The 140224-nt window shown below is 51.6% G+C and overlaps 5 protein-coding genes across 5 annotated transcripts; 2 read left to right on the forward strand and 3 right to left on the reverse strand.

Annotated features, from left to right (window-relative positions):
* The first annotated feature begins 27401 nt into the window (after nt 1-27401).
* LOC134055560 (serine/threonine-protein kinase pim-2-like) lies at nt 27402-42753 on the forward strand. The gene is made up of 17 exons (XM_062511963.1): nt 27402-27469; nt 29496-29726; nt 29871-30213; nt 30330-30380; nt 30554-30920; nt 31564-31743; nt 32004-32101; nt 33119-33252; nt 36589-36670; nt 36836-36916; nt 37649-37687; nt 39352-39357; nt 39860-39940; nt 40413-40523; nt 41707-41764; nt 41866-41983; nt 42735-42753. The coding sequence occupies exons 1-17, from the start codon at nt 27402-27404 to the stop codon at nt 42751-42753; spliced, it is 2067 nt and encodes a 688-aa protein (XP_062367947.1).
* Nucleotides 42754-43065: 312 nt separating this feature from the next.
* Nucleotides 43066-49251, reverse strand: LOC134055561 (serine/threonine-protein kinase pim-3-like). Its single transcript, XM_062511965.1, has 8 exons — nt 49184-49251; nt 46518-47184; nt 46328-46378; nt 45788-46154; nt 44965-45144; nt 44607-44704; nt 43456-43589; nt 43066-43120 (listed from the first exon to the last, which is right to left on the reverse strand). The coding sequence occupies exons 1-8, from the start codon at nt 49249-49251 to the stop codon at nt 43066-43068; spliced, it is 1620 nt and encodes a 539-aa protein (XP_062367949.1).
* A 14834-nt stretch (nt 49252-64085) lies between these two features.
* On the forward strand, nt 64086-83907 carry LOC134055562 (serine/threonine-protein kinase pim-3-like). The gene is made up of 10 exons (XM_062511966.1): nt 64086-64237; nt 77329-77533; nt 79737-79894; nt 80235-80481; nt 80598-80648; nt 80822-81188; nt 81832-82011; nt 82272-82369; nt 83384-83517; nt 83853-83907. Exons 1-10 carry the CDS (start codon nt 64086-64088, stop codon nt 83905-83907), a joined length of 1647 nt encoding a protein of 548 aa, XP_062367950.1.
* A 9510-nt stretch (nt 83908-93417) lies between these two features.
* LOC134055563 (serine/threonine-protein kinase pim-3-like) lies at nt 93418-105973 on the reverse strand. The gene is made up of 11 exons (XM_062511967.1): nt 105860-105973; nt 100411-100471; nt 99820-100019; nt 97428-97597; nt 96847-97093; nt 96680-96730; nt 96140-96506; nt 95317-95496; nt 94959-95056; nt 93808-93941; nt 93418-93472 (listed from the first exon to the last, which is right to left on the reverse strand). Exons 1-11 carry the CDS (start codon nt 105971-105973, stop codon nt 93418-93420), a joined length of 1677 nt encoding a protein of 558 aa, XP_062367951.1.
* Nucleotides 105974-134204: 28231 nt separating this feature from the next.
* Nucleotides 134205-138646, reverse strand: LOC134055564 (serine/threonine-protein kinase pim-3-like). The gene is made up of 8 exons (XM_062511968.1): nt 138117-138646; nt 137660-138002; nt 137467-137517; nt 136927-137293; nt 136104-136283; nt 135746-135843; nt 134595-134728; nt 134205-134259 (listed from the first exon to the last, which is right to left on the reverse strand). The coding sequence occupies exons 1-8, from the start codon at nt 138644-138646 to the stop codon at nt 134205-134207; spliced, it is 1758 nt and encodes a 585-aa protein (XP_062367952.1).
* Nucleotides 138647-140224: the final 1578 nt, after the last annotated feature.

A 140224-nucleotide genomic window follows, 5' to 3' on the forward strand; every position in this document is an offset into this window, starting at 1 on the left:
CCTACCCTGTGCCTCATGCCACTGCCCGCAACACCATCCTGGGCCTGGAAAAACAAGTCCTTTGGAGACATGGTACCCCTGAGAGAATTGAGTCAGACAATGGGACTCATTTCAAGAACAGCCTCATAAACACCTGGGCCAGAGAACACGGCATCGAGTGGGTGTACCACATTCCTTATCACGCACCAGTGGCTGGGAAAGTGGAATGGTGCAATGGGCTGCTTAAAACAACCTTGAAGGCACTGGGTGGGGGGACTTTCAAAAACTGGGAGATTAATCTACCAAAGGCCACATGGTTAGTGAACACCCGAGGTTCCACTAATCGAGCAGGCCCTGCCCAGTCTGAGCCCTTGAGAACACCAGATGAGGACAAGGTTCCAGTGGTGCATATGAGAGGTATGCTAGGAAAAACTGTTTGGGTGAACCCTGCCTCCAGCAAAGACAATCCAATTCGGGGGGTGGTTTTTGCTCAAGGGCCAGGGTGTACCTGGTGGATCATGCAAAGGGATGGAAAGACCAGATGCATACCCCAAGGAGACCTTGTTTTAGGGTGAACTACCTACAATACTGTGCCTGTATCTGTAACTGTATGGATGTCTATAATTTGAAGATTTTTAATTTGATTTGGCATGATGGTAGGGGAAAATTCGGGGTGGATAATGTTGAGGGTTAGTTCTTTCTTTTTTTTTTCCCTCTGTGGAATTTTCCCCATTGTCATGCTAAGATACCTGTTGACTGGGCCCTGGTGACAAGGGGAAGGGGACGGGAGGGAAGAAGCAAGCCCCGCGAGATTCAAACAGCCAGAAGAGGAAGCGGAAGGCTGGGTCTCGGTCCATTTCCCCCGGGGAGTTCAGACGAGAAGGACGATCGCTGCCTCTCCTCCATCTCCGCCATCCCAGCGTCGGGAAACCACCATCGGACCCTGCCCGGCTGTCTTCTCGCTGTGAACTACCACCATCCAGCACTCTGCTGATCACCGGGACCGACACCGTGAGCGGAGAGCTCTCTCTCCATCTCTCTCCCCCTGGGACAGCGCTGCCATCACCCCCAGCCCTCCTGCGGCTCTGCGGGAGCCGCCCGCCCCCAGCACCGGGAACTGCAGCTCAGGGAAAAGGTGCCTGCAGCCAAAAAACACTGGGACTCAGTCACTGTTCTGTTTGTGGGTAATTTCATAGCTGTTGTTGTTCTTGTTTGTCTTGTTAAATATACTAGTAAAGAACTGTTATTCCTACCCCCATATATTTGCCTGAGAGCTGTCTTAATTCCAAAATTATAATAATCGGAACAATCACATTTTCTTTCAGTCCAAGGGGAAGCTTCTCCTTTCCTTGGCAAACACCTGTCCTTCAAACCAGGACAAGGTCTGACCCAGTGTGGACAACTTTGGTCCACTTTGCCCAACCCCATCCCGTCTGTCCTCCCTCATCTGGAACCTGCTTTGCTTGGAGAACTGGCTGCGCTCAGGCAAAGAGATGTTTTCCCTTTTTAATTTTTTTAAACAATCTAAAACTCCTAATTTTCTCCACTGCAAACAGACATAGTCCTCAGGAGTGTGCCTGCCCAAGGTGCCACCAAAAGCACTGCAGAGCCTGCCCTGGGCCAGCTCTGCGGGTGGATCATCATCGCATCCTGCACTGGGCCACTGCCAGGGGCTGTACAGGGCCATGGACACTGCACTGATCCCACGGCTGGGTTTGTGTGCCACGGCAACCGTGAGAAGTTCAGGTTTCCTTGGAAACATTTGGGAGAACTGGGACATACTGGGGAACACTGGGAGCACTGTGGGAAACGCTGGGACATACTGGGAGTGATACTGGGGAGGAGTGGGTCAACGTGGGAACATGGGGAATGCTGAGGGGGAATCTGGGTGGACTGGGATGGACTGTGGGGTTGCACTGAAAACTACTGGGACATACTGGGATTGATACTTGGAAGTACTGGGACAAACTAGGGACACAGGGCGCACTGTGGGGATGGCTGGGCGACACTGACGCCTACTGTGGATAATACGGGGAGGAACTGGAATGGACTGGGAACTAAGCCAGGTGTATTGGGTGGGACTGGGGTGTACTGGGATGACCTGGAGGGGCACTGGGTTTGTACGGGGCTGTACTGGGGATGGAGTGGGCTCCTGCCTCTGGTGCCTCCCATTTGCCAAGACTCCCGCCCATCACTGCACACAACCAATCAGTGCTGGGTCTTGGCACTTTGGGGGCGGTGCCTGGTGTCGGCGCCATCTTTTCTGTTTTTGCCTGTGGCTCCCGTCATGCCCCACGGCCCAGTTGAGCCCCGTTGGAGCTGGGACAACAACGCCCGTCATGCCCTGGGCTTCACAGAACCCCAGTGTCCACCCACCACATGTCACGTATGTGTCCCCCAGACCTCCCAGGATCTCTAAGTGCCCCCACAGCACCCAATTGGCTCACCCCAAAGGCATCCCCAGACTCCAAAGTGCTCCCAACCCCATAGATGGCCGTTACAGCCACTTCTGGGAATTCATCTCCTGTCATCTGGAAGAGACGGTCCGAAGTTTCCCTCATTTGCCTCACGACCATCACAAGAAGACCCCGGTGAACCCCACTCGGTCCAGACAGGAGTTTTCTGGCCTGGTTGCCTTTGAACAGTTCTGGCCTGGCCGAGGTAGAGGTTTACCAAATAACTGTTTGCAGCTGTGCTGTGCTGTGCTGTCATGGTGCACTGCACTTTGAGGCCACACTAGCCCAGCCAGATTGGCACCTGCTTCTCTGAGCACACAACGGTCCATAAATCTCCCCACCTCTTGGCCAGACATCGCTCACTTTGAGAAAAGACTGTAAAACGGTGACTCTTTGGAGAAGCCTCTTGAGATCTCCCCACGTAAGGAAGACACGTCTATTGGCCAAAGACCACGAGGATTCCGTCCCATCCCTTGGTAGCTATTTCCCTTCCCCTCTTTTCCCTTTTTGCTTCCTTAATCTCTCCCCTCTGTCGCACAACTGAATTGTTAGCATCAAATAAAGTGCTATATTGAAGCATACTGCTGTCCCCCTGCTCTGTGTCTTGCACCTCAAGATCAAAACAAAGCATCACGATCCCCGCCTGGATTGGCGGATCGTGACATTAAATTGGCATCACGGACTGGATTATGACAGACAGAAGGGCTGCAAGGTTGTGTGTAGTCTGTAATAGGGGAAGGACATCTTGCTCCAGCCGCACCTAGCTGGTCACCTCAAAAGGAGTGAGCTTGTCTAGAAAGCAAGGGGGGCAAGTTCAGATTTCCTGCAAACTGCACAGGCCTAGGTGGAGAGCACCCCCACACTTGTTTGAGGGCTCTGTCTGTAGAATTTCACTCTAGGATCTCTTGGTGTGGAAGACAGGACTGTTTTGTTGGTTTTTATTGTGGTTTTTTTGACTGCTTGGTGTAGCAAAGAGACAACCAGAGATTTGTACTGAAGCTAGTGCCTCCCAAGCAGCTTCGGTCTCTTCACCCACACAGGGAAGTGAAAGGGAACACAGAGAAAAGTTGTGTGTGTGTGTGTGTGTGTGTGTGTGTGTGTGTGCGCGCGTGTGTGTAACTTAAGTGATATACCTCCCTGCAGTGGTTTTTACTTGCCCCTTCATAAAATGAGTGAAAATTGCAGTGCAACAAATAAAGCTGCATTTTTTGCTCTATTAGCTATATATAGTGCCAGACCCTCTCAGGGAGGAGAAGAGTGGGCACCAAATAATTGGTATAATTTAGAAAATGTGATTGATGGAATATGTTCTCTGCAAAGGGAGTCAAAATTCAAACTGTACAAAAATAAAACTGTACTCTGTTCTGTTTTGGGAGCCTGTCTTAGGGCAGCTCTAGAAAATCACTTCAAGCAAACAAATGAGGAGATTACAATTATAAATTCTCTACAAAAATGAGTTCAAATTTTGCCAGAACAACTAAATGAAGAAAGGAACAAGTATCTTTGTTGAAAAAACAAGTGCTCTTTGTTGCAAAATGAGAAACAGTTGTTAGAAAGTGCTCTAAGAGAGGAATACACTAAAACTTTAGAACTTCTGGACTCACTGAAAGAAGCAGAGCAATGTGCCAAAAATGGTTCCACCGACTCTGGGCCCCATTCCCTTTTCTCCCTATACAACCCCTTCTCAGCAGACACCAGGTTCACCTTCGCGTTGTCCTGCCAACAGCCATAAAATGTGGACATTATTAGTGTTCTGGAGAAAGCACATTCCAGACTTTTCAATAATTGCCAGGCCTCTTTATGACTTGCTGAGGGAAGGGGTGAAATGGGATTGGACTCTTTCTCAGGAGGAAGCACTGCAAGTGCTGATTTTTGAAGCAACAGCTCATCAAACCCTGGGCCCTGTTCACCACACAGACACTTTCCAGGCAGAGTGGGGATTCCCCATCTCGGGATTGTCAGTTCACATATGGCAACAAGGCCCTGATGGTCCTACAAGGCCTGTTATTTGTTTGTATTTCCGTGGCTTTCAAGATGCTGAATAAAGATACGCTATCTGGGTTAAATGACTGTTTGCGGTTAGCTTAGCTCTCATAGAAGTGGAGAAAATTGTAGGGCAACGACCAATTACATTAAGAGGTCCTTTCAAAGTGATCGTAGTGGTCACTACTGGGGCTCCCCTGCCTGACGCGGTGGCCCATAGATCCTCAGCTAGGAAGTGGTATGCCCAGATTGAACATTATTGTAACATCTTCTCAATAACAGAAGTTGCTATAAAACATTGGGCTATACAAGAAACTGAGAGCTTGGGGAGCAGCCAAGATAAAGCTGCCTCGGCAATTAAAGTAGCCCCTCCTTTCTCCTCTGAACAATCAGCAAATTCTTGGTTCACTGATGCTTCTGCCAAACCAGAGGGAAAGGTGTGGAAACACAGAGCAGTAGCCCTCCACACTTCTGATGAATGAATCATTACTGAGGGAGAAGGCAGTGCTCACGTTGGGGAACTGATGGCTGCCTGGAGTGTTTTCCAGTGTGAGGTACACAATACCTCTCTTGTTTGCATCTACACTGACTCTTATGCTGTGTTTCAGGGATGTACAGAGTGGCTTCCTTTTTGGCAGCAAAATGATTGGGAAGTTAACCGAATTCCAGTATGGCAAAAGAGAGAGGTGGCAAGAAATTTGAACTATCGCAAGGTAAGAGAATTTTGCCATGCGGTGGGTAGCTTCACACATGCTAGATAGTTTCATCATTTTAATTTCCTGCCTCTTCATGGCAGACTCTGTTGCGTTTACTTTTCACAGAAGAGCACCGAGGGACATGAAGAACCAGATAACCCATGATAACACTGCTGATACTTACTGACTGTTGGTATAATTTTACTTGAACTAAACCAACAAGATTGAAATGACAAAGCTTCATGGTTACAATAACACATAAATTCATTGCTGAATCCCTCATCAAACTTGTACACAGTTATGGCACAAGACCTCACGGCCGTGTTGTACTTTGTAAAATTTAAAATCAGAATTGTTGGCTCCATTTCATTGCTGTACAGTTTTCCCATAAAATCATGTGTGGTAAAAACAATACAAAATACTGGGGGGAATTTGATGTGACTATTGTGACACCTACTACTCCACCACCGCTTATCCTGAACCCTTTTAACAAATGAATGACAAGAGACATAATCGGCGTTGTGGGAGCAGGATTGGGAATTTTCAGTAGCATTGATTCAGAAGTACTGAGGAATAAATTGGCTACTACGTCTGGAGATGTCACCAAATTACAGCAACCACTGCAGTCATCTTTGACAGCTTTGGGAACCCAACAATGGTTCCTATCAAACATTTTGGCAAATTGGGAAAAGGTAAATGCAAATGACCGCAAACCGATAACTGATGAACTCGGTGCTGCACAAAATAACATCTCTTTAGGTCTCAGCTGTATCCAGGCACAGCTGTGGGTGCGGTTTGTTGCTGCCTCAATTATCAGAGAAGGCGAGGAAGGCACTTTTCCTACTGAAATTTGGCAAAGAATTTGGGATAGTGCCACTGACTTTGAAGGAGAATTCCAATCCTGGTGGAACTTGGTACATTTTAGCTATGACCCCAGCACAAACACAGCCAGAGCCTTTGTGCTGATGATACATAATGCTTCAGTGCATTCCATATTCGCCATCATTGCATTCGGGCTGAATCGTGATGGAGCTATTCTCTATCCTTTTAAGCATAGAGAATGGGCCCGTCAAACTGGTGAGAAGTGGGAAACTGTGACTTTGGAAACTTGTATTGTCCGGGAACAACAAGGGTTTATCTGTGAAAGTAACGCAATTAGAGCTCAAGATATTTGTTTGGACACAGAGCCAAATGTTTGTAACTTTGAAATACGTCCAAACGAGATTCCTGAAACGGTGCTGATTTATATAGGCAATGGTTGTGAATGCTTAAGAACTGCTGGCAACCTGTTATCATGGAAAATTTGGTAGTGCATACTAAAAATCATTCGAATGTTTGCATTTGTAACTTTACTAGAATTGTAGGATGTGATTTCCTTATGTAGTCCCAGTTATGTCTTGCCACCTTTTGCAGTCCAATTACACATGAATCCACCATTTATTGCCTACTCCCGTTGGAATGAACCTCGCTCTGGTAAAGCAATTGCTGCTTCCCCAGGATTTAATTGAAATTTTGGAAAGGATTAAGAAAAACAGACCAAAACTCTGATAACTCTTCATCACCATGTAAAGGAACTACATCATGTTTTGGAAAGAGTAAAGAAAGATGCTGAACTCACGTGGTGGGATACCCTCTTTGGGTGGTCACCTACTGCCACAGGTGTCCTGAACAAATTGTGTCATCCCATCACTGTCCTTTTGATTTTGGTTTTGATTGGTTTTGCTTATATCAGCAATCCTGTACAACATGAATTGGAGAATGATGAAGCAGTTAACACAGTTGACATCCATAATGAATACACACAAGTCAGTCACTGTTGATGCCCCTAAGGTTATTGATGCAAGATGAAAAACACATGAGTATTTAAAATGTTATATTGACGACTTGTGTTTTCAAACTCCAATTACCTAGAAATTATTTTATTTTATTAATTATCTACTTAAAATACTTCTTAATTATTTTAAATTGTGTCGAAATGATGTACTGGTATTGACTTGTTTTTTAATTATCTTACTTGTGTTTTGTACTGAAATTGCTTATTCATTATTTTAAATTGTGTTCAATTTACTTATTAATGATTTTACTTTTGTTTTAAATTGAAAATACTTACTTAAATTGAAATTACTTTGAAAGATTGAACTTGTTCTTTCCCTTTCCCTTTCCCTTTCCCTTTCCCTTTCCCTTTCCCTTTCCCTTTCCTACTTTTTTCTTTGGCTGACTTTCTGTCCCTGTTTTTCGGAATATGCTACCAACCTGGATGAGTCCTGAAGACTTCGCTGTTGGAGTTGGCGGGAGAAATGCAGCACTCAGTGTGAATGATCAGCAAGTCACAATTTATTGCATGCTCTTAGTTACATTTATATCATCAATAATTAAGCTCATACATAGTGCAAAAGCAAGCTCATCACTGGCTACCGCAGCAAAGGTCAGTCCCACCCAGTTCCTCATTCTTGTGATCCTTTAGCTGCGGAGGTTCTGCATACTATCTTAACGGAAGTATCCTGTTATTGCAAAAGTGGTTCCATATCTATTGCTCAAGGAAAAGCTGTCCTTCAAAATACCCACTGTGTCAGTATTTTCCCAAAGCCCTGTCAGCTAGTTCTCGCATGGGAATATGGCCTTTCTCTCTAAGCCATTCTTCTACACTTCGCAACTGAAGACACCGCAGCAACAACACTACAAAGGAGCTCTCTCGACAAAGATTGTGAGTCACGGGGTGGTGTAAGAGACGGTCCAAAGTTTCCCTCATTTTCCTCATGACCGTCGCAAGAAGATGCCCGTGTACCCCACGTGCTCCTGACCTGGTCGGCTTTGAGCAGGAGCTCTGACCCGGCCGAGGTAGACGCGTGGCAGGTGGCTGTCACAGGTGCACTGTGCCGTGCTGTGCTGTGCCGTCATAAGTGCCGGCCCAGACATGTGGGTGCCTGCTTCTCTGGACACACAGTGGTCCGTAAAAATCCCTACCTCATGGCCAGAAGCCATTCACTTTGAGGAAAGACTTTAAGAAGGTGACTCCTTGAAGAAGCCCCTTGAGATCTCCCCACAGAGGGAAGACCCGTCCATTGGCAGAAGGCCCCGAGCACACCCGTCTATGACCACAAGGATGGTGTCTCATCCCTTGGTAGCTATTTCCCTTCCCCTCTTTTCCCCTCTTTCTCTCTATCTCTTGACTTTGTTTCCTTAAAAACTCTGCCATCTATAGCACATAACTGTGTGCTTAGCACCAAATAAAAGTGCTCTGCTGTGAGTATTCTGAAGCATACTGTTGTCCCCTGCTGTGTCTTTTGTACCTCGAGATCAAAACGAACCATCATGATCCCCGCCTGTACTGGCAGATCGTGACAAGCTCCCAGCTTGTCATCCTCTGTACCAGAGATACTCTGAGTTGTACTTAGAGAATGCATCGTCCGTGAAATGTTCCAGCTTTAGGAGATCACTCCAGGAGCTGCAGCTGCATTGTCCTGCAGCCAGAGGCTTCCTGTGTCAAAGGCTGGGAGTGATTCCGCCCCAGTCACCTCTGAGCATCTTCCCAGCCCTGACAGATTGAAGCTCTCTGTGCCCCTGTGCTGTAGCCGGGGTGGCCGCAGGCAGTGCCCCAGCCCTGCTGGGCTGCACACAGGAGCTGCTCCTCAGTAGAAATGTCATTTTGTAGATCTTCTTGATTGGCAGGATCACCCTCTGAGCCAGGAGCCCAGCCCAGCCCAGCTCAGCAGCACAGACACAGCTGAATGACTTTAATGACCCTCTCAGGGCTTTGATGTTGTTTATATCAGACTCAGTCCCTGAGAGTGTGCTCAAAAATCTTGTCAAGAACTCAAAGTGATATTTAAAGTCCAAAGATTCTAGAAGCTGTAATGGGTGCCACTGAGGGACACATCGGAGAAAGTGTCCCCAGGTTCCAGTTAGAGCAGAACACTGGTGGAAGCGATGACAGGTGCAGACAAACAAGGGAAAGGTGTCTCTGATGCTGAGCAAACCTCAGCACAGCAAGGCTCACTTGTCCCCTGCTGGCCAAGGGCCCAGGGCCAGCAGCCGTGGCCAAAGTGCTTCAGGAGGTGGCTCTGGCAGGGCCTTTCAGCTGCTGCCCATCCCTGTGCCCTCTGCAGCCCAGGCTGTCCTACGGTGTCCATGCCCTGTGCCTCTGTCCCTGCAGGCTGTCGTCAACCCCCGGCTGCCCCACCTCGCTGGCCCCTTCCTTTGCTGCCAGCTTTGCGTCCTGCCTGCCTCTGCCTGGGCTCACAAAGCCTGGGGCTCGATACCTAGAAGGCCCTACTGGATTGCTCTGTAAGAATCCTAAGTGTCAAGTGCCCAGGGAGCAGGGTTTACATGCCATGGCGGGCACCACAGAGCCCTTTTCTCCCCCATGTGCTGAGGGTGTGGCACTTGCCATTTCCAAGATCCCTGCGGTTGCCAAAGGGGCCTTTTTGGCTCCGCTGAGAAGAGTCCTAACTGTGAGCCCGTCTTTCACCTGCTTTTCCTGCAAATGTACTCAAGGAATCCACTTTTTTTTGAACTCTCGGGTCCTGTGTGTGTGCAGGTGTACCAACTGAAGGATGGAACAGGTCAGTTGGGGAGGTGATCTCCTTCTCTAGTGGCTTTTGGTTTTGTTTTGGTTGTTGGATTTGTTTGTTTGTATGGATTGGTTTGGTTTTGGGGGATTCTTTTGTTGGACTTTTTTGTGTTCTTGTTTTAATCAACTCCTCCTGGCAGCTCTGGGCAGGGCTCTGGAACCGTGTCTGACACTTGTCTGTGGCACAGTGAAGGCGGCCAAGGGGACCTTTGCTGAGCTGCGTGCAGAGGAATCCACATCAGCCCAGGCTGGGGGTGCTCAGTGGCCAGTCGGTTCTGTTGACTGGAACCTTTCCATGGCCATGTCCAGGGATGGAATGTTGGGGCTGCCATGGCTGTGCTGTCACAGACAGGGGAACGCTGGGGCTGCCCCAGCTGCGATGTGCCAGAGAGGGGAACGCTGGGGCTGCCCTGCTCCTGGCCAGCAGGATCCAGCACGGTGATTCTTGCCCTGTACTCAGCACTGTTTGGGCAGCACCTCGAGTGCTGTCTCCAGTTCTGGGCGCCCCGATTTAGGAAGGACGAGGAGGAGCTGAAGTATTTCCCGAGAAGGGCAACAAGGCTGGTGAGGGGTCTGGAACACAAGTCCTGTGAGGAGCGGCTGAGGGATCAGGGGTTATTTATCCTGGAGAAGAGGAGGCTCAGGTGAGACAAGGTGGTGTCAGGGCACAGGTGGGATTTGAGGATCGCTTAGGTCTTTTCCATCCTTGCTGCTTTTGTGATTCTCTGAAACCAGCCCTGGAGCAGTTGCAGGATGAGCGCTGGGCCCCCTCTTCAGAAGCTCCAGCAGCCCAGGTCCCTCAGCTTCTCCACACAGTCCCCAGAGCCCATCCTGTCAGTCCTGCAGAGCCTCTCCAGCCCCTCCTCAGTGCCCAGAACAGGGAGCCCCACAGCCAGACACACCAGCCCAGATGTGCCCCCCTGGCCTGTGGTGCCCCTGGCAAGGGAGCAGCACGAGGCACTGCAGGACCCTGCAGACAATTCCTGTGGCACCACTGCAGTTTGGGCGTGGCTGCCAGGCAGCTCTCCCTGTGAGCAATGATGTCTGCAGTGGGACAGGAAACTCACAACTCCCGTGAACAAACTTTCAGAGGCCACGACAAACCTGAGTGGTTTCCCTCCCGTCCCCCAGACCTTGCTGGCCCCAGGGGCTGATGGCGTTTGTGCTCACTGAGGTCCATCTCCCCACACCAGCACCATGCTCTGCCAGCACTGATCTTCCCTCAGCTCTGCACACAGACATTGCTGCTGCAGCTCCAGAGAAGGGAACAAAAGGGGCATCTCTAGAGAAAACTTTCCGGGCAGATCCTGTTATAAATGAGAAAAAAAAAGTCTTGATATTTAGCAGAATTTAGGTTGCTTTATTTGATATAGACGGAGCAAGCAGCGCTGGGGAACGTGAGGGGTCAGCGCCCACCCCACACTCCGTTGAACCTTGGTTTGCAGCTCCTTTCTAGAGTATGGTTTTCCTTGTAGTAATCAATAATTCTTAATTTCTTTTGTTGTCATAATTCTGCCAGGTAAGCAGTGGTGGTTAAAAAAACATCCGTGGGACCGCTGTGTGAAATCTCCGGACAATTTGTCAAGTAACCACCTGGTTTTGGTAGATAAAGAACAGCAGAAGTGGGAAGTCTGGTCTTAGCAGATAGGTTGCAGTTGATTACGCAAAGGCAGGAGATCTGATTTTGCAAAATTTTTCAGGCTCTGGGAAAACCTCATTTTGCAAACTGGTATCAAATACAATTTACTTAGGAAGCAAAATATTCATAACAGGGGGATTTAAACAGAATGGTTTTAAAAATGTATTTCCCTTTATCGAGTTCCATGTCTTGTCTAAGTATTCTGGTTTATACAAACTCCAAAACTTTTATGATTAACACGAATCATTTATCAATTATCACAATTTCCCCACTTCTCTTTTTTTATCCCATTAATTCCTGTTTGGGCTTTAAATTTTGTCAGTACTTCTTGTACTAGATTTAATTCATTTACTGCCATTAATTTCGTTGCCATCTCAGGGTCTCTTGGTATTGTAGCAATTTGCATTCCTTGAACCACTGATTGGACGTGTCAAATGAAACATGGAACAAGACAAGGCATGAACAGTAGTTCTAATAATGCACATGTTAACATAAAACTTAATTTCTTCCACCAAGTTCCCCCAACAGGTTACTTCACCAATTATCATTAAGCATAGAGTTCCAGGTTTGTACAGGTACAGGGGCTATTTGTTTTAATTTTTTTTTCTGCAATTATAGTAATTATTTCACCGTTATAAATACCATTTTTAAGCAGCATTCATAATTATTAAACTTGCCACACACTCCTTCTTCAGCTAATAGATAGTGCAGGGCTAGTCGATTTTGATATACTGCTGCTCTAGTTTGAGTAAGTTGCTTAGCTATTCCTTTCGTTGCTTGGGCTTAATCCCTCCCCCCTCTGTGGCCATTGTTCAGTTTTTTGCATTTCTCCACAGATCCAGCAGGGGGGTTCAGTTCAGTTCAGTAGTAATTTCTTTCGTTAATTCTGCTAAGAAATTCTTTTCCGAGGTGGGTAAGTCCCGTTTGCTGCTTTGTTGTTTCAATTTCTCGTGCAAGTTAAAACTTTTCTTATGGTTTGTTCTTGTTTCCTTGAGCGTTTTAATTGTGTTCTTTATTCATTCCTCCTTGCAGTGATTTTGCACTCCTCCCTGATCTGAATATCCCCACAGACCTTCTTTTGTGAAGCAGGGGTACGCTTCTCCTACTGGGCAACTTTGGTATGCCAATAGAGCCCACCATTTTTTCCAAATTGGTGGCTACCCAGTAACTTTTTCCTATAACAGTGCACGTTTCTAAGTTGTGCTTATTATAGCAGGCTGAACTGATATGAGTGTGGAGGGCAAGGGTGGATTCTGTGCGTCCGCCGTACCCGATTGTCTGGTAACACTTGGAACAAGCATCAGCACTATTTCCTTTCATCATAAGGAGCAATAGGATGACTCCCAGGACTGTTCTCATCCCTCTGCCTCCCTCAAGGCCTACGGGGTTGCTGCCAGTAGCGGAGGTTTGTTTAATCTTCTTGGCAGCACGGACTATGTCCTGGGGTCTCGCCCTTTGTCTTTCTCTTTTGGTATAATTTCTTAATTTTGTCCCAGCTTTTGGTTTTAACATTCCGGTACGAGGTACAGCAGTAACAGCACGGTATACTCAACCCTTTCCAGCACTTTCTTGCCAGTACCTCCGCTTTGGCTTTCTTTTTTTTTTTCCTTTTCCCCTTGTTCTATTCTCAAATAACTCCCACCATTTATGATCATCAATTTTGATTTCTCCTCTTGCTGATAGAGTATTAAGTACCTTAACAGTTTCCTTATATTAATTTCTTCTACACTGGATACATAATGCGAGTGGGAGACACCCACCACAGGAATGACCCCGCCACAACTCAGTACAATATGGACACCGTTTTTTGATGAACGGGCTGCAGTCACACCCAGGTTTAGGACAGGTGACTTTCAGTCCTGACTGGGAGACCTTCGAGACGAGTTGATCCGGTATCAACATCCAGTCCTGTGAATTCGCACTTCGAGGTCTCTGAGCTCGGGTGTCGCTGTCCAGCCTACAGTAGGAGGGGTTATGGGACCTTTGACTCTACTCACATGTGTTCACTCCTTTTTGGCTGTCTGTACAGCTGTTTCAGTGGTTAACAGAACTAAATATGGTCCTTCCCATTTTGGATCCAGACTTTCTTCTTTCCACACTTTAATTAACACATGTTGTCCTGGCTTAATCTTACGTATGGCAAATCCTAGACGGATGGTTTGAGCTAAAATTTCCTTCCACTTAATTCTTGCAAGTTTTTGTTGATGGTTATTATGTAACTTTGAAGAGAAGTGTCCTGAACTAAGATCAGATCAAGGTGTACTCCTTTAGGGTAAGACATACCATACAGCATTTCCTGTGGTGAAATTGAAGTTGTTTTCCAAGTTGGCATTCTTTGTATATTAGACAGGGCTAGTGGGAGGCACTTTGTCCATGGCATTTCAGTCTTAATTCTTAATTTTAACAGCTGTTGTTGAAATGTTTGACTGATCCTTTCAACTGTCCCAGAACTCTGAGGGTGCCAGGGTGTATAGTACTCCCAGCTGATGCCTAGGGCCGAGGTCAGGAACTTAAGCACCTTTGATGTAAAGTGCATGCCTGGTCGGAGTCTATTGCTGGGACCAGGACATGCTTTGGTATTATGTGTTCTATGAATATTTTGGCTACCACTTGTAATGTGGCTCTAGCTGCAGGGTGTGCCTCTAGCCAGTGGGTTAATTGGTTTACTATTACTAGTAAATATTTCCACCTTCCTACCACCTTTCCTGTGTTCAAGGGAACATTAACAAATCCAATTAATTCAGTCTCTTGTCCTGCTAATGGCACTTGCCCCAGGGGGTAAAGGGGAGCCTTTGTGTCATTATCTCTGTCCTCTCTGCTGATACCATCTCTCCTGGTATTTCTTTGACTCCAGGGAGTCCTTTGAGCTATAGGAGGAGAGGGAGCAGAGACCCTGGTTGGAGAGGGGGGGGGGAGGTAAATGGGGGGGGGTCTCCTGTATTTTCTGTATTATACAGAGGTGGGAGATTATCAAGTGTTCCCAGGTAACTTTTTTTTATCCTCATCCCTTTTTTCCTTTAAAGTATATACCGAGAATGGTTTATGCTGTTCTGTCCACAGAGCAGCACAGTCACACTCCTCTCTGTAAAATGGTTCTTTACAAGCAACATATGTGTTTAATGCTCTACAAATCCAACCCTTAAACCATCCCAACATTGGCCAGTACAGATTATCTCTGCGGATCATTTCTTTGGTCCACTTTACCATACTATATTGAATCAATTTTTCTTTGCTTTTTACTTTGTATAATTCCCTTGTGTCTCAAGGTCTTACTATTACACCCAAAGGGCTGGCTGGTGGTATTTCTGGCAACCTGCTGGGCTTATTTTATTTCTTTGTTTTTCTTTTTACTTTTATGTTTGTGATTATAAGAACTTTGACCCCGTTTGTGGGTCGTCTGGACTTGAACCCTTACTCTTTCTGAGGCTGCCGCAGGGCAGGAGCACCTTTAGCCTGTCAGGACTCCTCCCTGCTCCTTCCCCAGCAGCTCCCAGGCCAAAGCCTGGCTTGGCCCAGCCCCTAGCCCTGGCCACAAGCCTAGCCCTGGACAGATTCCATCCAACCTGTGGCACACATCCAACCCCCTTGCCCATCATCTCTCCAGCTTCCTGCATGGGCCACCTGCCCCTGCAAGGGCCCAGGCACCTCTGGGGTCCAAGAGGGGTGGTCAGGGAGCCGAAGGAAGTTGGATCACCTGTGGAGAACACCCCCACTCCAACCCAATCCATCCTCCAACAGCCTCCAGAGTCACATTCCCCCATCTTTGGTTTCCCTTCTCTCCAAGGGCTTTTTCTTCAAGATATCCCAGAGCTGACCCCAGCTACTCACCCAGCCTGTCAGTGCAGAATCATCACTCTTCCCCCTCCTGTCCCATGGAGAAACAGGAGATGGACTGACCCCTCTTCTGGTGACAACAAGACTCCAGAATCTCAGAAAACTGGGGCATGCTAGGACAACGGTGTCATAAACCTAGGAAATAGCCAGGTGATTTGGGTCTCTAGGCACTAGAGACACTGGGCAGAACTGGGAAATGATGATCACCCACAGACAAGGCTGAAGGCTGGGGAATGGCTCAGGTGTGGCACTTCACACATCCACACCACCCCATTATTTCCCTTTCCCTACATGCCCCAAACTGGTCCCATCTTCAGCCCCAGGGTGGAGTCCAGGTGGAAATATCCCCTGCCCTGGGGCAGACCCTCATCCTGTCACACCTGCAGCCATTGTGCCCTCCCAGAGCACTGGGTCCTGCTATGCACAGGTGCCACACACAGGAGGTTCCAGGGACCCCATGTACAACCAGGCTCCCATTGCAGCACTGTCCCTCACTGGGACTTGCCCACAGCTCCCCAGTAATAGTAAACCAATTAACCCACTGGCTAGAGGCACACCCTGCAGCTAGAGCCACATTACAAGTGGTAGCCAAAATATTCATAGAACACATAATACCAAAGCATGTCCTGGTCCCAGCAATAGACTCCGACCAGGCATGCACTTTACATCAAAGGTGCTTAAGTTCCTGACCTCGGCCCTAGGCATCAGCTGGGAGTACTATACACCCTGGCACCCTCAGAGTTCTGGGACAGTTGAAAGGATCAGTCAAACATTTCAACAACAGCTGTTAAAATTAAGAATTAAGACTGAAATGCCATGGACAAAGTGCCTCCCACTAGCCCTGTCTAATATACAAAGAATGCCAACTTGGAAAACAACTTCAATTTCACCACAGGAAATGCTGTATGGTATGTCTTACCCTAAAGGAGTACACCTTGATCTGATCTTAGTTCAGGACACTTCTCTTCAAAGTTACATAATAACCATCAACAAAAACTTGCAAGAATTAAGTGGAAGGAAATTTTAGCTCAAACCATCCGTCTAGGATTTGCCATACGTAAGATTAAGCCAGGACAACATGTGTTAATTAAAGTGTGGAAAGAAGAAAGTCTGGATCCAAAATGGGAAGGACCATATTTAGTTCTGTTAACCACTGAAACAGCTGTACAGACAGCCAAAAAGGAGTGAACACATGTGAGTAGAGTCAAAGGTCCCATAACCCCTCCTACTGTAGGCTGGACAGCGACACCCGAGCTCAGAGACCTCGAAGTGCGAATTCACAGGACTGGATGTTGATACCGGATCAACTCGTCTCGAAGGTCTCCCAGTCAGGACTGAAAGTCACCTGTCCTAAACCTGGGTGTGACTGCAGCCCGTTCATCAAAAAACGGTGTCCATATTGTACTGAGTTGTGGCGGGGTCATTCCTGTGGTGGGTGTCTCCCACTCGCATTATGTATCCAGTGTAGAAGAAATTAATATAAGGAAACTGTTAAGGTACTTAATACTCTATCAGCAAGAGGAGAAATCAAAATTGATGATCATAAATGGTGGGAGTTATTTGAGAATAGAACAAGGGGAAAAGGAAAAAAAAAAAGAAATCCAAAGCGGAGGTACTGGCAAGAAAGTGCTGGAAAGGGTTGAGTATACCGTGCTGTTACTGCTGTACCTCGTACCGGAATGTTAAAACCAAAAGCTGGGACAAAATTAAGAAATTATACCAAAAGAGAAAGACAAAGGGCGAGACCCCAGGACATAGTCCGTGCTGCCAAGAAGATTAAACAAACCTCCGCTACTGGCAGCAACCCCGTAGGCCTTGAGGGAGGCAGAGGGATGAGAACAGTCCTGGGAGTCATCCTATTGCTCCTTATGATGAAAGGAAATAGTGCTGATGCTTGTTCCAAGTGTTACCAGACAATCGGGTACGGCGGACGCACAGAATCCACCCTTGCCCTCCACACTCATATCAGTTCAGCCTGCTATAATAAGCACAACTTAGAAACGTGCACTGTTATAGGAAAAAGTTACTGGGTAGCCACCAATTTGGAAAAAATGGTGGGCTCTATTGGCATACCAAAGTTGCCCAGTAGGAGAAGCGTACCCCTGCTTCACAAAAGAAGGTCTGTGGGGATATTCAGATCAGGGAGGAGTGCAAAATCACTGCAAGGAGGAATGAATAAAGAACACAATTAAAACGCTCAAGGAAACAAGAACAAACCATAAGAAAAGTTTTAACTTGCACGAGAAATTGAAACAACAAAGCAGCAAACGGGACTTACCCACCTCGGAAAAGAATTTCTTAGCAGAATTAACGAAAGAAATTACTACTGAACTGAACTGAACCCCCCTGCTGGATCTGTGGAGAAATGCAAAAAACTGAACAATGGCCACAGAGGGGGGAGGGATTAAGCCCAAGCAACGAAAGGAATAGCTAAGCAACTTACTCAAACTAGAGCAGCAGTATATCAAAATCGACTAGCCCTGCACTATCTATTAGCTGAAGAAGGAGTGTGTGGCAAGTTTAATAATTATGAATGCTGCTTAAAAATGGTATTTATAACGGTGAAATAATTACTATAATTGCAGAAAAAAAAATTAAAACAAATAGCCCCTGTACCTGTACAAACCTGGAACTCTATGCTTAATGATAATTGGTGAAGTAACCTGTTGGGGGAACTTGGTGGAAGAAATTAGGTTTTATGTTAACATGTGCATTATTAGAACTACTGTTCATGCCTTGTCTTGTTCCATGTTTCATTTGACACATGCAATCAGTGGTTCAAGGAATGCAAATTGCTACAATACCAAGAGACCCTGAGATGGCAACGAAATTAATGGCAGTAAATGAATTAAATCTAGTACAAGAAGTACTGACAAAATTTAAAGCCCAAACAGGAATTAATGGGATAAAAAAAGAGAAGTGGGGAAATTGTGATAATTGATAAATGATTCGTGTTAATCGCAAAAGTTTTGGAGTTTGTATAAACCAGAATACTTAGACAAGACATGGAACTCGATAAAGGGAAATACATTTTTAAAACCATTCTGTTTAAATCCCCCCGTTATGAATATTGTGCTTCCTAAGTAAATTGTATTTGATACCAGTTTGCAAAATGAGGTTTTCCCAGAGCCTGAAAAATTTTGCAAAATCAGATCTCCTGCCTTTGCGTAATCAACTGCAACCTATCTGCTAAGACCAGACTTCCCACTTCTGCTGTTCTTTATCTACCAAAACCAGGTGGTTACTTGACAAATTGTCCGGAGATTTCACACAGCGGTCCCACGGATGTTTTTTTAACCACCACTGCTTACCTGGCAGAATTATGACAACAAAAGAAATTAAGAATTATTGATTACTACAAGGAAAACCATACTCTAGAAAGGAGCTGCAAACCAAGGTTCAACGGAGTGTGGGGTGGGCGCTGACCCCTCACGTTCCCCAGCGCTGCTTGCTCCGTCTATATCAAATAAAGCAACCTAAATTCTGCTAAATATCAAGACTTTTTTTTTCTCATTTATAACAGGATCTGCCCGGAAAGTTTTCTCTAGAGATGCCCCTTTTGTTCCCTTCTCTGGAGCTGCAGCAGCAATGTCTGTGTGCAGAGCTGAGGGAAGATCAGTGCTGGCAGAGCATGGTGCTGGTGTGGGGAGATGGACCTCAGTGAGCACAAACGCCATCAGCCCCTGGGGCCAGCAAGGTCTGGGGGACGGGAGGGAAACCACTCAGGTTTGTCGTGGCCTCTGAAAGTTTGTTCACGGGAGTTGTGAGTTTCCTGTCCCACTGCAGACATCATTGCTCACAGGGAGAGCTGCCTGGCAGCCACGCCCAAACTGCAGTGGTGCCACAGGAATTGTCTGCAGGGTCCTGCAGTGCCTCGTGCTGCTCCCTTGCCAGGGGCACCACAGGCCAGGGGGGCACATCTGGGCTGGTGTGTCTGGCTGTGGGGCTCCCTGTTCTGGGCACTGAGGAGGGGCTGGAGAGGCTCTGCAGGACTGACAGGATGGGCTCTGGGGACTGTGTGGAGAAGCTGAGGGACCTGGGCTGCTGGAGCTTCTGAAGAGGGGGCCCAGCGCTCATCCTGCAACTGCTCCAGGGCTGGTTTCAGAGAATCACAAAAGCAGCAAGGATGGAAAAGACCTAAGCGATCCTCAAATCCCACCTGTGCCCTGACACCACCTTGTCTCACCTGAGCCTCCTCTTCTCCAGGATAAATAACCCCTGATCCCTCAGCCGCTCCTCACAGGACTTGTGTTCCAGACCCCTCACCAGCCTTGTTGCCCTTCTCGGGAAATACTTCAGCTCCTCCTCGTCCTTCCTAAATCGGGGCGCCCAGAACTGGAGACAGCACTCGAGGTGCTGCCCAAACAGTGCTGAGTACAGGGCAAGAATCACCGTGCTGGATCCTGCTGGCCAGGAGCAGGGCAGCCCCAGCGTTCCCCTCTCTGGCACATCGCAGCTGGGGCAGCCCCAGCGTTCCCCTGTCTGTGACAGCACAGCCATGGCAGCCCCAACATTCCATCCCTGGACATGCTCCATGGAAAGGTTCCAGTCAACAGAACCGACTGGCCACTGAGCACCCCCAGCCTGGGCTGATGTGGATTCCTCTGCACGCAGCTCAGCGAAGGTCCCCTTGGCCGCCTTCACTGTGCCACAGACAAGTGTCAGACACGGTTCCAGAGCCCTGCCCAGAGCCGCCAGGAGGAGCTGATTAAAACAAGAACACAAAAAAGTCCAACAAAAGAATCCCCCAAAACCAAACCAATCCATACAAACAAACAAATCCAACAACCAAAACAAAACCAAAAGCCACTGGAGAAGGAGATCACCTCCCCAACAGACCTGTTCCATCCTTCAGTTGGTACACCTGCACACACACAGGACCCGAGAGTTCAAAAAAAAGTGGATTCGTTGAGTACATTTGCAGGAAAAGCAGGTGAAAGACAGGCTCACAGTTAGGACTCTTCTCAGCGGAGCCAAAAAGGCCCCTTTGGCAACCGCAGGGATCTTGGAAATGGCAAGTGCCACACCCTCAGCACATGGGGGAGAAAAGGGCTCTGTGGTGCCCGCCATGGCATGTAAACCCTGCTCCCTGGGCACTTGACACTTAGGATTCTTACAGAGCAATCCAGTAGGGCCTTCTAGGTATCGAGCCCCAGGCTTTGTGAGCCCAGGCAGAGGCAGGCAGGACGCAAAGCTGGCAGCAAAGGAAGGGGCCAGCGAGGTGGGGCAGCCGGGGGTTGACGACAGCCTGCAGGGACAGAGGCACAGGGCATGGACACCGTAGGACAGCCTGGGCTGCAGAGGGCACAGGGATGGGCAGCAGCTGAAAGGCCCTGCCAGAGCCACCTCCTGAAGCACTTTGGCCATGGCTGCTGGGCCTGGGCCCTCGGCCAGCAGGGGACAAGTGAGCCTTGCTGTGCTGAGGTTTGCTCAGCATCAGAGACACCTTTCCCTTGTTTGTCTGCACCTGCCATCGCTTCCACCAGTGTTCTGCTCTAACTGGAACCTGGGGACACTTTCTCCGATGTGTCCCTCAGTGGCACCCATTACAGCTTCTAGAATCTTTGGACTTTAAATATCACTTTGAGTTCTTGACAAGATTTTTGAGCACGCTCTCAGGGACTGAGTCTGATATAAACAACATCAAAGCCCTGAGAGGGTCATTAAAGTCATTCAGCTGTGTCTGTGCTGCTGAGCTGGGCTGGGCTGGGCTCCTGGCTCAGAGGGTGATCCTGCCAATCAAGAAGATCTACAAAATGACATTTCTACTGAGGAGCAGCTCCTGTGTGCAGCCCAGCAGGGCTGGGGCACTGCCTGCGGCCACCCCGGCTACAGCACAGGGGCACAGAGAGCTTCAATCTGTCAGGGCTGGGAAGATGCTCAGAGGTGACTGGGGCGGAATCACTCCCAGCCTTTGACACAGGAAGCCTCTGGCTGCAGGACAATGCAGCTGCAGCTCCTGGAGTGATCTCCTAAAGCTGGAACATTTCACGGACGATGCATTCTCTAAGTACAACTCAGAGTATCTCTGGTACAGAGGATGACAAGCTGGGAGCTTGTCACGATCTGCCAGTACAGGCGGGGATCATGATGGTTCGTTTTGATCTCGAGGTACAAAAGACACAGCAGGGGACAACAGTATGCTTCAGAATACTCACAGCAGAGCACTTTTATTTGGTGCTAAGCACACAGTTATGTGCTATAGATGGCAGAGTTTTTAAGGAAACAAAGTCAAGAGATAGAGAGAAAGAGGGGAAAAGAGGGGAAGGGAAATAGCTACCAAGGGATGAGACACCATCCTTGTGGTCATAGACGGGTGTGCTCGGGGCCTTCTGCCAATGGACGGGTCTTCCCTCTGTGGGGAGATCTCAAGGGGCTTCTTCAAGGAGTCACCTTCTTAAAGTCTTTCCTCAAAGCGAATGGCTTCTGGCCATGAGGTAGGGATTTTTACGGACCACTGTGTGTCCAGAGAAGCAGGCACCCACATGTCTGGGCCGGCACTTATGACGGCACAGCACAGCACGGCACAGTGCACCTGTGACAGCCACCTGCCACGTGTCTACCTCGGCCGGGTCAGAGCTCCTGCTCAAAGCCGACCAGGTCAGGAGCACGTGGGGTACACGGGCATCTTCTTGCGACGGTCATGAGGAAAATGAGGGAAACTTTGGACCGTCTCTTACACCACCCCGTGACTCACAATCTTTGTCGAGAGAGCTCCTTTGTAGTGTTGTTGCTGCGGTGTCTTCAGTTGCGAAGTGTAGAAGAATGGCTTAGAGAGAAAGGCCATATTCCCATGCGAGAACTAGCTGACAGGGCTTTGGGAAAATACTGACACAGTGGGTATTTTGAAGGACAGCTTTTCCTTGAGCAATAGATATGGAACCACTTTTGCAATAACAGGATACTTCCGTTAAGATAGTATGCAGAACCTCCGCAGCTAAAGGATCACAAGAATGAGGAACTGGGTGGGACTGACCTTTGCTGCGGTAGCCAGTGATGAGCTTGCTTTTGCACTATGTATGAGCTTAATTATTGATGATATAAATGTAACTAAGAGCATGCAATAGATTGTGACTTGCTGATCATTCACACTGAGTGCTGCATTTCTCCCGCCAACTCCAACGGCGAAGTCTTCAGGACTCATCCAGGTTAGTAGCATATTCCGAAAAACAGGGACAGAAAGTCAGCCAAAGAAAAAAGTAGGAAAGGGAAAGGGAAAGGGAAAGGGAAAGGGAAAGGGAAAGGGAAAGGGAAAGAACAAGTTCAATCTTTCAAAGTAATTTCAATTTAAGTAAATATTTTCAATTTAAAACACAAGTAAAATCATTAATCAGTAATTTCAATTTGAAACACTAATTTAAGTAATTTCAATTGAAAACACAAGTAAAATAATTAATAAGTAAGTTGAACACAATTTAAAATAATGAATAAGCAATTTCAGTACAAAACACAAGTAAGATAATTAAAAAACAAGTCAATACCAGTACATCATTTCAACACAATTTCAAATAATTAAGAAGTATTTTAAGTAGATAATTAATAAAATATAATAATTTCTCAGTAATTGGAGTCTGAAAACACAAGTCGTCAATATAACATTTTAAATACTCATGTGTTTTTCATCTTGCATCAATAACCTTGGGGACGTCATCAGTGACTGACTTGTGTATATTCATTATGGATGTCAAGTGTGTTAACTGCTTCATCATTCTCCAATTCATGTACAGGATTGCTGATATAACCAAAACCAATCAAAACCAAAATCAAAAGGACAGTGATGGGATGACACAATTTGTTCAGGACACCTGTGGCAGTAGGTGACCACCCAAAGAGGGTATCCCACCACTTGAGTTCAGCATCTTTCTTTACTCTTTCCAAAACATGATGTAGTTCCTTTACATGGTGATGAAGAGTTATCAGAGTTTTGGTCTGTTTTTCTTAATCCTTTCCAAAATTTCAATTAAATCCTGGGGAAGCAGCAATTGCTTTACCAGAGCGAGGTTCATTCCAACGGGAGTAGGCAATAAATGGTGGATTCATGTGTAATTGGACTGCAAAAGGTGGCAAGACGTAACTGGGACTACATAAGGAAATCACATCCTACAATTCTAGTAAAGTTACAAATGCAAACATTCGAATGATTTTTAGTATGCACTACCAAATTTTCTATGATAACAGGTTGCCAGCAGTTCTTAAGCATTCACAACCATTGCCTATATAAATCAGCACCGTTTCAGGAATCTCGTTTGGACGTATTTCAAAGTTACAAACATTTGGCTCTGTGTCCAAACAAATATCTTGAGCTCTAATTGCGTTACTTTCACAGATAAACCCTTGTTGTTCCCGGACAGTACAAGTTTCCAAATTCACAGTTTCCCACTTCTCACCAATTTGACGGGCCCATTCTCTATGCTTAAAAGGATAGAGAATAGCTCCATCACGATTCAGCCCGAATGCAATGATGGCGAATATGGAATGCACTGAAGCATTATGTATCATCAGCACAAAGGCTCTGGCTGTGTTTGTGCTGGGGTCATAGCTAAAATGTACCAAGTTCCACCAGGATTGGAATTCTCCTTCAAAGTCAGTGGCACTATCCCAAATTCTTTGCCGAATTTCAGTAGGAAAAGTGCCTTCCTCGCCTTCTCTGATAATTGAGGCAGCAACAAACCGCACCCACAGCTGAGCCTGGATACAGCTGAGACCTAAAGAGATGTTATTTTGTGCAGCACCGAGTTCATCAGTTATCGGTTTGCGGTCATTTGCATTTACCTTTTCCCCATTTGCCAAAATGTTTGATAGGAACCATTGTTGGGTTCCCAAAGCTGTCAAAGATGACTGCAGTGGTTGCTGTAATTTGGTGACATCTCCAGACGTAGTAGCCAATTTATTCCTCAGTACTTCTGAATCAATGCTACTGAAAATTCCCAATCCTGCTCCCACAACGCCGATTATGTCTCTTGTCATTCGTTTGTTAAAAGGGTTCAGGATAAGCGGTGGTGGAGTAGCAGGTGTCACAATAGTCACATCAAATTCCCCCCAGTATTTTGTATTGTTTTTACCACACATGATTTTATGGGAAAACTGTACAGCAATGAAATGGAGCCAACAATTCTGATTTTAAATTTTACAAAGTACAACACGGCCGTGAGGTCTTGTGCCATAACTGTGTACAAGTTTGATGAGGGATTCAGCAATGAATTTATGTGTTATTGTAACCATGAAGCTTTGTCATTTCAATCTTGTTGGTTTAGTTCAAGTAAAATTATACCAACAGTCAGTAAGTATCAGCAGTGTTATCATGGGTTATCTGGTTCTTCATGTCCCTCGGTGCTCTTCTGTGAAAAGTAAACGCAACAGAGTCTGCCATGAAGAGGCAGGAAATTAAAATGATGAAACTATCTAGCATGTGTGAAGCTACCCACCGCATGGCAAAATTCTCTTACCTTGCGATAGTTCAAATTTCTTGCCACCTCTCTCTTTTGCCATACTGGAATTTGGTTAACTTCCCAATCATTTTGCTGCCAAAAAGGAAGCCACTCTGTACATCCCTGAAACACAGCATAAGAGTCAGTGTAGATGCAAACAAGAGAGGTATTGTGTACCTCACACTGGAAAACACTCCAGGCAGCCATCAGTTCCCCAACGTGAGCACTGCCTTCTCCCTCAGTAATGATTCATTCATCAGAAGTGTGGAGGGCTACTGCTCTGTGTTTCCACACCTTTCCCTCTGGTTTGGCAGAAGCATCAGTGAACCAAGAATTTGCTGATTGTTCAGAGGAGAAAGGAGGGGCTACTTTAATTGCCGAGGCAGCTTTATCTTGGCTGCTCCCCAAGCTCTCAGTTTCTTGTATAGCCCAATGTTTTATAGCAACTTCTGTTATTGAGAAGATGTTACAATAATGTTCAATCTGGGCATACCACTTCCTAGCTGAGGATCTATGGGCCACCGCGTCAGGCAGGGGAGCCCCAGTAGTGACCACTACGATCACTTTGAAAGGACCTCTTAATGTAATTGGTCGTTGCCCTACAATTTTCTCCACTTCTATGAGAGCTAAGCTAACCGCAAACAGTCATTTAACCCAGATAGCGTATCTTTATTCAGCATCTTGAAAGCCACGGAAATACAAACAAATAACAGGCCTTGTAGGACCATCAGGGCCTTGTTGCCATATGTGAACTGACAACCCCGAGATGGGGAATCCCCACTCTACCTGGAAAGGGTCTGTGGGGTGAACAGGGCCCAGGGCTTGATGAGCTGTTGCTTCAAAAATCAGCACTTGCAGTGCTTCCTCCTGAGAAAGAGTCCAATCCCATTTCACCCCTTCCCTCAGCAAGTCATAAAGAGGCCTGGCAATTATTGAAAAGTCTGGAATGTGCTTTCTCCAGAACACTAATAATGTCCACATTTTATGGCTCTTGGTAGGACAACGCGAAGGTGAACCTGGTGTCTGCTGAGAAGGGGTTGTATAGGGAGAAAAGGGAATGGGGCCCAGAGTGGGTGGAACCATTTTTGGCACATTGCTCTGCTTCTTTCAGTGGGTCCAGAAGTTCTAAAGTTTTAGTGTGTTCCTCTCTTAGAGCACTTTCTAACAACTGTTTCTCATTTTGCAACAAAGAGCACTCATGTTTTCAACAAAGATACTTGTTCCTTTCTTCATTTAGTTGTTCTGGCAAAATTTGAACTCATTTTTGTAGAGAATTTATAATTGTAGTCTCCTCATTTGTTTGCTTGAAGTGATTTTCTAGAGCTGCCCTAAGACAGGCTCCCAAAACAGAACAGAGTACAGTTTTATTTTTGTACAGTTTGAATTTTGACTCCCTTTGCAGAGAACATATTCCATCAATCACATTTTCTAAATTATACCAATTATTTGGTGCCCACTCTTCTCCTCCCTGAGAGGGTCTGGCACTATATATAGCTAATAGAGCAAACAATGCAGCTTTATTTGTTGCACTGCAATTTTCACTCATTTTATGAAGGGGCAAGTAAAAACCACGGCAGGGAGGTATATCACTTAAGTTACACACACACACACACACACACACACACACACACACAACTTTTCTCTGTGTTCCCTTTCACTTCCCTGTGTGGGTGAAGAGACCGAAGCTGCTTGGGAGGCACTAGCTTCAGTACAAATCTCTGGTTGTCTCTTTGCTACACCAAGCAGTCAAAAAAACCACAATAAAAACCAACAAAACAGTCCTGTCTTCCACACCAAGAGATCCTAGAGTGAAATTCTACAGACAGAGCCCTCAAACAAGTGTGGGGGTGCTCTCCACCTAGGCCTGTGCAGTTTGCAGGAAATCTGAACTTGCCCCCCTTGCTTTCTGGACAAGCTCACTCCTTTTGAGGTGACCAGCTAGGTGCGGCTGGAGCAAGATGTCCTTCCCCTATTACAGACTACACACAACCTTGCAGCCCTTCTGTCTGTCATAATCCAGTCCGTGATGCCAATTTAATGTCACGATCCGCCAATCCAGGCGGGGATCGTGATGCTTTGTTTTGATCTTGAGGTGCAAGACACAGAGCAGGGGGACAGCAGTATGCTTCAATATAGCACTTTATTTGATGCTAACAATTCAGTTGTGCGACAGAGGGGAGAGTTTAAGGAAACAAAAGGGGAAAAGAGGGGAAGGGAAATAGCTACCAAGGGATGGGACGGAGTCCTCGTGGTCTTCGGCCAATAGACGTGTCTTCCTTACGTGGGGAGATCTCAAGAGGCTTCTCCAAAGAGTCACCGTTTTACAGTCTTTTCTCAAAGTGAGCGATGTCTGGCCAAGAGGTGGGGAGATTTATGGACCGTTGTGTGCTCAGAGAAGCAGGTGCCAATCTGGCTGGGCTAGTGTGGCCTCGAAGAGCAGTGCACCATGACGGCACAGCACAGCACAGCTGCAAACAGTTATTTGGTAAACCTCTACCTCGGCCAGGCCAGAACTGTTCAAAGGCAACCAGGCCAGAAAACTCCTGTCTGGAGCGAGTGGGGTTCACCGGGGTCTTCTTGTGATGGTCGTGAGGCAAATGAGGGAAACTTCGGACCGTCTCTTCCAGATGACAGGAGATGAATTCCCAGAAGTGGCTGTAACGGCCATCTATGGGGTTGGGAGCACTTTGGAGTCTGGGGATGCTTTTGGGGTGTGCCAAATGGGTGCTGCGGGGGCACTTAGAGATCCTGGGAGGTCTGGGGGACACATACGTGACATGTGGTGGGTGGACACTGGGGTTCTGTGAAGCCCAGGGCATGACGGGCGTTGTTGTCCCAGCTCCAACGGGGCTCAACTGGGCCGTGGGGCATGACGGGAGCCACAGGCAAAAACAGAAAAGATGGCGCCGACACCAGGCACCGCCCCCAAAGTGCCAAGACCCAGCACTGATTGGTTGTGTGCAGTGATGGGCGGGAGTCTTGGCAAATGGGAGGCACCAGAGGCAGGAGCCCACTCCATCCCCAGTACAGCCCCGTACAAACCCAGTGCCCCTCCAGGTCATCCCAGTACACCCCAGTCCCACCCAATACACCTGGCTTAGTTCCCAGTCCATTCCAGTTCCTCCCCGTATTATCCACAGTAGGCGTCAGTGTCCCCCAGCCATCCCCACAGTGCGCCCTGTGTCCCTAGTTTGTCCCAGTACTTCCAAGTATCAATCCCAGTATGTCCCAGTAGTTTTCAGTGCAACCCCACAGTCCATCCCAGTCCACCCAGATTCCCCCTCAGCATTCCCCATGTTCCCACGTTGACCCACTCCTCCCCAGTATCACTCCCAGTATGTCCCAGCGTTTCCCACAGTGCTCCCAGTGTCCCCCAGTATGTCCCAGTTCTCCCAAATGTTTCCAAGGAAACCTGAACTTCTCACGGTTGCCGTGGCACACAAACGCAGCCGTGGGATCAGTGCAGTGTCCATGGCCCTGTACAGCCCCTGGCAGTGGCCCAGTGCAGGATGCGATGATGATCCACCCGCAGAGCTGGCCCAGGGCAGGCTCTGCAGTGCTTTTGGTGGCACCTTGGGCAGGCACACTCCTGAGGACTATGTCTGTTTGCAGTGGAGAAAATTAGGAGTTTTAGATTGTTTAAAAAAATTAAAAAGGGAAAACATTTCTTTCCTGAGCGCAGCCAGTTCTCCAAGCAAAGCAGGTTCCAGATGAGGGAGGACAGACGGGATGGGGCTGGGCAAAGTGGAGCAAGGTTGTCCACACTGGGTCAGACCTCAAGGCACAGCTTCTCTGAGCAGGCCAGACCTGCCGAGGAGAGACCCTGGATCAATATCAACCACATAATGCTCTAATCACCTCTGCTCTAAAATCAGCAGTAATAAAATACACCCTTTAAAACTCCAATGGATATTTCTCCATAACTGCAGCAGAAAACCTTCCTCATGGACTGCACCAGACCAGAGGGAAATCAAGGCAGAGCCGTGGTTTGTCAGGACTTGCTTGATCCCCGTGAGCCCCGTGGTGCATTTGGTGCTGAGTCCTTGAACCTCAGGGCCTAGGAGGAGATTGCACAAACCCTTCGAGGAGTCCAATTCAGAAGAACCTTTCAGCTGCTGCCCATGCCTGTGCCTTGGGCTGGCCCAGACTCCTTCTGGGGGATGTGTTGCATCTCAGCCCTGCTCTGGGAGAGAAATTCCTTCTCCTTGTTTCCAGTCTGGGCCTCCACAGCTGCCCTTGGTATTAATTGTTTCTTTCTCTGGATATTCTCTGTCAAAAGAGCCATCATCTCTGAAACTGCCCATCAATCCCTCCCAGGGCTCTCCTCTGCTGTCCTCAGTCTCCAGCCCACTGAGCACAGAACTCCTTTCTCCACTCCATTGACCACTATCAAATGGTCATGTGCTTGAGGCCATGGGCACCTGACAAAAAGGACAGTTCTTTTCCATAGAAAGGAACGTAGGGAGCCCCAGTGTTTCAAAGGCAGGGAAGAGTCGGCCCTCAGGAAGCCAAGGTAACCTACATAGTCCTGGCAGCTTTTGTCTGGGAGCTATCCTTGTATATATCCAGAATTTCAGAGGCAGTATCCCAATCTTGGCCGTCAAGGACTGTGCTTGAACGATGTTTTATTCTCCATGGAAAGAAAAGGCTCAGGGGCTGCCCCCGGGGTGCGCGGGGCTTGGCACAGGGCTGAGAAGGCAACGGAAAAACGGAAAAACGGATAAACGGCCATGGGGACAAACGGCCCCAGGGCTTCAGTTGCAGTTGCAGCAGCAGCAGCAGCGGCAGCAGCAGCAGCAGCAGCAGCAGCGAATCAAGCGATTTTGTCGACCCTCTGGATCTCCTCTCCCTCTCCCGCAGTCCCACAGCCTCTCTCAGTCTCCGTTTCCCGGTGTCTCCCTCCTCTCCCAGTCTCCCTCTCCCCGTTCCGAGCCGGCTCATGCCCCCAGCCCGCCCTCGGCCCCGGCCGTCCTGCCGCGGTCTCTCCTCCGCCCGGCTCTGGCTGTACTGGCAGTGGCGCTGCTGGGCGGGGATCAGTGCCTGGTGCGGCATCGCCTCCCTTTGGCTCCGCCTGTCCCGGCCCCGGCCCCGGCCCCGGCCCCGGCCCCGGCCCCGGCCCCGGCCCCGGCCCCGGCCCCGGCCCCGGCCCCGGCCGCAACGTGGGCTCCGACCTCGGCCTCAACGCGGGGTCCGGCCCCGACCCCGGGCCCGGCCGCAGCCCCAGCCCCAACGTGGATCCCAGTCCCGGTCCCGGTCCCGGTCCCGGTCCCGGTCCCGGTCCCGGCGCCGGCTGCTCCGGGAACCCGCAGAGCGCACACAGGGCGCGGCCGCTCCCGCCGCCTCCGTTGGGGCTTCCCCGGCCCGAGCTCCGCCGCTCGGCAGCGCGGCCGCTGGCCCCGAGCCGCCGCTGTCGCGTTCCAAAGAGCGAACGCCAGGGGCTGCCCGGCCCGGGACGGCTGAGGGGCGCTCGGGGCCCGTGTCTGGCCCCGGGCCGAGCGCTGACAGCCGCGTCTCGCCGGCAGGGAAGGTGGAGCACGGCATTAAGGAGCGCTACCAGCTCGGTTCGCTGCTGGGGCGCGGCGGCTTCGGCAGCGTCCGGGCGGCGACGCGGCTCTCGGACGGCGCCCCGGTGAGTGGAGGGGCCGGCGGCGGGCGGAGGAGGAGGAGGCTGAGGAGGGGTCGGGGAAGGATGGGGCTCGGCAGGGCGGGCGGAGAGCTAAGCCCTCTGCTCCCCTTGGCTTGCAGGTGGCCATCAAAAGGGTGCCACGGAACCGCGTCCGACACTGGGGTGAGCTGGTGAGTGAGCGGGGGTCAGCGGGAGAAGCCGGGGCGTGCGGGGTGGGCATGAGCCGAGGCCCAGCAGGGTGGACAGCGCGTGTGGGGCCAGCAGAGCATCCCGGGCTGGGTGAGGGCTTCCCGAGCCCTGCCACGGCATCAGCCCCGCTGACGGCATCGTGGTCCTCCTGCAGCCCGACGGCACCAGCGCACCAATGGAGATCGTGCTCCTGGACAAGGTGTCCACTGGCTTCCCTGGTGTTGTCCAGCTGCTGGAGTGGCTTGAGCTCCCCAGCGAGATCCTGATGGTGCTGGAGCGCCCGGAGCGGTGTCAGGACCTCCGTCATTTCATTCGGGCACGGGGGTTCCTGTCCGAGGAGGTGGCGCGGCAGCTGTTCGGCCAGGTGCTGGAGGCCGTGCAGCACTGCACCAGCTGCGGAGTCCTGCACAGGGATGTCAAACCGGAGAACATCCTCGTTGACCTGGCCAGCGGGCAGGCAAAACTGATTGATTTTGGCTGTGGCACCTACCTGCAGGACACAGCCTACACTCACTTTGCAGGTGAGCCCACACAGCGCCGTCTTCCCGCTCCCAGCATCTCCTGGCCCAACAGCTCAGGGCCCAGCCTGGCTGTGGGAGCGTGGACTCTCCTTTTTGCTGCCAGTCATGGCACTGAGTCTTCAGCTGAGTTGCTTTCCACTGGGGGCGGCTGGGGGGACAGCTTCCAGCCCTGCTGGCAGACTTTGCCAGCCGCTGTGCCCAGGACTGGGGCTGGGGCAGCCAGCCTGACAAAAACACCCATGGGTGGGTGTAGTAGGGGAGCAGGGGAGGGGCAGAACCTGCGCACCCGCTGTTTTGGTGTGCAGGTGAGAAAGGGCTTGCACTACTGTGCTCGCCTTGTTTGCCTTGGCCTCATAATTGTTTTTTGGGGCAATGCAGGCAGGGAGGATGGAGACATGGATTTCCCCACCACTGAGTGGGTTTTTCCTTGTCATGCTCAGGCCTTGCTAGGGCTTCTGCTGCCCTCTTGCAGCACCAGTGGCTTCTTTTCCAAGCCCAAGTTTGTACACAAGTCCCAGGTGCTGGCCAGAGGCAAGGGGTCACACCATGTGCCATTGGTGCAGCCCTAGCATGGCCAAGGATTCTGGGGCCAGGCTCTGGGAGCAGCAGCATTCCCCTGATGAACTCCATCTCTGTCCCATAGGAACACGGTCCTACAGCCCCCCGGAATGGACCCGCTTTGGCTGGTACTATGGCAAGCCAGCTACCATCTGGTCCCTGGGCATCCTGCTGCACCAGATGGTCTGTGGGAAGCACCCTTTCAGGAGGGGCCGGAACATCAGCTGGAACCATCAGCTCTCACTGCCACAACGGCTCTCTCAAGGTGAATCCTCATCTCTGGGCACGGGGGGAATGGGAGGCAGTGCTGGGAGACAGCAGTGGGCTCGTGAGCATCCCGCTCTGGCAGCTGCTGAGCACGTGGCACAGGTCCTGCTCTCCTGCTCTCCTCCAAAACAAAGAACTGATGGGAGGCTTTAGGCCCAGCTCTGAGCACACGCAGCCTGGCTTGGGCATGGGAATAATGGGGCAAAGCAGACTGCAGCCTCCTCCAAGTGACCGGTGGTTTCTGCTTTCTCTCTCCAGACTGCCAAGATCTGATCAAAAGGTGTTTATCCATGCTCGACATAGAAAGGCCCTCATTAGAAGACCTGCTTTGTGACCCTTGGATGCAGCAAATTCACCTGACGTAGAAGAAGGGAGAGAGCCACAGGCGCACTTTGATGCAGGGCTCTGGTAAGTTCCAGCTCCACACAGGCCTTGGCAATCAGAAGCAAAGAAGCCCAGACTGTTTTGTCCTGCCTGTGCCACTGCACCCAGGTCATCAGATGGGAACACCCAGCCCTTGGGCTGGAGCTGAGCTGCTCTCTGCCCAGCACTGGTGGCCACCATCTGAGCTGGTTTGGCTTGTCCTGGTTCACTGACAGCTGGGGCCCTGGGCAGAACACTGAGAGCCTGGTCTCCCCCCCAGGGAAGGAGAAGGAGCCCCTGGAGAAGCTGTAGCAGGTGGGGCTGCTGCTGCTGGGGACAGCGAGGATGACATCAAGGATGACAACCTCTTCCTCCACCTGGCCACTGGCAAGCTGAAGATGACAGACTTGGATTCTGGCACCTTCTTCAAAGCCAGGCTCCACACAGCAAATTTACAGATGAGTCCAGACCCAGGGGGATGCTCCCAGATTTGGGCATTGCACAGCCTGCCCCGGAAACAAAGGTTCCCCCTTTGCTGGGGAGGATAAAATTGATTCTTCTGTCGTCTGCCAAGCTGCCTTTTGGCAGGACTGGGGGATGGGCTGGGGTGGGTACGAAATGGGAGTTGGCTCCTGGCCCTGCCAACAGCCCCCAGCACCCACCGTGCCCCAGCTGGGGCTGGGGCAGCCAGCTTGACACAAACAAAGCCCCGTGGTGGGAGCAGAGGTGGGGCTCCAGAATTGTGCTTGGCTGCTTTGCTTTGCAGGCAAGGAAGGGCTTGGGCTGCTCCACTGCCCTTGCTTGCTTTGGGATCACCATAACTTTTGCGGCAGCGCAGGGGGAAAGGGAGAAAGCACGGGCTGCTCTCAGCCATGGGTGGCTTTTTCCCTGGCATGTAGGGTTGGGCCTTCCTCAAGCCCTTGATAGAGATAAGATTTTTTACCATTTCTCTTTTCCCCCCCTTTGCACTGTAACCTATTTTCATTATTTTGTTGTTTGTTTCTCTAAAGGAAGTGTTCCAGGTGGGGTCCAGTGTGGATCAGGAGGTGCTTGGGACCAGCTGCGGTGTGGACGGGCCGTGCGCTTGGAGAAGGCTGAGGACATCGTTTGGGACCAGCTTTTCTGCCAGCAGCGATGGCATGAGGTGAGTCCCCGTCTTCTTTGCATGGTGGGATAAGAGCTTTTGGGAAATGGCAGCAAACACCGGAGCATCCTGCTGTGGCAGCTGCTGAGGAGGAGGATGTGCCATGGCTGGCTGCAGGCTGGGCACATGTCCTGCCCTGCTGCTCTGCTGCCCAATGAGGGGCAGCAATGATGGGCAGCTTTGGGCACTGCTCTGGGCATGGCCAGCGTGGCCTGGGCACCGTGGGAGCTGGGACAAGGGTGAGCCTTCAGGAGCCTTCAGCTGACGGGCAATTTCTGGTTTCTCTCCTTGCAGCCGGGCCCTGTGGATGCTGAGGCTGCTCTGGGCTCTGCCAGGGCTCTGCTGCAGCTCAGCACCGGGCCCGAATCAGCCAAAGGAGAAATGGTGTGACCTGCAGCAGAGACTTGCTTGAGCATTTTGGCAACGCAGCTCAAGTTTGCAGAGTGTACACCTCCAAGGGAAAACAAAGTAAACCTGTTCAATACCTTCTGAAATGAAATCCATCTGGAACGACCCCAAATGACATTTTCAGCTTGCACAAGCTGTAGCTCAGCCCTCCTCTGAACAGTTCTCTCCCCCACCTGCCTTTTACTTCACAACTGCTCCCTCCTTTCCCCCACTGAGTTCCCAGCCCATCACAGTGTCCATCACGTTGTTGCCTTCCTTGATGCCCCTCACCACGAGGAACACTGATCCCCAGGCTTAGGATCTCATGCTGTCACTGGCTGAAGAGCAGCAATGTCTCAGAGGTCCAGTGAGATTTTAGTGTCATTCAGAGCTGCTCTCCAGCCCTCAGTTCTCCTCACTGCTGAGTTCCCACTCCCTTTTCCTCGTCCTTCCAGCAGGATGAACTCTGTGAATCCCCCTGAGCTTCCCCACTCTTCCCAGCCCACCCATCCACCTCAGTTAGGCTGAAGCTGAAGCTTCTTTGTCTCCTCTGGCACAGCAGTGCAGTCCCCTGTGCAGGGAGCCCCAGCCCCAGAGCACAGCACACAGCAGTGCTGGGCTGGACCAGCTCCCCTCCACCCCTGCCTTGGCTGTCTGTGGCAACTGAATGCTCCCTGTTTGGAGCTGTCATTGCAGGACGGCCCCAGGGCAGAGCCCAGCCGGGCTCCCACTGCATCCCCTGAAGCTTGGGGCAGACACTGGGCCCTGGGCTGAGGTTCGTGGGGAGCACCCAGAGCTGTGGCTTGCAGTCAGTGTTTGCAAGCCTTGTGTTCTCATCTCCTGCAGCCTGTGGGGAAAACAACCTGTGCTGCCAGGCCAGCACTGCCCCTCTGGGCAGGGACAAGGCTGAAGGGCTTTCCCATTTCAGAGCAGCCAGCATTGAGCCTTGGCAGGGCCTGGCAGGGCTGGAGCCAGGTTTGTCTCCCGTCCAGGACTCACTGCTCACCCACCCCCACTGTGCTCACTTACCCATGGACAGAAGGGTCTGTCTATGCCAGGGGCTCTGGGATGTCTCTGTACCCATGGACTGAAGGGTCTCTCTGTGCCAGGGTTTCCCTGATGTCTTTGTACCCATGGGTGTAGAATGAACACAGAGACTGAAAAGTGTCAGTCACGTTGCTTTCACACTCCTTCTTTTCTGTACAAGACACATCCATGTACTCCACCATGTATGGCTATATTAAAAGGGTTGGAAAGGATAGAGATTTCCCACCGAGCTCTAACTTTGGCATAACTCACCTTGGAAGCCAGTGGCCGGGGGATTTTTTTTCACAACTCTGTGAGTAGGTGTCCAGGAGCTGAAGGGAGCAGCATTTAGAAGCAATTTCATGCCGGATTTCTATGCAGGAAGTGGAGTTGACAACCATCTGCATCTCTGCAGCTGTGCTGGGACTCTCTTCCCTCCACCTCTGCTCACAGGCACTGCCCCTGCAGGGACAGAAAAGGGTGAGGAAGACCTGTCTTGGTCACACAGGGCAGAGCAGGACGCTTTATTGTACCTCAATGCACAGTGATCATGCCTCTTTACTGTCTGCTTAACACAAGCACAGTACCTGCTGATGTAGCAATACTGTGACTAAAGGCATCCCTCTATGGAAAATATTATCAAAAGTTAAGAAATGAATAGTAGAACACACCAAATAGAGTAAGAAAAAAGACACTTGGCACAAAGCAGTCTGGGCAGTCTGTAATGAGTTCCATTCTTAAGTTTATACAGACAACAAACAGGCACTTTATTAATAGTTTCTGGAAAGCACAGAGTTGTTATATTTCTCAGGGCATCCTCAAGCTCAGGCTGTAGAGAAGGGGGGTGCAGTTTTGGAGGCACCACCAAGTAGAGAACCGACAGTGCCAGACCCAGGGATGGGCACCAGGGTGGCACAGGTGACCTTTAGGTTTTGCAGGGCCCAGGCACAGGGGCTGTGCCAGAGCCAGGGCTGAGGTCACACTCTGTGGGCTGAGGCAGATCCCCAGCCAGAAATCCCCCCCTGACCCAGCAGCTCTGCAGTGGTGGCCACCAGGCCAGCTTGCCAAGGGAGGCTTGTGGCCATGCCCTGCAGGGAGCTGCTGCTGCCAAGGTGCCTTTGGTGTCTCGGGCTCTCCCTGGCACATGTCCCACCCCGGCACTCTGCTCTTGTGCCCGAGCCCTTTCCTGTGTTGGGGTTGGCTCGAGGCTTTTCCTGCAGCAGGATCTGCTCTGGCCATGGCACAGGAAACGCAGTTCCTCCTGGAGTAGGAGGCTCTGCCTGGAATGGGCTCAAACATCTCCTAGAAGCCTCTGTTAGCAAAGCTCCCAGTGGAAAATGAAGAGTGGGACCATGATGCTTTTGGTTTAAAAATGCTGAAACCTGCTTGCCCAGTTTGATCCCAGTGGCTGCCTGGGGACAAACACCCACTCCCCGATAACCCTCAGGATGGGCACATCCTGCTCGGGGTGAGCACTGAGCTGGGCCCAGGGCCAGGGCATTGCAGAGACACTGTGGGGGGACAAGGGCCTTGGGGACCTGTGGGCAAGTCCCAGACAGGGACAGTGCTGGAGTGAGAACCTTGTTGGGGATGGGGTTCCTGGCAAGCCCCATGTAGAGCAGCTGTGCAGAGTGGGAGCCAGGTACTCTGGGATGGCACAGTGGCCACAAGTGTGACAGGCTGAGGGTCAGGACAGGAGATATTCCCCTCTGGAATGTGCTCTGGGGCTGGAGACTGGACCAGCTGGGACCTGCAGTGCTGGAAAATGGGGTGGTACGGATGTGGGATGTGCCACACCTGTGTAATTCTCCAAGCCTCAGCCTCATCTTCAGGTGATCCCAATCCCCCAGCGCTCTGGGGGTCTGGTGGAAGATGGATTGTGTTGGAGTGGGGATTCACCTGTCTCCAGCTCCCTTCCCCCAGGTACCTGGGCCCTTCCAGGGGCGGCTGCCCCATACAGGAAGCTGGAGAGATGCTGGGAAAGGGGGCTGGATCCATATTGCAGGTGGGATGTACTCTGTGCCAGGGCTGGGCTTGTTGCCAGGACTGGGGGCTGTGCCAAGCCAGGCTTTGGCCTTGGGTCTTGTCAGGGAGGGCACAGGGAGGAGTCCTGTGAGGGATAAATGTGCTCCTCACTTGGTGCATCCTCCACCCGTGCTGCCAGTGCTAGAGGAAGATGAAGGTGGCTCAGTGTGTGCTCAGTGTGGCCCTGCTCTTCTCCATCCTGCTGTGCCCCCTGACACAGGCCAAGGTGAGGCCCCGATGTCATGGTGTCCCCACATGCTGTCCTTTGTAGCTTCCCATCTTTGGTTTCTTGCAAAATCGCCCTGGGATCTCCTCTTTATCCCACCCAGGGTCTATGAATGGCCTCGCACTGATCATTCCCAGTTCCTTTCCTTTTTTCACTTCAATCCTTTGCTTTTCTCTCTGGCCACTGCAGTGGTGTCTCCTGGCATCATTTGTGAATTCACCTGCCACTCACAAACCCTGTCCCAGTCTCGTCTTCTCCTCATCTGTCCTACTTCTTCTGCCCACTCCAATCCCCTCTGTTTCACTCCCATGTCCCTACACTGGAATTCCTTTCTTCTCCCCTGCATCCCAAACAGGGCCCCTTCCATATCCCCAGCCCAGTCCCTTGGCCTCCCCAGTTCACTCCAGCTCGGTGCCTTTGGGTCCCTGCTGCCTCACCACAACCTCCTTGGAGGCCCTGAATTCCAATCCCTTTGCCTGCCCCCCACGCAACCCCCCTTTGGTCCCTGCACCCTTGTTGTCCCACAGCCCCACATGTTCCAGTCCAGAACCATGGTTTCTCCTCCTTTCCCAGACACTCCTGCAAGGAACTGAAAATGATCTCCAGGAGGTGAGTGGGGGGTGGGATTGGAGGGCATCCCCTCAGGGAGCTGGGGGACAGTTTAGTCCCCCCATCTCTTGCTGGTACCGAGGGCATCCCAGTGACAAGTGAGGTCTCCTGATCTCTCTGCAGATGGATTTAGACAATGTTGTGATCCTGAAGACGCCGCTGGTGAGTACCACGAGTTCTGCCAGTGTCAGACCCTCCCCTTGCATGGCCACCGTACTCTAGGTCATCCCTGTGCTGGAAGCACAGCCCGGTGCACCCCTACTGACACCCCAGACAACACCCCTGCACCTTTTGAGTTTTGCTAGGAAACCCCCTTGACCAGGACTCCCCGTTGCCTTCCCATCCCTGTCACCCCAGCATCCCCTGGATGACCCAGCATGCAGCCCCTGCCCCAGCTGTGCCTCTTGGCCAGGACCCCACTGCTTCTGAGCAGGAGAGCAGCAGCTCCTGCACCCCATTGCTCCCACAGGCCCCTTCCCCCAGGATCCCCTCACTTTCCCCTTTTTTTCTCAGTTCAGCCCAGTGCCTCCAGTGTGTCTCTAATAAGTCGTTTCTGTCCCCAGCTCCCTGTGCTGAAAAGCTGGTGGGTCCCTTGAGGCAGAAGCGCCTGGCTCTTGCTTTCCATGGGTAGGTCAGCAGTGCTTCCAGGGAGAGGGGTGAGGACAGGGTCCATCTCTTGTCATGTTGTGTCACCCTCTGGTGTCCGTGCTTTAGGATTGCAAGAGTTGGTGACATCCATGTCCAGCCTGCTCCGGAGGCATCAGGAGATGATCATCCCTGAATGACTCCCCTGTTTTCTCTTGAGCCCAGCGACATTTCTCTTGAATAATCAACAAAACCCTTCAGACAAACCTATAGCCGTGTGTGCGCGTGTATGTGTGTGTCTGGATTTATACTGTCCTGGTGTTCCACTGGCCAGGGCATTGCAGAGACCCTCTGTGGGGACGGGGCCCTTGGGGAGTGGTGGTCAGCTCCCAGCCTGGGCCAGTGGTGGTGTTGGAGCCCTGTTGAGGATGGGGTCCCTGGGACTCGGTGTGTGGGGCAGCTGTGCAGAGAGGGACCAGGTGCTCTGAGAGGGCAAAGGGGCTGCAGGTGTGACAGAGTGAGGGGCAGGGTGGGAGATATTCCCCTCTGGACTCTGCTCTGGAGCTGGAGACTGCACCAGTTTGGAGCCTGCAGGGTTGGGAAATGGGATGCTGTGGACGTGGGAAGTGCTACAACTGAGCAATCCCTGAAGCCTCAGCCTTATCTGCAGGTGATCACCATTCCCCATTGCCTGAAGATCCCAGCTATGTGGCTGATCCTATTGCCCATGACCCCATGTTCTCCCCTCCCACATGCCATATTTGGGGCTGGGGTCAGCTCTAGAGTGTCCTGCAGGGAAATCTCCAGGAGGGGAGGAGCACTGGGAGATGCAGGGACCTGGCTCTGGGGCACTGTTGAAGGATGGATTGTGTTGGAGTAGGGATACGCTTGCCATTGGCTCCATTCCCAACCCTTTGGCCCCCAGAGGCACTCAGGCCCTTGCAGGGCCATTGCCCCATGCAGGAAGTTGGAGAGATGCCAGGGGAGGGGCTGGATCTGTGCAGCAGGTGGGATGGAGTCTGTGCCAGTGCTGGGCTCCCAGCCAGTGCTGGGGTCAGTACCAAGCTAGGCTTTAGCCTGGGGGCTGTTGGGGAGGGGGCAGGGAGGAGCCCCGGCAGGGATGAAGGTGCTCCTGCCCTGGTGCAGCCTCAGGGAGCGCTGCCAAGTGCAAGAGGAAGATGAAGGTGACGGTGCTCAGTGTGACCCTGCTCTTCTCTATCCTGTTGTGTCCCTCACTACAGGCCAAGGTGAGGCCTGATATCATGATCTTGCCCTGTAGCCTCCCATCCCATCCTTTTGGCCCTCTCAGACATCTCCTCACCACGTTTTCCTCTTTGTTGTATTGCTCTAATGCCCTCCCACTGATCATTCCCAATTCCATTTCCTCCCTTTTCCCCCTCACTGCTTTGCCTTTCTCCCTGGCCACGCAGGGCTCTCCTGATGCCATTCCTGGACTCCTTGCCTACTCCCAAACCATCTTCCAGTCCTGTTGGTTTTCCCCTCATCCATGCTGTTTTTTCTGTCTCCATCAAGCCACTTCCTTGCAATCCTGTGTCCCTACAGTGGAATTCCTTTGGAATTCCTTTCCTCTCCCCGGCATCCAACAGGGCCCCTTCCCTACCCTCAGCCCAGTCCTTTGGGCTCTTCAGGTCACCCCACTTCAGTGTCTTTGATCATCCTTGGAGGCCCTCAATTCCCATCCCATTGTCTCCCCCTCCACCCTGATCCCTGCACCTGTGTTCCCCACAGTCCCACAAGGCCCAGTCCACATCAAACCTTTGTTACCCTTTCCAGGCACTTCTGCAAGGGATGGAAAATGATCTCTGGGAGGTGAGTGGGGTGTGGGGATTGGAGGGCATCCTCTCTAGGAATTGCGGGGCAGTTTTGGTCCTCTCGTCCCTTGCTGGCACTAGGGACATCCCAGGGACCTGCAAGGTCTCCTGGTGCTTCTGGAGACAGATTAAGAGAATGCTGAGATCTTGAAAACCCTGCTTGTGGGCATCATGAATTCTGCCGGCTTCAGACCCTATCTGCACATGGTCACCATACTCCAGGCAATCCCAGTCTGTCCTAGCACAGCCCAGTGCACCCCTACTGATACCCTAGACAACACCCCTGCCCCATGGAATTTTCCCAGGGAACCCTTTTCTCCAGGGCCCCTGTTGCCTTCTGATCCCTGTCACCCCAGGACCACCCTGGATGACCTAGAATGCAGCCCCTGCCCCAGCTGTGCCTCTTGGCCAGGACCCCAGTGCTTCTGGGCAGGAGCACAGCAGCTCCTGCACCCCATTGCTCCCCGTAGGTCTTCTCACGGACCCTCTTCTTTTCTCCTGCCTCCCACTCCAGCCCAGCAGCCCTCAGTGCATCTCTAATAAGTCCTTTTAGTCCCCAGCCCTGTATGGCTGAAAAGCTGGTGGGTGTTGTGTGACAGAAATGCCTGACTGCCTCTGTGGATGACTAGGTCAGCAGTGCCTGCAGAGACAGGAGTGGGGATAAGGATTTTCACATGTCCAGTGGACAAGGAAGGGTCTGGCTGTCCTCTGCTGCCCCTGTGCGTTCCCTGCACCCAGTGACACAAAAAGACCAATCCTAAAGCCAAGCAAGTCAGGCTGGGGACTGGTAGCTCCACGATGAGGTCCCCCACATTTACATGATTCCTCTCAGCTCTCCCCCAAGATGTTTGGTGTTTTGGAAAGGGAGTGAAGCCCAGCTGTGGGCAATTTCAGTGGGTGAGTGTGCGGCCAGGCTGAGCAAAGGTTGGAGGCTCCTCAGGAGCGTGGTCTGGATGTGGAAGAATAATATTTTCTTAATCATATTTCTGTTTAAACAGAATTTTTTGTGCTTGGGCACGAGAGCAGAGTGCCGTGGTGGGACCTGTGCCAGGGAGAGCCCGAGACACCAAAGGCACATTGGCAGCAGCAGCTCCCTGCAGGGCATGGCCACAAGCCTCCCTTGGCAAGCTGGCCTGGTGGCCACCACTGCAGAGCTGCTGGGTCAGGGGGGGATTTCTGGCTGGGGATCTGCCTCAGCCCACAGAGTGTGACCTCAGCCCTGGTTCTGGCACAGCCCCTGTGCCTGGGCCCTGCAAAACCTAAAGGTCACCTGTGCCACCCTGGTGCCCATCCCTGGGTCTGGCACTGTCGGTCCTCTACTTGGTGGTGACTCCAAAATTGCAGCCCCCTTCTCTACAGCCAGAGCTTGAGGATGCCCTGAGAAATATAACAATATTACAATATTACAATATAACAATATACTCTATTTGGTGTGTTCTACTTTTCTTAACTTTTGATAATATTTTCCATAGAGGGATGCCTTTAGTCACAGTATTGCTACATCAGCAGGTACTGTGTTTGTGTTAAGCAGACAGTAAAGAGGCATGATCACTGTGCATTGAGGTACAATAAAGCGTCCTGCTCTGCCCTGTGTGACCAAGACAGGTCTTCCTCACCCTTTTCTGTCCCTGCAGGGGCAGTGCCTGTGAGCAGAGGTGGAGGGAAGAGAGTCCCAGCACAGCTGCAGAGATGCAGATGGTTGTCAACTCCACTTCCTGCATAGAAATCCGGCATGAAATTGCTTCTAAATGCTGCTCCCTTCAGCTCCTGGACACCTACTCACAGAGTTGTGAAAAAAATCCCCCGGCCACTGGCTTCCAAGGTGAGTTATGCCAAAGTTAGAGCTCGGTGGGAAATCTCTATCCTTTCCAACCCTTTTAATATAGCCATACATGGTGGAGTACATGGATGTGTCTTGTACAGAAAAGAAGGAGTGTGAAAGCAACGTGACTGACACTTTTCAGTCTCTGTGTTCATTCTACACCCGTGGGTACAAAGACATCATGGAAACCCTGGCACAGAGAGACCCTTCAGTCCATGGGTACAGAGACATCCCAGAGCCCCTGGCATAGACAGACCCTTCTGTCCATGGGTAAGTGAGCACAGTGGGGGTGGGTGAGCAGTGAGTCCTGGACGGGAGACAAACCTGGCTCCAGCCCTGCCAGGCCCTGCCAAGGCTCAATGCTGGCTGCTCTGAAATGGGAAAGCCCTTCAGCCTTGTCCCTGCCCAGAGGGGCAGTGCTGGCCTGGCAGCACAGGTTGTTTTCCCCACAGGCTGCAGGAGATGAGAACACAAGGCTTGCAAACACTGACTGCAAGCCACAGCTCTGGGTGCTCCCCACGAACCTCAGCCCAGGGCCCAGTGTCTGCCCCAAGCTTCAGGGGATGCAGTGGGAGCCCGGCTGGGCTCTGCCCTGGGGCCGTCCTGCAATGACAGCTCCAAACAGGGAGCATTCAGTTGCCACAGACAGCCAAGGCAGGGGTGGAGGGGAGCTGGTCCAGCCCAGCACTGCACTGCTGTGTGCTGTGCTCTGGGGCTGGGGCTCCCTGCACAGGGGACTGCACTGCTGTGCCAGAGGAGACAAAGAAGCTTCAGCTTCAGCCTAACTGAGGTGCATGGGTGGGCTGGGAAGAGTGGGGAAGCTCAGGGGGATTCACAGAGTTCATCCTGCTGGAAGGACGAGGAAAAGGGAGTGGGAACTCAGCAGTGAGGAGAACTGAGGGCTGGAGAGCAGCTCTGAATGACACTAAAATCTCACTGGACCTCTGAGACATTGCTGCTCTTCAGCCAGTGACAGCATGAGATCCTAAGCCTGGGGATCAGTGTTCCTCGTGGTGAGGGGCATCAAGGAAGGCAACAACGTGATGGACACTGTGATGGGCTGGGAACTCAGTGGGGGAAAGGAGGGAGCAGTTGTGAAGTAAAAGGCAGGTGGGGGAGAGAACTGTTCAGAGGAGGGCTGAGCTACAGCTTGTGCAAGATGAAAATGTCATTTGGGGTCGTTCCAGATGGATTTCATTTCAGAAGGTATTGAACAGGTTTACTTTGTTTTCCCTTGGAGGTGTACACTCTGCAAACTTGAGCTGCGTTGCCAAAATGCTCAAGCAAGTCTCTGCTGCAGGTCACACCATTTCTCCTTTGGCTGATTCGGGCCCGGTGCTGAGCTGCAGCAGAGCCCTGGCAGAGCCCAGAGCAGCCTCAGCATCCACAGGGCCCGGCTGCAAGGAGAGAAACCAGAAATTGCCCGTCAGCTGAAGGCTCCTGAAGGCTCACCCTTGTCCCAGCTCCCACGGTGCCCAGGCCACGCTGGCCATGCCCAGAGCAGTGCCCAAAGCTGCCCATCATTGCTGCCCCTCATTGGGCAGCAGAGCAGGAGGGCAGGACATGTGCCCAGCCTGCAGCCAGCCATGGCACATCCTCCTCCTCAGCAGCTGCCACAGCAGGATGCTCCGGTGTTTGCTGCCATTTCCCAAAAGCTCTTATCCCACCATGCAAAGAAGACGGGGACTCACCTCATGCCATCGCTGCTGGCAGAAAAGCTGGTCCCAAACGATGTCCTCAGCCTTCTCCAAGCGCACGGCCCGTCCACACCGCAGCTGGTCCCAAGCACCTCCTGATCCACACTGGACCCCACCTGGAACACTTCCTTTAGAGAAACAAACAACAAAATAATGAAAATAGGTTACAGTGCAAAGGGGGGGAAAAGAGAAATGGTAAAAAATCTTATCTCTATCAAGGGCTTGAGGAAGGCCCAACCCTACATGCCAGGGAAAAAGCCACCCATGGCTGAGAGCAGCCCGTGCTTTCTCCCTTTCCCCCTGCGCTGCCGCAAAAGTTATGGTGATCCCAAAGCAAGCAAGGGCAGTGGAGCAGCCCAAGCCCTTCCTTGCCTGCAAAGCAAAGCAGCCAAGCACAATTCTGGAGCCCCACCTCTGCTCCCACCACGGGGCTTTGTTTGTGTCAAGCTGGCTGCCCCAGCCCCAGCTGGGGCACGGTGGGTGCTGGGGGCTGTTGGCAGGGCCAGGAGCCAACTCCCATTTCGTACCCACCCCAGCCCATCCCCCAGTCCTGCCAAAAGGCAGCTTGGCAGACGACAGAAGAATCAATTTTATCCTCCCCAGCAAAGGGGGAACCTTTGTTTCCTGGGCAGGCTGTGCAATGCCCAAATCTGGGAGCATCCCCCTGGGTCTGGACTCATCTGTAAATTTGCTGTGTGGAGCCTGGCTTTGAAGAAGGTGCCAGAATCCAAGTCTGTCATCTTCAGCTTGCCAGTGGCCAGGTGGAGGAAGAGGTTGTCATCCTTGATGTCATCCTCGCTGTCCCCAGCAGCAGCAGCCCCACCTGCTACAGCTTCTCCAGGGGCTCCTTCTCCTTCCCTGGGGGGGAGACCAGGCTCTCAGTGTTCTGCCCAGGGCCCCAGCTGTCAGTGAACCAGGACAAGCCAAACCAGCTCAGATGGTGGCCACCAGTGCTGGGCAGAGAGCAGCTCAGCTCCAGCCCAAGGGCTGGGTGTTCCCATCTGATGACCTGGGTGCAGTGGCACAGGCAGGACAAAACAGTCTGGGCTTCTTTGCTTCTGATTGCCAAGGCCTGTGTGGAGCTGGAACTTACCAGAGCCCTGCATCAAAGTGCGCCTGTGGCTCTCTCCCTTCTTCTACGTCAGGTGAATTTGCTGCATCCAAGGGTCACAAAGCAGGTCTTCTAATGAGGGCCTTTCTATGTCGAGCATGGATAAACACCTTTTGATCAGATCTTGGCAGTCTGGAGAGAGAAAGCAGAAACCACCGGTCACTTGGAGGAGGCTGCAGTCTGCTTTGCCCCATTATTCCCATGCCCAAGCCATGCTGCGTGTGCTCAGAGCTGGGCCTAAAGCCTCCCATCAGTTCTTTGTTTTGGAGGAGAGCAGGAGAGCAGGACCTGTGCCACGTGCTCAGCAGCTGCCAGAGCGGGATGCTCACGAGCCCACTGCTGTCTCCCAGCACTGCCTCCCATTCCCCCCGTGCCCAGAGATGAGGATTCACCTTGAGAGAGCCGTTGTGGCAGTGAGAGCTGATGGTTCCAGCTGATGTTCCGGCCCCTCCTGAAAGGGTGCTTCCCACAGACCATCTGGTGCAGCAGGATGCCCAGGGACCAGATGGTAGCTGGCTTGCCATAGTACCAGCCAAAGCGGGTCCATTCCGGGGGGCTGTAGGACCGTGTTCCTATGGGACAGAGATGGAGTTCATCAGGGGAATGCTGCTGCTCCCAGAGCCTGGCCCCAGAATCCTTGGCCATGCTAGGGCTGCACCAATGGCACATGGTGTGACCCCTTGCCTCTGGCCAGCACCTGGGACTTGTGTACAAACTTGGGCTTGGAAAAGGAGCCACTGGTGCTGCAAGAGGGCAGCAGAAGCCCTAGCAAGGCCTGAGCATGACAAGGAAAAACCCACTCAGTGGTGGGGAAATCCATGTCTCCATCCTCCCTGCCTGCATTGCCCCAAAAAACAATTATGAGGCCAAGGCAAACAAGGCGAGCACAGTAGTGCAAGCCCTTTCTCACCTGCACACCAAAACAGCGGGTGCGCAGGTTCTGCCCCTCCCCTGCTCCCCTACTGCCCCCACCCATGGGTGTTTTTGTCAGGCTGGCTGCCCCAGCCCCAGTCCTGGGCACAGCGGCTGGCAAAGGCTGCCAGCAGGGCTGGAAGCTGTCCCCCCAGCCGCCCCCAGTGGAAAGCAACTCAGCTGAAGATTCAGTGCCATGACTGGCAGCAAAAAGGAGAGTCCACGCTCCCACAGCCAGGCTGGGCCCTGAGCTGTTGGGCCAGGAGATGCTGGGAGCGGGAAGACGGCGCTGTGTGGGCTCACCTGCAAAGTGAGTGTAGGCTGTGTCCTGCAGGTAGGTGCCACAGCCAAAATCAATCAGTTTTGCCTGCCCGCTGGCCAGGTCAACGAGGATGTTCTCCGGTTTGACGTCCCTGTGCAGGACTCCGCAGCTGGTGCAGTGCTGCACGGCCTCCAGCACCTGACGGAACAGCTGCCGCGCCACCTCTTCGGACAGGAACCCCCGTGCCCGAATGAAATGACGGAGGTCCTGACACCGCTCCGGGCGCTCCAGCACCATCAGGATCTCGCTGGGGAGCTCAAGCCACTCCAGCAGCTGGACAACACCAGGGAAGCCAGTGGACACCTTGTCCAGGAGCACGTTCTCCATTGGTGCGCTGGTGCCGTCGGGCTGCAGGAGGACCACGATGCCGTCAGCGGGGCTGATGCCGTGCCAGGGCTCGGGAAGCCCTCACCCAGCCCGGGATGCTCTGCTGGCCCCACACGCGCTGTCCACCCTGCTGGGCCTCGGCTCATGCCCACCCAGCACGCCCCGGCTTCTCCCGCTGACCCCCGCTCACTCACCAGCTCACCCCAGTGTCGGACGCGGTTCCGTGGCACCCTTTTGATGGCCACCTGCAAGCCAAGGGGAGCAGAGGGCTTAGCTCGCCGCCCGCCCTGCCGAGCCCCATCCCTCCCCGACCCCTCCTCCTCCTCCTCCTCCTCCTCCTGCTCTTCCCCTCCTCCTCCGCCCGCCGCCGGCCCCTCCACTCACCGGGGCGCCGTCCGAGAGCCGCGTCGCCGCCCAGACGCTGCCGAAGCCGCCGCGCCCCAGCAGCGAACCGAGCTGGTAGCGCTCCTTAATGCCGTGCTCCACCTTCCCTGCCGGCGAGACGCGGCTGTCAGCGCTCGGCCCGGGGCCAGACACGGGCCCCGAGCGCCCCTCAGCCGTCCCGGGCCGGGCTGCCCCTGGCGTTCGCTCTTTGGAACGCGACAGCGGCGGCTCGGGGCCAGCGGCCGCGCTGCCGAGCGGCGGAGCTCGGGCCGGGGAAGCCCCAACGGAGGCGGCGGGAGCGGCCGCGCCCTGTGTGCGCTCTGCGGGCTCCGGGAGCAGCCGGCGCCGGGACCGGGACCGGGACCGGGATCCACGTTGGGGCTGGGGCTGCGGCCGGGCCCGGGGTCGGGGCCGGGGCCGGGGCCGGGGCCGGGGCCGGGGCCGGGGCCGGGGCCGGGGCCGGGGCCGGGGCAGGCGGAGCCAAAGGGAGGCGATGCCGCACCAGGCACTGATCCCCGCCCAGCAGCGCCACTGCCAGTACAGCCAGAGCCGGGCGGAGGAGAGACCGCGGCAGGACGGCCGGGGACGGGGACGGGGACGGGGAAGCCCCGCCCGGGGCCGAGGGCGGGCTGGGGGCATGAGCCGGCTCGGAACGGGGAGAGGGAGACTGGGAGAGGAGGGAGACACCGGGAAACGGAGACTGAGAGAGGCTTTGGGACTCCGGGAGAGGGAGAGGAGATCCAGAGGGTCGACAAAGTCGCTTGATTCGCTGCTGCTGCTGCTGCAACTGCAACTGAAGCCCTGGGGCCGTTTGTCCCCATGGCCGTTTTTCCGTTTTTCCGTTTTTCCGTTGCCTTCTCAGCCCTGTGCCAAGCCCCGCGCACCCCGGGGGCAGACCCTGAGCTTTTTCTTTCCATGGAGAATAAAACATCTTTCAAGCACAGTCCTTGACGGCCAAGCTTGGGATACTGCCTCTGAAATTCTGGATATATACAAGGATAGCTCCCAGACAAAAGCTGCCAGGACTATGTAGGTTACCTTGGCTTCCTGAGGGCCGACTCTTCCCTGCCTTTGAAACACTGGGGCTCCCTACGTTCCTTTCTATGGAAAAGAACTGTCCTTCTTGTCCAGGTGCCCATGGCCTCAAGCACATGACCATTTGATAGTGGTCAAAGGAGTGGAGAAAGGAGTTCTGTGCTCAGTGGGCTGGAGACTGAGGACAGCAGAGGAGAGCCCTGGGAGGGATTGATGGGCAGTTTCAGAGATGATGGCTCTTTTGACAGAGAATATCCAGAGAAAGAAACAATTAATACCAAGGGCAGCTGTGGAGGCCCAGACTGGAAACAAGGAGAAGGAATTTCTCTCCCAGAGCAGGGCTGAGGTGCAACACATCCCCCAGAAGGAGTCTGGGCCAGCCCAAGGCACAGGCATGGGCAGCAGCTGAAAGGTTCTTCTGAATTGGACTCCTCGAAGGGTTTGTGCAATCTCCTCCTAGGCCCTGAGGTTCAAGGACTCAGCACCAAATGCACCACGGGGCTCACGGGGATCAAGCAAGTCCTGACAAACCACGGCTCTGCCTTGATTTCCCTCTGGTCTGGTGCAGTCCATGAGGAAGGTTTTCTGCTGCAGTTATGGAGAAATATCCATTGGAGTTTTAAAGGGTGGATTTTATTACTGCTGATTTTAGAGCAGAGGTGATTAGAGCATTGTGTGGTTGATATTGATCCAGGGTCTCTCCTCGGCAGGTCTGGCCTGCTCAGAGAAGCTGTTCCTTGAAGTCTGACCCAGTGTGGACAACCTTGCTCCACTTTGCCCAGCCCCATCCCGTCTGTCCTCCCTCATCTGGAACCTGCTTTGCTTGGAGAACTGGCTGCGCTCAGGAAAGAAATGTTTTCCCTTTTTAATTTTTTTAAACAATCTAAAACTCCTAATTTTCTCCACTGCAAACAGACATAGTCCTCAGGAGTGTGCCTGCCCAAGGTGCCACCAAAAGCACTGCAGAGCAGCCCTGGGCCAGCTCTGCGGGTGGATCATCATCGCATCCTGCACTGGGCCACTGCCAGGGGCTGTACAGGGCCATGGACACTGCACTGATCCCACGGCTGCGTTTGTGTGCCACGGCAACCGTGAGAAGTTCAGGTTTCCTTGGAAACATTTGGGAGAACTGGGACATACTGGGGAACACTGGGAGCACTGTGGGAAACGCTGGGACATACTGGGAGTGATACTGGGGAGGAGTGGGTCAACGTGGGAACATGGGGAATGCTGAGGGGGAATCTGGGTGGACTGGGATGGACTGTGGGGTTGCACTGAAAACTACTGGGACATACTGGGATTGATACTTGGAAGTACTGGGACAAACTAGGGACACAGGGCGCACTGTGGGGATGGCTGGGGGACACTGACGCCTACTGTGGATAATACGGGGAGGAACTGGAATGGACTGGGAACTAAGCCAGGTGTATTGGGTGGGACTGGGGTGTACTGGGATGACCTGGAGGGGCACTGGGTTTGTACGGGGCTGTACTGGGGATGGAGTGGGCTCCTGCCTCTGGTGCCTCCCATTTGCCAAGACTCCCGCCCATCACTGCACACAACCAATCAGTGCTGGGTCTTGGCACTTTGGGGGCGGTGCCTGGTGTCGGCGCCATCTTTTCTGTTTTTGCCTGTGGCTCCCGTCATGCCCCACGGCCCAGTTGAGCCCCGTTGGAGCTGGGACAACAACGCCCGTCATGCCCTGGGCTTCACAGAACCCCAGTGTCCACCCACCACATGTCACGTATGTGTCCCCCAGACCTCCCAGGATCTCTAAGTGCCCCCGCAGCACCCATTTGGCACACCCCAAAAGCATCCCCAGACTCCAAAGTGCTCCCAACCCCATAGATGGCCGTTACAGCCACTTCTGGGAATTCATCTCCTGTCATCTGGAAGAGACGGTCCGAAGTTTCCCTCATTTGCCTCACGACCATCACAAGAAGACCCCGGTGAACCCCACTCGCTCCAGACAGGAGTTTTCTGGCCTGGTTGCCTTTGAACAGTTCTGGCCTGGCCGAGGTAGAGGTTTACCAAATAACTGTTTGCAGCTGTGCTGTGCTGTGCCGTCATGGTGCACTGCTCTTCGAGGCCACACTAGCCCAGCCAGATTGGCACCTGCTTCTCTGAGCACACAACGGTCCATAAATCTCCCCACCTCTTGGCCAGACATCGCTCACTTTGAGAAAAGACTGTAAAACGGTGACTCTTTGGAGAAGCCTCTTGAGATCTCCCCACGTAAGGAAGACACGTCTATTGGCCGAAGACCACGAGGACTCCGTCCCATCCCTTGGTAGCTATTTCCCTTCCCCTCTTTTCCCCTTTTGTTTCCTTAAACTCTCCCCTCTGTCGCACAACTGAATTGTTAGCATCAAATAAAGTGCTATATTGAAGCATACTGCTGTCCCCCTGCTCTGTGTCTTGCACCTCAAGATCAAAACAAAGCATCACGATCCCCGCCTGGATTGGCGGATCGTGACATTAAATTGGCATCACGGACTGGATTATGACAGACAGAAGGGCTGCAAGGTTGTGTGTAGTCTGTAATAGGGGAAGGACATCTTGCTCCAGCCGCACCTAGCTGGTCACCTCAAAAGGAGTGAGCTTGTCCAGAAAGCAAGGGGGGCAAGTTCAGATTTCCTGCAAACTGCACAGGCCTAGGTGGAGAGCACCCCCACACTTGTTTGAGGGCTCTGTCTGTAGAATTTCACTCTAGGATCTCTTGGTGTGGAAGACAGGACTGTTTTGTTGGTTTTTATTGTGGTTTTTTTGACTGCTTGGTGTAGCAAAGAGACAACCAGAGATTTGTACTGAAGCTAGTGCCTCCCAAGCAGCTTCGGTCTCTTCACCCACACAGGGAAGTGAAAGGGAACACAGAGAAAAGTTGTGTGTGTGTGTGTGTGTGTGTGTGTGTGCGCGTGTGTGTAACTTAAGTGATATACCTCCCTGCAGTGGTTTTTACTTGCCCCTTCATAAAATGAGTGAAAATTGCAGTGCAACAAATAAAGCTGCATTTTTTGCTCTATTAGCTATATATAGTGCCAGACCCTCTCAGGGAGGAGAAGAGTGGGCACCAAATAATTGGTATAATTTAGAAAATGTGATTGATGGAATATGTTCTCTGCAAAGGGAGTCAAAATTCAAACTGTACAAAAATAAAACTGTACTCTGTTCTGTTTTGGGAGCCTGTCTTAGGGCAGCTCTAGAAAATCACTTCAAGCAAACAAATGAGGAGACTACAATTATAAATTCTCTACAAAAATGAGTTCAAATTTTGCCAGAACAACTAAATGAAGAAAGGAACAAGTATCTTTGTTGAAAAAATGAGTGCTCTTTGTTGCAAAATGAGAAACAGTTGTTAGAAAGTGCTCTAAGAGAGGAACACACTAAAACTTTAGAACTTCTGGACCCACTGAAAGAAGCAGAGCAATGTGCCAAAAATGGTTCCACCCACTCTGGGCCCCATTCCCTTTTCTCCCTATACAACCCCTTCTCAGCAGACACCAGGTTCACCTTCGCGTTGTCTTGCCAAGAGCCATAAAATGTGGACATTATTAGTGTTCTGGAGAAAGCACATTCCAGACTTTTCGTTAATTGCCAGGCCTCTTTATGACTTGCTGAGGGAAGGGGTGAAATGGGATTGGACTCTTTCTCAGGAGGAAGCACTGCAAGTGCTGATTTTTGAAGCAACAGCTCATCAAGCCCTGGGCCCTGTTCACCCCACAGACCCTTTCCAGGTAGAATGGGGATTCCCCATCTCGGGGTTGTCAGTTCACATATGGCAACAAGGCCCTGATGGTCCTACAAGGCCTGTTATTTGTTTGTATTTCCGTGGCTTTCAAGATGCTGAATAAAGATACGCTATCTGGGTTAAATGACTGTTTGCGGTTAGCTTAGCTCTCATAGAAGTGGAGAAAATTGTAAGGCAACGACCAATTACATTAAGAGGTCTTTTCAAAGTGATCGTAGTGGTCACTACTGGGGCTCCCCTGCCTGACGCGGTGGCCCATAGATCCTCAGCTAGGAAGTGGTATGCCCAGATTGAACATTATTGTAACATCTTCTCAATAACAGAAGTTGCTATAAAACATTGGGCTATACAAGAAACTGAGAGCTTGGGGAGCAGCCAAGACAAAGCTGCCTCGGCAATTAAAGTAGCCCCTCCTTTCTCCTCTGAACAATCAGCAAATTCTTGGTTCACTGATGCTTCTGCCAAACCAGAGGGAAAGGTGTGGAAACACAGAGCAGTAGCCCTCCACACTTCTGATGAATGAATCATTACTGAGGGAGAAGGCAGTGCTCACGTTGGGGAACTGATGGCTGCCTGGAGTGTTTTCCAGTGTGAGGTACACAATACCTCTCTTGTTTGCATCTACACTGACTCTTATGCTGTGTTTCAGGGATGTACAGAGTGGCTTCCTTTTTGGCAGCAAAATGATTGGGAAGTTAACCGAATTCCAGTATGGCAAAAGAGAGAGGTGGCAAGAAATTTGAACTATCGCAAGGTAAGAGAATTTTGCCATGCGGTGGGTAGCTTCACACATGCTAGATAGTTTCATCATTTTAATTTCCTGCCTCTTCATGGCAGACTCTGTTGCGTTTACTTTTCACAGAAGAGCACCGAGGGACATGAAGAACCAGATAACCCATGATAACACTGCTGATACTTACTGACTGTTGGTATAATTTTACTTGAACTAAACCAACAAGATTGAAATGACAAAGCTTCATGGTTACAATAACACATAAATTCATTGCTGAATCCCTCATCAAACTTGTACACAGTTATGGCACAAGACCTCACGGCCGTGTTGTACTTTGTAAAATTTAAAATCAGAATTGTTGGCTCCATTTCATTGCTGTACAGTTTTCCCATAAAATCATGTGTGGTAAAAACAATACAAAATACGGGGGGGAATTTGATGTGACTATTGTGACACCTGCTACTCCACCACCGCTTATCCTGAACCCTTTTAACAAACGAATGACAAGAGACATAATCGGCGTTGTGGGAGCAGGATTGGGAATTTTCAGTAGCATTGATTCAGAAGTACTGAGGAATAAATTGGCTACTACGTCTGGAGATGTCACCAAATTACAGCAACCACTGCAGTCATCTTTGACAGCTTTGGGAACCCAACAATGGTTCCTATCAAACATTTTGGCAAATTGGGAAAAGGTAAATGCAAATGACTGCAAAACGATAACTGATGAACTCGGTGCTGCACAAAATAACATCTCTTTAGGTCTCAGCTGTATCCAGGCTCAGCTGTGGGTGCGGTTTGTTGCTGCCTCAATTATCAGAGAAGGCGAGGAAGGCACTTTTCCTACTGAAATTCGGCAAAGAATTTGGGATAGTGCCACTGACTTTGAAGGAGAATTCCAATCCTGGTGGAACTTGGTACATTTTAGCTATGACCCCAGCACAAACACAGCCAGAGCCTTTGTGCTGATGATACATAATGCTTCAGTGCATTCCATATTCGCCATCATTGCATTCGGGCTGAATCGTGATGGAGCTATTCTCTATCCTTTTAAGCATAGAGAATGGGCCCGTCAAATTGGTGAGAAGTGGGAAACTGTGAATTTGGAAACTTGTACTGTCCGGGAACAACAAGGGTTTATCTGTGAAAGTAACGCAATTAGAGCTCAAGATATTTGTTTGGACACAGAGCCAAATGTTTGTAACTTTGAAATACGTCCAAACGAGATTCCTGAAACGGTGCTGATTTATATAGGCAATGGTTGTGTATGCTTAAGAACTGCTGGCAACCTGTTATCATAGAAAATTTGGTAGTGCATACTAAAAATCATTCGAATGTTTGCATTTGTAACTTTACTAGAATTGTAGGATGTGATTTCCTTATGTAGTCCCAGTTACGTCTTGCCACCTTTTGCAGTCCAATTACACATGAATCCACCATTTATTGCCTACTCCCGTTGGAATGAACCTCGCTCTGGTAAAGCAATTGCTGCTTCCCCAGGATTTAATTGAAATTTTGGAAAGGATTAAGAAAAACAGACCAAAACTCTGATAACTCTTCATCACCATGTAAAGGAACTACATCATGTTTTGGAAAGAGTAAAGAAAGATGCTGAACTCAAGTGGTGGGATACCCTCTTTGGGTGGTCACCTACTGCCACAGGTGTCCTGAACAAATTGTGTCATCCCATCACTGTCCTTTTGATTTTGGTTTTGATTGGTTTTGCTTATATCAGCAATCCTGTACAACATGAATTGGAGAATGATGAAGCAGTTAACACACTTGACATCCATAATGAATATACACAAGTCAGTCACTGATGACGTCCCCAAGGTTATTGATGCAAGATGAAAAACACATGAGTATTTAAAATGTTATATTGACGACTTGTGTTTTCAAAATCCAATTACCTAGAAATTATTTTATTTTATTAATTATCTACTTAAAATACTTCTTAATTATTTTAAATTGTGTTGAAATGATGTACTGGTATTGACTTGTTTTTTAATTATCTTACTTGTGTTTTGTACTGAAATTGCTTATTCATTATTTTAAATTGTGTTCAACTTACTTATTAATTATTTTACTTGTGTTTTCAATTGAAATTACTTAAATTAGTGTTTCAAATTGAAATTACTGATTAATAATTTTACTTGTGTTTTAAATTGAAAATACTTACTTAAATTGAAATTACTTTGAAAGATTGAACTTGTTCTTTCCCTTTCCCTTTCCCTTTCCCTTTCCCTTTCCCTTTCCCTTTCCCTTTCCTACTTTTTTCTTTGGCTGACTTTCTGTCCCCATTTTTCGGAATATGCTACCAACCTGGATGAGTCCTGAAGACTTCGCTGTTGGAGTTGGCGGGAGAAATGCAGCACTCAGTGTGAATGATCAGCAAGTCACAATTTATTGCATGCTCTTAGTTACATTTATATCATCAATAATTAAGCTCATACATAGTGCAAAAGCAAGCTCATCACTGGCTACCGCAGCAAAGGTCAGTCCCACCCAGTTCCTCATTCTTGTGATCCTTTAGCTGCGGAGGTTCTGCATACTATCTTAACTGCAGTATCCTGTTATTGCAAAAGTGGTTCCATATCTATTGCTCAAGGAAAAGCTGTCCTTCAAAATACCCACTGTGTCAGTATTTTCCCAAAGCCCTGTCAGCTAGTTCTCGCATGGGAATATGGCCTTTCTCTCTAAGCCATTCTTCTACACTTCGCAACTGAAGACACCGCAGCAACAACACTACAAAGGAGCTCTCTCGACAAAGATTGTGAGTCACGGGGTGGTGTAAGAGACGGTCCAAAGTTTCCCTCATTTTCCTCATGACCGTCGCAAGAAGATGCCCGTGTACCCCACGTGCTCCTGACCTGGTCGGCTTTGAGCAGGAGCTCTGACCCGGCCGAGGTAGACGCGTGGCAGGTGGCTGTCACAGGTGCACTGTGCCGTGCTGTGCTGTGCCGTCATAAGTGCCAACCCAGACATGTGGGCGCCTGCTTCTCTGGACACACAGTGGTCCGTAAAAATCCCTACCTCATGGCCAGAAGCCATTCACTTTGAGGAAAGACTTTAAGAAGGTGACTCCTTGAAGAAGCCCCTTGAGATCTCCCCACAGAGGGAAGACCCGTCCATTGGCAGAAGGCCCCGAGCACACCCGTCTATGACCACAAGGATGGTGTCTCATCCCTTGGTAGCTATTTCCCTTCCCCTCTTTTCCCCTCTTTCTCTCTATCTCTTGACTTTGTTTCCTTAAAAACTCTGCCATCTATAGCACATAACTGTGTGCTTAGCACCAAATAAAAGTGCTCTGCTGTGAGTATTCTGAAGCATACTGTTGTCCCCTGCTGTGTCTTTTGTACCTCGAGATCAAAACGAACCATCATGATCCCCGCCTGTACTGGCAGATCGTGACAAGCTCCCAGCTTGTCATCCTCTGTACCAGAGATACTCTGAGTTGTACTTAGAGAATGCATCGTCCGTGAAATGTTCCAGCTTTAGGAGATGACTCCAGGAGCTGCAGCTGCATTGTCCTGCAGCCAGAGGCTTCCTGTGTCAAAGGCTGGGAGTGATTCCGCCCCAGTCACCTCTGAGCATCTTCCCAGCCCTGACAGATTGAAGCTCTCTGTGCCCCTGTGCTGTAGCCGGGGTGGCCGCAGGCAGTGCCCCAGCCCTGCTGGGCTGCACACAGGAGCTGCTCCTCAGTAGAAATGTCATTTTGTAGATCTTCTTGATTGGCAGGATCACCCTCTGAGCCAGGAGCCCAGCCCAGCTCAGCAGCACAGACACAGCTGAATGACTTTAATGACCCTCTCAGGGCTTTGATGTTGTTTATATCAGACTCAGTCCCTGAGAGTGTGCTCAAAAATCTTGTCAAGAACTCAAAGTGATATTTAAAGTCCAAAGATTCTAGAAGCTGTAATGGGTGCCACTGAGGGACACATCGGAGAAAGTGTCCCCAGGTTCCAGTTAGAGCAGAACACTGGTGGAAGCGATGACAGGTGCAGACAAACAAGGGAAAGGTGTCTCTGATGCTGAGCAAACCTCAGCACAGCAAGGCTCACTTGTCCCCTGCTGGCCAAGGGCCCAGGGCCAGCAGCCATGGCCAAAGTGCTTCAGCAGGTGGCTCTGGCAGGGCCTTTCAGCTGCTGCCCATCCCTGTGCCCTCTGCAGCCCAGGCTGTCCTACGGTGTCCATGCCCTGTGCCTCTGTCCCTGCAGGCTGTCGTCAACCCCCGGCTGCCCCACCTCGCTGGCCCCTTCCTTTGCTGCCAGCTTTGCGTCCTGCCTGCCTCTGCCTGGGCTCACAAAGCCTGGGGCTCGATACCTAGAAGGCCCTACTGGATTGCTCTGTAAGAATCCTAAGTGTCAAGTGCCCAGGGAGCAGGGTTTACATGCCATGGCGGGCACCACAGAGCCCTTTTCTCCCCCATGTGCTGAGGGTGTGGCACTTGCCATTTCCAAGATCCCTGCGGTTGCCAAAGGGGCCTTTTTGGCTCCGCTGAGAAGAGTCCTAACTGTGAGCCCGTCTTTCACCTGCTTTTCCTGCAAATGTACTCAAGGAATCCACTTTTTTTTGAACTCTCGGGTCCTGTGTGTGTGCAGGTGTACCAACTGAAGGATGGAACAGGTCTGTTGGGGAGGTGATCTCCTTCTCTAGTGGCTTTTGGTTTTGTTTTGGTTGTTGGATTTGTTTGTTTGTATGGATTGGTTTGGTTTTGGGGGATTCTTTTGTTGGACTTTTTTGTGTTCTTTTTTTAATCAGCTCCTCCTGGCGGCTCTGGGCAGGGCTCTGGAACCGTGTCTGACACTTGTCTGTGGCACAGTGAAGGCGGCCAAGGGGACCTTCGCTGAGCTGCGTGCAGAGGAATCCACATCAGCCCAGGCTGGGGGTGCTCAGTGGCAGGTCGGTTCTGTTGACTGGAACCTTTCCATGGAGCATGTCCAGGGATGGAATGTTGGGGCTGCCATGGCTGTGCTGTCACAGACAGGGGAACGCTGGGGCTGCCCCAGCTGCGATGTGCCAGAGAGGGGAAAGCTGGGGCTGCCCTGCTCCTGGCCAGCAGGATCCAGCACGGTGATTCTTGCCCTGTACTCAGCACTGTTTGGGCAGCACCTCGAGTGCTGTCTCCAGTTCTGGGCGCCCCGATTTAGGAAGGACGAGGAGGAGCTGAAGTATTTCCCGAGAAGGGCAACAAGGCTGGTGAGGGGTCTGGAACACAAGTCCTGTGAGGAGCGGCTGAGGGATCAGGGGTTATTTATCCTGGAGAAGAGGAGGCTCAGGTGAGACAAGGTGGTGTCAGGGCACAGGTGGGATTTGAGGATCGCTTAGGTCTTTTCCATCCTTGCTGCTTTTGTGATTCTCTGAAACCAGCCCTGGAGCAGTTGCAGGATGAGCGCTGGGCCCCCTCTTCAGAAGCTCCAGCAGCCCAGGTCCCTCAGCTTCTCCACACAGTCCCCAGAGCCCATCCTGTCAGTCCTGCAGAGCCTCTCCAGCCCCTCCTCAGTGCCCAGAACAGGGAGCCCCACAGCCAGACACACCAGCCCAGATGTGCCCCCCTGGCCTGTGGTGCCCCTGGCAAGGGAGCAGCACGAGGCACTGCAGGACCCTGCAGACAATTCCTGTGGCACCACTGCAGTTTGGGCGTGGCTGCCAGGCAGCTCTCCCTGTGAGCAATGATGTCTGCAGTGGGACAGGAAACTCACAACTCCCGTGAACAAACTTTCAGAGGCCACGACAAACCTGAGTGGTTTCCCTCCTGTCCCCCAGACCTTGCTGGCCCCAGGGGCTGATGGCGTTTGTGCTCACTGAGGTCCATCTCCCCACACCAGCACCATGCTCTGCCAGCACTGATCTTCCCTCAGCTCTGCACACAGACATTGCTGCTGCAGCTCCAGAGAAGGGAACAAAAGGGGCATCTCTAGAGAAAACTTTCCGGGCACATCCTGTTATAAATGAGGATCTGATATTTAGCAGAATTTAGGTTGCTTTATTTGATATAGACGGAGCAAGCAGCGCTGGGGAACGTGAGGGGTCAGCGCCCACCCCACGCTCCGTTGAACCTTGGTTTGCAGCTCCTTTCTAGAGTATGGTTTTCCTTGTAGTAATCAATAATTCTTAATTTCTTTTGTTGTCATAATTCTGCCAGGTAAGCAGTGGTGGTTAAAAAAACATCCGTGGGACCGCTGTGTGAAATCTCCGGACAATTTGTCAAGTAACCACCTGGTTTTGGTAGATAAAGAACAGCAGAAGTGGGAAGTCTGGTCTTAGCAGATAGGTTGCAGTTGATTACGCAAAGGCGGGAGATCTGATTTTGCAAAATCTTTCAGGCTCTGGGAAAACCTCATTTTGCAAACTGGTATCAAATACAATTTACTTAGGAAGCAAAATATTCATAACAGGGGGATTTAAACAGAATAGTTTTAAAAATGTATTTCCCTTTATCGAGTTCCATGTCTTGTCTAAGTATTCTGGTTTATACAAACTCCAAAACTTTTGCGATTAACACGAATCATTTATCAATTATCACAATTTCCCCACTTCTCTTTTTTTATCCCATTAATTCCTGTTTGGGCTTTAAATTTTGTCAGTACTTCTTGTACTAGATTTAATTCATTTACTGCCATTAATTTCGTTGCCATCTCAGGGTCTCTTGGTATTGTAGCAATTTGCATTCCTTGAACCACTGATTGCATGTGTCAAATGAAACATGGAACAAGACAAGGCATGAACAGTAGTTCTAATAATGCACATGTTAACATAAAACCTAATTTCTTCCACCAAGTTCCCCCAACAGGTTACTTCACCAATTATCATTAAGCATAGAGTTCCAGGTTTGTACAGGTACAGGGGCTATTTGTTTTAATTTTTTTTTTCTGCAATTATAGTAATTATTTCACCGTTATAAATACCATTTTTAAGCAGCATTCATAATTATTAAACTTGCCACACACTCCTTCTTCAGCTAATAGATAGTCCAGGGCTAGTCGATTTTGATATACTGCTGCTCTAGTTTGAGTAAGTTGCTTAGCTATTCCTTTCGTTGCTTGGGCTTAATCCCTCCCCCCTCTGTGGCCATTGTTCAGTTTTTTGCATTTCTCCACAGATCCAGCAGGGGGGTTCAGTTCAGTTCAGTAGTAATTTCTTTCGTTAATTCTGCTAAGAAATTCTTTTCCGAGGTGGGTAAGTCCCGTTTGCTGCTTTGTTGTTTCAATTTCTCGTGCAAGTTAAAACTTTTCTTATGGTTTGTTCTTGTTTCCTTGAGCGTGTTAATTGTGTTCTTTATTCATTCCTCCTTGCAGTGATTTTGCACTCCTCCCTGATCTGAATATCCCCACAGACCTTCTTTTGTGAAGCAGGGGTACGCTTCTCCTACTGGGCAACTTTGGTATGCCAATAGAGCCCACCATTTTTTCCAAATTGGTGGCTACCCAGTAACTTTTTCCTATAACAGTGCACGTTTCTAAGTTGTGCTTATTATAGCAGGCTGAACTGATATGAGTGTGGAGGGCAAGGGTGGATTCTGTGCGTCCGCCGTACCCGATTGTCTGGTAACACTTGGAACAAGCATCAGCACTATTTCCTTTCATCATAAGGAGCAATAGGATGACTCCCAGGACTGTTCTCATCCCTCTGCCTCCCTCAAGGCCTACGGGGTTGCTGCCAGTAGCGGAGGTTTGTTTAATCTTCTTGGCAGCACGGACTATGTCCTGGGGTCTCGCCCTTTGTCTTTCTCTTTTGGTATAATTTCTTAATTTTGTCCCAGCTTTTGGTTTTAACATTCCGGTACGAGGTACAGCAGTAACAGCACGGTATACTCAACCCTTTCCAGCACTTTCTTGCCAGTACCTCCGCTTTGGCTTTCTTTTTTTTTTTCCTTTTCCCCTTGTTCTATTCTCAAATAACTCCCACCATTTATGATCATCAATTTTGATTTCTCCTCTTGCTGATAGAGTATTAAGTACCTTAACAGTTTCCTTATATTAATTTCTTCTACACTGGATACATAATGCGAGTGGGAGACACCCACCACAGGAATGACCCCGCCACAACTCAGTACAATATGGACACCGTTTTTTGATGAACGGGCTGCAGTCACACCCAGGTTTAGGACAGGTGACTTTCAGTCCTGACTGGGAGACCTTCGAGACGAGTTGATCCGGTATCAACATCCAGTCCTGTGAATTGGCACTTCGAGGTCTCTGAGCTCGGGTGTCGCTGTCCAGCCTACAGTAGGAGGGGTTATGGGACCTTTGACTCTACTCACATGTGTTCACTCCTTTTTGGCTGTCTGTACAGCTGTTTCAGTGGTTAACAGAACTAAATATGGTCCTTCCCATTTTGGATCCAGACTTTCTTCTTTCCACACTTTAATTAACACATGTTGTCCTGGCTTAATCTTACGTATGGCAAATCCTAGACGGATGGTTTGAGCTAAAATTTCCTTCCACTTAATTCTTGCAAGTTTTTGTTGATGGTTATTATGTAACTTTGAAGAGAAGTGTCCTGAACTAAGATCAGATCAAGGTGTACTCCTTTAGGGTAAGACATACCATACAGCATTTCCTGTGGTGAAATTGAAGTTGTTTTCCAAGTTGGCATTCTTTGTATATTAGACAGGGCTAGTGGGAGGCACTTTGTCCATGGCATTTCAGTCTTAATTCTTAATTTTAACAGCTGTTGTTGAAATGTTTGACTGATCCTTTCAACTGTCCCAGAACTCTGAGGGTGCCAGGGTGTATAGTACTCCCAGCTGATGCCTAGGGCCGAGGTCAGGAACTTAAGCACCTTTGATGTAAAGTGCATGCCTGGTCGGAGTCTATTGCTGGGACCAGGACATGCTTTGGTATTATGTGTTCTATGAATATTTTGGCTACCACTTGTAATGTGGCTCTAGCTGCAGGGTGTGCCTCTAGCCAGTGGGTTAATTGGTTTACTATTACTAGTAAATATTTCCACCTTCCTACCACCTTTCCTGTGTTCAAGGGAACATTAACAAATCCAATTAATTCAGTCTCTTGTCCTGCTAATGGCACTTGCCCCAGGGGGTAAAGGGGAGCCTTTGTGTCATTATCTCTGTCCTCTCTGCTGATACCATCTCTCCTGGTATTTCTTTGACTCCAGGGAGTCCTTTGAGCTATAGGAGGAGAGGGAGCAGAGACCCTGGTTGGAGGGGGGGGGGGGGGGGGAGGTGGATGGGGAAGGGGGGTCTCCTGTATTTTCTGTATTATACAGAGGTGGGAGATTATCAAGTGTTCCCAGGTAACTTTTTTTTATCCTCATCCCTTTTTTCCTTTAAAGTATATACCGAGAATGGTTTATGCTGTTCTGTCCACAGAGCAGCACAGTCACACTCCTCTCTGTAAAATGGTTCTTTACAAGCAACATATGTGTTTAATGCTCTACAAATCCAACCCTTAAACCATCCCAACATTGGCCAGTACAGATTATCTCTGTGGATCATTTCTTTGGTCCACTTTACCATACTATATTGAATCAATTTTTCTTTGCTTTTTACTTTGTATAATTCCCTTGTGTCTCAAGGTCTTACTATTACACCCAAAGGGCTGGCTGGTGGTATTTCTGGCAACCTGCTGGGCTTATTTTATTTCTTTGTTTTTCTTTTTACTTTTATGTTTGTGATTATAAGAACTTTGACCCCGTTTGTGGGTCGTCTGGACTTGAACCCTTACTCTTTCTGAGGCTGCCGCAGGGCAGGAGCACCTTTAGCCTGTCAGGACTCCTCCCTGCTCCCTCCCCAGCAGCTCCCAGGCCAAAGCCTGGCTTGGCCCAGCCCCTAGCCCTGGCCACAAGCCTAGCCCTGGACAGATTCCATCCAACCTGTGGCACACATCCAACCCCCTTGCCCATCATCTCTCCAGCTTCCTGCATGGGCCTCCTGCCCCTGCAAGGGCCCAGGCACCTCTGGGGTCCAAGAGGGGTGGTCAGGGAGCCGAAGGAAGTTGGATCACCTGTGGAGAACACCCCCACTCCAACCCAATCCATCCTCCAACAGCCTCCAGAGTCACATTCCCCCATCTTTGGTTTCCCTTCTCTCCAAGGGCTTTTTCTTCAAGATATCCCAGAGCTGACCCCAGCTACTCACCCAGCCTGTCAGTGCAGAATCATCACTCTTCCCCCTCCTGTCCCATGGAGAAACAGGAGATGGACTGACCCCTCTTCTGGTGACAACAAGACTCCAGAATCTCAGAAAACTGGGGCATGCTAGGACAACGGTGTCATAAACCTAGGAAATAGCCAGGTGATTTGGGTCTCTAGGCACTAGAGACACTGGGCAGAACTGGGAAATGATGATCACCCGCAGACAAGGCTGAAGGCTGGGGAATGGCTCAGGTGTGGCACTTCACACATCCACACCACCCCATTATTTCCCTTTCCCTGCATGCCCCAAACTGGTCCCATCTTCAGCCCCAGGGTGGAGTCCAGGTGGGAATATCCCCTGCCCTGGGGCAGACCCTCATCCTGTCACACCTGCAGCCATTGTGCCCTCCCAGAGCACTGGGTCCTGCTATGCACAGGTGCCACACACAGGAGGTTCCAGGGACCCCATGTCCAACCAGGCTCCCATTGCAGCACTGTCCCTCACTGGGACTTGCCCACAGCTCCCCAGGGCCCTTGTCCCCACTCAGTGTCTCTGCAATACCCTGGCCCTGGGCCCAGGCCAGCAATGGCCCAGAGCAGGATGTGCCCATCCTGAGGGATATGGGGCAGTTGGTGTTTGTCCCCAGGCAGCCACTGGGATCAAACTGGGAAAACTGAGGTGCCCATTCAGGGGGAGGGATGTTGGTCCCCTGCCAGCATCTCTGATAAGCCCTGTTCATCCAGGGCCTGAGGAACCAGGAAGACATTCAAATATCTTGGGCTTTCACAAAGCAAAAATCCATCAAGAAATGGTTCCTGAGAGCTGCCCATGCCACTGATTCTTGTTTGACATTCTGTGGCATTAACACAGGTTTGTTGTTTCCTGTGAGGTGCCTTGATGATCTGAAAGGGTCATGGGGTGTCCCCGCAGCCTTTTCTTTTCCAGGCTGAACACTGCCAGCTCTCTCTGCCTGTCTCTGTCACAGAGGTGCTCCAGCTCTCCAAGTGTCTTGGTGTCCTCCCCTGGAACAGTTTCATGAGGTCTGAGTCTTTCCTGTGCTGAGAACCTTCTTGCAAATTGCTTATACTGAAGTCACTGTCGGTAGGAGAGGGGAAACTCATTTGTCCTGAAAGGCTGGCCCAAGTGTAGGAAAATACAACTGTAGGGACAGTTTCTGGAGGGCTGAGACCCAGCCCCCAGGGATGAAGGGACATTCCCACGGGGTTCCCTGGAAATGGGGGTCACTGCACCCACACTGGAAACCTCTGTGTGTGTCCAGGTCACTGTCCCCAGACTGTTGGCACATGGTCAGTGGCCATCCAATGCCATCCCCCTGACTGGCACTGATCTCCAAGGAAGCCTGGACCTCTCCCTAGCCAAAGTTCCCGGTTAGCACCCTGCAGACACTTCCCGAGTTCCTCTCCAAGGTGATGTCTGCACAGCAATGACACCACAGCACTTGTCCATCTGGTCAAGAATCCCCAACAGGGACTCTCTGCTCTCTCCTCCATGGGCACAGAGCAGCAACATTCCAGAGGAAAATCTTCCCCCGTGGCTACTGTGGCTCCTTGGACAAGTTCCAGAGCAAACAGTCAAGGCAGTGGCCTGAAATGTTTTCCCATCTGGGCACACGTCTTCCCACCACACATATCTGATGGATCCACAGGGTCCCTGTGGAAAGAGAGAAGCAGAAGCCTTCGCTAATGCTCTGAAATGTCAAAGAGGAATCACAGACAGGGACAGCTTTCAGGAACAACTTCACTGTGGATTTTCCTTCCAGGAAGCCCGAGATTGCCACTTTCTTCCTGGTGCTTCAGGCCCTGAGTAAACAGGGCTTATCAGAGATGCTGGCATGGGAGCAACATCCCTCCTCGTCACAGGGCATCTCTGTTTGCGCAATTAGCTTCCAGTGGCTGCTCGAGGAGAAATGCCCACTTCCCCTTGTCTGTTAGGATGGGCACATCCTACTCAGAGCCAGTGCTGGCCTGGGCCAAGGGCCAGGGCATTGAAGTCACACTGTGGGGTCAAGAGCCTTGTGGAGCTGTGGCCAAGTCCCAGGCAGGGACAGCGCTGGAGTGGGAGGAACCCAAGATGGTCTCTGGGAGGTGAGTGGGGTGCTGGGATTAGAGGGCATCCCCTCAGGGAACTGGGGAGCAGTTTGGTCCCCCCATCCCATGCTGGCACCAGGGACATCACAGCATTCACTGATGTCTCCTGGTCCTTCTGGAGATTGATTTCGAAAACTTTGAGATCCTGAAGACACCTCTGGTGGGTACCATGAAATCTGCCAGTGTCAGACCGTCCCCTTACATGGCCACTACACCCCAGATTATCCCAGTCTGTCCCAGCACAGCCCAGTGCACCCCTACTGGCGTCCTAGACAACACCCCAGGCCCATGGATCTTTCTCAGGGAACCCCTTGCCCAGAGGGCCCCACTGCATTTCCATCCCTGCCACTCCAGTACCTCCCAGGATGACCCAGCATGCAGCCCCTGCCCCAGCTGTGCCTCTTGGCCAGGACCCCAGTGCTTCTGGGCAGGAGCACAGCAGCTCCTGCACCCCATTGCTCCCATAGGCCCCTTCTCCAAGGATCTCCCTGCTTTCCTCTTTCCTCCCAGTCCAGCCCAGTGCCCCCAGTGTGTCTCTAATGCTGCCTTTTTCTCCAGCCCTGTGTGGCTGAAAAGCTGGCAGGCCTTCTGCAGCAGAAGCACCAGGCTTCCTCTCTGGATGCCTAGGTGAGCAGAGCCTGCAGGGAGAGGGGTGGGAACAAGGCCCCTCTCATACCCCGGTGGGCACCAGAGCGTTCTGGGGTTTGTCTTTGAGGATTACGAGTAATGGGGACACTGGTGTCCTGATCCCCTCTAGTGGCATGAGGAGATGATCATCCCTTGAAGAACACCCTGACCCCTTTAAGCCCTGGGCCATTTCCCCTGAATAATCAATGCACCCTTTCAGCAAAATTCCACTCTGTGGAGCACAAAACACTTCACGACAGTCCATTGAGGTAAAAATAGGACAAAGAAAGAGTAAAAGGGTTCAAGTCCAGACGACCCACAAAGGGGTCAAAGTTCTTACAATCACAAACATAAAAGTAAAAAGAAAAACAAAGAAATAAAATAAACCCAGCAGGTTGCCAGAAATACCACCAGCCAGCCCTTTGGGAGTAATAGTAAGACCTTGAGACACAAGGGAATTATACAAAGTAAAAAGCAAAGAAAAATTGATTCAATATAGTATGGTAAAGTGGACCAAAGAAATGATCTGCAGAGATAATCTGTACTGGCCCATGTTGGGATCGTTTAAGGGTTGGATTTGTAGAGCATTAAACACATATGTTGCTTGTAAAGAACCATTTTACAGAGAGGAGTGTGACTGTGCTGCTCTGTGGACAGAACAGCATAAACCATTCTCGGTATATACTTTAAAGGAAAAAAGGGATGAGGATAAAAAAAAGTTACCTGGGAACACTTGATAATCTCCCACCTCTGTATAATACAGAAAATACAGGAGACCCCCCACCATCCCCCCCCCCCCCCCCCCCCCTCCAACCAGGGTCTCTGCTCCCTCTCCCCCTATAGCTCAAAGGACTCCCTGGAGTCAAAGAAATACCAGGAGAGATGGTATCAGCAGAGAGGACAGAGATAATGACACAAAGGCTCCCCTTTACCCCCTGGGGCAAGTGCCATTAGCAGGACAAGAGACTGAATTAATTGGATTTGTTAATGTTCCCTTGAACACAGGAAAGGTGGTAGGAAGGTGGAAATATTTACTAGTAATAGTAAACCAATTAACCCACTGGCTAGAGGCACACCCTGCAGCTAGAGCCACATTACAAGTGGTAGCCAAAATATTCATAGAACACATAATACCAAAGCATGTCCTGGTCCCAGCAATAGACTCCGACCAGGCATGCACTTTACATCAAAGGTGCTTAAGTTCCTGACCTCGGCCCTAGGCATCAGCTGGGAGTACTATACACCCTGGCACCCTCAGAGTTCTGGGACAGTTGAAAGGATCAGTCAAACATTTCAACAACAGCTGTTAAAATTAAGAATTAAGACTGAAATGCCATGGACAAAGTGCCTCCCACTAGCCCTGTCTAATATACAAAGAATGCCAACTTGGAAAACAACTTCAATTTCACCACAGGAAATGCTGTATGGTATGTCTTACCCTAAAGGAGTACACCTTGATCTGATCTTAGTTCAGGACACTTCTCTTCAAAGTTACATAATAACCATCAACAAAAACTTGCAAGAATTAAGTGGAAGGAAATTTTAGCTCAAACCATCCGTCTAGGATTTGCCATACGTAAGATTAAGCCAGGACAACATGTGTTAATTAAAGTGTGGAAAGAAGAAAGTCTGGATCCAAAATGGGAAGGACCATATTTAGTTCTGTTAACCACTGAAACAGCTGTACAGACAGCCAAAAAGGAGTGAACACATGTGAGTAGAGTCAAAGGTCCCATAACCCCTCCTACTGTAGGCTGGACAGCGACACCCGAGCTCAGAGACCTCGAAGTGCGAATTCACAGGACTGGATGTTGATACCGGATCAACTCGTCTCGAAGGTCTCCCAGTCAGGACTGAAAGTCACCTGTCCTAAACCTGGGTGTGACTGCAGCCCGTTCATCAAAAAACGGTGTCCATATTGTACTGAGTTGTGGCGGGGTCATTCCTGTGGTGGGTGTCTCCCACTCGCATTATGTATCCAGTGTAGAAGAAATTAATATAAGGAAACTGTTAAGGTACTGAATACTCTATCAGCAAGAGGAGAAATCAAAACTGATGATCATAAATGGTGGGAGTTATTTGAGAATAGAACAAGGGGAAAAGGAAAAAAAAAAAGAAAGCCAAAGCGGAGGTACTGGCAAGAAAGTGCTGGAAAGGGTTGAGTATACCGTGCTGTTACTGCTGTACCTCGTACCGGAATGTTAAAACCAAAAGCTGGGACAAAATTAAGAAATTATACCAAAAGAGAAAGACAAAGGGCGAGACCCCAGGACATAGTCCGTGCTGCCAAGAAGATTAAACAAACCTCCGCTACTGGCAGCAACCCCGTAGGCCTTGAGGGAGGCAGAGGGATGAGAACAGTCCTGGGAGTCATCCTATTGCTCCTTATGATGAAAGGAAATAGTGCTGATGCTTGTTCCAAGTGTTACCAGACAATCGGGTACGGCGGACGCACAGAATCCACCCTTGCCCTCCACACTCATATCAGTTCAGCCTGCTATAATAAGCACAACTTAGAAACGTGCACTGTTATAGGAAAAAGTTACTGGGTAGCCACCAATTTGGAAAAAATGGTGGGCTCTATTGGCATACCAAAGTTGCCCAGTAGGAGAAGCGTACCCCTGCTTCACAAAAGAAGGTCTGTGGGGATATTCAGATCAGGGAGGAGTGCAAAATCACTGCAAGGAGGAATGAATAAAGAACACAATTAAAACGCTCAAGGAAACAAGAACAAACCATAAGAAAAGTTTTAACTTGCACGAGAAATTGAAACAACAAAGCAGCAAACGGGACTTACCCACCTCGGAAAAGAATTTCTTAGCAGAATTAACGAAAGAAATTACTACTGAACTGAACTGAACCCCCCTGCTGGATCTGTGGAGAAATGCAAAAAACTGAACAATGGCCACAGAGGGGGGAGGGATTAAGCCCAAGCAACGAAAGGAATAGCTAAGCAACTTACTCAAACTAGAGCAGCAGTATATCAAAATCGACTAGCCCTAGACTATCTATTAGCTGAAGAAGGAGTGTGTGGCAAGTTTAATAATTATGAATGCTGCTTAAAAATGGTATTTATAACGGTGAAATAATTACTATAATTGCAGAAAAAAAAAATTAAAACAAATAGCCCCTGTACCTGTACAAACCTGGAACTCTATGCTTAATGATAATTGGTGAAGTAACCTGTTGGGGGAACTTGGTGGAAGAAATTAGGTTTTATGTTAACATGTGCATTATTAGAACTACTGTTCATGCCTTGTCTTGTTCCATGTTTCATTTGACACATGCAATCAGTGGTTCAAGGAATGCAAATTGCTACAATACCAAGAGACCCTGAGATGGCAACGAAATTAATGGCAGTAAATGAATTAAATCTAGTACAAGAAGTACTGACAAAATTTAAAGCCCAAACAGGAATTAATGGGATAAAAAAAGAGAAGTGGGGAAATTGTGATAATTGATAAATGATTCGTGTTAATCGCAAAAGTTTTGGAGTTTGTATAAACCAGAATACTTAGACAAGACATGGAACTCGATAAAGGGAAATACATTTTTAAAACCATTCTGTTTAAATCCCCCTGTTATGAATATTTTGCTTCCTAAGTAAATTGTATTTGATACCAGTTTGCAAAATGAGGTTTTCCCAGAGCCTGAAAGATTTTGCAAAATCAGATCTCCTGCCTTTGCGTAATCAACTGTATCCTATCTGCTAAGACCAGACTTCCCACTTCTGCTGTTCTTTATCTACCAAAACCAGGTGGTTACTTGACAAATTGTCCGGAGATTTCACACAGCGGTCCCACGGATGTTTTTTTAACCACCACTGCTTACCTGGCAGAATTATGACAACAAAAGAAATTAAGAATTATTGATTACTACAAGGAAAACCATACTCTAGAAAGGAGCTGCAAACCAAGGTTCAACGGAGCGTGGGGTGGGCGCTGACCCCTCACGTTCCCCAGCGCTGCTTGCTCCGTCTATATCAAATAAAGCAACCTAAATTCTGCTAAATATCAAGACTTTTTGTTTCTCATTTATAACAGGATCTGCCCGGAAAGTTTTCTCTAGAGATGCCCCTTTTGTTCCCTTCTCTGGAGCTGCAGCAGCAATGTCTGTGTGCAGAGCTGAGGGAAGATCAGTGCTGGCAGAGCATGGTGCTGGTGTGGGGAGATGGACCTCAGTGAGCACAAACGCCATCAGCCCCTGGGGCCAGCAAGGTCTGGGGGACGGGAGGGAAACCACTCAGGTTTGTCGTGGCCTCTGAAAGTTTGTTCACGGGAGTTGTGAGTTTCCTGTCCCACTGCAGACATCATTGCTCACAGGGAGAGCTGCCTGGCAGCCACGCCCAAACTGCAGTGGTGCCACAGGAATTGTCTGCAGGGTCCTGCAGTGCCTCGTGCTGCTCCCTTGCCAGGGGCACCACAGGCCAGGGGGGCACATCTGGGCTGGTGTGTCTGGCTGTGGGGCTCCCTGTTCTGGGCACTGAGGAGGGGCTGGAGAGGCTCTGCAGGACTGACAGGATGGGCTCTGGGGACTGTGTGGAGAAGCTGAGGGACCTGGGCTGCTGGAGCTTCTGAAGAGGGGGCCCAGCGCTCATCCTGCAAGTGCTCCAGGGCTGGTTTCAGAGAATCACAAAAGCAGCAAGGATGGAAAAGACCTAAGCGATCCTCAAATCCCACCTGTGCCCTGACACCACCTTGTCTCACCTGAGCCTCCTCTTCTCCAGGATAAATAACCCCTGATCCCTCAGCCGCTCCTCACAGGACTTGTGTTCCAGACCCCTCACCAGCCTTGTTGCCCTTCTCGGGAAATACTTCAGCTCCTCCTCGTCCTTCCTAAATCGGGGCGCCCAGAACTGGAGACAGCACTCGAGGTGCTGCCCAAACAGTGCTGAGTACAGGGCAAGAATCACCGTGCTGGATCCTGCTGGCCAGGAGCAGGGCAGCCCCAGCTTTCCCCTCTCTGGCACATCGCAGCTGGGGCAGCCCCAGCGTTCCCCTGTCTGTGACAGCACAGCCATGGCAGCCCCAACATTCCATCCCTGGACATGCTCCATGCAAAGGTTCCAGTCAACAGAACCGACCTGCCACTGAGCACCCCCAGCCTGGGCTGATGTGGATTCCTCTGCACGCAGCTCAGCGAAGGTCCCCTTGGCCGCCTTCACTGTGCCACAGACAAGTGTCAGACACGGTTCCAGAGCCCTGCCCAGAGCTGCCAGGAGGAGTTGATTAAAACAAGAACACAAAAAAGTCCAACAAAAGAATCCCCCCAAACCAAACCAATCCATACAAACAAACAAATCCAACAACCAAAACAAAACCAAAAGCCACTAGAGAAGGAGATCACCTCCCCAACAGACCTGTTCCATCCTTCAGTTGGTACACCTGCACACACACAGGACCCGAGAGTTCAAAAAAAAGTGGATTCGTTGAGTACATTTGCAGGAAAAGCAGGTGAAAGACAGGCTCACAGTTAGGACTCTTCTCAGCGGAGCCAAAAAGGCCCCTTTGGCAACCGCAGGGATCTTGGAAATGGCAAGTGCCACACCCTCAGCACATGGGGGAGAAAAGGGCTCTGTGGTGCCCACCATGGCATGTAAACCCTGCTCCCTGGGCACTTGACACTTAGGATTCTTACAGAGCAATCCAGTAGGGCCTTCTAGGTATCGAGCCCCAGGCTTTGTGAGCCCAGGCAGAGGCAGGCAGGACGCAAAGCTGGCAGCAAAGGAAGGGGCCAGCGAGGTGGGGCAGCCGGGGGTTGACGACAGCCTGCAGGGACAGAGGCACAGGGCATGGACACCGTAGGACAGCCTGGGCTGCAGAGGGCACAGGGATGGGCAGCAGCTGAAAGGCCCTGCCAGAGCCACCTGCTGAAGCACTTTGGCCATGGCTGCTGGCCCTGGGCCCTTGGCCAGCAGGGGACAAGTGAGCCTTGCTGTGCTGAGGTTTGCTCAGCATCAGAGACACCTTTCCCTTGTTTGTCTGCACCTGTCATCGCTTCCACCAGTGTTCTGCTCTAACTGGAACCTGGGGACACTTTCTCCGATGTGTCCCTCAGTGGCACCCATTACAGCTTCTAGAATCTTTGGACTTTAAATATCACTTTGAGTTCTTGACAAGATTTTTGAGCACACTCTCAGGGACTGAGTCTGATATAAACAACATCAAAGCCCTGAGAGGGTCATTAAAGTCATTCAGCTGTGTCTGTGCTGCTGAGCTGGGCTGGGCTGGGCTCCTGGCTCAGAGGGTGATCCTGCCAATCAAGAAGATCTACAAAATGACATTTCTACTGAGGAGCAGCTCCTGTGTGCAGCCCAGCAGGGCTGGGGCACTGCCTGCGGCCACCCCGGCTACAGCACAGGGGCACAGAGAGCTTCAATCTGTCAGGGCTGGGAAGATGCTCAGAGGTGACTGGGGCGGAATCACTCCCAGCCTTTGACACAGGAAGCCTCTGGCTGCAGGACAATGCAGCTGCAGCTCCTGGAGTGATCTCCTAAAGCTGGAACATTTCACGGACGATGCATTCTCTAAGTACAACTCAGAGTATCTCTGGTACAGAGGATGACAAGCTGGGAGCTTGTCACGATCTGCCAGTACAGGCGGGGATCATGATGGTTCGTTTTGATCTCGAGGTACAAAAGACACAGCAGGGGACAACAGTATACATCAGAATACTCACAGCAGAGCACTTTTATTTGGTGCTAAGCACACAGTTATGTGCTATAGATGGCAGAGTTTTTAAGGAAACAAAGTCAAGAGATAGAGAGAAAGAGGGGAAAAGAGGGGAAGGGACATAGCTACCAAGGGATGAGACACCATCCTTGTGGTCATAGACGGGTGTGCTCGGGGCCTTCTGCCAATGGACGGGTCTTCCCTCTGTGGGGAGATCTCAAGGGGCTTCTTCAAGGAGTCACCTTCTTAAAGTCTTTCCTCAAAGCGAATGGCTTCTGGCCATGAGGTAGGGATTTTTACGGACCACTGTGTGTCCAGAGAAGCAGGCACCCACATGTCTGGGCCGGCACTTATGACGGCACAGCACAGCACGGCACAGTGCACCTGTGACAGCCACCTGCCACGCGTCTACCTCGGCCGGGTCAGAGCTCCTGCTCAAAGCCGACCAGGTCAGGAGCACGTGGGGTACACGGGCATCTTCTTGCGACGGTCATGAGGAAAATGAGGGAAACTTTGGACCGTCTCTTACACCACCCCGTGACTCACAATCTTTGTCGAGAGAGCTCCTTTGTAGTGTTGTTGCTGCGGTGTCTTCAGTTGCGAAGTGTAGAAGAATGGCTTAGAGAGAAAGGCCATATTCCCATGCGAGAACTAGCTGACAGGGCTTTGGGAAAATACTGACACAGTGGGTATTTTGAAGGACAGCTTTTCCTTGAGCAATAGATATGGAACCACGTTTGCAATAACAGGATACTTCCGTTAAGATAGTATGCAGAACCTCCGCAGCTAAAGGATCACAAGAATGAGGAACTGGGTGGGACTGACCTTTGCTGCGGTAGCCAGTGATGAGCTTGCTTTTGCACTATGTATGAGCTTAATTATTGATGATATAAATGTAACTAAGAGCATGCAATAAATTGTGACTTGCTGATCATTCACACTGAGTGCTGCATTTCTCCCGCCAACTCCGACAGCGAAGTCTTCAGGACTCATCCAGGTTGGTAGCATATTCCGAAAAACGGGGACAGAAAGTCAGCCAAAGAAAAAAGTAGGAAAGGGAAAGGGAAAGGGAAAGGGAAAGGGAAAGGGAAAGGGAAAGGGAAAGAACAAGTTCAATCTTTCAAAGTAATTTCAATTTAAGTAAGTATTTTCAATTTAAAACACAAGTAAAATTATTAATCAGTAATTTCAATTTGAAACACTAATTTAAGTAATTTCAATTGAAAACACAAGTAAAATAATTAATAAGTAAGTTGAACACAATTTAAAATAATGAATAAGCAATTTCAGTACAAAACACAAGTAAGATAATTAAAAAACAAGTCAATACCAGTACATCATTTCAACACAATTTAAAATAATTAAGAAGTATTTTAAGTAGATAATTAATAAAATAAAATAATTTCTAGGTAATTGGATTTTGAAAACACAAGTCGTCAATATAACATTTTAAATTCTCATGTGTTTTTCATCTTGCATCAATAACCTTGGGGACGTCATCAGTGACTGACTTGTGTATATTCATTATGGATGTCAAGTGTGTTAACTGCTTCATCATTCTCCAATTCATGTTGTACAGGATTGCTGATATAAGCAAAACCAATCAAAACCAAAATCAAAAGGACAGTGATGGGATGACACAATTTGTTCAGGACACCTGTGGCAGTAGGTGACCACCCAAAGAGGGTATCCCACCACTTGAGTTCAGCATCTTTCTTTACTCTTTCCAAAACATGATGTAGTTCCTTTACATGGTGATGAAGAGTTATCAGAGTTTTGGTCTGTTTTTCTTAATCCTTTCCAAAATTTCAATTAAATCCTGGGGAAGCAGCAATTGCTTTACCAGAGCGAGGTTCATTCCAACGGGAGTAGGCAATAAATGGTGGATTCATGTGTAATTGGACTGCAAAAGGTGGCAAGACGTAACTGGGACTACATAAGGAAATCACATCCTACAATTCTAGTAAAGTTACAAATGCAAACATTCGAATGATTTTTAGTATGCACTACCAAATTTTCTATGATAACAGGTTGCCAGCAGTTCTTAAGCATTCACAACCATTGCCTATATAAATCAGCACCGTTTCAGGAATCTCGTTTGGACGTATTTCAAAGTTACAAACATTTGGCTCTGTGTCCAAACAAATATCTTGAGCTCAAATTGCGTTACTTTCACAGATAAACCCTTGTTGTTCCCGGACAGTACAAGTTTCCAAATTCACAGTTTCCCACTTCTCACCAATTTGACGGGCCCATTCTCTATGCTTAAAAGGATAGAGAATAGCTCCATCACGATTCAGCCCGAATGCAATGATGGCGAATATGGAATGCACTGAAGCATTATGTATCATCAGCACAAAGGCTCTGGCTGTGTTTGTGCTGGGGTCATAGCTAAAATGTACCAAGTTCCACCAGGATTGGAATTCTCCTTCAAAGTCAGTGGCACTATCCCAAATTCTTTGCCGAATTTCAGTAGGAAAAGTGCCTTCCTCGCCTTCTCTGATAATTGAGGCAGCAACAAACCGCACCCACAGCTGAGCCTGGATACAGCTGAGACCTAAAGAGATGTTATTTTGTGCAGCACCGAGTTCATCAGTTATCGGTTTGCGGTCATTTGCATTTACCTTTTCCCAATTTGCCAAAATGTTTGATAGGAACCATTGTTGGGTTCCCAAAGCTGTCAAAGATGACTGCAGTGGTTGCTGTAATTTGGTGACATCTCCAGATGTAGTAGCCAATTTATTCCTCAGTACTTCTGAATCAATGCTACTGAAAATTCCCAATCCTGCTCCCACAACGCCGATTATGTCTCTTGTCATTCGTTTGTTAAAAGGGTTCAGGATAAGCGGTGGTGGAGTAGCAGGTGTCACAATAGTCACATCAAATTCCCCCCAGTATTTTGTATTGTTTTTACCACACATGATTTTATGGGAAAACTGTACAGCAATGAAATGGAGCCAACAATTCTGATTTTAAATTTTACAAAGTACAACACGGCCGTGAGGTCTTGTGCCATAACTGTGTACAAGTTTGATGAGGGATTCAGCAATGAATTTATGTGTTATTGTAACCATGAAGCTTTGTCATTTCAATCTTGGTTTAGTTCACGTAAAATTATACCAACAGTCAGTAAGTATCAGCAGTGTTATCATGGGTTATCTGGTTCTTCATGTCCCTCGGTGCTCTTCTGTGAAAAGTAAACGCAACAGAGTCTGCCATGAAGAGGCAGGAAATTAAAATGATGAAACTATCTAGCATGTGTGAAGCTACCCACCGCATGGCAAAATTCTCTTACCTTGCGATAGTTCAAATTTCTTGCCACCTCTCTCTTTTGCCATACTGGAATTCGGTTAACTTCCCAATCATTTTGCTGCCAAAAAGGAAGCCACTCTGTACATCCCTGAAACACAGCATAAGAGTCAGTGTAGATGCAAACAAGAGAGGTATTGTGTACCTCACACTGGAAAACACTCCAGGCAGCCATCAGTTCCCCAACGTGAGCACTGCCTTCTCCCTCAGTAATGATTCATTCATCAGAAGTGTGGAGGGCTACTGCTCTGTGTTTCCACACCTTTCCCTCTGGTTTGGCAGAAGCATCAGTGAACCAAGAATTTGCTGATTGTTCAGAGGAGAAAGGAGGGGCTACTTTAATTGCCGAGGCAGCTTTGTCTTGGCTGCTCCCCAAGCTCTCAGTTTCTTGTATAGCCCAATGTTTTATAGCAACTTCTGTTATTGAGAAGATGTTACAATAATGTTCAATCTGGGCATACCACTTCCTAGCTGAGGATCTATGGGCCACCGCGTCAGGCAGGGGAGCCCCAGTAGTGACCAGTACGATCACTTTGAAAAGACCTCTTAATGTAATTGGTCGTTGCCCTACAATTTTCTCCACTTCTATGAGAGCTAAGCTAACCGCAAACAGTCATTTAACCCAGATAGCGTATCTTTATTCAGCATCTTGAAAGCCACGGAAATACAAACAAATAACAGGCCTTGTAGGACCATCAGGGCCTTGTTGCCATATGTGAACTGACAACCCCGAGATGGGGAATCCCCACTCTACCTGGAAAGGGTCTGTGGGGTGAACAGGGCCCAGGGCTTGATGAGCTGTTGCTTCAAAAATCAGCACTTGCAGTGCTTCCTCCTGAGAAAGAGTCCAATCCCATTTCACCCCTTCCCTCAGCAAGTCATAAAGAGGCCTGGCAATTATTGAAAAGTCTGGAATGTGCTTTCTCCAGAACACTAATAATGTCCACATTTTATGGCTGTTGGCAGGACAACGCGAAGGTGAACCTGGTGTCTGCTGAGAAGGGGTTGTATAGGGAGAAAAGGGAATGGGGCCCAGAGTGGGTGGAACCATTTTTGGTACATTGCTCTGCTTCTTTCAGTGGGTCCAGAAGTTCTAAAGTTTTAGTGTGTTCCTCTCTTAGAGCACTTTCTAACAACTGTTTCTCATTTTGCAACAAAGAGCACTCATGTTTTCCAACAAAGATACTTGTTCCTTTCTTCATTTAGTTGTTCTGGCAAAATTTGAACTCATTTTTGTAGAGAATTTATAATTGTAGTCTCCTCATTTGTTTGCTTGAAGTGATTTTCTAGAGCTGCCCTAAGACAGGCTCCCAAAACAGAACAGAGTACAGTTTTATTTTTGTACAGTTTGAATTTTGACTCCCTTTGCAGAGAACATATTCCATCAATCACATTTTCTAAATTATACCAATTATTTGGTGCCCACTCTTCTCCTCCCTGAGAGGGTCTGGCACTATATATAGCTAATAGAGCAAACAATGCAGCTTTATTTGTTGCACTGCAATTTTCACTCATTTTATGAAGGGGCAAGTAAAAACCACTGCAGGGAGGTATATCACTTAAGTTACACACACGCGCACACACACACACACACACACACACACACACAACTTTTCTCTGTGTTCCCTTTCACTTCCCTGTGTGGGTGAAGAGACCGAAGCTGCTTGGGAGGCACTAGCTTCAGTACAAATCTCTGGTTGTCTCTTTGCTACACCAAGCAGTCAAAAAAACCACAATAAAAACCAACAAAACAGTCCTGTCTTCCACACCAAGAGATCCTAGAGTGAAATTCTACAGACAGAGCCCTCAAACAAGTGTGGGGGTGCTCTCCACCTAGGCCTGTGCAGTTTGCAGGAAATCTGAACTTGCCCCCCTTGCTTTCTGGACAAGCTCACTCCTTTTGAGGTGACCAGCTAGGTGCGGCTGGAGCAAGATGTCCTTCCCCTATTACAGACTACACACAACCTTGCAGCCCTTCTGTCTGTCATAATCCAGTCCGTGATGCCAATTTAATGTCACGATCCGCCAATCCAGGCGGGGATCGTGATGCTTTGTTTTGATCTTGAGGTGCAAGACACAGAGCAGGGGGACAGCAGTATGCTTCAATATAGCACTTTATTTGATGCTAACAATTCAGTTGTGCGACAGAGGGGAGAGTTTAAGGAAACAAAAGGGGAAAAGAGGGGAAGGGAAATAGCTACCAAGGGATGGGACGGAGTCCTCGTGGTCTTCGGCCAATAGACGTGTCTTCCTTACGTGGGGAGATCTCAAGAGGCTTCTCCAAAGAGTCACCGTTTTACAGTCTTTTCTCAAAGTGAGCGATGTCTGGCCAAGAGGTGGGGAGATTTATGGACCGTTGTGTGCTCAGAGAAGCAGGTGCCAATCTGGCTGGACTAGTGTGGCCTCGAAGAGCAGTGCACCATGACGGCACAGCACAGCACAGCTGCAAACAGTTATTTGGTAAACCTCTACCTCGGCCAGGCCAGAACTGTTCAAAGGCAACCAGGCCAGAAAACTCCTGTCTGGAGCGAGTGGGGTTCACCGGGGTCTTCTTGTGATGGTCGTGAGGCAAATGAGGGAAACTTCGGACCGTCTCTTCCAGATGACAGGAGATGAATTCCCAGAAGTGGCTGTAACGGCCATCTATGGGGTTGGGAGCACTTTGGAGTCTGGGGATGCTTTTGGGGTGAGCCAAATGGGTGCTGCGGGGGCACTTAGAGATCCTGGGAGGTCTGGGGGACACATACGTGACATGTGGTGGGTGGACACTGGGGTTCTGTGAAGCCCAGGGCATGACGGGCGTTGTTGTCCCAGCTCCAACGGGGCTCAACTGGGCCGTGGGGCATGACGGGAGCCACAGGCAAAAACAGAAAAGATGGCGCCGACACCAGGCACCGCCCCCAAAGTGCCAAGACCCAGCACTGATTGGTTGTGTGCAGTGATGGGCGGGAGTCTTGGCAAATGGGAGGCACCAGAGGCAGGAGCCCACTCCATCCCCAGTACAGCCCCGTACAAACCCAGTGCCCCTCCAGGTCATCCCAGTACACCCCAGTCCCACCCAATACACCTGGCTTAGTTCCCAGTCCATTCCAGTTCCTCCCCGTATTATCCACAGTAGGCGTCAGTGTCCCCCAGCCATCCCCACAGTGCGCCCTGTGTCCCTAGTTTGTCCCAGTACTTCCAAGTATCAATCCCAGTATGTCCCAGTAGTTTTCAGTGCAACCCCACAGTCCATCCCAGTCCACCCAGATTCCCCCTCAGCATTCCCCATGTTCCCACGTTGACCCACTCCTCCCCAGTATCACTCCCAGTATGTCCCAGTGTTTCCCACAGTGCTCCCAGTGTCCCCCAGTATGTCCCAGTTCTCCCAAATGTTTCCAAGGAAACCTGAACTTCTCACGGTTGCCGTGGCACACAAACGCAGCCGTGGGATCAGTGCAGTGTCCATGGCCCTGTACAACCCCTGGCAGTGGCCCAGTGCAGGATGCGATGATGATCCACCCGCAGAGCTGGCCCAGGGCAGGCTCTGCAGTGCTTTTGGTGGCACCTTGGGCAGGCACACTCCTGAGGACTATGTCTGTTTGCAGTGGAGAAAATTAGGAGTTTTAGATTGTTTAAAAAAATTAAAAAGGGAAAACATTTCTTTCCTGAGCGCAGCCAGTTCTCCAAGCCAAGCAGGTTCCAGATGAGGGAGGACAGACGGGATGGGGCTGGGCAAAGTGGAGCAAGGTTGTCCACACTGGGTCAGACCTCAAGGCACAGCTTCTCTGAGCATGCCAGACCTGCCGAGGAGAGACCCTGGATCAATATCAACCACATAATGCTCTAATCACCTCTGCTCTAAAATCAGCAGTAATAAAATACACCCTTTAAAACTCCAATGGATATTTCTCCATAACTGCAGCAGAAAACCTTCCTCATGGACTGCACCAGACCAGAGGGAAATCAAGGCAGAGCCGTGGTTTGTCAGGACTTGCTTGATCCCAGTGAGCCCCGTGGTGCATTTGGTGCTGAGTCCTTGAACCTCAGGGCCTAGGAGGAGATTGCACAAACCCTTCGAGGAGTCCAATTCAGAAGAACCTTTCAGCTGCTGCCCATGCCTGTGCCTTGGGCTGGCCCAGACTCCTTCTGGGGGATGTGTTGCATCTCAGCCCTGCTCTGGGAGAGAAATTCCTTCTCCTTGTTTCCAGTCTGGGCCTCCACAGCTGCCCTTGGTATTAATTGTTTCTTTCTCTGGATATTCTCTGTCAAAAGAGCCATCATCTCTGAAACTGCCCATCAATCCCTCCCAGGGCTCTCCTCTGCTGTCCTCAGTCTCCAGCCCACTGAGCACAGAACTCCTTTCTCCACTCCATTGACCACTATCAAATGGTCATGTGCTTGAGGCCATGGGCACCTGACAAAAAGGACAGTTCTTTTCCATAGAAAGGAACGTAGGGAGCCCCAGTGTTTCAAAGGCAGGGAAGAGTCGGCCCTCAGGAAGCCAAGGTAACCTACATAGTCCTGGCAGCTTTTGTCTGGGAGCTATCCTTGTATATATCCAGAATTTCAGAGGCAGTATCCCAATCTTGGCCGCCAATGCCTGTGCTTGAAAGATGTTTTATTCTCCATGGAAAGAAAAGGCTCAGGGGCTGCCCCCGGGGTGCGCGGGGCTTGGCACAGGGCTGAGAAGGCAACGGAAAAACGGAAAAACGGAAAAACGGCCATGGGGACAAACGGCCCCAGGGCTTCAGTTGCAGTTGCAGCAGCAGCAGCAGCAGCAGCAGCGGCAGCAGAAGCAGCAGCAGCGAATCAAGAGACTTTGTCGACCCTCTGGATCTCCTCTCCCTCTCCCGCAGTCCCACAGCCTCTCTCAGTCTCCGTTTCCCGGTGTCTCCCTCCTCTCCCAGTCTCCCTCTCCCCGTTCCGAGCCGGCTCATGCCCCCAGCCCGCCCTCGGCCCCGAGCGGGGCTTCCCCGTCCCCGTCCCCGTCCCCGGCCGTCCTGCCGCGGTCTCTCCTCCGCCCGGCTCTGGCTGTACTGGCAGTGGCGCTGCTGGGCGGGGATCAGTGCCTGGTGCGGCATCGCCTCCCTTTGGCTCCGCCTGTCCCGGCCCCGGCCCCGGCCCCGGCCCCGGCCCCGGCCCCGGCCCCGGCCCCGGCCCCGGCCCCGGCCCCGGCCCCGGCCCCGGCCCCGGCCCCGGCCGCAACGTGGGCTCCGACCTCGGCCTCAACGCGGGGTCCGGCCCCGACCCCGGGCCCGGCCGCAGCCCCAGCCCCAACGTGGATCCCGGTCCCGGTCCCGGTCCCGGCGCCGGCTGCTCCCGGAGCCCGCAGAGCACACACAGGGCGCGGCCGCTCCCGCCGCCTCCGTTGGGGCTTCCCCGGCCCGAGCTCCGCCGCTCGGCAGCGCGGCCGCTGGCCCCGAGCCGCCGCTGTCGCGTTCCAAAGAGCGAACGCCAGGGGCTGCCCGGCCCGGGACGGCTGAGGGGCGCTCGGGGCCCGTGTCTGGCCCCGGGCCGAGCGCTGACAGCCGCGTCTCGCCGGCAGGGAAGGTGGAGCACGGCATTAAGGAGCGCTACCAGCTCGGTTCGCTGCTGGGGCGCGGCGGCTTCGGCAGCGTCTGGGCGGCGACGCGGCTCTCGGACGGCGCCCCGGTGAGTGGAGGGGCCGGCGGCGGGCGGAGGAGGAGGAGGCTGAGGAGGGGTCGGGGAAGGATGGGGCTCGGCAGGGCGGGCGGCAAGCTAAGCCCTCTGCTCCCCTTGGCTTGCAGGTGGCCATCAAAAGGGTGCCACGGAACCGCGTCCGACACTGGGGTGAGCTGGTGAGTGAGCGGGGGTCAGCGGGAGAAGCCGGGGCGTGCTGGGTGGGCATGAGCCGAGGCCCAGCAGGGTGGACAGCGCGTGTGGGGCCAGCAGAGCATCCCGGGCTGGGTGAGGGCTTCCCGAGCCCTGGCACGGCATCAGCCCCGCTGACGGCATCGTGGTCCTCCTGCAGCCCGACGGCACCAGCGCACCAATGGAGATCGTGCTCCTGGACAAGGTGTCCACTGGCTTCCCTGGTGTTGTCCAGCTGCTGGAGTGGCTTGAGCTCCCCAGCGACATCCTGATGGTGCTGGAGCGCCCGGAGCGGTGTCAGGACCTCCGTCATTTCATTCGGGCACGGGGGTTCCTGTCCGAGGAGGTGGCGCGGCAGCTGTTCCGCCAGGTGCTGGAGGCCGTGCAGCACTGCACCAGCTGCGGAGTCCTGCACAGGGACGTCAAACCGGAGAACATCCTCGTTGACCTGGCCAGCGGGCAGGCAAAACTGATTGATTTTGGCTGTGGCACCTACCTGCAGGACACAGCCTACACTCACTTTGCAGGTGAGCCCACACAGCGCCGTCTTCCCGCTCCCAGCATCTCCTGGCCCAACAGCTCAGGGCCCAGGCTGGCTGTGGGAGCGTGGACTCTCCTTTTTGCTGCCAGTCATGGCACTGAGTCTTCAGCTGAGTTGCTTTCCACTGGGGGCGGCTGGGGGGACAGCTTCCAGCCCTGCTGGCAGCCTTTGCCAGCCGCTGTGCCCAGGACTGGGGCTGGGGCAGCCAGCCTGACAAAAACACCCATGGGTGGGGGTAGTAGGGGAGCAGGGGAGGGGCAGAACCTGCGCACCCGCTGTTTTGGTGTGCAGGTGAGAAAGGGCTTGCACTACTGTGCTCGCCTTGTTTGCCTTGGCCTCATAATTGTTTTTTGGGGCAATGCAGGCAGGGAGGATGGAGACATGGATTTCCCCACCACTGAGTGGGTTTTTCCTTGTCATGCTCAGGCCTTGCTAGGGCTTCTGCTGCCCTCTTGCAGCACCAGTGGCTTCTTTTCCAAGCCCAAGTTTGTACACACGTCCCAGGTGCTGGCCAGAGGCAAGGGGTCACACCATGTGCCATTGGTGCAGCCCTAGCATGGCCAAGGATTCTGGGGCCAGGCTCTGGGAGCAGCAGCATTCCCCTGATGAACTCCATCTCTGTCCCATAGGAACACGGTCCTACAGCCCCCCGGAATGGACCCGCTTTGGCTGGTACTATGGCAAGCCAGCTACCATCTGGTCCCTGGGCATCCTGCTGCACCAGATGGTCTGTGGGAAGCACCCTTTCAGGAGGGGCCGGAACATCAGCTGGAACCATCAGCTCTCACTGCCACAACGGCTCTCTCAAGGTGAATCCTCATCTCTGGGCACGGGGGGAATGGGAGGCAGTGCTGGGAGACAGCAGTGGGCTCGTGAGCATCCCGCTCTGGCAGCTGCTGAGCACGTGGCACAGGTCCTGCTCTCCTGCTCTCCTCCAAAACAAAGAACTGATGGGAGGCTTTAGGCCCAGCTCTGAGCACACGCAGCATGGCTTGGGCATGGGAATAATGGGGCAAAGCAGACTGCAGCCTCCTCCAAGTGACCGGTGGTTTCTGCTTTCTCTCTCCAGACTGCCAAGATCTGATCAAAAGGTGTTTATCCATGCTCGACATAGAAAGGCCCTCATTAGAAGACCTGCTTTGTGACCCTTGGATGCAGCAAATTCACCTGACGTAGAAGGGAGAGAGCCACAGGCGCACTTTGATGCAGTCATCTGGTAAGTTCCAGCTCCACACAGGCCTTGGCAATCAGAAGCAAAGAAGCCCAGACTGTTTTGTCCTGCCTGTGCCACTGCACCCAGGTCATCAGATGGGAACACCCAGCCCTTGGGCTGGAGCTGAGCTGCTCTCTGCCCAGCACTGGTGGCCACCATCTGAGCTGGTTTGGCTTGTCCTGGTTCACTGACAGCTGGGGCCCTGGGCAGAACACTGAGAGCCTGGTCTCCCCCCCAGGGAAGGAGAAGGAGCCCCTGGAGAAGCTGTAGCAGGTGGGGCTGCTGCTGCTGGGGACAGCGAGGATGACATCAAGGATGACAACCTCTTCCTCCACCTGGCCACTGGCAAGCTGAAGATGACAGACTTGGATTCTGGCACCTTCTTCAAAGCCAGGCTCCACACAGCAAATTTACAGATGAGTCCAGACCCAGGGGGATGCTCCCAGATTTGGGCATTGCACAGCCTGCCCAGGAAACAAAGGTTCCCCCTTTGCTGGGGAGGATAAAATTGATTCTTCTGTCGTCTGCCAAGCTGCCTTTTGGCAGGACTGGGGGATGGGCTGGGGTGGGTACGAAATGGGAGTTGGCTCCTGGCCCTGCCAACAGCCCCCAGCACCCACCGTGCCCCAGCTGGGGCTGGGGCAGCCAGCTTGACACAAACAAAGCCCCGTGGTGGGAGCAGAGGTGGGGCTCCAGAATTGTGCTTGGCTGCTTTGCTTTGCAGGCAAGGAAGGGCTTGGGCTGCTCCACTGCCCTTGCTTGCTTTGGGATCACCATAACTTTTGCGGCAGCGCAGGGGGAAAGGGAGAAAGCACGGGCTTCTCTCAGCCATGGGTGGCTTTTTCCCTGGCATGTAGGGTTGGGCCTTCCTCAAGCCCTTGATAGAGATAAGATTTTTTACCATTTCTCTTTTCCCCCCCTTTGCACTGTAACCTATTTTCATTATTTTGTTGTTTGTTTCTCTAAAGGAAGTGTTCCAGGTGGGGTCCAGTGTGGATCAGGAGGTGCTTGGGACCAGCTGCGGTGTGGACGGGCCGTGCGCTTGGAGAAGGCTGAGGACATCGTTTGGGACCAGCTTTTCTGCCAGCAGCGATGGCATGAGGTGAGTCCCCGTCTTCTTTGCATGGTGGGATAAGAGCTTTTGGGAAATGGCAGCAAACACCGGAGCATCCTGCTGTGGCAGCTGCTGAGGAGGAGGATGTGCCATGGCTGGCTGCAGGCTGGGCACATGTCCTGCCCTCCTGCTCTGCTGCCCAATGAGGGGCAGCAATGATGGGCAGCTTTGGGCACTGCTCTGGGCATGGCCAGCGTGGCCTGGGCACCGTGGGAGCTGGGACAAGGGTGAGCCTTCAGGAGCCTTCAGCTGACGGGCAATTTCTGGTTTCTCTCCTTGCAGCCGGGCCCTGTGGATGCTGAGGCTGCTCTGGGCTCTGCCAGGGCTCTGCTGCAGCTCAGCACCGGGCCCGAATCAGCCAAAGGAGAAATGGTGTGACCTGCAGCACAGACTTGCTTGAGCATTTTGGCAACGCAGCTCAAGTTTGCAGAGTGTACACCTCCAAGGGAAAACAAAGTAAACCTGTTCAATACCTTCTGAAATGAAATCCATCTGGAACGACCCCAAATGACATTTTCATCTTGCACAAGCTGTAGCTCAGCCCTCCTCTGAACAGTTCTCTCCCCCACCTGCCTTTTACTTCACAACTGCTCCCTCCTTTCCCCCACTGAGTTCCCAGCCCATCACAGTGTCCATCACGTTGTTGCCTTCCTTGATGCCCCTCACCACGAGGAACACTGATCCCCAGGCTTAGGATCTCATGCTGTCACTGGCTGAAGAGCAGCAATGTCTCAGAGGTCCAGTGAGATTTTAGTGTCATTCAGAGCTGCTCTCCAGCCCTCAGTTCTCCTCACTGCTGAGTTCCCACTCCCTTTTCCTCGTCCTTCCAGCAGGATGAACTCTGTGAATCCCCCTGAGCTTCCCCACTCTTCCCAGCCCACCCATGCACCTCAGTTAGGCTGAAGCTGAAGCTTCTTTGTCTCCTCTGGCACAGCAGTGCAGTCCCCTGTGCAGGGAGCCCCAGCCCCAGAGCACAGCACACAGCAGTGCAGTGCTGGGCTGGACCAGCTCCCCTCCACCCCTGCCTTGGCTGTCTGTGGCAACTGAATGCTCCCTGTTTGGAGCTGTCATTGCAGGACGGCCCCAGGGCAGAGCCCAGCCGGGCTCCCACTGCATCCCCTGAAGCTTGGGGCAGACACTGGGCCCTGGGCTGAGGTTCGTGGGGAGCACCCAGAGCTGTGGCTTGCAGTCAGTGTTTGCAAGCCTTGTGTTCTCATCTCCTGCAGCCTGTGGGGAAAACAACCTGTGCTGCCAGGCCAGCACTGCCCCTCTGGGCAGGGACAAGGCTGAAGGGCTTTCCCATTTCAGAGCAGCCAGCATTGAGCCTTGGCAGGGCCTGGCAGGGCTGGAGCCAGGTTTGTCTCCCGTCCAGGACTCACTGCTCACCCACCCCCACTGTGCTCACTTACCCATGGACAGAAGGGTCTGTCTATGCCAGGGGCTCTGGGATGTCTCTGTACCCATGGACTGAAGGGTCTCTCTGTGCCAGGGTTTCCATGATGTCTTTGTACCCACGGGTGTAGAATGAACACAGAGACTGAAAAGTGTCAGTCACGTTGCTTTCACACTCCTTCTTTTCTGTACAAGACACATCCATGTACTCCACCATGTATGGCTATATTAAAAGGGTTGGAAAGGATAGAGATTTCCCACCGAGCTCTAACTTTGGCATAACTCACCTTGGAAGCCAGTGGCCGGGGGATTTTTTTCACAACTCTGTGAGTAGGTGTCCAGGAGCTGAAGGGAGCAGCATTTAGAAGCAATTTCATGCCGGATTTCTATGCAGGAAGTGGAGTTGACAACCATCTGCATCTCTGCAGCTGTGCTGGGACTCTCTTCCCTCCACCTCTGCTCACAGGCACTGCCCCTGCAGGGACAGAAAAGGGTGAGGAAGACCTGTCTTGGTCACACAGGGCAGAGCAGGACGCTTCATTGTACCTCAATGCACAGTGATCATGCCTCTTTACTGTCTGCTTAACACAAGCATAGTACCTGCTGATGTAGCAATACTGTGACTAAAGGCATCCCTCTATGGAAAATATTATCAAAAGATAAGAAATGAATAGTAGAACACACCAAATAGAGTAAGAAAAAAGACACTTGGCACAAAGCAGTCTGGGCAGTCTGTAATGAGTTCCATTCTTAAGTTTATACAGACAACAAACAGGCGCTTTATTAATAGTTTCTGGAAAGCACAGAGTTGTTATATTCCTCAGGGCATCCTCAAGCTCAGGCTGTAGAGAAGGGGGGGGACAGTTTTGGAGGCACCACCAAGTAGAGAACCGACAGTGCCAGACCCAGGGATGGGCACCAGGGTGGCACAGGTGACCTTTAGGTTTTGCAGGGCCCAGGCACAGAGCCAGGGCTGAGGTCACACTCTGAGGGCTGAGGCAGATCCCCAGCCAGAAATCCCCCCCTGACCCAGCAGCTCTGCAGTGGTGGCCACCAGGCCAGCTTGCCAAGGGAGGCTTGTGGCCATGCCCTGCAGGGAGCTGCTGCTGCCAAGGTGCCTTTGGCGTCTCGGGCTCTCCCTGGCACAGGTCCCACCACGGCACTCTGCTCTCGTGCCCAAGCACAAAAAATTCTGTTTAAACAGAAATATGATTAAGAAAATGTTCTTCTTCCACATCCAGACCATGCTCCTGAGGAGCCTCCAACCTTTGCTCAGCCTGGCCACACACTCACCCACTGAAATTGCCCACAGCTGGGCTTCACTCCGTTTCCAAAACACCAAACATCTTGGGGGAGAGCTGAGAGGAATCATGTAAATGTGGGGGACCTCATCGTGGAGCTACCAGTCCCCAGCCTGACTTGCTTGGCTTTAGGATTGGTCTTTTTGTGTCACTGGGTGCAGGGAACGCACAGGGGCAGCAGAGGACAGCCAGACCCTTCCTTGTCCACTGGACATGTGAAAATCCTTATCCCCACTCCTGTCTCTGCAGGCACTGCTGACCTAGTCATCCACAGAGGCAGTCAGGCATTTCTGTCACACAACACCCACCAGCTTTTCAGCCATACAGGGCTGGGGACTAAAAGGACTTATTAGAGATGCACTGAGGGCTGCTGGGCTGGAGTGGGAGGCAGGAGAAAAGAAGAGGGTCCGTGAGAAGACCTACGGGGAGCAATGGGGTGCAGGAGCTGCTGTGCTCCTGCCCAGAAGCACTGGGGTCCTGGCCAAGAGGCACAGCTGGGGCAGGGGCTGCATTCTAGGTCATCCAGGGTGGTCCTGGGGTGACAGGGATCAGAAGGCAACAGGGGCCCTGGAGAAAAGGGTTCCCTGGGAAAATTCCATGGGGCAGGGGTGTTGTCTAGGGTATCAGTAGGGGTGCACTGGGCTGTGCTAGGACAGACTGGGATTGCCTGGAGTATGGTGACCATGTGCAGATAGGGTCTGAAGCCGGCAGAATTCATGATGCCCACAAGCAGGGTTTTCAAGATCTCAGCATTCTCTTAATCGGTCTCCAGAAGCACCAGGAGACCTTGCAGGTCCCTGGGATGTCCCTAGTGCCAGCAAGGGGCGAGAGGACCAAAACTGCCCCGCAATTCCTAGAGAGGATGCCCTCCAATCCCCACACCCCACTCACCTCCCAGAGATCATTTTCCATCCCTTGCAGAAGTGCCTGGAAAGGGTAACAAAGGTTTGATGTGGACTGGGCCTTGTGGGACTGTGGGGAACACAGGTGCAGGGATCAGGGTGGAGGGGGAGACAATGGGATGGGAATTGAGGGCCTCCAAGGATGATCAAAGACACTGAAGTGGGGTGACCTGAAGAGCCCAAAGGACTGGGCTGAGGGTAGGGAAGGGGCCCTGTTGGATGCCGGGGAGAGGAAAGGAATTCCAAAGGAATTCCACTGTAGGGACACAGGATTGCAAGGAAGTGGCTTGATGGAGACAGAAAAAACAGCATGGATGAGGGGAAAACCAACAGGACTGGAAGATGGTTTGGGAGTAGGCAAGGAGTCCAGGAATGGCATCAGGAGAGCCCTGCGTGGCCAGGGAGAAAGGCAAAGCAGTGAGGGGGAAAAGGGAGGAAATGGAATTGGGAATGATCAGTGGGAGGGCATTAGAGCAATACAACAAAGAGGAAAACGTGGTGAGGAGATGTCTGAGAGGGCCAAAAGGATGGGATGGGAGGCTACAGGGCAAGATCATGATATCAGGCCTCACCTTGGCCTGTAGTGAGGGACACAACAGGATAGAGAAGAGCAGGGTCACACTGAGCACCGTCACCTTCATCTTCCTCTTGCACTTGGCAGCGCTCCCTGAGGCTGCACCAGGGCAGGAGCACCTTCATCCCTGCCGGGGCTCCTCCCTGCCCCCTCCCCAACAGCCCCCAGGCTAAAGCCTAGCTTGGTACTGACCCCAGCACTGGCTGGGAGCCCAGCACTGGCACAGACTCCATCCCACCTGCTGCACAGATCCAGCCCCTCCCCTGGCATCTCTCCAACTTCCTGCATGGGGCAATGGCCCTGCAAGGGCCTGAGTGCCTCTGGGGGCCAAAGGGTTGGGAATGGAGCCAATGGCAAGCGTATCCCTACTCCAACACAATCCATCCTTCAACAGTGCCCCAGAGCCAGGTCCCTGCATCTCCCAGTGCTCCTCCCCTCCTGGAGATTTCCCTGCAGGACACTCTAGAGCTGACCCCAGCCCCAAATATGGCATGTGGGAGGGGAGAACATGGGGTCATGGGCAATAGGATCAGCCACATAGCTGGGATCTTCAGGCAATGGGGAATGGTGATCACCTGCAGATAAGGCTGAGGCTTCAGGGATTGCTCAGTTGTAGCACTTCCCACGTCCACAGCATCCCATTTCCCAACCCTGCAGGCTCCAAACTGGTGCAGTCTCCAGCTCCAGAGCAGAGTCCAGAGGGGAATATCTCCCACCCTGCCCCTCACTCTGTCACACCTGCAGCCCCTTTGCCCTCTCAGAGCACCTGGTCCCTCTCTGCACAGCTGCCCCACACACCGAGTCCCAGGGACCCCATCCTCAACAGGGCTCCAACACCACCACTGGCCCAGGCTGGGAGCTGACCACCACTCCCCAAGGGCCCCGTCCCCACAGAGGGTCTCTGCAATGCCCTGGCCAGTGGAACACCAGGACAGTATAAATCCAGACACACACATACACGCGCACACACGGCTATAGGTTTGTCTGAAGGGTTTTGTTGATTATTCAAGAGAAATGTCGCTGGGCTCAAGAGAAAACAGGGGAGTCATTCAGGGATGATCATCTCCTGATGCCTCCGGAGCAGGCTGGACATGGATGTCACCAACTCTTGCAATCCTAAAGCACGGACACCAGAGGGTGACACAGGACACAACATGACAAGAGATGGACCCTGTCCTCACCCCTCTCCCTGGAAGCACTGCTGACCTACCCATGGAAAGCAAGAGCCAGGCGCTTCTGCCTCAAGGGACCCACCAGCTTTTCAGCACAGGGAGCTGGGGACAGAAACGACTTATTAGAGACACACTGGAGGCACTGGGCTGAACTGAGAAAAAAAGGGGAAAGTGAGGGGATCCTGGGGGAAGGGGCCTGTGGGAGCAATGGGGTGCAGGAGCTGCTGCTCTCCTGCTCAGAAGCAGTGGGGTCCTGGCCAAGAGGCACAGCTGGGGCAGGGGCTGCATGCTGGGTCATCCAGGGGATGCTGGGGTGACAGGGATGGGAAGGCAACGGGGAGTCCTGGTCAAGGGGGTTTCCTAGCAAAACTCAAAAGGTGCAGGGGTGTTGTCTGGGGTGTCAGTAGGGGTGCACCGGGCTGTGCTTCCAGCACAGGGATGACCTAGAGTACGGTGGCCATGCAAGGGGAGGGTCTGACACTGGCAGAACTCGTGGTACTCACCAGCGGCGTCTTCAGGATCACAACATTGTCTAAATCCATCTGCAGAGAGATCAGGAGACCTCACTTGTCACTGGGATGCCCTCGGTACCAGCAAGAGATGGGGGGACTAAACTGTCCCCCAGCTCCCTGAGGGGATGCCCTCCAATCCCACCCCCCACTCACCTCCTGGAGATCATTTTCAGTTCCTTGCAGGAGTGTCTGGGAAAGGAGGACAAACCATGGTTCTGGACTGGAACATGTGGGGCTGTGGGACAACAAGGGTGCAGGGACCAAAGGGGGGTTGCGTGGGGGGCAGGCAAAGGGATTGGAATTCAGGGCCTCCAAGGAGGTTGTGGTGAGGCAGCAGGGACCCAAAGGCACCGAGCTGGAGTGAACTGGGGAGGCCAAGGGACTGGGCTGGGGATATGGAAGGGGCCCTGTTTGGGATGCAGGGGAGAAGAAAGGAATTCCAGTGTAGGGACATGGGAGTGAAACAGAGGGGATTGGAGTGGGCAGAAGAAGTAGGACAGATGAGGAGAAGATGAGACTGGGACAGGGTTTGTGAGTGGCAGGTGAATTCACAAATGATGCCAGGAGACACCACTGCAGTGGCCAGAGAGAAAAGCAAAGGATTGAAGTGAAAAAAGGAAAGGAACTGGGAATGATCAGTGCGAGGCCATTCATAGACCCTGGGTGGGATAAAGAGGAGATCCCAGGGCGATTTTGCAAGAAACCAAAGATGGGAAGCTACAAAGGACAGCATGTGGGGACACCATGACATCGGGGCCTCACCTTGGCCTGTGTCAGGGGGCACAGCAGGATGGAGAAGAGCAGGGCCACACTGAGCACACACTGAGCCACCTTCATCTTCCTCTAGCACTGGCAGCACGGGTGGAGGATGCACCAAGTGAGGAGCACATTTATCCCTCACAGGACTCCTCCCTGTGCCCTCCCTGACAAGACCCAAGGCCAAAGCCTGGCTTGGCACAGCCCCCAGTCCTGGCAACAAGCCCAGCCCTGGCACAGAGTACATCCCACCTGCAATATGGATCCAGCCCCCTTTCCCAGCATCTCTCCAGCTTCCTGTATGGGGCAGCCGCCCCTGGAAGGGCCCAGGTACCTGGGGGAAGGGAGCTGGAGACAGGTGAATCCCCACTCCAACACAATCCATCTTCCACCAGACCCCCAGAGCGCTGGGGGATTGGGATCACCTGAAGATGAGGCTGAGGCTTGGAGAATTACACAGGTGTGGCACATCCCACATCCGTACCACCCCATTTTCCAGCGCTGCAGGTCCCAGCTGGTCCAGTCTCCAGCCCCAGAGCACATTCCAGAGAGGAATATCTCCTGTCCTGACCCTCAGCCTGTCACACTTGTGGCCACTGTGCCATCCCAGAGTACCTGGCTCCCACTCTGCACAGCTGCTCTACATGGGGCTTGCCAGGAACCCCATCCCCAACAAGGTTCTCACTCCAGCACTGTCCCTGTCTGGGACTTGCCCACAGGTCCCCAAGGCCCTTGTCCCCCCACAGTGTCTCTGCAATGCCCTGGCCCTGGGCCCAGCTCAGTGCTCACCCCGAGCAGGATGTGCCCATCCTGAGGGTTATCGGGGAGTGGGTGTTTGTCCCCAGGCAGCCACTGGGATCAAACTGGGCAAGCAGGTTTCAGCATTTTTAAACCAAAAGCATCATGGTCCCACTCTTCATTTTCCACTGGGAGCTTTTCTAACAGAGGCTTCTAGGAGATGTTTGAGCCCATTCCAGGCAGAGCCTCCTACTCCAGGAGGAACTGCGTTTCCTGTGCCATGGCCAGAGCAGATCCTGCTGCAGGAAAAGCCTCGAGCCAACCCCAACACAGGAAAGGGCTCGGGCACAAGAGCAGAGTGCCGGGGTGGGACCTGTGCCAGGGAGAGCCCGAGACACCAAAGGCACCTTGGCAGCAGCAGCTCCCTGCAGGGCATGGCCACAAGCCTCCCTTGGCAAGCTGGCCTGGTGGCCACCACTGCAGAGCTGCTGGGTCAGGGGGGGATTTCTGGCTGGGGATCTGCCTCAGCCCACAGAGTGTGACCTCAGCCCTGGCTCTGGCACAGCCCCTGTGCCTGGGCCCTGCAAAACCTAAAGGTCACCTGTGCCACCCTGGTGCCCATCCCTGGGTCTGGCACTGTCGGTTCTCTACTTGGTGGTGCCTCCAAAACTGCACCCCCCTTCTCTACAGCCTGAGCTTGAGGATGCCCTGAGAAATATAACAACTCTGTGCTTTCCAGAAACTATTAATAAAGTGCCTGTTTGTTGTCTGTATAAACTTAAGAATGGAACTCATTACAGACTGCCCAGACTGCTTTGTGCCATGTGTCTTTTTTGTTACTCTATTTGGTGTGTTCTACTATTCATTTCTTAACTTTTGATAATATTTTCCATAGAGGGATGCCTTTAGTCACAGTATTGCTACATCAGCAGGTACTGTGCTTGTGTTAAGCAGACAGTAAAGAGGCATGATCACTGTGCATTGAGGTACAATAAAGCGTCCTGCTCTGCCCTGTGTGACCAAGACAGGTCTTCCTCCCCCTTTTCTGTCCCTGCAGGGGCAGTGCCTGTGAGCAGAGGTGGAGGGAAGAGAGTCCCAGCACAGCTGCAGAGATGCAGATGGTTGTCAACTCCACTTCCTGCATAGAAATCCGGCATGAAATTGCTTCTAAATGCTGCTCCCTTCAGCTCCTGGACACCTACTCACAGAGTTGTGAAAAAAATCCCCCGGCCACTGGCTTCCAAGGTGAGTTATGCCAAAGTTAGAGCTCGGTGGGAAATCTCTATCCTTTCCAACCCTTTTAATATAGCCATACATGGTGGAGTACATGGATGTGTCTTGTACAGAAAAGAAGGAGTGTGAAAGCAACGTGACTGACACTTTTCAGTCTCTGTGTTCATTCTACACCCGTGGGTACAAAGACATCATGGAAACCCTGGCACAGAGAGACCCTTCAGTCCATGGGTACAGAGACATCCCAGAGCCCCTGGCATAGACAGACCCTTCTGTCCATGGGTAAGTGAGCACAGTGGGGGTGGGTGAGCAGTGAGTCCTGGACGGGAGACAAACCTGGCTCCAGCCGTGCCAGGCCCTGCCAAGGCTCAATGCTGGCTGCTCTGAAATGGGAAAGCCCTTCAGCCTTGTCCCTGCCCAGAGGGGCAGTGCTGGCCTGGCAGCACAGGTTGTTTTCCCCACAGGCTGCAGGAGATGAGAACACAAGGCTTGCAAACACTGACTGCAAGCCACAGCTCTGGGTGCTCCCCACGAACCTCAGCCCAGGGCCCAGTGTCTGCCCCAAGCTTCAGGGGATGCAGTGGGAGCCCGGCTGGGCTCTGCCCTGGGGCCGTCCTGCAATGACAGCTCCAAACAGGGAGCATTCAGTTGCCACAGACAGCCAAGGCAGGGGTGGAGGGGAGCTGGTCCAGCCCAGCACTGCTGTGTGCTGTGCTCTGGGGCTGGGGCTCCCTGCACAGGGGACTGCACTGCTGTGCCAGAGGAGACAAAGAAGCTTCAGCTTCAGCCTAACTGAGGTGCATGGGTGGGCTGGGAAGAGTGGGGAAGCTCAGGGGGATTCACAGAGTTCATCCTGCTGGAAGGACGAGGAAAAGGGAGTGGGAACTCAGCAGTGAGGAGAACTGAGGGCTGGAGAGCAGCTCTGAATGACACTAAAATCTCACTGGACCTCTGAGACATTGCTGCTCTTCAGCCAGTGACAGCATGAGATCCTAAGCCTGGGGATCAGTGTTCCTCGTGGTGAGGGGCATCAAGGAAGGCAACAACGTGATGGACACTGTGATGGGCTGGGAACTCAGTGGGGGAAAGGAGGGAGCAGTTGTGAAGTAAAAGGCAGGTGGGGGAGAGAACTGTTCAGAGGAGGGCTGAGCTACAGCTTGTGCAAGATGAAAATGTCATTTGGGGTCGTTCCAGATGGATTTCATTTCAGAAGGTATTGAACAGGTTTACTTTGTTTTCCCTTGGAGGTGTACACTCTGCAAACTTGAGCTGCGTTGCCAAAATGCTCAAGCAAGTCTGTGCTGCAGGTCACACCATTTCTCCTTTGGCTGATTCGGGCCCGGTGCTGAGCTGCAGCAGAGCCCTGGCAGAGCCCAGAGCAGCCTCAGCATCCACAGGGCCCGGCTGCAAGGAGAGAAACCAGAAATTGCCCGTCAGCTGAAGGCTCCTGAAGGCTCACCCTTGTCCCAGCTCCCACGGTGCCCAGGCCACGCTGGCCATGCCCAGAGCAGTGCCCAAAGCTGCCCATCATTGCTGCCCCTCATTGGGCAGCAGAGCAGCAGGGCAGGACATGTGCCCAGCCTGCAGCCAGCCATGGCACATCCTCCTCCTCAGCAGCTGCCACAGCAGGATGCTCCGGTGTTTGCTGCCATTTCCCAAAAGCTCTTATCCCACCATGCAAAGAAGACGGGGACTCACCTCATGCCATCGCTGCTGGCAGAAAAGCTGGTCCCAAACGATGTCCTCAGCCTTCTCCAAGCGCACGGCCCGTCCACACCGCAGCTGGTCCCAAGCACCTCCTGATCCACACTGGACCCCACCTGGAACACTTCCTTTAGAGAAACAAACAACAAAATAATGAAAATAGGTTACAGTGCAAAGGGGGGGAAAAGAGAAATGGTAAAAAATCTTATCTCTATCAAGGGCTTGAGGAAGGCCCAACCCTACATGCCAGGGAAAAAGCCACCCATGGCTGAGAGCAGCCCGTGCTTTCTCCCTTTCCCCCTGCGCTGCCGCAAAAGTTATGGTGATCCCAAAGCAAGCAAGGGCAGTGGAGCAGCCCAAGCCCTTCCTTGCCTGCAAAGCAAAGCAGCCAAGCACAATTCTGGAGCCCCACCTCTGCTCCCACCACGGGGCTTTGTTTGTGTCAAGCTGGCTGCCCCAGCCCCAGCTGGGGCACGGTGGGTGCTGGGGGCTGTTGGCAGGGCCAGGAGCCAACTCCCATTTCGTACCCACCCCAGCCCATCCCCCAGTCCTGCCAAAAGGCAGCTTGGCAGACGACAGAAGAATCAATTTTATCCTCCCCAGCAAAGGGGGAACCTTTGTTTCCTGGGCAGGCTGTGCAATGCCCAAATCTGGGAGCATCCCCCTGGGTCTGGACTCATCTGTAAATTTGCTGTGTGGAGCCTGGCTTTGAAGAAGGTGCCAGAATCCAAGTCTGTCATCTTCAGCTTGCCAGTGGCCAGGTGGAGGAAGAGGTTGTCATCCTTGATGTCATCCTCGCTGTCCCCAGCAGCAGCAGCCCCACCTGCTACAGCTTCTCCAGGGGCTCCTTCTCCTTCCCTGGGGGGGAGACCAGGCTCTCAGTGTTCTGCCCAGGGCCCCAGCTGTCAGTGAACCAGGACAAGCCAAACCAGCTCAGATGGTGGCCACCAGTGCTGGGCAGAGAGCAGCTCAGCTCCAGCCCAAGGGCTGGGTGTTCCCATCTGATGACCTGGGTGCAGTGGCACAGGCAGGACAAAACAGTCTGGGCTTCTTTGCTTCTGATTGCCAAGGCCTGTGTGGAGCTGGAACTTACCAGAGCCCTGCATCAAAGTGCGCCTGTGGCTCTCTCCCTTCTTCTACGTCAGGTGAATTTGCTGCATCCAAGGGTCACAAAGCAGGTCTTCTAATGAGGGCCTTTCTATGTCGAGCATGGATAAACACCTTTTGATCAGATCTTGGCAGTCTGGAGAGAGAAAGCAGAAACCACCGGTCACTTGGAGGAGGCTGCAGTCTGCTTTGCCCCATTATTCCCATGCCCAAGCCATGCTGCGTGTGCTCAGAGCTGGGCCTAAAGCCTCCCATCAGTTCTTTGTTTTGGAGGAGAGCAGGAGAGCAGGACCTGTGCCACGTGCTCAGCAGCTGCCAGAGCGGGATGCTCACGAGCCCACTGCTGTCTCCCAGCACTGCCTCCCATTCCCCCCGTGCCCAGAGATGAGGATTCACCTTGAGAGAGCCGTTGTGGCAGTGAGAGCTGATGGTTCCAGCTGATGTTCCGGCCCCTCCTGAAAGGGTGCTTCCCACAGACCATCTGGTGCAGCAGGATGCCCAGGGACCAGATGGTAGCTGGCTTGCCATAGTACCAGCCAAAGCGGGTCCATTCCGGGGGGCTGTAGGACCGTGTTCCTATGGGACAGAGATGGAGTTCATCAGGGGAATGCTGCTGCTCCCAGAGCCTGGCCCCAGAATCCTTGGCCATGCTAGGGCTGCACCAATGGCACATGGTGTGACCCCTTGCCTCTGGCCAGCACCTGGGACTTGTGTACAAACTTGGGCTTGGAAAAGGAGCCACTGGTGCTGCAAGAGGGCAGCAGAAGCCCTAGCAAGGCCTGAGCATGACAAGGAAAAACCCACTCAGTGGTGGGGAAATCCATGTCTCCATCCTCCCTGCCTGCATTGCCCCAAAAAACAATTATGAGGCCAAGGCAAACAAGGTGAGCACAGTAGTGCAAGCCCTTTCTCACCTGCACACCAAAACAGCGGGTGCGCAGGTTCTGCCCCTCCCCTGCTCCCCTACTACCCCCACCCATGGGTGTTTTTGTCAGGCTGGCTGCCCCAGCCCCAGTCCTGGGCACAGCGGCTGGCAAAGGCTGCCAGCAGGGCTGGAAGCTGTCCCCCCAGCCGCCCCCAGTGGAAAGCAACTCAGCTGAAGACTCAGTGCCATGACTGGCAGCAAAAAGGAGAGTCCGCGCTCCCACAGCCAGGCTGGGCCCTGAGCTGTTGGGCCAGGAGATGCTGGGAGCGGGAAGACGGCGCTGTGTGGGCTCACCTGCAAAGTGAGTGTAGGCTGTGTCCTGCAGGTAGGTGCCACAGCCAAAATCAATCAGTTTTGCCTGCCCGCTGGCCAGGTCAACGAGGATGTTCTCCGGTTTGACGTCCCTGTGCAGGACTCCGCAGCTGGTGCAGTGCTGCACGGCCTCCAGCACCTGGCGGAACAGCTGCCGCGCCACCTCCTCGGACAGGAACCCCCGTGCCCGAATGAAATGACGGAGGTCCTGACACCGCTCCGGGCGCTCCAGCACCATCAGGATGTCGCTGGGGAGCTCAAGCCACTCCAGCAGCTGGACAACACCAGGGAAGCCAGTGGACACCTTGTCCAGGAGCACGATCTCCATTGGTGCGCTGGTGCCGTCGGGCTGCAGGAGGACCACGATGCCGTCAGCGGGGCTGATGCCGTGCCAGGGCTCGGGAAGCCCTCACCCAGCCCGGGATGCTCTGCTGGCCCCACACGCGCTGTCCACCCTGCTGGGCCTCGGCTCATGCCCACCCAGCACGCCCCGGCTTCTCCCGCTGACCCCCGCTCACTCACCAGCTCACCCCAGTGTCGGACGCGGTTCCGTGGCACCCTTTTGATGGCCACCTGCAAGCCAAGGGGAGCAGAGGGCTTAGCTCGCCGCCCGCCCTGCCGAGCCCCATCCTTCCCCGACCCCTCCTCAGCCTCCTCCTCCTCCGCCCGCCGCCGGCCCCTCCACTCACCGGGGCGCCGTCCGAGAGCCGCGTCGCCGCCCAGACGCTGCCGAAGCCGCCGCGCCCCAGCAGCGAACCGAGCTGGTAGCGCTCCTTAATGCCGTGCTCCACCTTCCCTGCCGGCGAGACGCGGCTGTCAGCGCTCGGCCCGGGGCCAGACACGGGCCCCGAGCGCCCCTCAGCCGTCCCGGGCCGGGCAGCCCCTGGCGTTCGCTCTTTGGAACGCGACAGCGGCGGCTCGGGGCCAGCGGCCGCGCTGCCGAGCGGCGGAGCTCGGGCCGGGGAAGCCCCAACGGAGGCGGCGGGAGCGGCCGCGCCCTGTGTGCGCTCTGCGGGCTCCGGGAGCAGCCGGCGCCGGGACCGGGACCGGGACCGGGATCCACGTTGGGGCTGGGGCTGCGGCCGGGCCCGGGGTCGGGGCCGGACCCCGCGTTGAGGCCGAGGTCGGAGCCCACGTTGCGGCCGGGGCCGGGGCCGGGGCCGGGGCCGGGGCCGGGGCCGGGGCCGGGGCCGGGGCCGGGGCCGGGGCCGGGGCCGGGGCCGGGGCCGGGGCAGGCGGAGCCAAAGGGAGGCGATGCCGCACCGGGCACTGATCCCCGCCCAGCAGCGCCACTGCCAGTACAGCCAGAGCCGGGCGGAGGAGAGACCGCGGCAGGACGGCCGGGGACGGGGACGGGGACGGGGACGGGGACGGGGAAGCCCCGCCCGGGGCCGAGGGCGGGCTGGGGGCATGAGCCGGCTCGGAACGGGGAGAGGGAGACTGGGAGAGGAGGGAGACACCGGGAAACGGAGACTGAGAGAGGCTGTGGGACTGCGGGAGAGGGAGAGGAGATCCAGAGGGTCGACAAAGTCGCTTGATTCGCTGCTGCTGCTGCTGCTGCTGCTGCTGCTGCTGCTGCTCCTGCTGCTGCTGCTGCTGCTGCTGCAACTGCAACTGAAGCCCTGGGGCCGTTTGTCCCCATGGCCGTTTTTCCGTTTTTCTGTTTTTCCGTTGCCTTCTCAGCCCTGTGCCAAGCCCCGCGCACCCCGGGGGCAGCCCCTGAGCCTTTTCTTTCCATGGAGAATAAAACATCTTTCAAGCACAGTCCTTGACGGCCAAGATTGGGATACTGCCTCTGAAATTCTGGATATATACAAGGATAGCTCCCAGACAAAAGCTGCCAGGACTATGTAGGTTACCTTGGCTTCCTGAGGGCCGACTCTTCCCTGCCTTTGAAACACTGGGGCTCCCTACGTTCCTTTCTATGGAAAAGAACTGTCCTTCTTGTCCAGGTGCCCATGGCCTCAAGCACATGACCATTTGATAGTGGTCAAAGGAGTGGAGAAAGGAGTTCTGTGCTCAGTGGGCTGGAGACTGAGGACAGCAGAGGAGAGCCCTGGGAGGGATTGATGGGCAGTTTCAGAGATGATGGCTCTTTTGACAGAGAATATCCAGAGAAAGAAACAATTAATACCAAGGGCAGCTGTGGAGGCCCAGACTGGAAACAAGGAGAAGGAATTTCTCTCCCAGAGCAGGGCTGAGGTGCAACACATCCCCCAGAAGGAGTCTGGGCCAGCCCAAGGCACAGGCATGGGCAGCAGCTGAAAGGTTCTTCTGAATTGGACTCCTCGAAGGGTTTGTGCAATCTCCTCCTAGGCCCTGAGGTTCAAGGACTCAGCACCAAATGCACCACGGGGCTCACTGGGATCAAGCAAGTCCTGACAAACCACGGCTCTGCCTTGATTTCCCTCTGGTCTGGTGCAGTCCATGAGGAAGGTTTTCTGCTGCAGTTATGGAGAAATATCCATTGGAGTTTTAAAGGGTGGATTTTATTACTGCTGATTTTAGAGCAGAGGTGATTAGAGCATTGTGTGGTTGATATTGATCCAGGGTCTCCCCTCGGCAGGTCTGGCCTGCTCAGAGAAGCTGTTCCTTGAAGTCTGACCCAGTGTGGACAACCTTGCTCCACTTTGCCCAGCCCCATCCCGTCTGTCCTCCCTCATCTGGAACCTGCTTTGCTTGGAGAACTGGCTGCGCTCAGGCAAAGAGATGTTTTCCCTTTTTAATTTTTTTAAACAATCTAAAACTCCTAATTTTCTCCACTGCAAACAGACATAGTCCTCAGGAGTGTGCCTGCCCAAGGTGCCACCAAAAGCACTGCAGAGCTGCCCTGGGCCAGCTCTGCGGGAGGATCATCATCGCATCCTGCACTGGGCCACTGCCAGGGGCTGTACAGGGCCATGGACACTGCACTGATCCCACGGCTGGGTTTGTGTGCCACGGCAACCGTGAGAAGTTCAGGTTTCCTTGGAAACATTTGGGAGAACTGGGACATACTGGGCAACACTGGGAGCACTGTGGGAAACGCTGGGACATACTGGGAGTGATACTGGGGAGGAGTGGGTCAACGTGGGAACATGGGGAATGCTGAGGGGGAATCTGGGTGGACTGGGATGGACTGTGGGGTTGCACTGAAAACTACTGGGACATACTGGGATTGATACTTGGAAGTACTGGGACAAACTAGGGACACAGGGCGCACTGTGGGGATGGCTGGGGGACACTGACGCCTACTGTGGATAATACGGGGAGGAACTGGAATGGACTGGGAACTAAGCCAGGTGTATTGGGTGGGACTGGGGTGTACTGGGATGACCTGGAGGGGCACTGGGTTTGTACGGGGCTGTACTGGGGATGGAGTGGGCTCCTGCCTCTGGTGCCTCCCATTTGCCAAGACTCCCGCCCATCACTGCACACAACCAATCAGTGCTGGGTCTTGGCACTTTGGGGGCGGTGCCTGGTGTCGGCGCCATCTTTTCTGTTTTTGCCTGTGGCTCCCGTCATGCCCCACGGCCCAGTTGAGCCCCGTTGGAGCTGGGACAACAACGCCCGTCATGCCCTGGGCTTCACAGAACCCCAGTGTCCACCCACCACATGTCACGTATGTGTCCCCCAGACCTCCCAGGATCTCTAAGTGCCCCCGCAGCACCCATTTGGCTCACCCCAAAAGCATCCCCAGACTCCAAAATGCTCCCAACCCCATAGATGGCCGTTACAGCCACTTCTGGGAATTCATCTCCTGTCATCTGGAAGAGACGGTCCGAAGTTTCCCTCATTTGCCTCACGACCATCACAAGAAGACCCTGGTGAACCCCACTCGCTCCAGACAGGAGTTTTCTGGCCTGGTTGCCTTTGAACAGTTCTGGCCTGGCCGAGGTAGAGGTTTACCAAATAACTGTTTGCAGCTGTGCTGTGCTGTGCCGTCATGGTGCACTGCTCTTCGAGGCCACACTAGCCCAGCCAGATTGGCACCTGCTTCTCTGAGCACACAACGGTCCATAAATCTCCCCACCTCTTGGCCAGACATCGCTCACTTTGAGAAAAGACTGTAAAACGGTGACTCTTTGGAGAAGCCTCTTGAGATCTCCCCACGTAAGGAAGACACGTCTATTGGCCGAAGACCACGAGGACTCCGTCCCATCCCTTGGTAGCTATTTCCCTTCCCCTCTTTTCCCCTTTTGTTTCCTTAAACTCTCCCCTCTGTCGCACAACTGAATTGTTAGCATCAAATAAAGTGCTATATTGAAGCATACTGTTGTCCCCCTGCTCTGTGTCTTGCACCTCAAGATCAAAACAAAGCATCACGATCCCCACCTGGATTGGCGGATCGTGACATTAAATTGGCATCACGGACTGGATTATGACAGACAGAAGGGCTGCAAGGTTGTGTGTAGTCTGTAATAGGGGAAGGACATCTTGCTCCAGCCACACCTAGCTGGTCACCTCAAAAGGAGTGAGCTTGTCCAGAAAGCAAGGGGGGCAAGTTCAGATTTCCTGCAAACTGCACAGGCCTAGGTGGAGAGCACCCCCACACTTGTTTGAGGGCTCTGTCTGTAGAATTTCACTCTAGGATCTCTTGGTGTGGAAGACAGGACTGTTTTGTTGGTTTTTATTGTGGTTTTTTTGACTGGTTGGTGTAGCAAAGAGACAACCAGAGATTTGTACTGAAGCTAGTGCCTCCCAAGCAGCTTCGGTCTCTTCACCCACACAGGGAAGTGAAAGGGAACACAGAGAAAAGTTGTGTGTGTGTGTGTGTGTGTGTGTGTGTGTGTGTGCGCGTGTGTGTAACTTAAGTGATATACCTCCCTGCAGTGGTTTTTACTTGCCCCTTCATAAAATGAGTGAAAATTGCAGTGCAACAAATAAAGCTGCATTTTTTGCTCTATTAGCTATATATAGTGCCAGACCCTCTCAGGGAGGAGAAGAGTGGGCACCAAATAATTGGTATAATTTAGAAAATGTGATTGATGGAATATGTTCTCTGCAAAGGGAGTCAAAATTCAAACTGTACAAAAATAAAACTGTACTCTGTTCTGTTTTGGGAGCCTGTCTTAGGGCAGCTCTAGAAAATCACTTCAAGCAAACAAATGAGGAGACTACAATTATAAATTCTCTACAAAAATGAGTTCAAATTTTGCCAGAACAACTAAATGAAGAAAGGAACAAGTATCTTTGTTGAAAAAATGAGTGCTCTTTGTTGCAAAATGAGAAACAGTTGTTAGAAAGTGCTCTAAGAGAGGAACACACTAAAACTTTAGAACTTCTGGACCCACTGAAAGAAGCAGAGCAATGTACCAAAAATGGTTCCACCCACTCTGGGCCCCATTCCCTTTTCTCCCTATACAACCCCTTCTCAGCAGACACCAGGTTCACCTTCGCGTTGTCCTGCCAACAGCCATAAAATGTGGACATTATTAGTGTTCTGGAGAAAGCACATTCCAGACTTTTCAATAATTGCCAGGCCTCTTTATGACTTGCTGAGGGAAGGGGTGAAATGGGATTGGACTCTTTCTCAGGAGGAAGCACTGCAAGTGCTGATTTTTGAAGCAACAGCTCATCAAGCCCTGGGCCCTGTTCACCCCACAGACCCTTTCCAGGTAGAGTGGGGATTCCCCATCTCGGGGTTGTCAGTTCACATATGGCAACAAGGCCCTGATGGTCCTACAAGGCCTGTTATTTGTTTGTATTTCCGTGGCTTTCAAGATGCTGAATAAAGATACGCTATCTGGGTTAAATGACTGTTTGCGGTTAGCTTAGCTCTCATAGAAGTGGAGAAAATTGTAGGGCAACGACCAATTTCATTAAGAGGTCCTTTCAAAGTGATCGTAGTGGTCACTACTGGGGCTCCCCTGCCTGACGCGGTGGCCCATAGATCCTCAGCTAGGAAGTGGTATGCCCAGATTGAACATTATTGTAACATCTTCTCAATAACAGAAGTTGCTATAAAACATTGGGCTATACAAGAAACTGAGAGCTTGGGGAGCAGCCAAGACAAAGCTGCCTCGGCAATTAAAGTAGCCCCTCCTTTCTCCTCTGAACAATCAGCAAATTCTTGGTTCACTGATGCTTCTGCCAAACCAGAGGGAAAGGTGTGGAAACACAGAGCAGTAGCCCTCCACACTTCTGATGAATGAATCATTACTGAGGGAGAAGGCAGTGCTCACGTTGGGGAACTGATGGCTGCCTGGAGTGTTTTCCAGTGTGAGGTACACAATACCTCTCTTGTTTGCATCTACACTGACTCTTATGCTGTGTTTCAGGGATGTACAGAGTGGCTTCCTTTTTGGCAGCAAAATGATTGGGAAGTTAACCGAATTCCAGTATGGCAAAAGAGAGAGGTGGCAAGAAATTTGAACTATCGCAAGGTAAGAGAATTTTGCCATGCGGTGGGTAGCTTCACACATGCTAGATAGTTTCATCATTTTAATTTCCTGCCTCTTCATGGCAGACTCTGTTGCGTTTACTTTTCACAGAAGAGCACCGAGGGACATGAAGAACCAGATAACCCATGATAACACTGCTGATACTTACTGACTGTTGGTATAATTTTACTTGAACTAAACCAACAAGATTGAAATGACAAAGCTTCATGGTTACAATAACACATAAATTCATTGCTGAATCCCTCATCAAACTTGTACACAGTTATGGCACAAGACCTCACGGCCGTGTTGTACTTTGTAAAATTTAAAATCAGAATTGTTGGCTCCATTTCATTGCTGTACAGTTTTCCCATAAAATCATGTGTGGTAAAAACAATACAAAATACTGGGGGGAATTTGATGTGACTATTGTGACACCTACTACTCCACCACCGCTTATCCTGAACCCTTTTAACAAACGAATGACAAGAGACATAATCGGCGTTGTGGGAGCAGGATTGGGAATTTTCAGTAGCATTGATTCAGAAGTACTGAGGAATAAATTGGCTACTACGTCTGGAGATGTCACCAAATTACAGCAACCACTGCAGTCATCTTTGACAGCTTTGGGAACCCAACAATGGTTCCTATCAAACATTTTGGCAAATTGGGAAAAGGTAAATGCAAATGACCGCAAACCGATAACTGATGAACTCGGTGCTGCACAAAATAACATCTCTTTAGGTCTCAGCTGTATCCAGGCTCAGCTGTGGGTGCGGTTTGTTGCTGCCTCAATTATCAGAGAAGGCGAGGAAGGCACTTTTCCTACTGAAATTCGGCAAAGAATTTGGGATAGTGCCACTGACTTTGAAGGAGAATTCCAATCCTGGTGGAACTTGGTACATTTTAGCTATGACCCCAGCACAAACACAGCCAGAGCCTTTGTGCTGATGATACATAATGCTTCAGTGCATTCCATATTCGCCATCATTGCATTCGGGCTGAATCGTGATGGAGCTATTCTCTATCCTTTTAAGCATAGAGAATGGGCCCGTCAAATTGGTGAGAAGTGGGAAACTGTGAATTTGGAAACTTGTACTGTCCGGGAACAACAAGGGTTTATCTGTGAAAGTAACGCAATTAGAGCTCAAGATATTTGTTTGGACACAGAGCCAAATGTTTGTAACTTTGAAATACTTCCAAGCGAGATTCCTGAAACGGTGCTGATTTATATAGGCAATGGTTGTGTATGCTTAAGAACTGCTGGCAACCTGTTATCATAGAAAATTTGGTAGTGCATAATAAAATCATTCGAATGTTTGCATTTGTAACTTTACTAGAATTGTAGGATGTGATTTCCTTATGTAGTCCCAGTTACGTCTTGCCGCCATTTGCAGTCCAATTACACATGAATCCACCATTTATTGCCTACTCCCGTTGGAATGAACCTCGCTCTGGTAAAGCAATTGCTGCTTCCCCAGGATTTAATTGAAATTTTGGAAAGGATTAAGAAAAACAGACCAAAACTCTGATAACTCTTCATCACCATGTAAAGGAACTACATCATGTTTCGGAAAGAGTAAAGAAAGATGCTGAACTCAAGTGGTGGGATACCCTCTTTGGGTGGTCACCTACTGCCACAGGTGTCCTGAACAAATTGTGTCATCCCATCACTGTCCTTTTGATTTTGGTTTTGATTGGTTTTGGTTATATCAGCAATCCTGTACAACATGAATTGGAGAATGATGAAGCAGTTAACACACTTGACATCCATAATGAATATACACAAGTCAGTCACTGATGACGTCCCCAAGGTTATTGATGCAAGATGAAAAACACATGAGTATTTAAAATGTTATATTGACGACTTGTGTTTTCAAAATCCAATTACCTAGAAATTATTTTATTTTATTAATTATCTACTTAAAATACTTCTTAATTATTTTAAATTGTGTTGAAATGATGTACTGGTATTGACTTGTTTTTTAATTATCTTACTTGTGTTTTGTACTGAAATTGCTTATTCATTATTTTAAATTGTGTTCAACTTACTTATTAATTATTTTACTTGTGTTTTCAATTGAAATTACTTAAATTAGTGTTTCAAATTGAAATTACTGATTAATAATTTTACTTGTGTTTTAAATTGAAAATATTTACTTAAATTGAAATTACTTTGAAAGATTGAACTTGTTCTTTCCCTTTCCCTTTCCCTTTCCCTTTCCCTTTCCCTTTCCCTTTCCCTTTCCTACTTTTTTCTTTGGCTGACTTTCTGTCCCTGTTTTTCGGAATATGCTACTAACCTGGATGAGTCCTGAAGACTTCGCTGTTGGAGTTGGCGGGAGAAATGCAGCACTCAGTGTGAATGATCAGCAAGTCACAATTTATTGCATGCTCTTAGTTACATTTATATCATCAATAATTAAGCTCATACATAGTGCAAAAGCAAGCTCATCACTGGCTACCGCAGCAAAGGTCAGTCCCACCCAGTTCCTCATTCTTGTGATCCTTTAGCTGCGGAGGTTCTGCATACTATCTTAACGGAAGTATCCTGTTATTGCAAAAGTGGTTCCATATCTATTGCTCAAGGAAAAGCTGTCCTTCAAAATACCCACTGTGTCAGTATTTTCCCAAAGCCCTGTCAGCTAGTTCTCGCATGGGAATATGGCCTTTCTCTCTAAGCCATTCTTCTACACTTCGCAACTGAAGACACCGCAGCAACAACACTACAAAGGAGCTCTCTCGACAAAGATTGTGAGTCACGGGGTGGTGTAAGAGACGGTCCAAAGTTTCCCTCATTTTCCTCATGACCGTCGCAAGAAGATGCCCGTGTACCCCACGTGCTCCTGACCTGGTCGGCTTTGAGCAGGAGCTCTGACCCGGCCGAGGTAGACGCGTGGCAGGTGGCTGTCACAGGTGCACTGTGCCGTGCTGTGCTGTGCCGTCATAAGTGCCGGCCCAGACATGTGGGTGCCTGCTTCTCTGGACACACAGTGGTCCGTAAAAATCCCTACCTCATGGCCAGAAGCCATTCGCTTTGAGGAAAGACTTTAAGAAGGTGACTCCTTGAAGAAGCCCCTTGAGATCTCCCCACAGAGGGAAGACCCGTCCATTGGCAGAAGGCCCCGAGCACACCCGTCTATGACCACAAGGATGGTGTCTCATCCCTTGGTAGCTATTTCCCTTCCCCTCTTTTCCCCTCTTTCTCTCTATCTCTTGACTTTGTTTCCTTAAAAACTCTGCCATCTATAGCACATAACTGTGTGCTTAGCACCAAATAAAAGTGCTCTGCTGTGAGTATTCTGAAGCATACTGTTGTCCCCTGCTGTGTCTTTTGTACCTCGAGATCAAAACGAACCATCATGATCCCCGCCTGTACTGGCAGATCGTGACAAGCTCCCAGCTTGTCATCCTCTGTACCAGAGATACTCTGAGTTGTACTTAGAGAATGCATCGTCCGTGAAATGTTCCAGCTTTAGGAGATGACTCCAGGAGCTGCAGCTGCATTGTCCTGCAGCCAGAGGCTTCCTGTGTCAAAGGCTGGGAGTGATTCCGCCCCAGTCACCTCTGAGCATCTTCCCAGCCCTGACAGATTGAAGCTCTCTGTGCCCCTGTGCTGTAGCCGGGGTGGCCGCAGGCAGTGCCCCAGCCCTGCTGGGCTGCACACAGGAGCTGCTCCTCAGTAGAAATGTCATTTTGTAGATCTTCTTGATTGGCAGGATCACCCTCTGAGCCAGGAGCCCAGCCCAGCCCAGCTCAGCAGCACAGACACAGCTGAATGACTTTAATGACCCTCTCAGGGCTTTGATGTTGTTTATATCAGACTCAGTCCCTGAGAGTGTGCTCAAAAATCTTGTCAAGAACTCAAAGTGATATTTAAAGTCCAAAGATTCTAGAAGCTGTAATGGGTGCCACTGAGGGACACATCGGAGAAAGTGTCCCCAGGTTCCAGTTAGAGCAGAACACTGGTGGAAGCGATGACAGGTGCAGACAAACAAGGGAAAGGTGTCTCTGATGCTGAGCAAACCTCAGCACAGCAAGGCTCACTTGTCCCCTGCTGGCCGAGGGCCCAGGGCCAGCAGCCATGGCCAAAGTGCTTCAGGAGGTGGCTCTGGCAGGGCCTTTCAGCTGCTGCCCATCCCTGTGCCCTCTGCAGCCCAGGCTGTCCTACGGTGTCCATGCCCTGTGCCTCTGTCCCTGCAGGCTGTCGTCAACCCCCGGCTGCCCCACCTCGCTGGCCCCTTCCTTTGCTGCCAGCTTTGCGTCCTGCCTGCCTCTGCCTGGGCTCACAAAGCCTGGGGCTCGATACCTAGAAGGCCCTACTGGATTGCTCTGTAAGAATCCTAAGTGTCAAGTGCCCAGGGAGCAGGGTTTACATGCCATGGCGGGCACCACAGAGCCCTTTTCTCCCCCATGTGCTGAGGGTGTGGCACTTGCCATTTCCAAGATCCCTGCGGTTGCCAAAGGGGCCTTTTTGGCTCCGCTGAGAAGAGTCCTAACTGTGAGCCTGTCTTTCACCTGCTTTTCCTGCAAATGTACTCAAGGAATCCACTTTTTTTTGAACTCTCGGGTCCTGTGTGTGTGCAGGTGTACCAACTGAAGGATGGAACAGGTCAGTTGGGGAGGTGATCTCCTTCTCCAGTGGCTTTTGGTTTTGTTTTGGTTGTTGGATTTGTTTGTTTGTATGGATTGGTTTGGTTTTGGGGGATTCTTTTGTTGGACTTTTTTGTGTTCTTTTTTTAATCAGCTCCTCCTGGCGGCTCTGGGCAGGGCTCTGGAACCGTGTCTGACACTTGTCTGTGGCACAGTGAAGGCGGCCAAGGGGACCTTCGCTGAGCTGCGTGCAGAGGAATCCACATCAGCCCAGGCTGGGGGTGCTCAGTGGCAGGTCGGTTCTGTTGACTGGAACCTTTCCATGGAGCATGTCCAGGGATGGAATGTTGGGGCTGCCATGGCTGTGCTGTCACAGACAGGGGAACGCTGGGGCTGCCCCAGCTGCGATGTGCCAGAGAGGGGAAAGCTGGGGCTGCCCTGCTCCTGGCCAGCAGGATCCAGCACGGTGATTCTTGCCCTGTACTCAGCACTGTTTGGGCAGCACCTCGAGTGCTGTCTCCAGTTCTGGGCGCCCCGATTTAGGAAGGACGAGGAGGAGCTGAAGTATTTCCCGAGAAGGGCAACAAGGCTGGTGAGGGGTCTGGAACACAAGTCCTGTGAGGAGCGGCTGAGGGATCAGGGGTTATTTATCCTGGAGAAGAGGAGGCTCAGGTGAGACAAGGTGGTGTCAGGGCACAGGTGGGATTTGAGGATCGCTTAGGTCTTTTCCATCCTTGCTGCTTTTGTGATTCTCTGAAACCAGCCCTGGAGCACTTGCAGGATGAGCGCTGGGCCCCCTCTTCAGAAGCTCCAGCAGCCCAGGTCCCTCAGCTTCTCCACACAGTCCCCAGAGCCCATCCTGTCAGTCCTGCAGAGCCTCTCCAGCCCCTCCTCAGTGCCCAGAACAGGGAGCCCCACAGCCAGACACACCAGCCCAGATGTGCCCCCCTGGCCTGTGGTGCCCCTGGCAAGGGAGCAGCACGAGGCACTGCAGGACCCTGCAGACAATTCCTGTGGCACCACTGCAGTTTGGGCGTGGCTGCCAGGCAGCTCTCCCTGTGAGCAATGATGTCTGCAGTGGGACAGGAAACTCACAACTCCCGTGAACAAACTTTCAGAGGCCACGACAAACCTGAGTGGTTTCCCTCCCGTCCCCCAGACCTTGCTGGCCCCAGGGGCTGATGGCGTTTGTGCTCACTGAGGTCCATCTCCCCACACCAGCACCATGCTCTGCCAGCACTGATCTTCCCTCAGCTCTGCACACAGACATTGCTGCTGCAGCTCCAGAGAAGGGAACAAAAGGGGCATCTCTAGAGAAAACTTTCCGGGCAGATCCTGTTATAAATGAGAAACAAAAAGTCTTGATATTTAGCAGAATTTAGGTTGCTTTATTTGATATAGACGGAGCAAGCAGCGCTGGGGAACGTGAGGGGTCAGCGCCCACCCCACGCTCCGTTGAACCTTGGTTTGCAGCTCCTTTCTAGAGTATGGTTTTCCTTGTAGTAATCAATAATTCTTAATTTCTTTTGTTGTCATAATTCTGCCAGGTAAGCAGTGGTGGTTAAAAAAACATCCGTGGGACCGCTGTGTGAAATCTCCGGACAATTTGTCAAGTAACCACCTGGTTTTGGTAGATAAAGAACAGCAGAAGTGGGAAGTCTGGTCTTAGCAGATAGGTTGCAGTTGATTACGCAAAGGCGGGAGATCTGATTTTGCAAAATCTTTCAGGCTCTGGGAAAACCTCATTTTGCAAACTGGTATCAAATACAATTTACTTAGGAAGCAAAATATTCATAACTGGGGGATTTAAACAGAATGGTTTTAAAAATGTATTTCCCTTTATCGAGTTCCATGTCTTGTCTAAGTATTCTGGTTTATACAAACTCCAAAACTTTTGCGATTAACACGAATCATTTATCAATTATCACAATTTCCCCACTTCTCTTTTTTTATCCCATTAATTCCTGTTTGGGCTTTAAATTTTGTCAGTACTTCTTGTACTAGATTTAATTCATTTACTGCCATTAATTTCGTTGCCATCTCAGGGTCTCTTGGTATTGTAGAAATTTGCATTCCTTGAACCACTGATTGCATGTGTCAATTGAAACATGGAACAAGACAAGGCATGAACAGTAGTTCTAATAATGCACATGTTAACATAAAACCTAATTTCTTCCACCAAGTTCCCCCAACAGGTTACTTCACCAATTATCATTAAGCATAGAGTTCCAGGTTTGTACAGGTACAGGGGCTATTTGTTTTAATTTTTTTTTTCTGCAATTATAGTAATTATTTCACCGTTATAAATACCATTTTTAAGCAGCATTCATAATTATTAAACTTGCCACACACTCCTTCTTCAGCTAATAGATAGTCCAGGGCTAGTCGATTTTGATATACTGCTGCTCTAGTTTGAGTAAGTTGCTTAGCTATTCCTTTCGTTGCTTGGGCTTAATCCCTCCCCCCTCTGTGGCCATTGTTCAGTTTTTTGCATTTCTCCACAGATCCAGCAGGGGGGTTCAGTTCAGTTCAGTAGTAATTTCTTTCGTTAATTCTGCTAAGAAATTCTTTTCCGAGGTGGGTAAGTCCCGTTTGCTGCTTTGTTGTTTCAATTTCTCGTGCAAGTTAAAACTTTTCTTATGGTTTGTTCTTGTTTCCTTGAGCGTTTTAATTGTGTTCTTTATTCATTCCTCCTTGCAGTGATTTTGCACTCCTCCCTGATCTGAATATCCCCACAGACCTTCTTTTGTGAAGCAGGGGTACGCTTCTCCTACTGGGCAACTTTGGTATGCCAATAGAGCCCACCATTTTTTCCAAATTGGTGGCTACCCAGTAACTTTTTCCTATAACAGTGCACGTTTCTAAGTTGTGCTTATTATAGCAGGCTGAACTGATATGTGTGTGGAGGGCAAGGGTGGATTCTGTGCGTCCGCCGTACCCGATTGTCTGGTAACACTTGGAACAAGCATCAGCACTATTTCCTTTCATCATAAGGAGCAATAGGATGACTCCCAGGACTGTTCTCATCCCTCTGCCTCCCTCAAGGCCTACGGGGTTGCTGCCAGTGACGGAGGTTTGTTTAATCTTCTTGGCAGCACGGACTATGTCCTGGGGTCTCGCCCTTTGTCTTTCTCTTTTGGTATAATTTCTTAATTTTGTCCCAGCTTTTGGTTTTAACATTCCGGTACGAGGTACAGCAGTAACAGCACGGTATACTCAACCCTTTCCAGCACTTTCTTGCCAGTACCTCCGCTTTGGCTTTCTTTTTTTTTTCCTTTTCCCCTTGTTCTATTCTCAAATAACTCCCACCATTTATGATCATCAGTTTTGATTTCTCCTCTTGCTGATAGAGTATTCAGTACCTTAACAGTTTCCTTATATTAATTTCTTCTACACTGGATACATAATGCGAGTGGGAGACACCCACCACAGGAATGACCCCGCCACAACTCAGTACAATATGGACACCGTTTTTTGATGAACGGGCTGCAGTCACACCCAGGTTTAGGACAGGTGACTTTCAGTCCTGACTGGGAGACCTTCGAGACGAGTTGATCCGGTATCAACATCCAGTCCTGTGAATTCGCACTTCGAGGTCTCTGAGCTCGGGTGTCGCTGTCCAGCCTACAGTAGGAGGGGTTATGGGACCTTTGACTCTACTCACATGTGTTCACTCCTTTTTGGCTGTCTGTACAGCTGTTTCAGTGGTTAACAGAACTAAATATGGTCCTTCCCATTTTGGATCCAGACTTTCTTCTTTCCACACTTTAATTAACACATGTTGTCCTGGCTTAATCTTACGTATGGCAAATCCTAGACGGATGGTTTGAGCTAAAATTTCCTTCCACTTAATTCTTGCAAGTTTTTGTTGATGGTTATTATGTAACTTTGAAGAGAAGTGTCCTGAACTAAGATCAGATCAAGGTGTACTCCTTTAGGGTAAGACATACCATACAGCATTTCCTGTGGTGAAATTGAAGTTGTTTTCCAAGTTGGCATTCTTTGTATATTAGACAGGGCTAGTGGGAGGCACTTTGTCCATGGCATTTCAGTCTTAATTCTTAATTTTAACAGCTGTTGTTGAAATGTTTGACTGATCCTTTCAACTGTCCCAGAACTCTGAGGGTGCCAGGGTGTATAGTACTCCCAGCTGATGCCTAGGGCCGAGGTCAGGAACTTAAGCACCTTTGATGTAAAGTGCATGCCTGGTCGGAGTCTATTGCTGGGACCAGGACATGCTTTGGTATTATGTGTTCTATGAATATTTTGGCTACCACTTGTAATGTGGCTCTAGCTGCAGGGTGTGCCTCTAGCCAGTGGGTTAATTGGTTTACTATTACTAGTAAATATTTCCACCTTCCTACCACCTTTCCTGTGTTCAAGGGAACATTAACAAATCCAATTAATTCAGTCTCTTGTCCTGCTAATGGCACTTGCCCCAGGGGGTAAAGGGGAGCCTTTGTGTCATTATCTCTGTCCTCTCTGCTGATACCATCTCTCCTGGTATTTCTTTGACTCCAGGGAGTCCTTTGAGCTATAGGAGGAAAGGGAGCAGAGACCCTGGTTGGAGAGGGGTGGGGGAGGTAAATGGGGGGGGGGTCTCCTGTATTTTCTGTATTATACAGAGGTGGGAGATTATCAAGTGTTCCCAGGTAATTTTTTTTTATCCTCATCCCCTTTTTCCTTTAAAGTATATACCGAGAATGGTTTATGCTGTTCTGTCCACAGAGCAGCACAGTCACACTCCTCTCTGTAAAATGGTTCTTTACAAGCAACATATGTGTTTAATGCTCTACAAATCCAACCCTTAAACGATCCCAACATGGGCCAGTACAGATTATCTCTGCGGATCATTTCTTTGGTCCACTTTACCATACTATATTGAATCAATTTTTCTTTGCTTTTTACTTTGTATAATTCCCTTGTGTCTCAAGGTCTTACTATTACTCCCAAAGGGCTGGCTGGTGGTATTTCTGGCAACCTGCTGGGCTTATTTTATTTCTTTGTTTTTCTTTTTACTTTTATGTTTGTGATTATAAGAACTTTGACCCCGTTTGTGGGTCGTCTGGACTTGAACCCTTACTCTTTCTTTGTCCTATTTTTACCTCAATGGACTGTCTTGAAGTGTTTTGTGCTCCACAGAGTGGAATTTTGCTGAAAGGGTGCATTGATTATTCAGGGGAATTGGCCCAGGGCTTAAAGGGGTCAGGGTGTTCTTCAAGGGATGATCATCTCCTCATGCCACTAGAGGGGATCAGGACACCAGTGTCCCCATTACTCGTAATCCTCAAAGACAAACCCCAGAACGCTCTGGTGCCCACCGGGGTATGAGAGGGGCCTTGTTCCCACCCCTCTCCCTGCAGGCTCTGCTCACCTAGGCATCCAGAGAGGAAGCCTGGTGCTTCTGCTGCAGAAGGCCTGCCAGCTTTTCAGCCACACAGGGCTGGAGAAAAAGGCAGCATTAGAGACACACTGGGGGCACTGGGCTGGACTGGGAGGAAAGAGGAAAGCAGGGAGATCCTTGGAGAAGGGGCCTATGGGAGCAATGGGGTGCAGGAGCTGCTGTGCTCCTGCCCAGAAGCACTGGGGTCCTGGCCAAGAGGCACAGCTGGGGCAGGGGCTGCATGCTGGGTCATCCTGGGAGGTACTGGAGTGGCAGGGATGGAAATGCAGTGGGGCCCTCTGGGCAAGGGGTTCCCTGAGAAAGATCCATGGGCCTGGGGTGTTGTCTAGGACGCCAGTAGGGGTGCACTGGGCTGTGCTGGGACAGACTGGGATAATCTGGGGTGTAGTGGCCATGTAAGGGGACGGTCTGACACTGGCAGATTTCATGGTACCCACCAGAGGTGTCTTCAGGATCTCAAAGTTTTCGAAATCAATCTCCAGAAGGACCAGGAGACATCAGTGAATGCTGTGATGTCCCTGGTGCCAGCATGGGATGGGGGGACCAAACTGCTCCCCAGTTCCCTGAGGGGATGCCCTCTAATCCCAGCACCCCACTCACCTCCCAGAGACCATCTTGGGTTCCTCCCACTCCAGCTCTGTCCCTGCCTGGGACTTGGCCACAGCTCCACAAGGCTCTTGACCCCACAGTGTGACTTCAATGCCCTGGCCCTTGGCCCAGGCCAGCACTGGCTCTGAGTAGGATGTGCCCATCCTAACAGACAAGGGGAAGTGGGCATTTCTCCTCCAGCAGCCACTGGAAGCTAATTGCGCAAACAGAGATGCCCTGTGACGAGGAGGGATGTTGCTCCCATGCCAGCATCTCTGATAAGCCCTGTTTACTCAGGGCCTGAAGCACCAGGAAGAAAGTGGCAATCTCGGGCTTCCTGGAAGGAAAATCCACAGTGAAGTTGTTCCTGAAAGCTGTCCCTGTCTGTGATTCCTCTTTGACATTTCAGAGCATTAGCGAAGGCTTCTGCTTCTCTCTTTCCACAGGGACCCTGTGGATCCATCAGATATGTGTGGTGGGAAGACGTGTGCCCAGATGGGAAAACATTTCAGGCCACTGCCTTGACTGTTTGCTCTGGAACTTGTCCAAGGAGCCACAGTAGCCACGGGGGAAGATTTTCCTCTGGAATGTTGCTGCTCTGTGCCCATGGAGGAGAGAGCAGAGTGTCCCTGTTGGGGATTCTTGACCAGATGGACAAGTGCTGTGGTGTCATTGCTGTGCAGACATCACCTTGGAGAGGAACTCGGGAAGTGTCTGCAGGGTGCTAACCGGGAACTTTGGCTAGGGAGAGGTCCAGGCTTCCTTGGAGATCAGTGCCAGTCAGGGGGATGGCATTGGATGGCCACTGACCATATGCCAACAGTCTGGGGACAGTGACCTGGACACACACAGAGGTTTCCAGTGTGGGTGCAGTGACCCCCATTTCCAGGGAACCCCGTGGGAATGTCCCTTCATCCCTGGGGGCTGGGTCTCAGCCCTCCAGAAACTGTCCCTACAGTTGTATTTTCCTACACTTGGGCCAGCCTTTCAGGACAAATGAGTTTCCCCTCTCCTACCGACAGTGACTTCAGTATAAGCAATTTGCAAGAAGGTTCTCAGCACAGGAAAGACTCAGACCTCATGAAACTGTTCCAGGGGAGGACACCAAGACACTTGGAGAGCTGGAGCACCTCTGTGACAGAGACAGGCAGAGAGAGCTGGCAGTGTTCAGCCTGGAAAAGAAAAGGCTGCGGGGACACCCCATGACCCTTTCAGATCATCAAGGCACCTCACAGGAAACAACAAACCTGTGTTAATGCCACAGAATGTCAAACAAGAATCAGTGGCATGGGCAGCTCTCAGGAACCATTTCTTGATGGATTTTTGCTTTGTGAAAGCCCAAGATATTTGAATGTCTTCCTGGTTCCTCAGGCCCTGGATGAACAGGGCTTATCAGAGATGCTGGCAGGGGACCAACATCCCTCCCCCTGAATGGGCACCTCAGTTTTCCCAGTTTGATCCCAGTGGCTGCCTGGGGACAAACACCAACTGCCCCATATCCCTCAGGATGGGCACATCCTGCTCTGGGCCATTGCTGGCCTGGGCCCAGGGCCAGGGTATTGCAGAGACACTGAGTGGGGACAAGGGCCCTGGGGAGCTGTGGGCAAGTCCCAGTGAGGGACAGTGCTGCAATGGGAGCCTGGTTGGACATGGGGTCCCTGGAACCTCCTGTGTGTGGCACCTGTGCATAGCAGGACCCAGTGCTCTGGGAGGGCACAATGGCTGCAGGTGTGACAGGATGAGGGTCTGCCCCAGGGCAGGGGATATTCCCACCTGGACTCCACCCTGGGGCTGAAGATGGGACCAGTTTGGGGCATGCAGGGAAAGGGAAATAATGGGGTGGTGTGGATGTGTGAAGTGCCACACCTGAGCCATTCCCCAGCCTTCAGCCTTGTCTGCGGGTGATCATCATTTCCCAGTTCTGCCCAGTGTCTCTAGTGCCTAGAGACCCAAATCACCTGGCTATTTCCTAGGTTTATGACACCGTTGTCCTAGCATGCCCCAGTTTTCTGAGATTCTGGAGTCTTGTTGTCACCAGAAGAGGGGTCAGTCCATCTCCTGTTTCTCCATGGGACAGGAGGGGGAAGAGTGATGATTCTGCACTGACAGGCTGGGTGAGTAGCTGGGGTCAGCTCTGGGATATCTTGAAGAAAAAGCCCTTGGAGAGAAGGGAAACCAAAGATGGGGGAATGTGACTCTGGAGGCTGTTGGAGGATGGATTGGGTTGGAGTGGGGGTGTTCTCCACAGGTGATCCAGCTTCCTTCGGCTCCCTGACCACCCCTCTTGGACCCCAGAGGTGCCTGGGCCCTTGCAGGGGCAGGTGGCCCATGCAGGAAGCTGGAGAGATGATGGGCAAGGGGGTTGGATGTGTGCCACAGGTTGGATGGAATCTGTCCAGGGCTAGGCTTGTGGCCAGGGCTAGGGGCTGGGCCAAGCCAGGCTTTGGCCTGGGAGCTGCTGGGGAAGGAGCAGGGAGGAGTCCTGACAGGCTAAAGGTGCTCCTGCCCTGCGGCAGCCTCAGAAAGAGTAAGGGTTCAAGTCCAGACGACCCACAAACGGGGTCAAAGTTCTTATAATCACAAACATAAAAGTAAAAAGAAAAACAAAGAAATAAAATAAGCCCAGCAGGTTGCCAGAAATACCACCAGCCAGCCCTTTGGGAGTAATAGTAAGACCTTGAGACACAAGGGAATTATACAAAGTAAAAAGCAAAGAAAAATTGATTCAATATAGTATGGTAAAGTGGACCAAAGAAATGATCCGCAGAGATAATCTGTACTGGCCCATGTTGGGATCGTTTAAGGGTTGGATTTGTAGAGCATTAAACACATATGTTGCTTGTAAAGAACCATTTTACAGAGAGGAGTGTGACTGTGCTGCTCTGTGGACAGAACAGCATAAACCATTCTCGGTATATACTTTAAAGGAAAAAAGGGATGAGGATAAAAAAAAGTTACCTGGGAACACTTGATAATCTCCCACCTCTGTATAATACAGAAAATACAGGAGACCCCCCCCCCATTTACCTCCCCCACCCCTCTCCAACCAGGGTCTCTGCTCCCTCTCCTCCTATAGCTCAAAGGACTCCCTGGAGTCAAAGAAATACCAGGAGAGATGGTATCAGCAGAGAGGACAGAGATAATGACACAAAGGCTCCCCTTTACCCCCTGGGGCAAGTGCCATTAGCAGGACAAGAGACTGAATTAATTGGATTTGTTAATGTTCCCTTGAACACAGGAAAGGTGGTAGGAAGGTGGAAATATTTACTAGTAATAGTAAACCAATTAACCCACTGGCTAGAGGCACACCCTGCAGCTAGAGCCACATTACAAGTGGTAGCCAAAATATTCATAGAACACATAATACCAAAGCATGTCCTGGTCCCAGCAATAGACTCCGACCAGGCATGCACTTTACATCAAAGGTGCTTAAGTTCCTGACCTCGGCCCTAGGCATCAGCTGGGAGTACTATACACCCTGGCACCCTCAGAGTTCTGGGACAGTTGAAAGGATCAGTCAAACATTTCAACAACAGCTGTTAAAATTAAGAATTAAGACTGAAATGCCATGGACAAAGTGCCTCCCACTAGCCCTGTCTAATATACAAAGAATGCCAACTTGGAAAACAACTTCAATTTCACCACAGGAAATGCTGTATGGTATGTCTTACCCTAAAGGAGTACACCTTGATCTGATCTTAGTTCAGGACACTTCTCTTCAAAGTTACATAATAACCATCAACAAAAACTTGCAAGAATTAAGTGGAAGGAAATTTTAGCTCAAACCATCCGTCTAGGATTTGCCATACGTAAGATTAAGCCAGGACAACATGTGTTAATTAAAGTGTGGAAAGAAGAAAGTCTGGATCCAAAATGGGAAGGACCATATTTAGTTCTGTTAACCACTGAAACAGCTGTACAGACAGCCAAAAAGGAGTGAACACATGTGAGTAGAGTCAAAGGTCCCATAACCCCTCCTACTGTAGGCTGGACAGCGACACCCGAGCTCAGAGACCTCGAAGTGCGAATTCACAGGACTGGATGTTGATACCGGATCAACTCGTCTCGAAGGTCTCCCAGTCAGGACTGAAAGTCACCTGTCCTAAACCTGGGTGTGACTGCAGCCCGTTCATCAAAAAACGGTGTCCATATTGTACTGAGTTGTGGCGGGGTCATTCCTGTGGTGGGTGTCTCCCACTCGCATTATGTATCCAGTGTAGAAGAAATTAATATAAGGAAACTGTTAAGGTACTTAATACTCTATCAGCAAGAGGAGAAATCAAAACTGATGATCATAAATGGTGGGAGTTATTTGAGAATAGAACAAGGGGAAAAGGAAAAAAAAAAGAAAGCCAAAGCGGAGGTACTGGCAAGAAAGTGCTGGAAAGGGTTGAGTATACCGTGCTGTTACTGCTGTACCTCGTACCGGAATGTTAAAACCAAAAGCTGGGACAAAATTAAGAAATTATACCAAAAGAGAAAGACAAAGGACGAGACCCCAGGACATAGTCCGTGCTGCCAAGAAGATTAAACAAACCTCCGCTACTGGCAGCAACCCCGTAGGCCTTGAGGGAGGCAGAGGGATGAGAACAGTCCTGGGAGTCATCCTATTGCTCCTTATGATGAAAGGAAATAGTGCTGATGCTTGTTCCAAGTGTTACCAGACAATCGGGTACGGCGGACGCACAGAATACACCCTTGCCCTCCACACTCATATCAGTTCAGCCTGCTATAATAAGCACAACTTAGAAACGTGCACTGTTATAGGAAAAAGTTACTGGGTAGCCACCAATTTGGAAAAAATGGTGGGCTCTATTGGCATACCAAAGTTGCCCAGTAGGAGAAGCGTACCCCTGCTTCACAAAAGAAGGTCTGTGGGGATATTCAGATCAGGGAGGAGTGCAAAATCACTGCAAGGAGGAATGAATAAAGAACACAATTAAAACGCTCAAGGAAACAAGAACAAACCATAAGAAAAGTTTTAACTTGCACGAGAAATTGAAACAACAAAGCAGCAAACGGGACTTACCCACCTCGGAAAAGAATTTCTTAGCAGAATTAACGAAAGAAATTACTACTGAACTGAACTGAACCCCCCTGCTGGATCTGTGGAGAAATGCAAAAAACTGAACAATGGCCACAGAGGAGGGAGGGATTAAGCCCAAGCAACGAAAGGAATAGCTAAGCAACTTACTCAAACTAGAGCAGCAGTATATCAAAATTGACTAGCCCTGGACTATCTATTAGCTGAAGAAGGAGTGTGTGGCAAGTTTAATAATTATGAATGCTGCTTAAAAATGGTATTTATAACGGTGAAATAATTACTATAATTGCAGAAAAAAAAAATTAAAACAAATAGCCCCTGTACCTGTACAAACCTGGAGCTCTATGCTTAATGATAATTGGTGAAGTAACCTGTTGGGGGAACTTGGTGGAAGAAATTAGGTTTTATGTTAACATGTGCATTATTAGAACTACTGTTCATGCCTTGTCTTTTTCCATGTTTCATTTGACACGTCCAATCAGTGGTTCAAGGAATGCAAATTGCTACAATACCAAGAGACCCTGAGATGGCAACGAAATTAATGGCAGTAAATGAATTAAATCTAGTACAAGAAGTACTGACAAAATTTAAAGCCCAAACAGGAATTAATGGGATAAAAAAAGAGAAGTGGGGAAATTGTGATAATTGATAAATGATTCGTGTTAATCGTAAAAGTTTTGGAGTTTGTATAAACCAGAATACTTAGACAAGACATGGAACTCGATAAAGGGAAATACATTTTTAAAACTATTCTGTTTAAATCCCCCTGTTATGAATATTTTGCTTCCTAAGTAAATTGTATTTGATACCAGTTTGCAAAATGAGGTTTTCCCAGAGCCTGAAAGATTTTGCAAAATCAGATCTCCCGCCTTTGCGTAATCAACTGCAACCTATCTGCTAAGACCAGACTTCCCACTTCTGCTGTTCTTTATCTACCAAAACCAGGTGGTTACTTGACAAATTGTCCGGAGATTTCACACAGCGGTCCCACGGATGTTTTTTTAACCACCACTGCTTACCTGGCAGAATTATGACAAAAAAAGAAATTAAGAATTATTGATTACTACAAGGAAAACCATACTCTAGAAAGGAGCTGCAAACCAAGGTTCAACGGAGCGTGGGGTGGGCGCTGACCCCTCACGTTCCCCAGCGCTGCTTGCTCCGTCTATATCAAATAAAGCAACCTAAATTCTGCTAAATATCAAGACTTTTTGTTTCTCATTTATAACAGGATCTGCCCGGAAAGTTTTCTCTAGAGATGCCCCTTTTGTTCCCTTCTCTGGAGCTGCAGCAGCAATGTCTGTGTGCAGAGCTGAGGGAAGATCAGTGCTGGCAGAGCATGGTGCTGGTGTGGGGAGATGGACCTCAGTGAGCACAAACGCCATCAGCCCCTGGGGCCAGCAAGGTCTGGGGGACGGGAGGGAAACCACTCAGGTTTGTCGTGGCCTCTGAAAGTTTGTTCACGGGAGTTGTGAGTTTCCTGTCCCACTGCAGACATCATTGCTCACAGGGAGAGCTGCCTGGCAGCCACGCCCAAACTGCAGTGGTGCCACAGGAATTGTCTGCAGGGTCCTGCAGTGCCTCGTGCTGCTCCCTTGCCAGGGGCACCACAGGCCAGGGGGGCACATCTGGGCTGGTGTGTCTGGCTGTGGGGCTCCCTGTTCTGGGCACTGAGGAGGGGCTGGAGAGGCTCTGCAGGACTGACAGGATGGGCTCTGGGGACTGTGTGGAGAAGCTGAGGGACCTGGGCTGCTGGAGCTTCTGAAGAGGGGGCCCAGCGCTCATCCTGCAAGTGCTCCAGGGCTGGTTTCAGAGAATCACAAAAGCAGCAAGGATGGAAAAGACCTAAGCGATCCTCAAATCCCACCTGTGCCCTGACACCACCTTGTCTCACCTGAGCCTCCTCTTCTCCAGGATAAATAACCCCTGATCCCTCAGCCGCTCCTCACAGGACTTGTGTTCCAGACCCCTCACCAGCCTTGTTGCCCTTCTCGGGAAATACTTCAGCTCCTCCTCGTCCTTCCTAAATCGGGGCGCCCAGAACTGGAGACAGCACTCGAGGTGCTGCCCAAACAGTGCTGAGTACAGGGCAAGAATCACCGTGCTGGATCCTGCTGGCCAGGAGCAGGGCAGCCCCAGCTTTCCCCTCTCTGGCACATCGCAGCTGGGGCAGCCCCAGCGTTCCCCTGTCTGTGACAGCACAGCCATGGCAGCCCCAACATTCCATCCCTGGACATGCTCCATGCAAAGGTTCCAGTCAACAGAACCGACCTGCCACTGAGCACCCCCAGCCTGGGCTGATGTGGATTCCTCTGCACGCAGCTCAGCGAAGGTCCCCTTGGCCGCCTTCACTGTGCCACAGACAAGTGTCAGACACGGTTCCAGAGCCCTGCCCAGAGCTGCCAGGAGGAGTTGATTAAAACAAGAACACAAAAAAGTCCAACAAAAGAATCCCCCCAAACCAAACCAATCCATACAAACAAACAAATCCAACAACCAAAACAAAACCAAAAGCCACTAGAGAAGGAGATCACCTCCCCAACAGACCTGTTCCATCCTTCAGTTGGTACACCTGCACACACACAGGACCCGAGAGTTCAAAAAAAAGTGGATTCCTTGAGTACATTTGCAGGAAAAGCAGGTGAAAGACGGGCTCACAGTTAGGACTCTTCTCAGCGGAGCCAAAAAGGCCCCTTTGGCAACCGCAGGGATCTTGGAAATGGCAAGTGCCACACCCTCAGCACATGGGGGAGAAAAGGGCTCTGTGGTGCCTGCCATGGCATGTAAACCCTGCTCCCTGGGCACTTGACACTTAGGATTCTTACAGAGCAATCCAGAAGGGCCTTCTAGGTATCGAGCCCCAGGCTTTGTGAGCCCAGGCAGAGGCAGGCAGGACGCAAAGCTGGCAGCAAAGGAAGGGGCCAGCGAGGTGGGGCAGCCGGGGGTTGACGACAGCCTGCAGGGACAGAGGCACAGGGCATGGACACCGTAGGACAGCCTGGGCTGCAGAGGGCACAGGGATGGGCAGCAGCTGAAAGGCCCTGCCAGAGCCACCTGCTGAAGCACTTTGGCCATGGCTGCTGGCCCTGGGCCCTTGGCCAGCAGGGGACAAGTGAGCCTTGCTGTGCTGAGGTTTGCTCAGCATCAGAGACACCTTTCCCTTGTTTGTCTGCACCTGTCATCGCTTCCACCAGTGTTCTGCTCTAACTGGAACCTGGGGACACTTTCTCCGATGTGTCCCTCAGTGGCACCCATTACAGCTTCTAGAATCTTTGGACTTTAAATATCACTTTGAGTTCTTGACAAGATTTTTGAGCACACTCTCAGGGACTGAGTCTGATATAAACAACATCAAAGCCCTGAGAGGGTCATTAAAGTCATTCAGCTGTGTCTGTGCTGCTGAGCTGGGCTGGGCTGGGCTCCTGGCTCAGAGGGTGATCCTGCCAATCAAGAAGATCTACAAAATGACATTTCTACTGAGGAGCAGCTCCTGTGTGCAGCCCAGCAGGGCTGGGGCACTGCCTGCGGCCACCCCGGCTACAGCACAGGGGCACAGAGAGCTTCAATCTGTCAGGGCTGGGAAGATGCTCAGAGGTGACTGGGGCGGAATCACTCCCAGCCTTTGAAACAGGAAGCCTCTGGCTGCAGGACAATGCAGCTGCAGCTCCTGGAGTCATCTCCTAAAGCTGGAACATTTCACGGACGATGCATTCTCTAAGTACAACTCAGAGTATCTCTGGTACAGAGGATGACAAGCTGGGAGCTTGTCACGATCTGCCAGTACAGGCGGGGATCATGATGGTTCGTTTTGATCTCGAGGTACAAAAGACACAGCAGGGGACAACAGTATGCTTCAGAATACTCACAGCAGAGCACTTTTATTTGGTGCTAAGCACACAGTTATGTGCTATAGATGGCAGAGTTTTTAAGGAAACAAAGTCAAGAGATAGAGAGAAAGAGGGGAAAAGAGGGGAAGGGAAATAGCTACCAAGGGATGAGACACCATCCTTGTGGTCATAGACGGGTGTGCTCGGGGCCTTCTGCCAATGGACGGGTCTTCCCTCTGTGGGGAGATCTCAAGGGGCTTCTTCAAGGAGTCACCTTCTTAAAGTCTTTCCTCAAAGCGAATGGCTTCTGGCCATGAGGTAGGGATTTTTACGGACCACTGTGTGTCCAGAGAAGCAGGCGCCCACATGTCTGGGCCGGCACTTATGACGGCACAGCACAGCACGGCACAGTGCACCTGTGACAGCCACCTGCCACGCGTCTACCTCGGCCGGGTCAGAGCTCCTGCTCAAAGCCGACCAGGTCAGGAGCACGTGGGGTACACGGGCATCTTCTTGCGACGGTCATGAGGAAAATGAGGGAAACTTTGGACCGTCTCTTACACCACCCCGTGACTCACAATCTTTGTCGAGAGAGCTCCTTTGTAGTGTTGTTGCTGCGGTGTCTTCAGTTGCGAAGTGTAGAAGAATGGCTTAGAGAGAAAGGCCATATTCCCATGCGAGAACTAGCTAACAGGGCTTTGGGAAAATACTGACACAGTGGGTATTTTGAAGGACAGCTTTTCCTTGAGCAATAGATATGGAACCACTTTTGCAATAACAGGATACTTCCGTTAAGATAGTATGCAGAACCTCCGCAGCTAAAGGATCACAAGAATGAGGAACTGGGTTGGACTGACCTTTGCTGCGGTAGCCAGTGATGAGCTTGCTTTTGCACTATGTATGAGCTTAATTATTGATGATATAAATGTAACTAAGAGCATGCAATAAATTGTGACTTGCTGATCATTCACACTGAGTGCTGCATTTCTCCCGCCAACTCCAACAGCGAAGTCTTCAGGACTCATCCAGGTTGGTAGCATATTCCGAAAAACAGGGACAGAAAGTCAGCCAAAGAAAAAAGTAGGAAAGGGAAAGGGAAAGGGAAAGGGAAAGGGAAAGGGAAAGGACAAGTTCAATCTTTCAAAGTAATTTCAATTTAAGTAAGTATTTTCAATTTAAAACACAAGTAAAATTATTAATCAGTAATTTCAATTTGAAACACTAATTTAAGTAATTTCAATTGAAAACACAAGTAAAATAATTAATAAGTAAGTTGAACACAATTTAAAATAATGAATAAGCAATTTCAGTACAAAACACAAGTAAGATAATTAAAAAACAAGTCAATACCAGTACATCATTTCAACACAATTTAAAATAATTAAGAAGTATTTTAAGTAGATAATTAATAAAATATAATAATTTCTCAGTAATTGGAGTCTGAAAACACAAGTCGTCAATATAACATTTTAAATACTCATGTGTTTTTCATCTTGCATCAATAACCTTGGGGACGTCATCAGTGACTGACTTGTGTATATTCATTATGGATGTCAAGTGTGTTAACTGCTTCATCATTCTCCAATTCATGTTGTACAGGATTGCTGATATAACCAAAACCAATCAAAACCAAAATCAAAAGGACAGTGATGGGATGACACAATTTGTTCAGGACACCTGTGGCAGTAGGTGACCACCCAAAGAGGGTATCCCACCACTTGAGTTCAGCATCTTTCTTTACTCTTTCCAAAACATGATGTAGTTCCTTTACATGGTGATGAAGAGTTATCAGAGTTTTGGTCTGTTTTTCTTAATCCTTTCCAAAATTTCAATTAAATCCTGGGGAAGCAGCAATTGCTTTACCAGAGCGAGGTTCATTCCAACGGGAGTAGGCAATAAATGGTGGATTCATGTGTAATTGGACTGCAAAAGGCGGCAAGACGTAACTGGGACTACATAAGGAAATCACATCCTACAATTCTAGTAAAGTTACAAATGCAAACATTCGAATGATTTTTAGTATGCACTACCAAATTTTCTATGATAACAGGTTGCCAGCAGTTCTTAAGCATACACAACCATTGCCTATATAAATCAGCACCGTTTCAGGAATCTCGTTTGGACGTATTTCAAAGTTACAAACATTTGGCTCTGTGTCCAAACAAATATCTTGAGCTCTAATTGCGTTACTTTCACAGATAAACCCTTGTTGTTCCCGGACAGTACAAGTTTCCAAATTCACAGTTTCCCACTTCTCACCAATTTGACGGGCCCATTCTCTATGCTTAAAAGGATAGAGAATAGCTCCATCACGATTCAGCCCGAATGCAATGATGGCGAATATGGAATGCACTGAAGCATTATGTATCATCAGCACAAAGGCTCTGGCTGTGTTTGTGCTGGGGTCATAGCTAAAATGTACCAAGTTCCACCAGGATTGGAATTCTCCTTCAAAGTCAGTGGCACTATCCCAAATTCTTTGCCGAATTTCAGTAGGAAAAGTGCCTTCCTCGCCTTCTCTGATAATTGAGGCAGCAACAAACCGCACCCACAGCTGAGCCTGGATACAGCTGAGACCTAAAGAGATGTTATTTTGTGCAGCACCGAGTTCATCAGTTATCGGTTTGCGGTCATTTGCATTTACCTTTTCCCAATTTGCCAAAATGTTTGATAGGAACCATTGTTGGGTTCCCAAAGCTGTCAAAGATGACTGCAGTGGTTGCTGTAATTTGGTGACATCTCCAGACGTAGTAGCCAATTTATTCCTCAGTACTTCTGAATCAATGCTACTGAAAATTCCCAATCCTGCTCCCACAACGCCGATTATGTCTCTTGTCATTCGTTTGTTAAAAGGGTTCAGGATAAGCGGTGGTGGAGTAGCAGGTGTCACAATAGTCACATCAAATTCCCCCCAGTAATTTGTATTGTTTTTACCACACATGATTTTATGGGAAAACTGTACAGCAATGAAATGGAGCCAACAATTCTGATTTTAAATTTTACAAAGTACAACACGGCCGTGAGGTCTTGTGCCATAACTGTGTACAAGTTTGATGAGGGATTCAGCAATGAATTTATGTGTTATTGTAACCATGAAGCTTTGTCATTTCAATCTTGTTGGTTTAGTTCAAGTAAAATTATACCAACAGTCAGTAAGTATCAGCAGTGTTATCATGGGTTATCTGGTTCTTCATGTCCCTCGGTGCTCTTCTGTGAAAAGTAAACGCAACAGAGTCTGCCATGAAGAGGCAGGAAATTAAAATGATGAAACTATCTAGCATGTGTGAAGCTACCCACCGCATGGCAAAATTCTCTTACCTTGCGATAGTTCAAATTTCTTGCCACCTCTCTCTTTTGCCATACTGGAATTCGGTTAACTTCCCAATCATTTTGCTGCCAAAAAGGAAGCCACTCTGTACATCCCTGAAACACAGCATAAGAGTCAGTGTAGATGCAAACAAGAGAGGTATTGTGTACCTCACACTGGAAAACACTCCAGGCAGCCATCAGTTCCCCAACGTGAGCACTGCCTTCTCCCTCAGTAATGATTCATTCATCAGAAGTGTGGAGGGCTACTGCTCTGTGTTTCCACACCTTTCCCTCTGGTTTGGCAGAAGCATCAGTGAACCAAGAATTTGCTGATTGTTCAGAGGAGAAAGGAGGGGCTACTTTAATTGCCGAGGCAGCTTTGTCTTGGCTGCTCCCCAAGCTCTCAGTTTCTTGTATAGCCCAATGTTTTATAGCAACTTCTGTTATTGAGAAGATGTTACAATAATGTTCAATCTGGGCATACCACTTCCTAGCTGAGGATCTATGGGCCACCGCGTCAGGCAGGGGAGCCCCAGTAGTGACCACTACGATCACTTTGAAAAGACCTCTTAATGTAATTGGTCGTTGCCCTACAATTTTCTCCACTTCTATGAGAGCTAAGCTAACCGCAAACAGTCATTTAACCCAGATAGCGTATCTTTATTCAGCATCTTGAAAGCCACGGAAATACAAACAAATAACAGGCCTTGTAGGACCATCAGGGCCTTGTTGCCATATGTGAACTGACAACCCCGAGATGGGGAATCCCCACTCTACCTGGAAAGGGTCTGTGGGGTGAACAGGGCCCAGGGCTTGATGAGCTGTTGCTTCAAAAATCAGCACTTGCAGTGCTTCCTCCTGAGAAAGAGTCCAATCCCATTTCACCCCTTCCCTCAGCAAGTCATAAAGAGGCCTGGCAATTATTGAAAAGTCTGGAATGTGCTTTCTCCAGAACACTAATAATGTCCACATTTTATGGCTCTTGGCAGGACAACGCGAAGGTGAACCTGGTGTCTGCTGAGAAGGGGTTGTATAGGGAGAAAAGGGAATGGGGCCCAGAGTGGGTGGAACCATTTTTGGTACATTGCTCTGCTTCTTTCAGTGAGTCCAGAAGTTCTAAAGTTTTAGTGTGTTCCTCTCTTAGAGCACTTTCTAACAACTGTTTCTCATTTTGCAACAAAGAGCACTCATGTTTTCCAACAAAGATACTTGTTCCTTTCTTCATTTAGTTGTTCTGGCAAAATTTGAACTCATTTTTGTAGAGAATTTATAATTGTAGTCTCCTCATTTGTTTGCTTGAAGTGATTTTCTAGAGCTGCCCTAAGACAGGCTCCCAAAACAGAACAGAGTACAGTTTTATTTTTGTACAGTTTGAATTTTGACTCCCTTTGCAGAGAACATATTCCATCAATCACATTTTCTAAATTATACCAATTATTTGGTGCCCACTCTTCTCCTCCCTGAGAGGGTCTGGCACTATATATAGCTAATAGAGCAAAAAATGCAGCTTTATTTGTTGCACTGCAATTTTCACTCATTTTATGAAGGGGCAAGTAAAAACCACTGCAGGGAGGTATATCACTTAAGTTACACACACGCGCGCGCACACACACACACACACACACAACTTTTCTCTGTGTTCCCTTTCACTTCCCTGTGTGGGTGAAGAGACCGAAGCTGCTTGGGAGGCACTAGCTTCAGTACAAATCTCTGGTTGTCTCTTTGCTACACCAACCAGTCAAAAAAACCACAATAAAAACCAACAAAACAGTCCTGTCTTCCACACCAAGAGATCCTAGAGTGAAATTCTACAGACAGAGCCCTCAAACAAGTGTGGGGGTGCTCTCCACCTAGGCCTGTGCAGTTTGCAGGAAATCTGAACTTGCCCCCCTTGCTTTCTGGACAAGCTCACTCCTTTTGAGGTGACCAGCTAGGTGCGGCTGGAGCAAGATGTCCTTCCCCTATTACAGACTACACACAACCTTGCAGCCCTTCTGTCTGTCATAATCCAGTCCGTGATGCCAATTTAATGTCACGATCCGCCAATCCAGGCGGGGATCGTGATGCTTTGTTTTGATCTTGAGGTGCAAGACACAGAGCAGGGGGACAGCAGTATGCTTCAATATAGCACTTTATTTGATGCTAACAATTCAGTTGTGCGACAGAGGGGAGAGTTTAAGGAAACAAAAGGGGAAAAGAGGGGAAGGGAAATAGCTACCAAGGGATGGGACAGAGTCCTCGTGGTCTTCGGCCAATAGACGTGTCTTCCTTACGTGGGGAGATCTCAAGAGGCTTCTCCGAAGAGTCACCGTTTTACAGTCTTTTCTCAAAGTGAGCGATGTCTGGCCAAGAGGTGGGGAGATTTATGGACCGTTGTGTGCTCAGAGAAGCAGGTGCCAATCTGGCTGGGCTAGTGTGGCCTCGAAGAGCAGTGCACCATGACGGCACAGCACAGCACAGCTGCAAACAGTTATTTGGTAAACCTCTACCTCAGCCAGGCCAGAACTGTTCAAAGGCAACCAGGCCAGAAAACTCCTGTCTGGACCGAGTGGGGTTCACCAGGGTCTTCTTGTGATGGTCGTGAGGCAAATGAGGGAAACTTCAGACCGTCTCTTCCAGATGACAGGAGATGAATTCCCAGAAGTGGCTGTAACGGCCATCTATGGGGTTGGGAGCACTTTGGAGTCTGGGGATGCTTTTGGGGTGTGCCAAATGGGTGCTGCGGGGGCACTTAGAGATCCTGGGAGGTCTGGGGGACACATACGTGACATGTGGTGGGTGGACACTGGGGTTCTGTGAAGCCCAGGGCATGACGGGCGTTGTTGTCCCAGCTCCAACGGGGCTCAACTGGGCCGTGGGGCATGACGGGAGCCACAGGCAAAAACAGAAAAGATGGCGCCGACACCAGGCACCGCCCCCAAAGTGCCAAGACCCAGCACTGATTGGTTGTGTGCAGTGATGGGCGGGAGTCTTGGCAAATGGGAGGCACCAGAGGCAGGAGCCCACTCCATCCCCAGTACAGCCCCGTACAAACCCAGTGCCCCTCCAGGTCATCCCAGTACACCCCAGTCCCACCCAATACACCTGGCTTAGTTCCCAGTCCATTCCAGTTCCTCCCCGTATTATCCACAGTAGGCGTCAGTGTCCCCCAGCCATCCCCACAGTGCGCCCTGTGTCCCTAGTTTGTCCCAGTACTTCCAAGTATCAATCCCAGTATGTCCCAGTAGTTTTCAGTGCAACCCCACAGTCCATCCCAGTCCACCCAGATTCCCCCTCAGCATTCCCCATGTTCCCACGTTGACCCACTCCTCCCCAGTATCACTCCCAGTATGTCCCAGTGTTTCCCACAGTGCTCCCAGTGTCCCCCAGTATGTCCCAGTTCTCCCAAATGTTTCCAAGGAAACCTGAACTTCTCACGGTTGCCGTGGCACACAAACGCAGCCGTGGGATCAGTGCAGTGTCCATGGCCCTGTACAACCCCTGGCAGTGGCCCAGTGCAGGATGCGATGATGATCCACCCGCAGAGCTGGCCCAGGGCAGGCTCTGCAGTGCTTTTGGTGGCACCTTGGGCAGGCACACTCCTGAGGACTATGTCTGTTTGCAGTGGAGAAAATTAGGAGTTTTAGATTGTTTAAAAAAATTAAAAAGGGAAAACATTTCTTTCCTGAGCGCAGCCAGTTCTCCAAGCCAAGCAGGTTCCAGATGAGGGAGGACAGACGGGATGGGGCTGGGCAAAGTGGAGCAAGGTTGTCCACACTAGGTCAGACCTCAAGGCACAGCTTCTCTGAGCATGCCAGACCTGCCGAGGAGAGACCCTGGATCAATATCAACCACATAATGCTCTAATCACCTCTGCTCTAAAATCAGCAGTAATAAAATACACCCTTTAAAACTCCAATGGATATTTCTCCATAACTGCAGCAGAAAACCTTCCTCATGGACTGCACCAGACCAGAGGGAAATCAAGGCAGAGCCGTGGTTTGTCAGGACTTGCTTGATCCCAGTGAGCCCCGTGGTGCATTTGGTGCTGAGTCCTTGAACCTCAGGGCCTAGGAGGAGATTGCACAAACCCTTCGAGGAGTCCAATTCAGAAGAACCTTTCAGCTGCTGCCCATGCCTGTGCCTTGGGCTGGCCCAGACTCCTTCTGGGGGATGTGTTGCACCTCAGCCCTGCTCTGGGAGAGAAATTCCTTCTCCTTGTTTCCAGTCTGGGCCTCCACAGCTGCCCTTGGTATTAATTGTTTCTTTCTCTGGATATTCTCTGTCAAAAGAGCCATCATCTCTGAAACTGCCCATCAATCCCTCCCAGGGCTCTCCTCTGCTGTCCTCAGTCTCCAGCCCACTGAGCACAGAACTCCTTTCTCCACTCCTTTGACCACTATCAAATGGTCATGTGCTTGAGGCCATGGGCACCTGGACAAGAAGGACAGTTCTTTTCCATAGAAAGGAACGTAGGGAGCCCCAGTGTTTCAAAGGCAGGGAAGAGTCGGCCCTCAGGAAGCCAAGGTAACCTACATAGTCCTGGCAGCTTTTGTCTGGGAGCTATCCTTGTATATATCCAGAATTTCAGAGGCAGTATCCCAATCTTGGCCGCCAATGCCTGTGCTTGAAAGATGTTTTATTCTCCATGGAAAGAAAAGGCTCAGGGGCTGCCCCCGGGGTGCGCGGGGCTTGGCACAGGGCTGAGAAGGCAACGGAAAAACTGAAAAACTGAAAAACGGAAAAACGGAAAAACGGCCATGGGGACAAACGGCCCCAGGGCTTCAGTTGCAGTTGCAGCAGCAGCAGCAGCAGCAGCAGCAGCAGCAGCAGCAGCGGCGGCAGAAGCAGCAGCGAATCAAGCGACTTTGTCGACCCTCTGGATCTCCTCTCCCTCTCCCGCAGTCCCACAGCCTCTCTCAGTCACCGTTTCCCGGTGTCTCCCTCCTCTCCCAGTCTCCCTCTCCCCGTTCCGAGCCGGCTCATGCCCCCAGCCCGCCCTCGGCCCCGGGCGGGGCTTCCCCGTCCCCGTCCCCGACCCCATCCCCGGCCGTCCTGCCGCGGTCTCTCCTCCGCCCGGCTCTGGCTGTACTGGCAGTGGCGCTGCTGGGCGGGGATCAGTGCCTGGTGCGGCATCGCCTCCCTTTGGCTCCGCCTGCCCCGGCCCCGGCCCCTGCCCCGGCCCCGGCCGCAACGTGGGCTCCGACCTCGGCCTCAACGCGGGGTCCGGCCCTGGCCCCGGGCCCGGCCGCAGCCCCAGCCCCAACGTGGATCCCAGTCCCGGTCCCGGTCCCGGCGCCGGCTGCTCCCGGAGCCCGCAGAGCACACACAGGGCGCGGCCGCTCCCGCCGCCTCCGTTGGGGCTTCCCCGGCCCGAGCTCCGCCGCTCGGCAGCGCGGCCGCTGGCCCCGAGCCGCCGCTGTCGCGTTCCAAAGAGCGAACGCCAGGGGCTGCCCGGCCCGGGACGGCTGAGGGGCGCTCGGGGCCCGTGTCTGGCCCCGGGCCGAGCGCTGACAGCCGCGTCTCGCCGGCAGGGAAGGTGGAGCACGGCATTAAGGAGCGCTACCAGCTCGGTTCGCTGCTGGGGTGCGGCGGCTTCGGCAGCGTCTGGGCGGCGACGCGGCTCTCGGACGGCGCCCCGGTGAGTGGAGGGGCCGGCGGCGGGCGGAGGAGGAGGGGAAGAGCAGGAGGAGGAGGAGGAGGAGGAGGAGGGGTCGGGGAGGGATGGGGCTCGGCAGGGCGGGCGGCGAGCTAAGCCCTCTGCTCCCCTTGGCTTGCAGGTGGCCATCAAAAGGGTGCCACGGAACCGAGTCCGACACTGGGGTGAGCTGGTGAGTGAGCGGGGGTCAGCGGGAGAAGCCGGGGCGTGCTGGGTGGGCATGAGCCGAGGCCCAGCAGGGTGGACAGTGCGTGTGGGGCCAGCAGAGCATCCCGAGCTGGGTGAGGGCTTCCCGAGCTTCCTGTATGGGGCAGCCGCCCCTGGAAGGGCCCAGGTACCTGGGGGAAGGGAGCTGGAGACAGGTGAATCCCCACTCCAACACCATCCATCTTCCACCAGACCCCCAGAGCGCTGGGGGATTGGGATCACCTGAAGATGAGGCTGAGGCTTGGAGAATTACACAGGTGTGGCACATCCCACATCCGTACCACCCCATTTTCCAGCGCTGCAGGTCCCAGCTGGTCCAGTCTCCAGCCCCAGAGCACATTCCAGAGGGGAATATCTCCTGTCCTGACCCTCAGCCTGTCACACTTGTGGCCACTGTGCCATCCCAGAGTACCTGGCTCCCACTCTGCACAGCTGCTCTACATGGGGCTTGCCAGGAACCCCATCCCCAACAAGGTTCTCACTCCAGCACTGTCCCTGTCTGGGACTTGCCCACACCTCCCCAAGGCCCTTGTCCCCCCACAGTGTCTCTGCAATGCCCTGGCCCTGGGCCCAGCTCAGTGCTCACCCCGAGCAGGATGTGCCCATCCTGAGGGTTATCGGGGAGTGGGTGTTTGTCCCCAGGCAGCCACTGGGATCAAACTGGGCAAGCAGGTTTCAGCATTTTTAAACCAAAAGCATCATGGTCCCACTCTTCATTTTCCACTGGGAGCTTTTCTAACAGAGGCTTCTAGGAGATGTTTGAGCCCATTCCAGGCAGAGCCTCCTACTCCAGGAGGAACTGCGTTTCCTGTGCCATGGCCAGAGCAGATCCTGCTGCAGGAAAAGCCTCGAGCCAACCCCAACACAGGAAAGGGCTCGGGCACAAGAGCAGAGTGCCGGGGTGGGACATGTGCCAGGGAGAGCCCGAGACACCAAAGGCACCTTGGCAGCAGCAGCTCCCTGCAGGGCATGGCCACAAGCCTCCCTTGGCAAGCTGGCCTGGTGGCCACACTGGAGAGCTGCTGGGTCAGGGGGGGATTTCTGGCTGGGGATCTGCCTCAGCCCACAGAGTGTGACCTCAGCCCTGGCTCTGGCACAGCCCCTGTGCCTGGGCCCTGCAAAACCTAAAGGTCACCTGTGCCACCCTGGTGCCCATCCCTGGGTCTGGCACTGTCGGTTCTCTACTTGGTGGTGCCTCCAAAACTGCACCCCCCTTCTCTACAGCCTGAGCTTGAGGATGCCCTGAGGAATATAACAACTCTGTGCTTTCCAGAAACTATTAATAAAGCGCCTGTTTGTTGTCTGTATAAACTTAAGAATGGAACTCATTACAGACTGCCCAGACTGCTTTGTGCCAAGTGTCTTTTTTCTTACTCTATTTGGTGTGTTCTACTTTTCTTATCTTTTGATAATATTTTCCATAGAGGGATGCCTTTAGTCACAGTATTGCTACATCAGCAGGTACTGTGCTTGTGTTAAGCAGACAGTAAAGAGGCATGATCACTGTGCATTGAGGTACAATAAAGCGTCCTGCTCTGCCCTGTGTGACCAAGACAGGTCTTCCTCCCCCTTTTCTGTCCCTGCAGGGGCAGTGCCTGTGAGCAGAGGTGGAGGGAAGAGAGTCCCAGCACAGCTGCAGAGATGCAGATGGTTGTCAACTCCACTTCCTGCATAGAAATCCGGCATGAAATTGCTTCTAAATGCTGCTCCCTTCAGCTCCTGGACACCTACTCACAGAGTTGTGAAAAAAATCCCCCGGCCACTGGCTTCCAAGGTGAGTTATGCCAAAGTTAGAGCTCGGTGGGAAATCTCTATCCTTTCCAACCCTTTTAATATAGCCATACATGGTGGAGTACATGGATGTGTCTTGTACAGAAAAGAAGGAGTGTGAAAGCAACGTGACTGACACTTTTCAGTCTCTGTGTTCATTCTACACCCGTGGGTACAAAGACATCATGGAAACCCTGGCACAGAGAGACCCTTCAGTCCATGGGTACAGAGACATCCCAGAGCCCCTGGCATAGACAGACCCTTCTGTCCATGGGTAAGTGAGCACAGTGGGGGTGGGTGAGCAGTGAGTCCTGGACGGGAGACAAACCTGGCTCCAGCCCTGCCAGGCCCTGCCAAGGCTCAATGCTGGCTGCTCTGAAATGGGAAAGCCCTTCAGCCTTGTCCCTGCCCAGAGGGGCAGTGCTGGCCTGGCAGCACAGGTTGTTTTCCCCACAGGCTGCAGGAGATGAGAACACAAGGCTTGCAAACACTGACTGCAAGCCACAGCTCTGGGTGCTCCCCACGAACCTCAGCCCAGGGCCCAGTGTCTGCCCCAAGCTTCAGGGGATGCAGTGGGAGCCCGGCTGGGCTCTGCCCTGGGGCCGTCCTGCAATGACAGCTCCAAACAGGGAGCATTCAGTTGCCACAGACAGCCAAGGCAGGGGTGGAGGGGAGCTGGTCCAGCCCAGCACTGCACTGCTGTGTGCTGTGCTCTGGGGCTGGGGCTCCCTGCACAGGGGACTGCACTGCTGTGCCAGAGGAGACAAAGAAGCTTCAGCTTCAGCCTAACTGAGGTGCATGGGTGGGCTGGGAAGAGTGGGGAAGCTCAGGGGGATTCACAGAGTTCATCCTGCTGGAAGGACGAGGAAAAGGGAGTGGGAACTCAGCAGTGAGGAGAACTGAGGGCTGGAGAGCAGCTCTGAATGACACTAAAATCTCACTGGACCTCTGAGACATTGCTGCTCTTCAGCCAGTGACAGCATGAGATCCTAAGCCTGGGGATCAGTGTTCCTCGTGGTGAGGGGCATCAAGGAAGGCAACAACGTGATGGACACTGTGATGGGCTGGGAACTCAGTGGGGGAAAGGAGGGAGCAGTTGTGAAGTAAAAGGCAGGTGGGGGAGAGAACTGTTCAGAGGAGGGCTGAGCTACAGCTTGTGCAAGCTGAAAATGTCATTTGGGGTCGTTCCAGATGGATTTCATTTCAGAAGGTATTGAACAGGTTTACTTTGTTTTCCCTTGGAGGTGTACACTCTGCAAACTTGAGCTGCGTTGCCAAAATGCTCAAGCAAGTCTCTGCTGCAGGTCACACCATTTCTCCTTTAGCTGATTCAGGCCCGGTGCTGAGCTGCAGCAGAGCCCTGGCAGAGCCCAGAGCAGCCTCAGCATCCACAGGGCCCGGCTGCAAGGAGAGAAACCAGAAATTGCCCGTCAGCTGAAGGCTCCTGAAGGCTCACCCTTGTCCCAGCTCCCACGGTGCCCAGGCCACGCTGGCCATGCCCAGAGCAGTGCCCAAAGCTGCCCATCATTGCTGCCCCTCATTGGGCAGCAGAGCAGGAGGGCAGGACATGTGCCCAGCCTGCAGCCAGCCATGGCACATCCTCCTCCTCAGCAGCTGCCACAGCAGGATGCTCCGGTGTTTGCTGCCATTTCCCAAAAGCTCTTATCCCACCATGCAAAGAAGACGGGGACTCACCTCATGCCATCGCTGCTGGCAGAAAAGCTGGTCCCAAACGATGTCCTCAGCCTTCTCCAAGCGCACGGCCCGTCCACACCGCAGCTGGTCCCAAGCACCTCCTGATCCACACTGGACCCCACCTGGAACACTTCCTTTAGAGAAACAAACAACAAAATAATGAAAATAGGTTACAGTGCAAAGGGGGGGAAAAGAGAAATGGTAAAAAATCTTATCTCTATCAAGGGCTTGAGGAAGGCCCAACCCTACATGCCAGGGAAAAAGCCACCCATGGCTGAGAGCAGCCCGTGCTTTCTCCCTTTCCCCCTGCGCTGCCGCAAAAGTTATGGTGATCCCAAAGCAAGCAAGGGCAGTGGAGCAGCCCAAGCCCTTCCTTGCCTGCAAAGCAAAGCAGCCAAGCACAATTCTGGAGCCCCACCTCTGCTCCCACCACGGGGCTTTGTTTGTGTCAAGCTGGCTGCCCCAGCCCCAGCTGGGGCACGGTGGGTGCTGGGGGCTGTTGGCAGGGCCAGGAGCCAACTCCCATTTCGTACCCACCCCAGCCCATCCCCCAGTCCTGCCAAAAGGCAGCTTGGCAGACGACAGAAGAATCAATTTTATCCTCCCCAGCAAAGGGGGAACCTTTGTTTCCGGGGCAGGCTGTGCAATGCCCAAATCTGGGAGCATCCCCCTGGGTCTGGACTCATCTGTAAATTTGCTGTGTGGAGCCTGGCTTTGAAGAAGGTGCCAGAATCCAAGTCTGTCATCTTCAGCTTGCCAGTGGCCAGGTGGAGGAAGAGGTTGTCATCCTTGATGTCATCCTCGCTGTCCCCAGCAGCAGCAGCCCCACCTGCTACAGCTTCTCCAGGGGCTCCTTCTCCTTCCCTGGGGGGGAGACCAGGCTCTCAGTGTTCTGCCCAGGGCCCCAGCTGTCAGTGAACCAGGACAAGCCAAACCAGCTCAGATGGTGGCCACCAGTGCTGGGCAGAGAGCAGCTCAGCTCCAGCCCAAGGGCTGGGTGTTCCCATCTGATGACCTGGGTGCAGTGGCACAGGCAGGACAAAACAGTCTGGGCTTCTTTGCTTCTGATTGCCAAGGCCTGTGTGGAGCTGGAACTTACCAGAGCCCTGCATCAAAGTGCGCCTGTGGCTCTCTCCCTTCTTCTACGTCAGGTGAATTTGCTGCATCCAAGGGTCACAAAGCAGGTCTTCTAATGAGGGCCTTTCTATGTCGAGCATGGATAAACACCTTTTGATCAGATCTTGGCAGTCTGGAGAGAGAAAGCAGAAACCACCGGTCACTTGGAGGAGGCTGCAGTCTGCTTTGCCCCATTATTCCCATGCCCAAGCCATGCTGCGTGTGCTCAGAGCTGGGCCTAAAGCCTCCCATCAGTTCTTTGTTTTGGAGGAGAGCAGGAGAGCAGGACCTGTGCCACGTGCTCAGCAGCTGCCAGAGCGGGATGCTCACGAGCCCACTGCTGTCTCCCAGCACTGCCTCCCATTCCCCCCGTGCCCAGAGATGAGGATTCACCTTGAGAGAGCCGTTGTGGCAGTGAGAGCTGATGGTTCCAGCTGATGTTCCGGCCCCTCCTGAAAGGGTGCTTCCCACAGACCATCTGGTGCAGCAGGATGCCCAGGGACCAGATGGTAGCTGGCTTGCCATAGTACCAGCCAAAGCGGGTCCATTCCGGGGGGCTGTAGGACCGTGTTCCTATGGGACAGAGATGGAGTTCATCAGGGGAATGCTGCTGCTCCCAGAGCCTGGCCCCAGAATCCTTGGCCATGCTAGGGCTGCACCAATGGCACATGGTGTGACCCCTTGCCTCTGGCCAGCACCTGGGACTTGTGTACAAACTTGGGCTTGGAAAAGGAGCCACTGGTGCTGCAAGAGGGCAGCAGAAGCCCTAGCAAGGCCTGAGCATGACAAGGAAAAACCCACTCAGTGGTGGGGAAATCCATGTCTCCATCCTCCCTGCCTGCATTGCCCCAAAAAACAATTATGAGGCCAAGGCAAACAAGGCGAGCACAGTAGTGCAAGCCCTTTCTCACCTGCACACCAAAACAGCGGGTGCGCAGGTTCTGCCCCTCCCCTGCTCCCCTACTACACCCACCCATGGGTGTTTTTGTCAGGCTGGCTGCCCCAGCCCCAGTCCTGGGCACAGCGGCTGGCAAAGGCTGCCAGCAGGGCTGGAAGCTGTCCCCCCAGCCGCCCCCAGTGGAAAGCAACTCAGCTGAAGACTCAGTGCCATGACTGGCAGCAAAAAGGAGAGTCCGCGCTCCCACAGCCAGCCTGGGCCCTGAGCTGTTGGGCCAGGAGATGCTGGGAGCGGGAAGACGGCGCTGTGTGGGCTCACCTGCAAAGTGAGTGTAGGCTGTGTCCTGCAGGTAGGTGCCACAGCCAAAATCAATCAGTTTTGCCTGCCCGCTGGCCAGGTCAACGAGGATGTTCTCTGGTTTGACGTCCCTGTGCAGGACTCCGCAGCTGGTGCAGTGCTGCACGGCCTCCAGCACCTGGCGGAACAGCTGCCGCGCCACCTCCTCGGACAGGAACCCCCGTGCCCGAATGAAATGACGGAGGTCCTGACACCGCTCCGGGCGCTCCAGCACCATCAGGATGTCGCTGGGGAGCTCAAGCCACTCCAGCAGCTGGACAACACCAGGGAAGCCAGTGGACACCTTGTCCAGGAGCACGATCTCCATTGGTGCTCTGGTGCCGTCGGGCTGCAGGAGGACCACGATGCCGTCAGCGGGGCTGATGCCGTGCCAAGGCTCGGGAAGCCCTCACCCAGCCCGGGATGCTCTGCTGGCCCCACACGCGCTGTCCACCCTGCTGGGCCTCGGCTCATGCCCACCCAGCACGCCCCGGCTTCTCCCGCTGACCCCCGCTCACTCACCAGCTCACCCCAGTGTCGGACGCGGTTCCGTGGCACCCTTTTGATGGCCACCTGCAAGCCAAGGGGAGCAGAGGGCTTAGCTCGCCGCCCGCCCTGCCGAGCCCCATCCCTCCCCGACCCCTCCTCCTCCTCCTCCTCCTCCTCCTCCTGCTCTTCCCCTCCTCCTCCGCCCGCCGCCGGCCCCTCCACTCACCGGGGCGCCGTCCGAGAGCCGCGTCGCCGCCCAGACGCTGCCGAAGCCGCCGCGCCCCATCAGCGAACCGAGCTGGTAGCGCTCCTTAATGCCGTGCTCCACCTTCCCTGCCGGCGAGACGCGGCTGTCAGCGCTCGGCCCGGGGCCAGACACGGGCCCCGAGCGCCCCTCAGCCGTCCCGGGCCGGGCTGCCCCTGGCGTTCGCTCTTTGGAACGCGACAGCGGCGGCTCGGGGCCAGCGGCCGCGCTGCCGAGCGGCGGAGCTCGGGCCGGGGAAGCCCCAACGGAGGCGGCGGGAGCGGCCGCGCCCTGTGTGCGCTCTGCGGGCTCCGGGAGCAGCCGGCGCCGGGACCGCGACCGGGACTGGGATCCACGTTGGGGCTGGGGCTGCGGCCGGGCCCGGGGTCGGGGCCGGACCCCGCGTTGAGGCCGAGGTCGGAGCCCACGTTGCGGCCGGGGCCGGGGCCGGGGCCGGGGCCGGGGCCGGGGCCGGGGCCGGGGCCGGGGCCGGGGCCGGGGCCGGGGCAGGCGGAGCCAAAGGGAGGCGATGCCGCACCAGGCACTGATCCCCGCCCAGCAGCGCCACTGCCAGTACAGCCAGAGCCGGGCGGAGGAGAGACCGCGGCAGGACGGCCGGGGACGGGGACGGGGACGGGGAAGCCCCGCCCGGGGCCGAGGGCGGGCTGGGGGCATGAGCCGGCTCGGAACGGGGAGAGGGAGACTGGGAGAGGAGGGAGACACCGGGAAACGGAGACTGAGAGAGGCTGTGGGACTGCGGGAGAGGGAGAGGAGATCCAGAGGGTTGACAAAGTCGCTTGATTCGCCGCTGCTGCCGCTGCTGCCGCTGCTGCCGCTGCTGCTGCAACTACAACTGAAGCCCTGGGGCCGTTTGTCCCCATGGCCGTTTTTCCGTTTTTCCGTTGCCTTCTCAGCCCTGTGCCAAGCCCCGCGCACCCCGGGGGCAGCCCCTGAGCCTTTTCTTTCCATGGAGAATAAAACATCTTTCAAGCACAGGCATTGGCGGCCAAGATTGGGATACTGCCTCTGAAATTCTGGATATATACAAGGATAGCTCCCAGACAAAAGCTGCCAGGACTATGTAGGTTACCTTGGCTTCCTGAGGGCCGACTCTTCCCTGCCTTTGAAACACTGGGGCTCCCTACGTTCCTTTCTATGGAAAAGAACTGTCCTTCTTGTCCAGGTGCCCATGGCCTCAAGCACATGACCATTTGATAGTGGTCAAAGGAGTGGAGAAAGGAGTTCTGTGCTCAGTGGGCTGGAGACTGAGGACAGCAGAGGAGAGCCCTGGGAGGGATTGATGGGCAGTTTCAGAGATGATGGCTCTTTTGACAGAGAATATCCAGAGAAAGAAACAATTAATACCAAGGGCAGCTGTGGAGGCCCAGACTGGAAACAAGGAGAAGGAATTTCTCTCCCAGAGCAGGGCTGAGGTGCAACACATCCCCCAGAAGGAGTCTGGGCCAGCCCAAGGCACAGGCATGGGCAGCAGCTGAAAGGTTCTTCTGAATTGGACTCCTCGAAGGGTTTGTGCAATCTCCTCCTAGGCCCTGAGGTTCAAGGACTCAGCACCAAATGCACCACGGGGCTCACGGGGATCAAGCAAGTCCTGACAAACCACGGCTCTGCCTTGATTTCCCTCTGGTCTGGTGCAGTCCATGAGGAAGGTTTTCTGCTGCAGTTATGGAGAAATATCCATTGGAGTTTTAAAGGGTGGATTTTATTACTGCTGATTTTAGAGCAGAGGTGATTAGAGCATTGTGTGGTTGATATTGATCCAGGGTCTCTCCTCGGCAGGTCTGGCCTGCTCAGAGAAGCTGTGCCTTGAGGTCTGACCCAGTGTGGACAACCTTGCTCCACTTTGCCCAGCCCCATCCCGTCTGTCCTCCCTCATCTGGAACCTGCTTTGCTTGGAGAACTGGCTGCGCTCAGGCAAAGAGATGTTTTCCCTTTTTAATTTTTTTAAACAATCTAAAACTCCTAATTTTCTCCACTGCAAACAGACATAGTCCTCAGGAGTGTGCCTGCCCAAGGTGCCACCAAAAGCACTGCAGAGCCTGCCCTGGGCCAGCTCTGCGGGAGGATCATCATCGCATCCTGCACTGGGCCACTGCCAGGGGCTGTACAGGGCCATGGACACTGCACTGATCCCACGGCTGCGTTTGTGTGCCACGGCAACCGTGAGAAGTTCAGGTTTCCTTGGAAACATTTGGGAGAACTGGGACATACTGGGGAACACTGGGAGCACTGTGGGAAACGCTGGGACATACTGGGAGTGATACTGGGGAGGAGTGGGTCAACGTGGGAACATGGGGAATGCTGAGGGGGAATCTGGGTGGACTGGGATGGACTGTGGGGTTGCACTGAAAACTACTGGGACATACTGGGATTGATACTTGGAAGTACTGGGACAAACTAGGGACACAGGGCGCACTGTGGGGATGGCTGGGGGACACTGACGCCTACTGTGGATAATACGGGGAGGAACTGGAATGGACTGGGAACTAAGCCAGGTGTATTGGGTGGGACTGGGGTGTACTGGGATGA

Source organism: Cinclus cinclus, chromosome 33 (genome assembly GCF_963662255.1).
Source record: "Cinclus cinclus chromosome 33, bCinCin1.1, whole genome shotgun sequence".
NCBI lineage: Eukaryota > Metazoa > Chordata > Aves > Passeriformes > Cinclidae > Cinclus > Cinclus cinclus.

Excerpts from the sequence above, each read along its gene's own strand:
- LOC134055562 (XM_062511966.1), top strand. The coding sequence starts at position 64,086 with ATGGGCACATCCTACTCAGAGCCAGTGCTGGCCTGGGCCAAGGGCCAG. Across the intron at positions 80,482-80,597 it reads GGCTCTCGGACGGCGCCCCG|GTGGCCATCAAAAGGGTGCC; the intron begins GTGAGTGGAGGG and ends CTTGGCTTGCAG. Across the intron at positions 82,370-83,383 it reads CTTGGATGCAGCAAATTCAC|GAAGTGTTCCAGGTGGGGTC; the intron begins CTGACGTAGAAG and ends GTTTCTCTAAAG.
- LOC134055564 (XM_062511968.1), bottom strand. The coding sequence starts at position 138,646 with ATGGAAAGAAAAGGCTCAGGGGCTGCCCCCGGGGTGCGCGGGGCTTGG. Across the intron at positions 137,518-137,659 it reads GGCTCTCGGACGGCGCCCCG|GTGGCCATCAAAAGGGTGCC; the intron begins GTGAGTGGAGGG and ends CTTGGCTTGCAG. Across the intron at positions 136,284-136,926 it reads AGCCTACACTCACTTTGCAG|GAACACGGTCCTACAGCCCC; the intron begins GTGAGCCCACAC and ends TCTGTCCCATAG.
- LOC134055560 (XM_062511963.1), top strand. The coding sequence starts at position 27,402 with ATGACGGGCGTTGTTGTCCCAGCTCCAACGGGGCTCAACTGGGCCGTG. Across the intron at positions 27,470-29,495 it reads GGGCATGACGGGAGCCACAG|TCTCCCTCTCCCCGTTCCGA; the intron begins GCAAAAACAGAA and ends CTCCTCTCCCAG. Across the intron at positions 31,744-32,003 it reads GCCACAACGGCTCTCTCAAG|ACTGCCAAGATCTGATCAAA; the intron begins GTGAATCCTCAT and ends TTCTCTCTCCAG.
- LOC134055561 (XM_062511965.1), bottom strand. The coding sequence starts at position 49,251 with ATGACGGGCGTTGTTGTCCCAGCTCCAACGGGGCTCAACTGGGCCGTG. Across the intron at positions 46,379-46,517 it reads GGCTCTCGGACGGCGCCCCG|GTGGCCATCAAAAGGGTGCC; the intron begins GTGAGTGGAGGG and ends CTTGGCTTGCAG. Across the intron at positions 45,145-45,787 it reads AGCCTACACTCACTTTGCAG|GAACACGGTCCTACAGCCCC; the intron begins GTGAGCCCACAC and ends TCTGTCCCATAG.
- LOC134055563 (XM_062511967.1), bottom strand. The coding sequence starts at position 105,973 with ATGCATTCTCTAAGTACAACTCAGAGTATCTCTGGTACAGAGGATGAC. Across the intron at positions 97,598-99,819 it reads AGTCTGGGGATGCTTTTGGG|TCTCCCTCTCCCCGTTCCGA; the intron begins GTGAGCCAAATG and ends CTCCTCTCCCAG. Across the intron at positions 95,057-95,316 it reads GCCACAACGGCTCTCTCAAG|ACTGCCAAGATCTGATCAAA; the intron begins GTGAATCCTCAT and ends TTCTCTCTCCAG.